This window comes from Liolophura sinensis, chromosome 13 (assembly GCF_032854445.1).
Source record: "Liolophura sinensis isolate JHLJ2023 chromosome 13, CUHK_Ljap_v2, whole genome shotgun sequence".
In the NCBI taxonomy this organism is placed as follows: Eukaryota; Metazoa; Mollusca; class Polyplacophora; order Chitonida; family Chitonidae; genus Liolophura; species Liolophura sinensis.
In genome coordinates, this window is record NC_088307.1 from 26,906,673 (window position 1) to 27,050,851 (window position 144,179).

The 144,179-nt window shown below is 39.6% G+C and overlaps 1 protein-coding gene across 1 annotated transcript; it reads right to left on the reverse strand.

Annotated features, from left to right (window-relative positions):
• Positions 1-26,599: 26,599 nt before the first annotated feature.
• Positions 26,600-93,273, reverse strand: LOC135481025 (melatonin receptor type 1B-like). The gene is made up of 4 exons (XM_064760955.1): positions 93,052-93,273; positions 31,949-32,066; positions 31,055-31,175; positions 26,600-27,344 (listed from the first exon to the last, which is right to left on the reverse strand). Exons 1-4 carry the CDS (start codon positions 93,271-93,273, stop codon positions 26,600-26,602), a joined length of 1,206 nt encoding a protein of 401 aa, XP_064617025.1.
• Positions 93,274-144,179: the final 50,906 nt, after the last annotated feature.

Consider the following 144,179-nt stretch of genomic DNA (forward strand, 5'->3'; position numbering starts at 1 on the left):
TACCAAGTCATGTTGGTATCCATGGAAACACAGTCGTGGACAGGGAGGCAAAAGCTGCCCTTACTAAACCTTTGTCGAAAGTTAAAATACCATATAATGATTTTAAGTCTAATATTCTTAAATATATTCGTCGCCTTTGGCAGGGTGAATGGGATCTGCAGGTTTACAATAAACTGCATGTCATTCATCCTGCCCCCGTGGGGTTTCCGGGGTCATAAGAATAGGACATCAGCCCTCTAGGCAAGCTTGTCGTAAAAATCGACTAACCTAGAGCTCTCCTGCGTGAGTCCGGTGAATACAATAGGCTCACATCTTCTCGGTTGTGTGAGAGGCAATCGGGAAGTGACCTGTTTGCCGTGGGTTGCGACCCGTAATCTTCGAGGATGGGATCCTGGTGGCTGAAGGTGTGTTGGTATTGCGAGATCCTCACGTCCAACACGCCACTTTGGCCCTTACTTGGAGAGAGACGGGAGGTCGGATGGGCCCGGTCCGATCAATCGGCTGGTCACGTCAAACCCTTAGAGATGATCTCGTTTGTCATTTCTTTCACTTACTGTGATGTGAAATTGGTATTTCCCCAAATGCTCTTCTCTGGGATCGATGTAGAAGGCGGTGGCTAATGGGTCAATCGAGTAGATTGAGTTTAACCTTGTCGGTATAGCTCAATCTGTTCGAGTATACCTTGCGTGGATTCCCTGTTTCTAATTTCTGCTGGACATCCGCAGAGGTAGATTCGCCTTTGTTGGCACTCCGTGGCGGGTGGGGGACACGTAAGGTGAATTCTTACTATATCAATTATGTCTTCCTCAAAAACCATATCAAATGCTCCAGTAAACACCGCAAAAAACGTAAAAATGAGGAACTTCTGGAAATAGGCAATGGAGCGGACAGTTGGCCGGCTTTCATTGCTTTATCAACGAAAAACGACCAACGCCCTGCGTCTAAACTTGATCCATTCGCTCTAAAAAAAACAATAGAAGGTGCAGCTGGTAAAGTTAAAAACGTAAAAAAATTAAGATCTGGCGATATCCTTATTGAATGTTTCCGAAAACAGCAGGCATTCAATTTATTATCATTGAATTCCGTTTTGGACGTGCCTGTTTTTGCCTCGCCACATAAATCCCTAAATAGCAGCAAGGGCATCATACGTGACAGGGATCGGGATCTGATTGACCTGTCTGAAGAAAAGATTTGTGCTGAATTAAAGTCTGAGGGTGTTACCAATGTTAAACGTTTCGTTACGAAAAAATCTGGCAACATCATTAAACTCAACACTTACTTATTAACATTCAACAGCATATCACATCCGTCATCCATTTACATTGGCCCGTACAGGGTTCGCATTGACCTGTACATTCCCAACCCGACAAGGTGTTTTACGTGCCAAAAATTTGGCCACGGCAAGGGCCAATGTATAAATAAATTGATTTGTTTCTGATGCGGGAAGGAAGGTCATGAGGGTTTCGACTGCAGTGACACATTTAAATGTTGTAATTGCAGTGGAGATCATATGGCCTCCTCTAAAGACTGTCCATTATTCCTAAAAGAAAAACAGATAGTTACTTTAAAAGTTAAAAATAACATCCCGTACCAGGAAGCACGCAAATTAGTGTGCAATACATCACAGGCTTTGTTTTGAAATGTGGTCAAGCGAGTTACAACATCTGTTGCTACTCAGGCATCACTCACTTGGCCAATTGGAAACGATCAGCCCCAAACCATATCCGCTCAAACTTCTGTTAAACCTGCAGCCCAGCCTAAATATAGCTCTTGTTCTACACAAACTATATCAACAAGTTCCGAAACTCCAAAAAATATAGAACAACGTAAAACAGCTGAACCCAATAAATTCCCAGACAAAAAGCCAAGCAAAGGAACGAATAATAATAATAATAAACCTAGTGGTCCTAGGTTCTTCCAAGGCCACCAGGGACCCTATCCAAACTTTTAATAGGTTTGGATCGTTGGAGGATGTCGATCCTTCAACATCAGACGCGGAAGTGATGGATACATCACCCGCACCAGGGAGATCTTGCAGCCGATCTCCAAGGAAGGGTCGACCTCGGTCCAAGCATAAATCTCCTATACGCCTACCTCCATAATGTCTTCCTTAGATAAAATTATACAGTGGAATTGTCGAGGTCTTAAGGCAAATTTTATTGAAATAACACAGCTAGTTCAATCTTTCAACCCAGTTGCCCTGTGTCTTCAGGAAACTCACCTGAAGACATCTGACAAAGATAAAATAACTCTTAAAAATTATTCCCTTTATAGCACATATTGTATTGAAGAAGAGCGAGCTGCAGGCGGCTCCTCGATCTTCATAAATAACAATATTATCCACAGCCCTGTAGCTCTGAATACAGAGCTTCAAGCTGTGGCGGTTCGTGTTTCATTATATGAAACAGTCACATTATGTTCGGTGTATATACCTCCGAACACCTCTTTGTCAGCTTTTCAGTTACACAATTTAAAAGAACAGTTACCTAAACCGTTTATAATATTGGGAGATTTTAATTCCCATAACCCTCTATGGGGCAGTAACAACATAAATAATAAGGGCAAGATAGCAGAAGACTTCTTATCGAATGGTGAACTGTGTTATTTCAATGATGGGTCTAACACCTATTTACATCCGGGTAATGGCACTTATTCTGCTATCGATCTCACTATCACGGATCTATCCCTTCTCCTTGATTTTTCTTGGAAGGTGCATGACGATCTTTGTGGTAGTGACCATTTTCCTATTATCCTAGAGCATATCACTTCTAATTCTTTAGAACGTGTAGCTAGGTGAAAATTCGATAAAGCAGATTGGATCGCATTTGAGATGTTCTGTGAGGCTGATATCACCTCAGAGACTCTCAATGCAGCAGATGATCCAATATTAAAATTTAACGAGCTTGTTTTACGAGCTGCCGATAGAACTATCCCTAAGACCTCGACAAATCCAAAATCCAAAAGTAAACCCTGGTATGATAAGGACTGTCGCAAAGCCATTAAGGACTGCAAAAAGGCCGAGCGAAATTTTAATATATGTCCTACTGATAATAACTTAAACCAGGTTCGTATTTTTAGAGCTAAGGCTCGTCGATTACTCAAATTCAAGAGACGATCTTGTTGGCGGAACTTTGTTTCAGGCATTACGTCAAAAACACCCATGCGTAAGGTCTGGAACATGGTTCAGAAACTTAAGGGCAAAAATAATAAAGCAAAAGTTCAGCATTTAAAAGATGGAGATAATATATTAACATCTCCATCTGATATAGCCAATAAATTAGCTGAAACAATATCCAACAAATCTTCTTCTAAAAACTATACTAAAAAATTCCAACATATTAAAAACCAGAAGGAAAAAAACTAAATTGCCCTTTTCTTCTAGAAATTTAGAAGAGTATAATTGTTCATTTAATATCGAGGAACTTAGATCTGCATTAAAAAAGGCCCACGATACTGCTTGTGGTCCTGATAATGTGTATTATAAGTTTCTGAACCATTTACCACCTGAGCCACTGAAGACTCTCTTGGATTTGATTAATGATATTTGGATAACTGGTTCCCAAACCGGGTAAGGATCATACTGATCCAAATAATTACCGTCCCATAGCTCTTACTAGCTGTGTCTGTAAGACTATGGAACGGATGATTAATGATAGACTTGTTTGGTTTCTTGAAACCAACAAGCTTTTATCTAACATTCAATGTGGTTTTCGTCAAGGTCGATCTACTTTAGATCACCTTGTTCGATTTGAAACTTTTATTCGTGATGGTTTTGTTAATAATGAACATGTGGTGTCCATATTTTTTGACCTTGAAAAGGCTTACGACACCACATGGAAATATGGTATTTTAAAAGATCTTGCGGATATGAGTCTTAAAGGTCGATTACCTATATTTATAGCAGAATTTTTATCCGATCGTCAGTTTAAGGTACGGGTTGGGTCCACTCTTTCTGACTCTTTTGAGCAGGAAATGGGTGTACCCCAGGGCAGTATTCTATCACCAACTCTGTTCAGCATAAAAATAAATAGCCTAGCAAAAACATTAACATCGGGCACAGAGGGTTCTTTATACGTGGATGATTTCCTTATATGCTACCGAGCTAAGAATATGAATAATATCGAACGTCAGTTGCAGGTTTGTCTCAACAAAATCGAGAAATGGGCAACTGAAAACGGTTTTAGATTTTCAACGTCTAAAACCGTCGGTATGCATTTTTTGTAAGAAACGGAAACTTCATCTTGATCCCGAGGTTAATTTTTCTGGTAAACAGATTAAAATTGTTGGAGAAACAAAATTGTTAGGTATAATATTTGATAGTAAACTATCTTTTATACCTCATATAAAAATGCTTAAAGCTAAATGTACAAAGGCACTGGATATAATTAAGGTCGTGTCTAGCACCGATTGGGGTGCTGACCGATCAGTTTTACTTAATTTATATCGTCCTCTGGTGAGGTCTAAATTGGACTATGGATCCATCATTTACGGTTCCGCTAGGAAGTCGTACATTAAAATGTTGGATCCTGTTCATCACCACGGTTTGAGGCTCAGCCTTGGTGCTTTTAGAACCTCACCAGTAGAAAGTTTATACGTGGGGGCAAATGAGCCTTCCTTATACAATCGACGTATAAAACTGAGCCTTCAATACGCTAGTAAGCTTGAAGCTCATCCAACAAACCCTGCATATGACTGTGTTTTCAATCCTTTTATATGTAGACAAATATATTAAATGTCCTAACAGGATCCCTTCGTTTGGTCTTCGCATACGGAACCATATTGTGGGAGCTAACATCAAGCTGGAGGATATAGTTCCGGTGTCTTTTCCGGAGTCTCCTCCATGGCTTCTTCCATAAAACAAACTAATATTTGATCTACGTAAATATAATAAATCCAATACAAATCCTCTTATAATTCAGCAAAGTTTTGCTGAAATCAAGGCTCATTATATGGATTACAAATTTATATACACTGACGGGTCAAAGGATGGGGACAGGGTTGCGGCTGCGGCTGGGTAGAGCAGCGGGTCACTTCTCTTCGTCTGCCACCTTCATCTTCTATCTTTTCTGCAGAGGCCAGGGCTATACTCCTGGCCTGATCATATGTTTCCTCTGGGCATGTCCAGAGGGCAGTGATATGCAGCGACTCGCTGTCTTGCATTTTGGCGATTCAGAATAATAAATTTAAAAATCCATTGATACTTGAGATAATAGCCAAACACCGAAAACTAATCAAAAGAGGTAAAGATATTATATTCTGTTGGATACCAAGTCACACTGGTATCCATGGAAACACAGTCGTGGACAGGGAAGCGAAAGCTGCCCTATATAAACCTGTATCTCGGGTTAAATTCCCTTATACTGACGTGAAGTCTAATATTCTTAAATATATTCGTCGCCTTTGGCAGGGTGAATGAGACTTGCAAATCCATAATAAACGGCATGCCATTCATCCTGTCATTGGCTACAATGCATATACTTGTCAAATGTCTCGCAGAGACCAAGTAGTTTTAACGAGGTGTCGTATTGGGCATTCTCATCTGACACACAATTTCATCTTTGATGGGAGCAGTGCTCCCGAGTGTGTTGGATGTGATACTCAATACGGCATCAGACATATCTTGGTTGACTGTGTAGACTTTGCCCATGTTCGGCAAAGGTTCTACACGGTCAACTCTATATATGATTTATTTGACAGCATCGCTGGCGATGTTGTCATAAATTATTTGAAGGCCATTGGCCTATATCATAAAATATAAATTTTAATTGTCATATATATCTATAGATAAACAGTTATATACATATATATTTGTACATGTACTATAACCCTGGTTCTCGAGTTTTAAATATTATTTTTCTTTTATACGATTTTAAACATGTCTGTACTTTTTGTTTTACTTTTGGTGTTCATATTATCATATCGAAAACCTTAACCGTCTCGCGTTTTTCACCTTGTTCTCGCCACGATATGGCTGAAATATTGCCGATGTGGCGTTAAGCCATAATCATTCATTCATTCATTCATTTATTCATCCTGTCATTGGCTTTAATTCATATACACTTGATATGTCTCGTAGAGACCAAGTAGTTTTAACGAGATGCCGTATTGGACATTCTCGTCTAACACACAATTTCATCTTGGATGGGAGCAGTGCTCCCGAGTGTGTTGAATGTGATGCTTAATATGGCATTAAACATATTCTGTTTGACTGTGTAGACTTTCCCCATGTTTGGCAAAGGTTCTACACAGTCAACTCTATATATGATTTATTTGACAGCATCGCTGTAATATATAACCCTGGTTTTCGAGTTTTGACTCTTATTTTTTCTTTTATGCGATTTTAAACATGTCTGTACTTTTTGTTTTACTTTTGATGTTCATATTATCATATCGAAAACCTTAACCGTCTCTTGTTTTCACCTTGTTCTCGCCACGATATGGCTGAAACATTGCCGATGTTGCGTTAAGCCATAATCATTCATTCATTCATTCCAGAGGGCAGTGATATGCAGCGACTCGCTGTCTTGCATTTTGGCAATTCAGAATAATAGATTTAAAAATCCATTGATACTTGAGATAAAAACCAAACACCGAAAATTAATTAAAACAGGTAAAGATATTATATTCTGTTGGATACCAAGTCATGTTGGTATCCATGGAAACACAGTCGTGGACAGGGAGGCAAAAGCTGCCCTATATAAACCTGTATCTCGGGTTAAATTCCCTTATACTCACGTGAAGTTTAATATTCTTAAATATATTCGTCGCCTTTGGCAGGGTGAATGAGACTTGCAGATCCATAATAAACTGCATGCCATTCATCCTGTCTTTGGCCACAATGCATATACTTGTCAAATGTCTCGCAGAGACCAAGTAATTTTAACGAGGTGTCGTATTGGGCATTCTCATCTGACACACAATTTCATCTTAGATGGGAGCGGTGCTCCCGAGTGTGTTGGATGTGATGCTGAATACGGCATCAAACATATTCTTGGTTGACTGTGTAGACTTTGCTCATGTTCGGCAAAGGTTCTACACGGTCAACTCTATATATGATTTATTTGACAGCATCGCTGGCGATGTTGTCATCAATTATTTGAAGGCCATTGGCCTATATCATAAAATATAAATTTTAATTTTTATAAATATCTATAGATAAACAGTTATATACATATATATTTGTACATGTACTATAACCCTGGTTCTCGAGTTTTAAATATTATTTTTCTTTTATACGATTTTAAACATGTCTGTACTTTTTGTTTTACTTTTGATGTTCATATTATCATATCGAAACCCTTAACCGTCTCGCGTTTTCACCTTGTTCTCGCCACGATATGGCTGAAATATTGCCGATGTGGCGTTAAGCCATAATCATTCATTCATTCATTCATTCATTCATTCCAATTGTATTTACTTGGTAACATGCAAGAAGTTTGGTCAGCAGTATGTTGGGAAGACCACCCAGACACTACATCTACGGGTGAACGGGTACCGTAAGTCCGTGCGCAAGAAACAATTGCTAATTGGCTACCATTTCTCTGCCTCCGACCATGACTGGGACCATTTCAGCATTCAAATAATAGAATCGGTTTATCCATCAACAAAAATGAGACAGATGTCGATTTTGAAATCCGTGACCGTGAGCTTTTCTGGATGATAGAGATTGGTTCAGTCTTCCCATATGGGTTGAATGATAACGTTATGGGAATCGGCAATGTAACATCTAGCCAACCATATGAATCCATCGTAACAAATTTATTCAAATACCATAAACGTTGACCTCACAGTCATGGTAGGAGGAAGTTCAGCAGAAACATGATTCACAAAAACGTTACAATTAGCTATTTAGTAGGACTGTCGTATGACACCAATAGCATTCATGCTCTACACACAGTATTATATGCACTGCCATTGAACTTGCTAAAACAGGTAGTTCAAGACGTATCCAATAACATACACAATTTTAATGTTCCACCTAATCTTGTACGTCTGTGTCAAGACATATCGTATTTTCGATTGTATCGCCCTGTAACTACAATTGAAACTCAACACGATCGACTCTTTCTGAAGATAAAGTATTTTGACAGTGACCTTGATTTAATTAACCTACCACGCATCTTTGATGAACCTGATGTTCGTAGTGCTGTGCCCAATTACTTTAATATCCAAGAGCCACCTTGCATATCCTATGAGTATACAAAGCCTATCGCTTCCAAACTTTTCGATTATTCCCAGGCCATCAAGGAGTTCGATTTGGCGACGTATACTTTTGGTGGCTATAACTGTGATTGTGAATCCTCAGTTTTTACCTACGACAAATGTAAACATGTCCTGACTGGTGACCTTAATATTATTAGGAATCATGATCTAAGGAATCTCTCTGTGAGGGGTCCTAAGTATAGAAAAAAGAGAAATGTCAACATTCCATCAAACAAACAAAAATATCATCTCGGTACTTGAGGAGTATGTTAAAAAATGGTCAAAACGGGAGAAAGTGGATTCTTCGGTACTTAACGATTGGCTTGAGATTGTCAAAAAGAAATTTAGTTTAACTATACACCGTCTATACATTGATGCTCTACCTAAAGTTAAACAGGTTCTGAACGATCCGACTGTGCAAGAACCACTCGCTGACCTTCATAGTAAATTTGTCATCACTGTAGCAAACAAGGCTCCTAATAATGTCATCTTTATTTGCAAGAATTATTATTATCAAATTCTTGTTTAAGAGCTATGTACATCTACAACAACATCCACGCATTCTATTACTACATGTACTCTGGAGGAACTATTTAACAAACAGAAAACTTTTCTTAAAGAAAGGCGCATAAATTTACCTGCCCGTCACACAGAAATACCACAACTTTACTGGATTCCTAAAATGCATAAATCCCCATACAAGGCTCGATTTATTGCAGGTTCAAGAAGCTGTACCACCAAACTCTTGTCAACCCTACTTTCGAGAGCGTTTACAAGAAGTAAAGTCATTTTGGAATAAGTATTGTTGTGCCATAACAAAAAATTCAGTTGTCAACTGCATGTGGATTCTTAACAACTCCAAAAGCCTTACAGAAGAATTTGGTGCTCATGTGCATATATCGTACAAAGAAGTACTCACATGGGATTTCTCTACTCTCTATACTACAATTCCTCACAAAGATCTAATTGAAAGAATATCGTCGTTAATTTTCTCGGTATTTACTAAAACAAGTCACCGTTACATTAACGTCAGAAGCAATAAAGCTTTCTTTAGTTCTACTCTTTATAAAGGTTACCACTCATGGGATGTTACATTATTTATTGAATTACTTTCATTTCCCATTAATAACATCTGTGTGAAATTAGGAGATACCATTTACCAACAGTGCATAGGTATTCCAATGGGTACCAATTGTGCGCCTCTTTTGCCAGACCCCCGTGGGGTTTCCGGGGTGATAAGAATAGGACCTCAGCCCTCTAGGCAAGCTTGTCGTAAAAGTCGACTAACCTAGAGCTCTCCTGTGTGAGCCCGGTGATTATAATAGGCTCACATCTTCTCGGTTGTGTGAGAGGCAATCGGGAAGCGACCTGTTTGCCGTGGGTTGCGACCCGTAATCTCCGAGGACGGGATCCTGGTGGCTGAGGGTGTGTTGGTCCTTGCGAGATCCTCACGCCCAACACGTCACTTTGGCCCTTACTTGGAGAGAGACGGGAGGTCGGATGGGCCCGGTCCGATCAATCGGCTGGTCATGTCTAGCCCTACACTTGATCCCGTTTGTTATTCTTTGTCTTACCGAGATGTCAAGTTGGCTCTTCTTCAGAAGCACTTCCTTTGGGGTCAATGCAGAAGGCGGTGGCTAATGGGTCAATCGAGTAGATTGAATTTAACCTCTTGGTATAACTCAATCTGTTCGAGTATACCTTGCGTGGATTCCCTGTTTTTATCCTCTGCTGGTCATCCGCAGAGGTAGATTCGCCCTTGTTGGCACTCCGTGGCGGGTGGGGGACACGCAAGGTGAAATTAAAAAAAATATAACATGGCTTCTTCTGAAATTACAACAGTCGTTGCTAAGAAAAGAAAAAATGAAGTTCCATTAGATATTGAAGGAGAAAATGCTTATTTTCCTACCTTCTTAGTAATATCTAATAAAAATGAAGGCAAAATGAAAATAAATCCATTTGTATTAAAAAAAACAATAGAAAGTTATGCTGGAACGTTAAAACAAGTTAAAAAAATGAAAATCTGGAACATTTTTGTTGGAAGTTTCCAGAAAACAGCAATATATAAATTTACTAAAAATTCAAATATAGGAGAGCAGCCTGTTTCTGTTTCTCCACATAATACATTAAACTACTGTCATGGCATAATTCGGGACAGAGACCAGGACCTTACTGAAATGACAGAGCAAGAAATATCTGAAGAACTTAAACATCAAGGAGTGATAAAGGTCAAACGCTTCATAATAAAACGAGATGAAAACCTGATCAAAACGAACACTTACATGATAACTTTCAACAGACCTTCCCTTCCGTCATCTATATTTATCGGGCCATATAGTGTGAGGGTGGAGTTGTTTATACCTAACCCCACCCGGTGTTTCTCCTGCCAGCGGTTTGGTCATGGCAGGAGTCAATGCCGCAACACACTGGTCTGCTTTAGATGTGCGGGAGCAGGGCATGAGGGATTCGACTGCACAAAAACAATAAAATGTTTCAATTGTAGCGGAGCCCACATGGCCTCTTCTAAGGACTGCCCTCTTTTCAAAAAAGAAAAAGAAATTATAACCTTAAAATGTAAAAATAATATATCCTATCAGGAAGCGAAGCGTATGGTCTCTGTCACGCATGGCCTTACAACATCTACTTTTGCCAACGTTGTAAGGAAAACCACTGTTTCTGTTGGGGTCCAAACAAATTTTACTTGGCCCATTGACAAAGAACAGCCACAGAAACTGGTCACGAAACCCGTAAATAAGACAGCCAGTTCATCATCTCAGACTGATATCAACCCATCTAAAATACCTAATAATTTACCAAAGTATCCAGCACTTTCTTTATCTGACCACACTTCATGTGATAATAAATCTAAATCTAATAAACCCGTTGATTCTTCACAGAAAACAACGGGTGACAAAAATAAATCTGAGAAAAATCATAAAAAGGATAAACCTAGTGGCCCCCTGGAGCGTCCCTCTTAAGGCCACTAGGGACCCAATCCAAACTTATAATAAGTTTGGATCGTTGGAGGATGTCGATCCTTCAACTTCATGTGCAGACCTGATGGATACATCATCTGCACCTGAGAGATCTCCTAGTAGATCCCCCAAAAAGGGTCGTCCTCGGTCAAGACATAAATCCCCAATACGTCTTCCTCCATAATGGCGATATATGACAAAATTATGCAATGGAATTGTCCGAGGTCTTAAGGTAAATTTTATTGAAATAACACAGCTAGTTCAATCTTTTAATCCAGTAGCCCTATGTCTTCAGAAACTCACCTGAAGATATCTGACAAAGACACAGTAGCCCTTAAAATTTTTTCATTATATAGTACTTATTCAAATGAAGAAGAGCGAGCTGCAGGCGGCTCCTCGATATTCATTAATAACAGTATTATCCACAGCCCTGTTGCTCTGCATACAGAACTTCAGGCTGTGGCCGTTCGTATTTCACTGTCTAAAACAGTCACATTATGTTCGGTGTATATACCTCCGAACACTTCTTTGTCAGCTTCTCAGTTACATAATCTAATAGAACAATTGCCAAAACCGTTTATCATTATGGGAGATTTTACTTCCCATAACCCTCTATGGGGCAGTAATAACATAAATAATAAGGGCAAGATAGTCGAAGACTTCTTATCTAACGAAGAACTGTGTTATTTCAATGATGGTTCTAATACCTATTTACATCCAGGTAATGGCGCTTATTCTGCTATCGATCTCACTATTACGGATCCATCACTTCTCCTTGATTTTTCTTGGAAGGTGCATGATGATCTTTGTGGTAGTGACCATTTTCCTATTATCCTAGAGCATATCACTTCTAATTCTTTAGAACGTGTAGCTAGGTGGAAATTCGATAAAGCAGATTGGATCGCATTTGAGATGTTCTGTGAGGCTGATATCACTCCAGAGACTCTCAAAACAGCAGATGATCCAATATTAAAATTTAACGAGCTTGTATTACGAGCTGCCGATAGAACTATCCCTAAAACCTCGACAAATCCAAAATCCAAAAGTAAACCCTGGTATGATCAGGACTGTCGCAAAGCCATTAAGGACCGCAAAAAGGCCGAGCGAAATTTTAATATATGTCCTACTGATAATAACTTAAACCAGGTTCGTATTTTTCGAGCTAAGGCTCGTCGATTACTCAAGTCCAAGAGACGATCTTGATGGCGGAACTTTGTTTCGGGCATTACGTCAAAAACACCCATGCGTAAGGTCTGGAACATGGTTCAGAAACTTAAGGGCAAAAATAATAAAGCAAAAGTTCAGCATTTAAAAGATGGAGATAATATTTTAACTTCTCCACCCGATATAGCAAATAAACTTGCTGAAACAATTTCAAACAAATCTTCGTCTGAGAATTACTCTAAAGAATTCCAACGTATTAAAAACCAGAAGGAGAAAACCAAATTGCCCTTTTCTTCTAAGAATTTAGAAGATTATAATCATCCTTTTAATATCGAGGAACTTAGAATTGCATTAAAAAAGGCCCACGATACTGCCTGTGGTCCTGATAATGTATATTATAAGTTTCTGAACCATTTACCACCTGAGCCACTGGAGACTCTCTTGGACTTGCTTAATAATATTTGGATAACTGGTAATTTTCCACCATCATGGAGGGAGGCGTGTATTATTCCGGTTCCCAAACCGGGTAAGGATCATACTGATCCAAATAATTACCGTCCCATAGCTCTTACCAGCTGTGTCTGTAAGACTATGGAACGGATGATTAATGATAGACTTGTTTGGTTTCTTGAAACCAACAAGCTTTTATCTAATATTCAATGCGGTTTTCGACAAGGTAGATCTACCATGGATCACCTTGTTCGATTCGAAACCTTTATTCGCGATGGCTTCATCAGTAATGAACATGTGGTGTCCATATTTTTTGACCTTGAAAAGGCCTACGACACCACATGGAAATATGGCATTTTAAAAGACCTCGCGAACATGGGTCTTAAAGGTCGCTTACCTATATTTATATCCAAATTTTTATCTGATCGTCAGTTTAAGGTACGGGTGGGGTCCACTCTTTCTGACTCTTATGAGCAAGAAATGGGTGTACCCCAGGGCAGCATTCTATCACCAACTCTGTTCAGCATAAAAAAAAATAGCCTAGCAAAAACATTAACATCGGGCACAGAGGGTTCTTTATACGTGGATGATTTCCTTATATGCTACCGAGCTAAGAATATGAATAATATCGAACGTCAGTTGCAGCTTTGTCTCAACAAAATCGAGAAATGGGCAACTGAAAACGGTTTTAGATTTTCAACGTCTAAAACCGTCGGTATGCATTTTTGTAATAAACGGAAACTTCATCTTGACCCTGAACTTAATTTTTGTGGTAAACAGGTTAAAATTGTTGGAGAAACAAAATTTTTAGGTATAATATTTGATAGTAAGCTATCTTTTATACCTCATATCAAAATGCTTAAAGCTAAATGTACAAAGGCTCTCGATATAATTAAGGTCGTGTCTAGCACCGATTGGGGTGCTGACCGATCAGTTTTACTTAATTTATATCGTTCTCTGGTGAGGTCTAAATTGGACTATGGATCCATCATTTACGGTTCCGCTAGGAAGTCGTACATTAAAATGTTGGATCCTGTTCATCACCAAGGTTTGAGGCTCAGCCTTGGTGCTTTTAGAACTTCACCAGTAGAAAGTTTATACGTGGAGGCAAATGAGCCTTCTTTATATAACCGACGTATAAAACTTAGCCTTCAATATGCTACAAAGCTTAAAGCACATCCAACAAACCCTGCCTACGACTGTGTTTTCAATCCATTGTATGTAGACAAATATACTAAATGTCCTAACAAGATCCCTTCGTTCGGTCTTCGTATACGGGACCATATTGTGGAAGCTAACATCAAGCTGGAGGATATAGTTCCGGTGTCTTTTCCGGAGTCTCCTCCATGGCTTCTCCCACAACCTAAACTAATATTTGATCTACGTAAGTATAATAAATCGAATATAAATCCTCTTATAATTCAGCAAGGTTTTGCTGAAATTAAAGCTAATTATATGGATTATAAATTTATATATACTGACGGGTCGAAGGATGGGGACAGGGTTGCGACTGCGGCTGTCATGGAGCAGCGAGTCTCTTCCTTTCGTCTTCCATCCTCTTCTTCAATATTCTCTGCCGAGGCCAGAGCTATACTCCTGGCCTTATCATATGTTTCTTCTGGGTGTGCCCAGAGGGCAATGATATGCACTGACTCGTTGTCTTGCTTATTGGCAATACAGAATAATAAATTTAAAAATCCCTTGATCCTTCAAATTTTAGCTATACATAGGAAATTAATTAGAAGAGGTAAAGATATTATATTGTGCTGGATACCAAGTCATATTGGTATCCATGGAAACACAGTCGCAGACAGGGAGGCGAAAGCTGCCCTAAATAAACCCATATCTAAGATAAAAATCCCTTATACTGACATGAAGTCGAATATTCTTAAATATATTCGTGGCCTTTGGCAGGGTGAATGGAACTTGCAGGTCCGTAATAAACTGCATGCTATTCATCCGGTCATTGGCTATAATTCATATACACTTGATATGTCTCGTAGAGACCAAGTCGTTTTAACCAGATGCCGTATTGGACATTCTCATCTGACACACAATTTCATCTTGGATGGGAGCAGTGCTCCCGAGTGTGTTGGATGTGATGCTCAATATGGCATCAAACATATTCTGGTTGACTGTGCAGACTTTGCCCATGTTCGGCAGAGATTCTACACAGTCAACTCTATATATGATTTATTTGACAACATCGCTGGCGATGTTGTCATAAGTTATTTGTAGGCCATTGGCCTATATCATAAAATATAAATTTTAATTGTCATGGATATCTATAGATAAACAGTTATATATATTTATACATGTACTATAACCCTGGTTTTCGAGTTTTTAATCTTATTTTTCTTTTATTCGATTTTAATCACGTCTGTACTTTTTGTTTTACTTTTGGTGTTCATATTGTCATATCGAAAACCTTAACCGTCTTTTGCTTTCACCTTGTTGTCGCCACGGTATGGCTGAAATATTGCCGATGTGGCGTTAAGCCATAATCATTCATTCATTCATTCTTTTGCCAGACCTATACCTGTTTTCATATGAATACGACTATATGCAGAAATTACTTAAAAGTAATATCTTTAAAGCTCGATCCTTTTCATTTAACAAACGGTATATTGATGATCTACTGGCGTTAAATAATCCCCATATTGCTGAAGCGGTGAAGGAAATCTATCCGCCTTCATTGGATTTAAAGGAGACAACAGATAGTCCTGATGGTACATCTTATTTGGATCTATATCGGTACAAAGACGAACAAGGTCTCCTTTCACGCCGCCTTTACGACAAAAGGGATAATTTCAATTTTCATATTGTAAATTATCCTTATTTAGATAGCAATATACCAAAGGGTCCTGCATATGGCGTATACATATCTCGTCTTGTAGCATTTGTCAGATCTTGCATTAATTGTGATGACTTTAATCTACGTCACAAGTTGCTAGTTCAAAAACTAGTTTGTCAAGGATACTCCATCAAACGCCTTCATTCTAAGTTTCTCAAATTTTACAGTGAGTATAACACTCTCGTTGGCAGGTATGGACAGAGCGTTCAGAATCTCTGTCGGTCTGCATTGTGATCAACCACATAGACGGCGCTGTTATCCCTATGTACATATCTGTCACGTACATGGTATTTAACAACATAGATGGCGCTGGTTGCCCAGTGTAACCGTCTATCTTCTACGTCATGTGTAACATCATAGATGGCGCCTCTTGTAGCATGATATCTTTACATATTAACGGGAAAGACGTAATCGTCCGTTACTTTTGAATCACAATCTGATTGGTTAGGGTCTGTAACGCTCGTCATTTTCAAACTGTATCTAATACCGCTTAACCTGGGGTTAGGGGCCGTAAAGGTAGCCATGCTCATTACATCAGCATGATGCCTTTATGGACAGTTGCAATTAAAGCGCGAATGAGATACTTGTTTAATTGCTATTTGACATGGAACTCATTCACGGACTACGGATTTGAACTTTGATATGGAATTCATGCCTGGAATATTCATTGTCCGCGCGGCATCATTGAAAACTGATGACCGCTTCTCTCTTGTGTGTTACCGGCTTTATTTCTTATTTGTATAATTTCTTACATACCTTTGTCTTTGGGAGTTAGTGTTAAACGTTGTTTTGGAAATGGATCTTGCGATTATCGACTTGGAACGCCCTTTACGGATTACGAATGGTATGAATGTCGGACTTGTCGCTTATATTAGGAATACTGCCCTTGAAGTTGCATGGATGTATGATGGAATATATATATGTTTTGACGCCGAGATTGACGACTTTACTGCAGATAAACAATATATGTATTTCGATTATTTTTCTGATTCTCGGGCATTTTTGGACGGGTGGGCAGGACATAATTAAGAACCGAATAATCAATGAAAATGTGTACTTTTTTTAAATAATCAGTGAAAATGTGAACCTACATGTAATCGTGGACCCGTGATTTGCAAACATTAGGCGTCAATCGTTGACACACTAGGAACTCAGTTCCCTTTTGGACGTTGGTAAACACTGTACAGAACGGAGATAGTTAATCAGATCGCGTGGCATTACCAAAGTCAATAGAAAAACATCGTTCATCATTAATGTACGGCTTCTTTGACTCGTTTGGTTCTAAGGTTCTTTATTAGCAGACGTGTTTCCTTTGAAAAGCCTTAGCATTGATTCAATTACAGCCTTATAGACAATTAGACCCTTATAGGACATTGCCTTGTTTAAAGTCGTATTTGCGCCGTGCTGCACGTGGCAGTGACAGTAATATTTCAGCCCGTTTTCGCTTTGAAATACGGGCTGGTTTTCCTGGGGACAACATGTACATGTCACTTCTGAATATAACTGGTAAGTATTAACGAGAAAAACGAAACACAATTCCCTGAACTGGAAAAAGGCTTTGTTCTTTTCAGTCAAGGCACGCATCAAAAGGCCACAATGAAGACACACAAATACATAATTTTCTTACTTGAAAGCTACTACACCGTCCTCAGACAAAAAAATGAAAACTAAGTTTACTTTCGCTGGGTTTCTTATTTATTTACAAGTCAAGAAAATATAAAAGGACTCCAACATTTTAAATAAAACTTTATGCTTTTGAAAAAATTTTAATTAGATGTTTTCAAAATTGTAAGTCGGGCATTCTGGAGCCATTGACACGGTTTGAAGCCAATGGCTTGGTATTTACCATGAGCATCACGAGCAGGAAACATCTGTGCATGTATTAGAGCATATATTATACGGTAAAGCAATGCTCAGTGTATATACTGCCTTTTTAAATTATATTAAGTCATGGCTCGCAACGTCATGGCTTGCTCTTATTCACCTCTGTAATATGTTTTGGAAAGTTTCCCCCACGCTCATCCAGTTACTCCATTCCATCACAAACATTTTCAATAAAAATAATAATCATCATAACATTATAATCATAACTCTAATTATTATTAGGCATGTAGATGTTTAGAATATAAAAAGTACGTAGAACGTTTCTGGGAAATCGCGGCAATACTTTAGTAGGAGTTGCATTGACAAAATCTTTGCACATGAAAATCCATTAAATATTGCACGCAGTAAGCATGCACAAGTTAAGGTGATAGGCCTAAGTTAATCTTCATGGAAATAGGTTGAGTACTTTAGGAAGAGTTCCATGGACAAAATCTGAATGCACGGAAAAGCAGTGTTAATTACCCGATTCCATTTAAAGGAAGCATTTACATGTTCAGACAATAGGCAAGATGTAGGGTAAGTTTCATCAAAATCGGCGCAGTGGTTTGAGAGGAGATGCATGGATGAAATCGTGTCTTCACACAGACAAACTGAGAGGGACAGACAGATAGTGTGATTCCAGTGTGCACCTCCCCCCTCCCCCGCCACCCTAACCAAAAAAAAATAAATAAAATTTCGTTGAAACAGCGAACAAGATCATCAGGACAGCTGATTCCAATCCATGTCCATTCCAAAACAAGGCGATAGCAACATGGTCGGTATTATTTGAGAGGGCTAGGCTACCTCACATGGAACAGAAATATTAGGCATGGTGACCAAGGTCAAATGTCACGGTCTGTGTGTCGGGGAGCGAGACGTGTATAAAAGTATTGAGAACTAACGTTTGAGTTGAGACGTAGGCTAAATTCCTGTACTGTTTACCTCAGGTTGCGGTTAACACCTGGTTCCTGATTCATTAAGCGCACTTGTCTAATTCGTCCTGAGGAGAAATGACGTGCACTAAGCTATGACTCACCCGCCCAATTCCGGTAACCTTTACTCTGTAGCTCTACGTCCATCACCATATCTAGAAATGGAAAGCTGCAGGACTGCATCAAGGCCTACTCCGTGCTGGCCGCTATATACGCACCGCAGGCGTATGAAGATGCTGTGTGGTGAACAGCGCCATCTAAGTTGCCAATTTACCACGCATTTAACAGAGAGCGAAACATACTTGCTCACAAGTTTTCAAGCTATCGTATATACAAAACCATAATCGTTTCGTAGGGTCGTAGGCCTATATTCAGATTACCAGCGGTACTCGCTTGTGCTCAGCTCATTTCAAATCCTCTGATATGACCCATACATTATCAGAAAGGAATCGGTTAGTACTTGGTGCTGTACCATCAATCTGTCTTGGGGATAAAGCAAAATTCCAAACAGAACATCTGTCGGGTTAGTGCTGTTTGTTTTTGTGTCCGTTTTAATAGGCCTATGTTAAAGCAGCCTATATGTTAATATATTCCTAGTCGTCATAGTGAAGTTTAGAATAAAAAGCATAAATGTGTGCCTACATATCGATTATTATGGAAGGTACATTGCCTTGCTATAAAACCAAATGTTTATATTATGTATATAAGTTTAATACTCTTATTTTGTAGCGAGGCTCCTTTGAGAAGACCACAATTTCAACGTGAAGACATGACAGTGAGTGAGTGAGTGTTTGGGGTTTAACGTCGTACTCAACAATTTTTCAGTCATATGACGACGAAGGAATTCTTTGAGTTCATGTAATGTGTCTACTTGTTGCAGGACGGATTTCTACTGCTCTTTTATCTAGTGCCGCTTCACTGAGACGACTTACCGAAGGCAAGTAAGCCGTCCCGCCCGAGCCATCACACTGATACGGGTTAACCAGTCGTTGCACTATCCCGTTCATGCTGAACGTCAAGCGAAGAAGTTACAACTTCCTCTTTTAAGCCTGGCTATCCAAATTAGCCATTCTTTAATGCGCTTATTGTAATTCCTGCTCTGGTAATTTTCTTAACGAATAATTCCTCGCGTGCAGTGAATCTGTCTCTGCCTTTGAGGAGAGGGGATGTATTAATGTGGATTTCCACTGTGAATCTTTGGCCTACTATCAACAGCTCCTGGATATATGTTATTCCAAATTTCGCTACCATCAGATATCTCTCTGTTACCTATACCACCTTCAAACAGGTAAGACAGAAATCATCAAGGCATGTAACTTTTGGAACAAGTAGAGATGTAGTAAAACTTTTTCGCAACGCCATCTTTGACTGGGGTATATATTTCTCGTTAACTGTCGTAGCACCTTTCTTAGAAGAACATCTATGAATATCACCCTCAGTCTGTGTCTTCATCTTTGTTGTGGACAGTTGAAGACAAAAATAATATTTTATACCATGCGTCGTGATATTACATAGCAGCGAAAGTGAGAAGCTGATAAACATAAAAATATGAATTTGGCAAAGATGAAAGGGACTTGATTTGATTGTGTGACGTTCTATCTTGGTGGCTTAGTAAAGTAGCAACAGTAAAGTTTACTTTCTGCACGGGTTATGTACACCATGGGCCTTGTTTTTTTTCTTTGCCTTCAGAATATTCCTACCAAAGTCTCTGAAGGCATGTTACCTTTTGACATTGAAAGTTCCAGTTCTCTTCCCGGTGAGAAGGGGGTCCCTCTTGCTTCCAGCTGCCGTTTACAGTCACTTATACAATTCCCTGCCCTATCAGTGAGCGCATTTATTATTCAGTGGTAAATTTTCGAATCTTTGATTAAATATTTTAAGTATAGCAGTATAATAACAGCCTATAATTAGAACAAGATATTCATCATTATTTGAGTTCAAAAGCACACAGTTCAGTGATGAATGAGTGCAGGCATTTTAACTCATGTTTTTCGGTGTTCCATCGCGCAGCTGCAGTAAGTTCGTAACATGAAAGGTGTTAACAGTATCAACACAGTTTACGCTAACACGTTGGTCTAAATGGCAAAAGTTAAAATTCGTCTCTGAATCTCTCTTGATCCAAACTCCCTGTAAACGGGGGGTGTAGTACTGCTTAAACCTCTTAGAACCAGCACCTATCCATCATTGGTCTTGTAACTATGCAGGGCTCTTGTTGCTCGCAGCTGTCATGTGGTGGTCAAAGTCGTATCAAAACTCCGTTTTAATAATATCCAGTGAGAAAATAAAGTTTACTTAAAGCAAATATACTTTAATCTACATGACTGATAATCCTCAGGGTTTCAGGGTCATCCTCTGTCGGTCCATTCCCGCCAACAGAGTGCTTGCCACAAATGAAAGAATTGGGATTCACCCTGTGGGTGTTGAAATTCCACCAGTGGTCTACCACGTAATTTTACCCATTTTGCACATTTTTAGGTTGTTTTTTTTTTTGTTTGTTTTTTTTTTTTTTTGGGGGGGGGGGTCTAAAATAAGACCCCTTGCATATGAGGTTTGTTTATATAGCGTAAATCACTGTTGCAGACCCCATAACAGCAATGCTTTTTCATCATTTCATAATGCCCGCCACTGTAATGTAGCCAATTCATGTCCGAAATACGGTTTTAGGCGTGACATCGACTCACATGACATATCTCCAGTTGCTATCAAGAGTTCAGGTGAACACAACATACACCCCAACAAATGCATTGTTTGAAATGTATAAAAGAATACCAGCAACACTGTGGTGAGTATAGCCCCTGAGGGGAATCTTCATGGGTGTTGTTGATAGGTGTGTGGTTGCCATGGTAATCGCGCAAATGGACAAATGTGTCCACCAAAAATGAAAATCCTATGCGGAAAACAGTTGGAGTTCCGAAACACGAAATCATATGTATTTTTATAGTATATATAAGGAAAGTAGCAATCTGATAGCCATGAATTACAAGAAAATTATACTCGTTGTATAACTTCAGAAATTTGAAGTGAATGCGTTGGATGGAACAACCTTCACACACTAGTTTTCGCAGTAATAACGTAAGAAGTTGATTGAAATCTTCACACAACACGCAGGATCTAACAAACGCTACAATGTGAGATATGTACACGCCGTACGCAGGACCCTTCGGTACACTGCCCTACAAGTAAAGATAATTTACAATGTCAAAATTGAAACTATCCCTCTTGAACAAAACATGGTCGGTGACACAAACACTGTAAAAAATGGTATTTGTTGCTGCCTCGCTTGGCGCTCAGTCCAGAGACTTCAGAGCAAGGAAACTGGGCTGGTTGGCCCGGTGTAAGTATTGAGTGACCGGGTGGGGTGTCATGTCTGGTGTCCTCGGCATGATACTTCAGTGACGGTGGGGTTTTGCCGGCATGGACTTGCCCTACCACTAGAAGACAGTATATGTACAGACACCTAGCGACTACTCGTCCTTCATATGACTGAAAAATGGTTAAGTACAACCTTAAACCCCAAGAATTCATTCATTCATTCCACTTGTATGGTTGGTAATTGAGCGCTTGTCAGTTTTAACGATTTTAACATGACTGCAAAAATCTCTCCACTCCAGCTGAGAACACGGTGACCGAGAAAAGCTACGCTAACCATGGGTATTTGTCGGCCAATTCCTGAGATGACACCGAATTCCACTGGAGGAGAAGTGACTCCAAGGCTGCTTAAATTCCTGTCATAGTTTGGGGTGTCAGGAGATCTGAAAAAATCAGGTCAGGCAATCCATTTTTGCAGCAGGGCAAGTTCATCAAGGTGAAAATGGATTGCCAAACGTTTGATCTTCTCGTGGCAGTACATCAGTGACAGAGACTCCATGATGTCCAGGGTGGATGGATGGAATCCCAGAAAGGAGACAACTTCACTGCGTGTAAATATTTCGATCAGCTTTTTTCGATAATGCAAAAAATAGTCCTTCAATGGCTGTATTAAAGTCTTCATCATCACCGCAGAAGTTTTTGATAACAAACGTGATTGTGTCTTCATTTCGAGCAAGTTTATTCTCCCAGGGCACTAATGAATCCTTCCTGCTTTCTATAATAGCTTATGTGGACTGCAGTTTGGGTAACATATGGGTCACGTGCAACGTGAGTGGCACAGGATACAACAAGTTGTTGTTCAGAAACTGATAGTGTCCGTGAGACGGCCTTGTGTGACATGCATTGCCACAGGGTGCAACAGGGGTGGTCCTACCCGGTACTGACTATGCCTTCTGAACAGTTGTGTGTTCCATTTCCACCATATTAACATTTTGTACTTTCCGATGACACAGATGCTTAACTCACTTATCTGAGTGTGGATTTAATACACAGCCAACACCTAGTAAAATTTGGTTTAGCGCCTATTCCATTTTTTACGTCTGCATTATCGATAAGTTTCAGTATTTTCAAGCAGAGCAAGACTTTAGTTTGTTAATAAGTTGATATCACTGTAAAATGTTGAATGGTAGATTCGAGGATGAGCTACACATACAGTCCAAATGACAGCAGAACGCATCGTTTTCTTCTGTGACGTTGCAATGTGTGTGTACTTCATGTGTGTTTCATGAGCTCACGTACGCCGATACTTGTGACGTAATAAAGGAAAGAACAAAAGAGTTTAAAATGTTGGACTGTCTTAATACGGAGGGGTTTTACGAGTTCCAGTTTGATAAATGTCATCCAAAGAGTAGAAACCACTGCACAGTGCTAAGGGTCAGTTAACCGTTAGTTCTTATAGCATTATGGAATCCTATCTGAAAAAGTCCTGGAAAGTCCAGGAATAGAGTGTTTTTAGTTAACTCATTTATCGCTGAAAAGTGAAAAAAATCCGATATTTTTAAATCCTATAAATTACTTCACTAATTATTAAATGACAAGCCCACTTATGGGCCCACAAACGACAAGAGTTAAGTGTCGTGATGCCTGAACCTTGTTTTCAAGGAGAAGCTGTCCGTTAATGACCTCCACAAAGGGATAAAATGCATTAGCGAGTATTCCCTCGTGCTCATATCTACTGCATAATTTAACCACATTTTCTACCAGCGTGTGGTCTCTTCACTGGACCGAGGTCGATAATATATCATTATTACTCTCTGTACGCATTTATCAAAAATATAATTCTACGCCCTTTGTCACAGGCAACTGATTGAGGTGCAGGCAAGGCTAAACATGAAAGACTTGGAGTGGCTCTTGTTTGAGCGATAAAGTAGCTCAGAAAATCAAATCTTATTTCAGCGACCTACTCGTAGGAAAAACAAGATATTCTTGTCTGATCTCCAGGAAAGAACTTAAATAAGTCTACAAAGAGATATTCAATTGATATTACATGTTTAAATTATCGAATTAAACCTAATATATTATTCTGTTAACTGCCAACAGTTTTGACGGTAGATATGAACGTAATACGGTGTTTGTCATTAATATGTAAGCGAGCTCAACACAATAGTCTCCCCTGGATTTCTCTAATACCGTTTAAACTTGAGCTTATAGCCATCTCCTTGTTTGTTGTTACATCTTTGCTTTTTCAAAGTTTTCGTGTTCTCTGTAAAATGCAGCGAAAACTTGTGTTGCACAGAACCTAAAATAACCGATTCGTCGCTACACACTTTCTCATACTTCGAACAGTCGCGTCGTTATTACTGTCTACTACACATTGTAAGTACGTGCACTTTAAGGACTCCTTCGTCATCAGATGACTGAGAAATTGTTTAGTACTTGTTAAGTACGACGTTAAAACTCAAGCACTCACTCACTTATTCTACACATGCACTGTAAGGACTACTTCATCAGATGACAGAAATTAAGTACGACGTTAAAACTTAAGCACTCACTCACTTACTCTACACAGTATAATTACACGCACTCTAATTACTACTTCGTCATCAGATTACTGAGAAATTGTTAAGTACGACGTGAAATCCTAAGCCCTCCCTCACTTTGCACAATGGACAGAAATTTTACTTAAATTTACACGACAAAGTGCTCACAAAGTTGACCATATATGTTGTTTCATAAAGTGCCACGATGTAGATAACTTTAAATCTTTAACGCCTGGTTTCACGCTTTTACCACATTTCAATCAGAAAATGTTGTCTCTGCGCTAGATAAGTGCCTGTATGAACTTTTAAAAATTAAATGAGATATAAACATCTAGTTGAGTATGGTTCAATATTTAGCTATTTGGTCGAATAAATACATTATCCTTAATATGTGGTTGACGCAGTACTGAAGAAGTTTTAATGTTTGTGGATGGTGGAAACCGAAACAAACCAGAGCCCACTTGTTCAGAAGTGTTTTGTGACCTAAAGTTAAGTATTAACTTTAGTCCAAATTTTAGTGCCATTTACTTTGTGTTAGGATCAGACTGGTATTAAGCTTTAAGTCTGGTTTAACATGAGTACACTTTTGAACAAATGGCCCCAGAGATTTAGTGTTAGAACCAGACCAAGTACCTGACTCTGTCGTTACCGATCTTTAGCGTTTTAGGAGGGCAAAACTTTATCCATCCAAGCATGCCTTGCACTGAGGACTTTCGTGAAAACCTACACTGTAATAACAAATTGTGCCTTTGTCTGTGGAAGAGCGGCTGTCTTCGGACCAAATTTACAGCCAATTTCGTTGTTACATTAAAAAGATGCAGTACAACTACTGCCTTATAACCGCACTGTCATTTACTAGGGAACAAGTTTTCCGGATGGAGCACAGATCCCAGAGCTGAAAGTTGACCACTCCCGGTTTCGAACCAGTGACCACCTTGTGGGCCAACACACCTCTCTGAAGTCGCCTTGGCGAATTTTCAGCAGTGGTATCGGTGCTAGGAAGTGTAATCCATAAAATCCACAAAATAAATATAAAGAACTACATCATACGGAGTAAAAGGAGAGACAACAGTTTAATAGTTGACAAATGGGTGCACGTAATTGTGACTGGTGAAATCAGGCTTCCTGTAAACTTGCCTTTTAGAGTTTTATTTGAATTTTCGATGTAAATGATTAAGTAGAAGCAAATTACACGCACCCGGCACCACGGCTTAACCTAAATTAGGTGAAAAATGAAGGGATGTTAATACACGGCACTGGTATAGAAATATTCAAACTGTTTTGTTGTCACGACATTCAATAAACAATAACATAAAAACAATACCAGGTCTCGGGGATCCTGTGTCCACCAGACTGATCCTGGTTTACAAGTGAATACAAAACAAATAACTGCGTACCGGAAGTAAAATCAGTGCAGTCGTAACTGTGATCGTGGTAATTGGTCACAAAAACCGCTCAAAAATGAATCCGCTTTCTAAATAGCACCTTTCAGTCTAACATAGTCTCGTTGTTTTCTTACACAGTCAAATGTCTGTACATACTGTAATATTATGTTAAGATACAGGTAAAATGAGTTAATGATTTCGACACAGTGTCAATATTCAGAGGCACTTGTATTTGTACAGATTTTTTTTTATATCTTGTTCATGTGTCTTACTAAAAGATTTCCAGGAAGTATTTTTTTTACATCTGTTTCATTTGTATTAATGAAGGATTTTACCGTCTTTGCTGTAGTCTACAATGACAAAAAAGTGAAAAGTATTCACACATTAGGGAACACACTTTCCCGTTTATATATTAAACACCATTGCTATTTTCTGCTCAACTTAAAACAGACCTGCCGTTTTCAGCGTTTTCAGCGTTTTCTCCGGTCCTGCACCCTCCCCGGTTTGAGGCATTTTTAGCAATCCCTCCCACATTCTATTTGAATATGTTAATATCATTAAAGACATACAGCACAGAGGGTAAAACCAGTGCAGTGACGACAGTGTGGTAGCTCACAAATGATCACATGTAACCGCTGAAATACAGCCTCTTGTCAGTTTACCTCAGCCGGGGTTTTATTCTAACTACTCATGTACATGCATAAATAGTGACAATTTACCCTAGTACCATGGTTTTAGCAGATTTAGGTAAAAAAAAATCAGTGATGTCAATAGCAATTTATTAGACGTCACTGATTTGGAAATACTAAAAATGTTGTGTTGTCATCAAATTTAACAACGTATTTGGAGAAATGTCAACAATCAGTTTATGCCGTCAATATTTCACGCCAAAAAAAATGTTCAGGTGGAAACTTTGTCAATAGGTTTAAAACTTGTCCAAGTTGTTGGCGTTCGAGCCTTGAGATGAGTTCTTTGATGTGACCAGATTGTTTAAGGAAGATGAGCTGTGCTGAATGCTATCGCCGGACACCAGGGATTTTGTTCTACGACAAGGCCAGCACAAGAGACAGATGAACTTGAGGTAGCCGTGGCGAAACCGCTTGTTGGACGCTGCGTAGAGTATGCTGTTAAGAGAACTGTTTGTGTGCCCCATCTGAATGACAACGACGTAAACGACCTTGCTCCAGTTGTCGGCGAAGTCCAGCAAGACCACCACGGCGTACGGCAACCAGCAGACCAAAAATATCACGAAGACCATGAACAGAGTTTTCACAAGCGCTAGCTCCTCTTTCTTGCGACCCTTCATCATTTGATCGAGATGACTTCCTTTCACTACCTGCCCGTTATCTCCTGAAGCGCCTTTCATAACTACCTTCTCCAGCTGAAGCTTTGTATCGCGAACGTAGAGGAATATACGTAGGTAGCTGATGAAGACCACCAAGAGGGGCAGGCCGATGGCGAAGAAGCAGAAGAATAGAGTGTAAGAGTAATCAGCCAACCTGTTGTAACTACACGCCATCGTCTTAGTGTCAAAGGTATGACCTCCCCATCCGAAAAAGTTAGGCATTTCCATGACGGCGCACCAGACCCAGAGCAGGAAACAAATGAAGATCGTCTTCTTCCACGAGTAGATGCGTCTGTACACCTGGTGGTGACAGATGAAGATGCATCTAAAATGTAAAAGACAAATTGTAACTAATAGCTTTTATTATCAATTTACTTATGCTTTAGTGACTTGGTGAGGGAATTTACAGCTGGTCTTTAGAAAATAAACATGATAAATGGAAAACGTCCTCACAAATGATTAATCACTCAGTGCGATCTCAGCGTGTATCCCACAAATAGCCTATGGCGAATGTTTCTCAGTGAACGCGCTATGACTAAAGTGAATCTATGAGCACTTTCGACCATGTTGTCCCTCAGACTCTGAGCACTGTCGACCATGTTGCCCCTCAGACTCTGAGCACTGTCGACCATGTTGTCCCTCAGACTCTGAGCACTGTCGACCATGTTGTCCCTAAGGCTCTAACCACTGTCGCCCATGTTGTCCCTAAGGCTCTGAGCACTGTCGCCCATGTTGTCCCTAAGGCTCTAACCACTGTCGCCCATGTTGTCCCTAAGGCTCTGAGCACTGTCGACCATGTTGTCCCTCAGGCTGTGAGCACTGTCGGCCATGTTGTCCCTAAGGCTCTCAGACCAATTAACAAACTTCATAGCTTATGACAACAGAAAAGTTCATGGTACTGATCTTAAGGTTGATGTTAATATTTAATATTCACCTTTTGTCATGAAACGTTAACATTGTTCTTTGCGCTCCAATAAAAAATGCCAATGATTACTCGGGGATGTATCGACCAGACCACAGTTCAGAAGTAATACCAGATCTGTGCTACGGCTAAGCACAGCACGATGTTGTTGCCAGGCCACTCTCCTTTATACACGCCTTATGTACGGCATAAAGCTTCGATAAAAGACACAATGGACATTGACAGAATGAAGATAATGACATTTTTAAATGAGGTCGATAATGTGACAAAAGGGATGGGTCGCGTGTTTCTGTTGAATGCCATAGATCCCGATTCCCGGTTCAAACCAGGACATTCCATTGTCCAGTAATACAACATTGGCAAATAAGAGTTAAGAATAAGAATTAGACTCAAGATTTGATGTGTTCCTTCGCGGCTTTGTATTAAGTATTGAGTTTGCGGGGTAATTGCCAACGCATTACCTCATACACAAATCTTATTTTCATCCACAAATGAAAGAAGATAATTGTGCGCATGAAAATGGTACGCAGACAATAAAAATGTTCAGTTCATCAGTATTTTAGCGCGCTATACAGACACAAACCTTATTGAAGTGTCACATCCTGGCTTTCGCAAAGTAATTATACCAACAAAAATATTGTCAATAAGCACAAACCCAATTTACTGAGGGGTACTACCTACATATAAAACTTAAAGGCATTACAGAAACTCAAACCTCAGTAACAGCCAAATGAAGCTGACATACATGTATGATTTATTTCTTTATTCGATTGGTGTTTTACGCCGTACTCAAGAATATTTAAGTTATAAGACGGCGGCCAACATTTTGGTGGGTTAAAGCCGGACAGAGCCCGAGGGAAATCTACGACCATCCACAGGCTTCATGGCAAGCCTTTCCATCTATGGTCGGAGAGGAAGCCAGCATGAGATAGACTTGAACTCAGAGGCCCCGACGACATATGAAGATGCATGTAAAATATTTCTCATTAATGGAACTTCATGATTAAAGCCGTACTCCAGAACATAACAACAGCTGTCAGTTTGATCAGTTACAAAAACGTAATTTATAGTCAGCCATTGGCAAAAAGTAGGTGAGAAATTTTCTCGGAATAGACGCCCTAATTTCGTAGCACGAAATAACTGTGTATAATATTTTGGTCGTTGCCATATCATCTTGATTGGACAAGCACTGTCGATAACATTGACTCCAAGAGTGTTGAAAACAGTTAACTCATCTCCTGGGTTCTGGAAACAGGAAAACAATCAATTTACCACTCGGTCACGACCCGTCTATATTAAGAGATAGGGCATTGATTTAGTGGTGCTCAAAATACTGTATAATTGTTTTGATCTGATAGCAAATACAGCGTTCCAGAATGATTCTTTTATCACTAAGCTCAAGATGGTTATGCGTCGCCTCAAGAAAATAAGTGTGATTTTTTTTTTTAGAATTTTTCTGACCGACTAAAAAAATGTATTTGAAACATGAGATTCTATGGTGGTCTGTTGGGACCCAGAGGGTATCAGTGACGTCACAGTAGTGTTTTGGGCTTGAAATAGTTCGTTTGAAGGTGCATTGGCTGAACTGATTTATATCTCTAAACAAAGATGTACTTTGAATTATGAAATATAGCAATCTATGTGTGTCAAGTAGCAAAAGGCTGAGGTGACATCACTGGTCCCCATATGTTTACAACAGGCCACAGCTTAATCTTAACTTGTAAGCTTGCTAACCGATCTTACAGGTTTGATCTTAATAGCTTAGTTTTACTTTTGTCAGGGTAGTTTAACCATCGTCTTTGTGCTAAAACAAATTTGACCATGGTTATTCGAACATGTATAGAGGCAGGCTGGAGTTCAGAAGTAGATAACAATTCTGTGCTTAGCCTCAGCCAACTTTATAACCCAACTTTAGTGTCATTGTGAACACAATCCTTGATTATCCTTGATAATAAAGTTTTGACTAAGAAAAAACATGCAATATGCACATAACTTAATAGCGACTATGACAAGTGAGATCAACACTTTCTAATACATGAACGCGATTACTTGTCTTTGTCAGTTTGAATACATTTTTCTGTCAGGATTAGAAGTGGGAACAGGCAAAAAAGACGTCTAACATGTTGCAGTTGACATCATTGAATGTTTTTGTACCTTATCCTATTTAAGCCATGGTGCCGGTGGGGGGGGGGGGGGGGGGGGGCGTGTAATTTTCTACTATTAAAGCATTTGCATGAACAGTAGGAATAAAACACTGAGATAAATTGACAAGAGGACATATTTTATCGGTTACATGTGACCATTTGACTGGCTATCACAATGTTGTCCCAACTGTAGTTTTTAGTCCTTTAAATTATTTCTTTAAATGCGGCGTTGTGTTAGGTTCAGACCCGGAAACTTTCATATTCTAAGAATAGTGAACTGAAGAATAAAGCTATAGCATAATTCCTTTCGCATTAGGATCAAGCTTTGCATCGTGCCTTTTGACAGAATTTGTATTGTATGGGTGACTTGAGCGCAAAGCGTGTCAGAGAAGACCTTAGAGATCACTGAATACCACAGGCAGGGCCACACCTGTGTGACGGGTCAAAATGGTGAACACGCTTGAAGTCGACAACACATTGATTTTGGAGACTGGAAAGCACAGTAATGTTGGGTTTTGCTCTTGGCCATCCGTCGAGACATTTTTGACAAAAATCCGAGCATTATCTTCTAAAATCTTCCAAAAACAAAGTCTTGTGTTTATATTTTTGTTCAGTATTCTGGAAGTGAAATACTCGGCTAAAGCTAAATATACAAGTCCCCGTCTAAACGACAGAGCGATGGAAAAAAATTGTCAAAAAGATGTCTTGATCCGGTTCCATATCACTAGCAAAATTTGATGGATTCGTGCTGTGCACAAACTTTCCCTGTGATGTTGCTAACGGAGTAGTACACGTAGGTAAGCGAATGTTGTAACAGGCCATCTGACAGCGTTATAGTTGGAATTCATAGTTTAAAATAAATGGTGAAAAAAAACACAAGTTAAGATTTTGCGGATCGCATACAAACAGTGATTGTTTTAAATAATCTAAAACTGAATCAGTTCTATACAGTACAAAGAAATAACCGACCTGTTGACAGCGATAGCCCCGATATTCCACATGGAGCACACGCAGCTTGTCAAGCATACGGACGCCACCAGATGACAAAGTACATGTTTGTCGTGAAAAAATTGCGGACCGGCAATCACACCTGAAAAAGAAAAACAGAACGGAAAGTAAAATATTTTTTGCAGGTGTAGTAAATTTTCGATCATCCACCATGTGCAATGCAGAGAAAAGCAAGATTTAACTCTAAACAGGAAATGTGCAACTCACAATACGGAAAGCGTTGACTCTAAAAAGAAAGTAGTACACATGGCAAGTTATATTATTTTCTTAGGTGTTACATTCCCGATACGGCACAACGTACCTGGTGTGAAATAAAAAACCTACTCAATAACAGCACGTCTATACTTAAAGGTGACTTATTTAATGTAGTAAATCAAGGCTTGCATTGACAAGTACTCTGGTACTTATAGCCTTCAAATGGTGTTCTTGTCAGAAGATGGCTGAACTATCGCCCAGCTGAAGTTAAAGACTAATTACAATCTATCATTCATTCAAAAAGAGTTTCCTATAGTCATGGCGCCTACCAGATGTCACACTGGATACAAGAACAATATCCCGAAATTAGTCATCGAATGTAAGCCATTGGCCTAACAGTATTTTAAGCTTCTAGTTGTAATATCAATGTTTAATCGCTATCTGTTTTGGCCAAGACCAGCTTAAAAGTGACAATTCGTCTGCAAGAAAACCTATTGTGGATTAAAATTCTGCTGAGGCACGCGAATGTAGCCACAGAACCACATAGTTGGCATACGCCACATTGAGAGTACTTCAGCCGTATTGTGGCTATACTGGCAGTATTTCAGCCATATACCGCGGCTACCCAGGTATAATGATACAAGCGAGACCTAAGCTTACCAACTATGCTGAAGGGATCAACCACTGTTGTCACACACAGATCGGCTAAGGCTAAATTGGCGATGAACATGTTTCCTGTTGTCCTCAGCTTCTTGGTCACGAAAACGGCGCCTATTACCTATAAAAAAGTCGGATGCATAATCATTACATTGGTCAGAAATTTGTATGAAGTAAATCAGATAAATTTTCAAGTGGTCATTGTATTCTAAAAGCAATGGCAAATTTATATACGCATGGAATCGAGAATGAAGCGTCAAACTTCAGGAGTCTCCATCACGCTTTCTTTAGACTTGCATCACAATGTTTATTACTTTTAAACTGAACTTTTTCACAGATTATTCATTTAATAAATCCGTTGAGAGAATTGGTCTGTTCCATTATATGTAATATAAGCGTCATGTCCGACATTTGTAAACCATTCGTAGTCCGAAAAAGGGCGTTCCAAGTCGATAATCGCAAGATCCATTTCCAAAAGAACGTTTAATACTAGCTCCCAAAGACAAAAGTGTGAAATTTTACAAATAGGAAACAAAGCCGGTAACACACAAGAAAGAAGCAGTCATCAGTTTTCAATGATGCCGGGTAGACAGTGGATATTCCAGGCATGAATTCCATATCAAAGTTTAATGTAATAGGAAATTTATATTTGCGGAAAGGCCTTGACTATTTTCTAATAGTCAAAAACGTGAAAACGCGATGAGACAGCTTCCGCCATTCTGTGATTACGAGTGATACGCATTTCCAACCGCATTGCAGTAGGCTCATAAAGATTGATCACGGTATAACGCAACATTTTAATACGGTAGAATGAAACCATATCGTTCAACATGAACCAGAGACATTTGGTGAGTTATTGTCGACCTTTCCCACGTGTGACGTGCACATATGCACACCTTACCGGTGGTAAACAAGTGTCACACTGGATACAAGAACAATATCCCGAAATTAGTCATCCAATGTAAGCCATTGGCCTAACAGTATTTTAAGCTTCTAGTTGTAACACCAATGTTTAATCGCTATCTGTTTTTGCCAAGACCAGTTTAAAAGTGACTCTTCAACGAATTTTAGACCCCGTTAATGGTTACATCCAGTCAGTCAGAACAGTTCTTACTGCTAAAAATAGACTGTTCCTAAAACTGAAGTACCTACATAGAGGTCTTGATTTAACCAACGTACCGCGAATTTTAAATGATCCAGTTGTGTGCAATTCTGTGCCGAATTATTTCAACATACGAGAGAATCCATGCATTTCCTATCAATATGCAAAACCAATCGCAGCCAAAATATATAATTACACGGAAGCAGTTAATAAATTTTGAGATGTCGGATTATACAACTGGTGGATACAGTTGTGAATGTGAATCGTCTGGCTTCATTCAAAATCCATGTCAACATGTCATAACGGGTAGCCTTGATTTTTAAACAATGATGATCTACGAAGTCTGCTGGTGAGAGGTTCTAGCAAGTTCTGAAGGATGATGTCATGTGATGACCTTCAGAGAAATTATGTTATTGTTCCTGCGGACAAAGCCCCTAATCATATTATATTTGTCTACAAGAATTATTACTATCAGGTTCTTGTGGAGGAGTTGATATCATCACTGCCGAAACAAAGCTCCCTTTCTTGCGGTGTCAAAAAACGGTACAACCAAACCTGTATCAACTCTCTTAACGAAAGGACTGCAAGAAGTACAGTCATTTTGGAACAAGTATACTCTCCTTATGCTGGGGGCCGTAGCCGTAAGTGTACTCAACTTCTGCAGAAAAACCTGCACATCTCGCATACGGTGACGAAAACATAGCTATTTAACATAATCCTAACCGACCAATGGAAACGGCTCTACTATCTTCTGATGGGAAGTTGTAAACAGTAAATGACCGTTGATATGTGCAGACACCTGCAGCTCTATATACGATAATCATACGATTCAATGGCCACGCCAAAGAAATGGAAAGATTATGTGGATTTCAAGGTTTAATGTAGAATTTGTTTAGCACAGCTAATATCCACAGTAAATAATCGTGTTGTGACAGCCCAAAGGCGTGATTTGACCACGGAAAGTAAGACTTTTAAGGAGCTCCTGGACGCTTTCCTCTTCGTCTTCCGTCTTCGTCTTCCCTGACGTTGTTGTGGTAAAAGGAGAGGGCTATGTCTGCATGCCATGTTCTGTGGGATTAAATAAATTAGAAAAGGCTATACGGAAAGAGGAAACCTGCAAACGAGAGAGGGGGAAATTTGCAAGGATATTAAAGAGTAAAAGGAAACGAGCAAACATAGTGTGGTTCGAATGGCCGTCGGAAGTCCATCTCTCCGCATTAGAGATTTAGAGCTATTGCCCCCGCGGCGGACAAAGAAAATGTTTCAGCCATTTCTGCTCCAGTACTACAACCGTTTCAAGTTAGTTAGAGGAAGTTTTATTTCCTTAACTATAATTACTTACAACCCTTTCTGACAAACAAGGGCCTCGGCTTCTATGATAATTTCCTCGCATTCGTGTTCTTCGGTCAACATCTTACTTTTGCCAGTTCTTGCTTGATGATGAATATTAATGAAGACACACCACCACTTCAACCAATGAAAATTTGTAGTCTTCGCGAAGGCTTTTTTCTCGTACGGAGCGTTCATTGGCTAACACTTATTAGATCACTGCCCACTTGTATACGGATGTGACAGGTATTTCGACAGACCGAAAACCAGTAGGGTTCCGGTAGGTTAAGACGGTCTCGTTTAGAGAGACTAGAAAAAGTACTGTCATGCAACTGTAAAAAATTCACATGCCAAAGGTATGTGGATACTTAAACGTCTCACTGAATAACTAAACGCTCTAATACACATACCGTATAAGGATATATTCACTTGGGATTTCGCCACTCTCTACACTACGATTCTTCACACGGATTTAATAGATAGAATTTCATCATTGATTGTGTCAGTGTTTAATGAAACCGGTCACTGCTCTATTGACGCAAGGGGGCAACAAAGCTTCTTCAGTTCCATCACATATAAAGGTTACGATTCATGGGATATTTCCAGGTTCATTGATTTGCTTGAATTTCTCATTTAGAAACATCTATGTAAATTTCGGGGAAATCACACATCGACAGTGCATAGATATTCCCAAGGGTAAAAATTGTGACCCCACCCTATTGGCCAACATATACTTGTTCTCAGATGAATACGACTACATGCAGAAATTATTAAGACGTAATCTCCACCTTGCCCGACATTTCTCATTCACTAAACGGTATATTGATGATCTGCTGAATTCGTATATAGCAAAGGATGTGAAGGATATTTACCCACCTTCGCTGGATTTAAAGCAAGCCACGGACTGTTCAGATGGTATATCTTATCTGGACCTATATTTGTACAAAGATCAAAATAGTTTCCTCTGTCGCAGACGTTACAAAATGTATAGCGTCAATTTTGACGTTGTAAATCATCCTTATTTGGACATCAATATACTGAAGGGTCCTTCAGATAGCGTGTACATATCTCGCCTTGTAGTAATTGTTAGATCCTGTGTGTTGTGGGACGATTTCAATCAACGTCCGAAGTCAATACTGCAAAAACTATATCTCTTCTAAGAAAATTTGGATAGCGATCAGAATTTCTAGCGTTCTTCTAATTCATCGCGTTGAATTAGATCGCCCAGATGGACAGTGTGTGAGCAGTGATATCAAAGCGCAACTGAGATACATACTTTGTTGTCGACAACTTATACTCTAGCACGCTAGACGATTTAAATACTAATTTTTATATTACCATACATATACTTGTCACACAGTAAATGTGTAATCCCTATTTCGACCTCACAGTTTATATATTTATCCGTCTTTTTGAAAAATGCAGTCCTTTTTAGATTTTTAAGTTTTTCCAACGCCGAAAATGTAAGCGATAAAACGGGATTTGCTGTGAATTCCCTTTTTTTTCTTAACATTACAAATGCATTTCATCGGATTAGTATACTCTTTCCGGGTTATTAAAAATAAAACCTCGAGTATGTGAGCTAATGTAGCTTCCCCTTTCACTTCCTGGTAATAGTCCAAAATCTTGAATCCAGTGATTGACTCCGATGTACTTTTGCATGAAGCCCAATCTAATTTTGTGTGTAATTTTTAGATCATACTTGTTTCCGTGTCTGTCTGTTGCTGTTCAGTTATATAGCACGGGAATTTCCATAGCTCGTGGAATGTGTAAACTTGGTGGTCGCCGTTAATTCTTCGTGTTAATAATAATATAGAGACGTTGGTTATATGAACAGTGTTTTTTCAGATAATTAATTAATTTAGTTTCTAATTAAAGACAACTTATTGACCAACAGTATGCACAGTTAGTAAAAAGATTTACTTTCTTGGCTTAAACATTTCTTGTGTTGGTCTGTAATTACTGGAAACTGTTTTCTGCTTCAAACTGCATGAATTTATTATAATTTCTAGCTTACATACTTCCTTGGTTCTTTGGCGGTTTGCAAAAAAAAATAATGCGATTATTCACTTCTGCTAACCATTATGGCTGATGGCTGATAGCTGGATTACAAGTATCTGTCTCAACTCCTAGATTCTGACGATTGACGTTCAAGAGAACAGTACCATCAGTAGGATGTCCTCGCTAGGTCTCTCGTAACGTCGGGCAATGTCCATTGCTTACCTCTCTTTGTTTTGAAAACATCACAACGTCATTAGTGGTGTCCGTCATTCGAGTTTAAGGAAAAAGTTTTTGTCACGTGGTTGAGGGTCATGCGAATGAGCTGGCACCAGTTTCACGTCACGTTCCCAAATCCAAGGCGCAACAAAGCATGAACTATTGGGAAAATTACTATTATTATGGACAAACTAGACATTTTGTATTTACCTGGAAAAAACATTGCAGTGGTTAACTTTATAAGAGGCATGCATTTCTACTACGAGACTTTCTGTCAATGCTCGATTGGCTGTGGATCACATGTGTATACAGAGAAGCAAAAAACAAAAAGAAAACCCAGTTTACATTTTGGAAATGATATAAATAGGGTTAGATATGAATGAATTTATTTGACAGATGTATTTTCAAGAAGCAATCTTTATACCACAGCCAATCGAGCATTGACAGACAGTAATAACGTTCCAGATTAATAATCCCAAGGCCAATTCCCCAAACGACGTAGAACACAAAATCACCAAGAACTAAGTAAGTGTATAAAGTACGAAAATAGGATGGAATCATGCAAAGAGAAGTAATTAACAGTTTTCAATAATGTTGGAAAGACACAAGGTATGTTCTATGCGAATAATCTACTTTTTGATCAAAATCATAGAATGCTGAAAAGGAAAGAAAAGTGAATATCTCTGATAGGGATAAAATGAATACTAGGAAAAGGGTTGGAACATTCGTCACTAATTCCTCACGATTTTAATTTACCCGGTGGGCTTTGTTTCTATACAGATAAAAGGACAGTTTAATGCGCAGCATATTTGAGTCATCAAGTTTAGATTTAAAGGTGGAGAAAACGTAAATCTTACATAAGGTTGTTAAATCAGTTGTAAATGTGGTCTAATATTTTTTTTCTGTTTTTTTCAAAGAGAAAAAGACACTTGGAATTAATTTTTATACGGTGTGTATTTGGGACCACCTTTTGATATGTATTCTATGTGATGTAATGTTATAAATAATGATGTAACACATGTTTAATAAATATATATTTGCACTAGAATTTGGTCCTTTTAGCTAACAAATGTGTTCCACCTGTATTTTGATCATTTATTTATTTATTGGTGTTTTACGCCGTTCCCAACAATATTTCACTTGTGCAACGGCGGCCAGCATCATGGTGGGAGGAAACCGGACAGAGCCCAGGGGAAACCCACGACCATGTATTTGATCATATTTATATATTTAATATATTTATAAATATTATCATCATTTATAATTAATGGATATGTTTGGATATTAACATCAAATTTATATACAGATACATATATTAGGCATGCCTCACGTCCTTATTTACCCACCATACAAAAAATTTTCAAATACCATTTTTTCCAGATAGTAATATGAAAGCTCAAATTTGCAAATAAGTTTTGTCACCCTGATATCTGATTTTGCCATGGCTTTACGTTTTCTTCTCCTTTAGTAAATGCGTCCTTGTAGATCTCTAACAGGAAGACATTGTCTCTAGAATGTATGGGCTACAGCAGCAAAGCCACCGAAAAAAAACAATGGTAACTGTGAGTAAATGGTAAACAATGTGAGAACTGTGTATAAACGAAAAGTTGCTTAACTTTCGGAAGCAAACGTTCTCAGTTGCAGAAAGAGTGACAAAAATAATCAGAAAGGAAAAGGACTTTAAACTAGTCAGCTGTAAGAAAACTCAAAATAGCCGTAAAAGTTGTGGAAGAAGAGACAATTCAGAAATAAAGTACCTGAGAAACGAAAAAAGTTTGAGCAGAGGAACTGACAAGAAAAAACACAGAAAAAATGAGCGAAAGTATTTTTCCTGCAAAAAATGAACAAAAACATGTTACGCAGTATGTCATCGCTCACGGTTCCCCAGTGAACTGTGCACATGCCTATTGGCAACATCACGCCGTCAGCACCATATGAATATGAAAGACTTCAGCAGAGAGTAAAACCAGATTATGTACGCCAGTGTGATAGATGGCGAATGGTCACACGTATCACCGGTGAAACCTGGCTGTTGGTCAGTTTGCCTTGGGTAAGGTGTCAGTTTGCCTCGGTTAATGTGTTTAATCTAACTGTTCTTGTATACGATCAACAAGTATCGACGTGCATTCCCACCTAGCGCAATGACCAAAACAGAATTAGAAATAAAACTATGCAGTGAAGCCAGTTGTAATTTATTATTCACTGGTGTGAAACGACACTAAATGGTGTCTTATCACTTATATAATCACTTTTAAACAATGCAAGGGGATGAGGCCTCGGGGAAACCCCGAAGTCAAACCATGCAGAATTAATGGTTATTTCTTAATGTTTATTATCACGCCATTACCAACTCACGCAACTCTTTCCTGTCGTCGAACGCTGGCTATCAGTGGTATTTTTGTTTTGATGTCTAGTCTCATGTCTTGTAATTTGCATCGAAAGTTGACTCAATTTCGTTAGTGTCTAGTTGGAAACCCGTAATACCTATCTCAAATAAAAACCACAGTTTGTTTGGTTCGACACTGGATTTTATTTATTCATTTGATTGGTGTTTTACGCCGTACTCAAGAATATTTCACTCATACGACGGCGGCCAGCATTATGATGGGAGGAAACCGGGCATAGCCCGGGGGAAACCCACGATTATCCGTAGGTTGCTGTCAGACCTTCCCACGTACGGCCGGAGAGGAAGCCAGCATGAGCTGGACTTGAACTCACAGCGACCGCATTGGTGAGAGGCTCCTGGGTTATTACGCTGTGCTAGCGCGCTAGCCGACTGAGCCGTCTCAGTGAAGCAGTACTAGATAAAGAGCGGCAGTAAGCCGCCCTGCAACAAGAAGGTACATTAAATGCCCTCTAAGGATTCATTCATCGTCATATGACTGAAAAATTGTTAAGTACTGTGTTAAAGCTCAAGCACTCATTCACTCACTCAGTAATTAGGCAATTTTATGCAATCCCTCTTATACAGCTCGACATTGTGTAATTCACACTCAACCATTCGTGCTTTTCTCCTAACTTACCATGCCTTGTTTTGTCTTTATTCGTGCATGCACTATATACCTACGCAGCTACATGTATATAAGTGTGTGTATTCTGTACACTATATTTCCTCATGATGGAACATAGTGACCGTAATGTAGACTAATAATATGACTTCAATATTCGCCGTTACTTTCTTTCTATTCTATCGTGAGGATATAACAATATGTAACTCATGAATGTTGACACGTTGAATGACTTCAAAATGTGTTACTTTTGCAAGACAGAAATACATAATTGAACAAGATATGTTCCAATGTTGGGTTTTTCAATGTTGGGTGTTCCTCCCCCTACTGAAATATTGTTTTGAATTGTTTGAAAAGGAGTTTCAATTTCAACCCTTATTAAAGCAGAAAACTTCAATACAGGTTTCCAGTGCATCCAATCGCAATATAAATTTCCAAAGTAAATTAAATTCCAGTTACCTAAGGAATGTGTAAAGAAACAGCCTATAAACAGCGAATAAAGTTTGTTCTAGCAACATCAAAGAGAGAAGCACTCATCAGATTTCTATGTAGACAGTCGGTATTCTCTCTCGCGCAATGGTTGCAGCTTTTTCATAAAGATACCTTGTTAATTTAACAATTTTATACTCACATACAACGACAGAGATACAGTATCCAGAGTCCCTCAACGATCCGACAATATTTGATGACAACAAACCCAGCAAAAAAACAAGTGAAACTCATAGAAGAGAAATGTTAAGGGGCTTCTCATATGCATGTGTACGCATAACGTGAAAGTCAGATTTTTTCTTACGTGCTTTTCTAAAACTGAATGAAACGGGAAGCTGAATGAGAATTCCCATACACGGCCGTACCGTCGAAATATCCCACCATATAAGTAAGTTTCTTCTTTAGCGTATTTATTTATTTATTTACGCCGTACTCAAGAATATCTCAATTAAACTATGGCTGCCAGCATTATGACTGAGAAGAAACCCATCAGAGCACGAAGGGATCTTGAATGTACAAAATAAAGTATAAAATGAAGGTGAATGAGGTGACGTACAAATACACTGACAATAGAGACGGTCCTAGAAGAGCTGCAAGATTGTCATCAGCTGGAATCGAAAATTAGAGACAACAGTATTCCTTTCAGAAAAGCTGTCAACTACAAAGCAATTAGAGGAGGTCTTGTCTCCAGTCTGAACCCTCATAGAAGTTAGTGAGGTGATAATGCACCCTCGTACAAATGCACTGATAATAGAGATGGTCCTAGAAGAGCTGCGAGATAGTCATCAGTTGGGATCTCAAATTAGAGGCAACAGTATACCTTTCATAAAAACTACAAAGCAATTAGAGGAGATCTTGACTTGTCTCTAATCTAAACCCTCAAAAATGAGTGCAGATCTTCCTCAGTTAGGGTTGCCCAGCCATGTTGCCCAGCCAACATATATAATTAGGCTTTTTGTGGCCTTATTAGGACTAGTTTTAGGGCAAGACATTCTCTCCTGTTCTCGTATGACCTTTTAACAATATAAATTATCCTTATTTTGACAGCAATATACCAAATGGGTCTTGCATATGGTGTGTACATATTTCGCCTTGTACCATTTGTTAGATCCTGTGTGGTATGTGACGATTTCAGTCAAGGTCACATGTTGTTATTAGGGCACAGGAAGAGCGTCAAATTTCTAAAATTTTACAATGACTATAATTCTCTATTAAACGAATATGAATAGAACACCCTGTTTTATGATTGTGTCTAATTTTGCTTAATCCATGGCTGAGATATGTATATTCCCCGTATTGAATTATATGTCCATATTGGACGTATGAATGTTATCAACAACTTACATACTGTCAGGATGAGCGATTTGAATACTGATTTTACGGATTCGCCCACAACATATCTTGCGTCTTTCCATTATCACTGAAAACTGCTGACTTCTTTTCTTTGCATTGATTCCGTCTTAATTTTGAACTTTATATACTTTCTTAGTTCTTGGTGGTTTGTGCTAAACGTCGTTTTTGGGAGTCGGCCATGCGATTATTCACCTGGAACGTTATGCGAATGTTTGCTTATAGGCACTGAATTTATCTGAAGGTCAACAACTTGCCAAAATAATGTCCTCTGATCATTTGCCCTCTATCACATTATCGTTGCTGATTTAGTTTTACTCCCTCCCTATGCTATCCGTTTTTCATTATATTAATATTATATACAACTGGAAATATCTGAATTGGCTTACTTTGTGCACTTGCTTTTCCCTGGCTCATGCGCTTATTTCTTGGAGAAAGAGTCTTAAATTTACTAAACTAGGCAAAGTTGGATTTCTTATGTCAGGCAGGGTCATACACATATCATAAATGTGTATCACCATAAATTACCCTTACTTGGACAGCAACAACTCGCCTTGTAACATTTGTTAGGTCCTGTTGATTGTGAGACGATTTCAATCAACGTCTTGTTTATGGGCGAAGGAAATTGGAAAATCTATGCATTCGCATACCAGCCCTCAACCAGTAAAGGCGTTCCAGATCAACAATCACAAGGCCAGTTCTCAAGTTCACAACGTCATTACTGCATAAACTAGTGTGTCAATGTTATTCCACTAAACGCCTTCATTTCAAGCGTCTTAAGTATAATTCTCTTGTAAGTAAATATGGACAGAGCGTTCAGAATCTCTGGCGTTCTGATGCATGCTTGTGGTTAATTCCGCTTAACCTGGGGATAGGGGTGCTGTTTTCGTCGTCTGGAATTAGATCGTTACGTTGGATATGTGGACAGTTGCAACCAAAGCGCAGCTGAGATACGTAGTTTTTTTTTTATCGACAGCTGATATTCTAGCATGGTACACGATTTGAATACTGATTCCACTTAGTCTCCTAGTACACACCTTGCGTATTTCTAGCGTCACTGAAAACTGTTGACTGCTTCTCTGTATGATTCCTTCCTATTTTCGAACTTCGTTCTAAAGTTCTTTTGTGGTTTGTGTTATACGTCGTTTTTTTGAGAATTGGCCTTGCGATTATTGACCTGGACCGTCCTTACTGGCTGAAGGCTGATATGCGAATGTCTGTTTCGATGCATAGATTTTCCAATTTCCTTGGCCCATAAACAACAATGACGCCGCCTGTGGAAAAAGAAATACCCCAGCATGACAAAACAACATATGCTATTCATCCAGTGTTTTCCAATTACCGGCTATGACATCGCCGTTGGTGTTTTACTCTCTTCATGTAATCGTATATTCGTATTGAAATGTCACTGGCCTGAGGCTAATCGCATTGACTCGAAGGCTTGCGAATCGAAGAAGATTAAAGCGGAATTGAAAGAACATCAGTGCTTAAAGCCTTTACTATCATTTAAATACATGTATCGTTTTTATGACCTAGATGTTTACATAGGATTCGCTGTGTTTAATATATCTGTTGAGAGGATCATCCCCTTACAGAATAACACTAGCATATGAATAATAAACAAAGTAGATATACATACAACCCTTTTTTCTGTACCACAGGAAAGTTTGTTTGCCCCTGCAGGCCGGTGTCTTAGCTCAACTGATCAAAGGGTAGACATTACATTGGATGCTGCCTTTAGCGTCTTCGCGGATGGTTTCGAATTTTCGTCCAGTGACAGGACAGTTTACAGCCCAGGAGACTTTATTTCGGGTTTATCAGGGTCTGCCTAATAGCGGGAGCGTATAAAAATGAGCTTTGTGCATGGTTTTGCCATGAAATATTACAGATCGATTTTCTTGCCATTTGGTAAATCTTTATACAAAATTATAATCGTTTTTGTCCACCTTTGAACATGGAATGATTTTCAAGCTTTGTTTTTGTTTTTAAATAGTCGGTTATTCTGAACTGAAACTTGCTTTAAGGCTTGAGCGAGACAAGTTCAAGTTTTAGACCGTTCCCAATAGTTTTAACAAAATTGTGGCAGACTTGGTTCTGTTGTGGAATATAGCAGCTATTGTTCTGATGGATATAAGAAGCAGTAAAAAGTCACACGGGTATCCTATTCTCAGTCATACAACATTTGAATCACACGATCCTAAAATTGATTAGTCAAAATCGGGGAGCATGGACAGCATTTCGAATACCCAACGAAATAACAGCTTATCCTATGAAATAAAACTGATTGGCATGTTCTTCCCTTTGACTGATGAAGTAGTTGTTGTTTTTCGGGTCTCAAGTACGATATTCGTATTCCGGTGATCAAACGGCCTAAAACTGTGCGTGGTGAGCGTTCGTTATTGCCTGAGGTTTTCGGTTGAATAATCACTGAAACCACGCCACGCATTCCACATTCTTCTGCAGCTGTTAGCTATGCTATACATCGTCTACCACTACCGTGGAGGTTGTACAAGTCACCAACCCTTCTGTTAGTCCATGACACTAAATTGAAACATTGTCCAGGGCTTCACCATAATAAGTTAGATTAAGTTTTATACAAACTAAGGTAGTCTTTTTTTCAAATGTTGAGTTCTCCGGGCTTTTGGTGTATCTTCGTTTTAATTCCAGTAAGGACCAAATCTGCATATTTCGGTTTGTGTTGAATTAAAAACTTGATACATAGCTGCAGGTTAAGTTGTGTCGTCTATTTTCAAAAACATTGTGGCAGTTTGTTCTTCTGTTGTTGACAGCGATTACTGTGATGGCTCAAATAGGTAGGGACCTGCTACGATAGCACAGTTGGTAGAGCGGCCACTTCGGGAGCGGTAGATCCAGGGTCAATCCTGGATCAAGTCACGCGTAAGACGCTAAAAGATGAAGTTGTAACTTCCTTGCTTGGCGTTCAGCATAAAGGGGACAGTCCAGCGACTGGTTGACCGGTATCAGTGTAATGGTTCGGGTGGGGCGGCTTCCTTTCTTTCGGTAACCCGTCTCAGTGAAGCAATACTAGATAAAACAGCGGTGAAAATCCGCCCTACAACAGGGAGGCACATTACAATCTAAGGATTCCTTCGTCGTCATATTACTGAAAAAATTGTTAAGTACTGCGTTAAACCCGAAGCACTCACTCACTCATATCGGTACAAGATTTCGCAATACTCGTTTGTGACGTCATGCTACTGGGCGAGGTATCTCCAGATTTCCACTCTTTGACCTTGGTGAATAGGACTTCTACCCAGTGAACAGAACTCGGATAATACAGCCTTGCTTTGGGAGACTATCTCGCAAGTATGAAAGACTGATGTCTGCATTATTAATTACGAGTACTTGTGGTACACAGCGCTTAGGCTCTCTTTATTCTTTATACTATGAAAATCTCCATGCGTGCATGAGTTCATAATGACATATTCGTTGTGTGCGATATCAAACCTTGACAAATTGCACTAAATGCCGCCTTAAGCCTCACTGGGTCGATCGACTGAGTAAACAACACTGACTGACCTTTCTAATGAGAGAGCTAACTTAAACAACTCCTAAAAATGAATATGAGCTTTCAAATCAGTCATCCAGGAAGCCGTTTGCAAATCACTGACTTGTGCCATTGCTGCCTTTGGTTGACTGCCCATACTGATAATTTATCGACTATTAATCACCTCCGTGTAAATAAATAAGTGTGTGCTTGTGTTGTTATGTCTGGCTTGTTCTGTTATGTCTGGCTTGTGCTGTTATGTCTGGCTTGTGCTGTTATGTCTGGCTTGTTCTGTTATGTCTGGCTTGTTCTGTTATGTCTGGCTTGTTCAGACTGCACTGAGAAAAAAACAGTTTGGAATCAGCGGTGTGCTATACATGCATATTAAATTTCATCATTGTTGACTGAACCGAATTTGTAAGATGAACTGAAAGTACGCCCGAATACCCTCTTTTATAAATTGACAAGAGGTTGAAATTCACCCGTGGGGTGTGGCAAATTTTTAATTATCACACTGTCGTCCATGCTCTGGTTTCATTCTTTAATGTATCGATCATTAATGTTTAATGTATCGAAAATGAAAACTTATCACAAAACTACTTCGAAAATAACCTGATTTCCAAGGAGATATTAAATACATATGCACTTATGATAGTAATTTGGAGTGCTGGCGACGGAAGCAATCTTGTTACCATAGAAACTGGGGAAGTGGACAAATGCATCAAGATATCCACCAAAAGAACAATGTATGAAAACACTCGGGAGTTCCACTACGGACAGAAAGTTCTACCTTTTTATATAGGTCTATTGCGTATAAGAAAAATTGTCACTGTCGTTACCATGACAACCCCCGAAACAGTGAACTGAAGTTCGAAAAAAGTAATTAAACTTGGACATGCAAAACACATAGATTAGACACGAAATCATAGCTACTTATACCGTAGATATAGGTTATCTACGGCAACTGCGGAAGTAGACACACAGGAGTATCGTCATTCCGTGACATCTGTTTACCTGCCCACCGAAAATTAAATGCATGTACATTACAGTTATAGTTGTATCCCCGGACACGAAGTCAGGTATAATTACTGATTAAACACAGAGAAAATGGCTATCTGGTTTCGGCTTTGTTCAGGAACAAATGAATGAAACTGCCTTTTCTGATGATGTTATAGTGTATTCGCAGTGAAGAAGGCCATTAATTTTATGAAACAACTTCAAGTTTATTATTCCGCAAGACTAGTAATCACGTGTGTGTCAGCTTTTTTAGCGAGACCTGTTAGACACAAAGCAATCAGGGCACATAGCACTATACACCAAGTCAATAGGCTTAATGTACTGACCGAATTTTGGCTATGGATGAGTATATTCAATGCAACATGGCACATAAACCCGTCCAAGTGTCTTAATTTTGCAAAGCACAAAAGCAAACAAAATATCACAACCAAAGGTGAACATTAAAGCTTGCAAAGCGTAAATCAACGTAAGTACCGTTTGAAAGAACCAGATAATTTGCCTCTCTTTCTGTACATATATACATGGATATAATAACCTCTAAGTTACAGTATACATGTAAAAATGCTAATGCGGTAAGAATTAAGACGTCCCAGCTCCGTGACTTAAGCCATGGTGGTGGAGCGAGACTGGTGTAATATTGTGGATAATTTCCCTCAAATAAACCTATTATTGTTGAAAACGACAAAGCCTGTTCGTGAATATGAACTCGACAGGCAAATGGACTTATGATGTATATATTTGAGCGCGTGACACCGTACAGGTTCGACATTATGTCTGTTTTTGTACTGGGTAAACGACAAGGAACTGTTGTTTCTCCTACTTAAAGGTATAGTAATGTAACAATCATCGATTCTTTTTCAAGAATCGCGCGGTGTCAAAAATCGTTACACCGCAATTAGAGTCAATGAATGCTCTTTCGTACCAGCTGTGCCGCATTTATTTGCATAGTTGAACATAATATGTATCATGGTTGATTTTCGTGACGGTGTTACATGAAGTTTTAGTGCAACAGCTTTAAGGCTTGTAACAAATGGGAGTCCAGTCGGTAGTTGTCTGTACAGGTTGTTATAGCATACACTGGGTGTGTAAGATTGTGTAATGGAGAAAAGTCCCATCATCGGTGCATTGCTTAATAATAGCAGCTACCTCTGGCACGTAAAACGTACAATACGTCTGTTTGTCCACGGATTGTTTTTTTACTGGTTGTAATTTTCCTTGAAAACATGATCGTTTATAACATGACGTTAGAATTTATATTCTTACTTTCTCCAGACTTGGTAGGCAACAATTCCAGAGAGCAAACAACTGAGTAAATGAAAAAAAATACCTTGTATTTCTTGTACTTCTTGCGTACATTGTGATAGCCACGAATTCGTAACTGTTTTTTTTTTTCACGGTGCTGTTTAATGCATATCTTGTGTGAATTTTGATTGTAGGTGATGACTGATTACTGTTTGTCCCTTGCAAAGATCGGTATCGACTTAGTATCGGCTTCTATCAAGACACCTCTTTCAATACCTTGAATTGACAAAGAATCGACGTCACAACAAACGTTTAATGTCGTCTAAAAGGAAAAGCTGTATGGTGTCCCAGATACCTTAGATGGATATTGGAACTGGGATGTTTTGGAGCCTTGTGTTCGTAGGTTCGAATTCCGCTCTGCCGTACGCCAAACGAAGGCGGAGTCAGGTGGCACAATTTGTCACACTTCACCACTCATATCACTAACTCTCAAGTATGGGTTCTTGAAAAACAATCAACTACTCGGACAACAGCATGGCGTCACAGAAAACGTTTAAATCTACCTTGTTCTGACTTTGCCTAGAAGGAACAGTTTGAAATCAGCGATGTGCTATACACGCATGTTAAGTTTTATTATTCGTATTTGAATTGAATATGTTAAAATCAATGACTGCAGTGCTTGTGTGTCCACCTGTTCACTTATCAACACAAACGGCTCTTTTGTTCGCAGATTTTATTGCTATAATTGAAAACAAAATTTCGCCAGGGAGTGCAACTCACAATAGAGAAGAGCTAACACAACTTAGATGAACTGAAAGTACTCCCGAACACATTCGTTAAAAAGTGGCACGGTTAACACTTATTACATTGTTGTCGATCTTTTGGTTTTAGTCTCTATATTCTACGTCTCTACGAATGTAATGATTTAAGGGTTATCACATGCGCTTGAGATGTTTGATCGCGGTTATACACCTGCTAAACGGTGACATAATAGACCCAGGGCTTTAGGGCGAGATCTGTTATGTTACCGCTTACAAGGCGTGTAAGCCAATATCGTTTATCCGAAGCGAATGGAGATAACTATAATGACGCTATTGTCATCGACCGCGAGTGCTTTATTTTGCGTATTTTCCAGTTTCCAGGGACAGTTCTGTAGACATGAATTGGCATCAGAAATAATCTCGATTTCTAGATAGTGTGTTTTCGTCCGATATGTATAGTAATAATGCATACAAAGTGACACCAAATTGAAAAAACACAATCTAAATAAACTGGCACTATTCATGTCGACTAAAAGTCCAGGAGAAAAATACGGACTTGAAAGGTATCAGTTCAGATCTTGATTTCACTCTGTGATTGGCACTATTCATGTCGACTAAAAGTCTAGAGGAAAATACGGACTTCGGAGCTGTCGGTTTAGATCTGGATTTCACTCTGTCTTTGCCTTTGAGGACAACACCCAACCCATTAAAGGACAAGACAGCACCTGGCTAAAACACATTTCAATCGGAAGCCCTATACTTTCTAAAATGTGTCATACCTTATTATTTTGATGAGATTTCACTGAATAGCATGCAGAACAAGGTGGCAGTACTGCACAAATGGATGGTGTGACTTGAAGCAGCCATCTTGAGAATTTTATCCAATTTAACACGTTACTATGAGACATGTCAGATAGCGCGGCTTAAGCTGTGACGTAACCTTTACCCATTCACTCCATGAAGCGTCATATGATAACACATAAGTACTGTGTTTGAGATCGTTTTCAACTACTTAGTTACGTGTAGCCGAAGGGCCATTTTACACATTGTTGTGGGACAGGCCAGTATCATTTACGGAACATCATAGACGTAAAGTAAAATTCTTTACAAGCCGTATAATACTCAATGGCGCTAAAGTATGTCAGACGCTAGCATACTGTATCGCCAGCTCATCACCCAACACCTACCACACACCTGCTGAAAGACCTGTTCGCCCCCCCCCCCCCCTCCCACTCCTCACCCTCCAAGGAGATTCAATGATTCTTGAATGTGACTTATATTGATTTGTGGACAGTAATTCGTAAGAGTAATGGTACAGTAATACATTTTCTTTGTCCTGTGAGTTTCTTCATTAAGCTTTCCGGGTGTAACGTTTGATAAGTTTGGTTATCTTGACTATGGTTGACAAGAACCTCCACACTGTTGAAGTAATACTTATAATGCATGCGTCATTTATCTTAAGGAGAGGAATGTAATAGACCATAGTCTATAGCTAGTAGGCTGACATAGACTATAGTCTCGTGATGTTAGCCATGACGCCGTCCGAATAGAGTTATTCTTGCAGTAATGACCAACAGTCTCAAGCGTTGTTTATCAATTATTGAACCTCTATCATTATTACAAATATGACCCTCAAAGTACATTATGATATACACAGCATATAAAACCAAGACTACAAACTTATCAAATCATTAGAAATTCTATCTTATTTTCTTGCAAAATAATGGCATTGGGTAGAAAATACACAACTTTTTAAAATTGTCCACTTATCGACCCAGACTGCAACACAATGCAAGCCTATGTATCCCTAGAAGACCATTTTGGATTTATAAACCAGGAATGATAAGAAAAACTAAAATAAAACTCTTGTGGGCAACAGTAGCTCCAGTATGTAAGTAATTATCAAAGAATACCGGTATCATTTTACGGAATAAGACTGTGAGAAAGTATTTCATTGGTCTTTCATGAATTGAAAAGTAAAATGAAAACTAATCATAAAACTAGTTTAAAACGCCTGTTTAATTACAACTGTAGTTATATGAGGTGCGGAGGACGGAAGCAATCTTGTTACCATAGGGACTTGGGAAGTACAAATGCATCCAGATATCCACCAAAAGAGCTGCGCTTAAAAACAATCGGAAGTTCCACTCTAGACAGGAAGTCCTACCTGTTTAAATAGTGCATATAGGAAAATTGTAAATGTCGTTCCTGAAAGGGAAAATTTAAGGTAAAAAATAATTAAACCTGGACATGCAAAATCATTACATTTGTTCCCCAGACGGGAAATTATATATAACTACTTTTATAGTAGATGTAGGCGAAAATGGTCTTGTCTACATGACAGCTGTAGCAGTAGAAAAAATATGAGCTGCGACACCCCATGACATCTGCACGTAAATTACAGTTATTGTTGCAGTCCGGATACGAAGCCATGCTTAATTACTGATTGAATACAGAGAAAACGGCTCTCTGGTACATTGAGACAGGCTCTTCTAATGCCGTTATAGCGTGTGCATAGTGAAGGAAATCGTTAATGTTTAAATATATGTAAGGGCAGCACAGGCCAGACTTCAAGTATAACATTCTGCAACACAACTTCATTCACCTGTGTCAGCTTACTAAGCGAGATATTCGCAATTAGGGCGCTGTAATCTGCTTCTTTTAGAGAGATGCCTTTATTCGGCTGTCTGTGAAACCAGTCATATTCGCTACCAAAGTCGCCTTTAGCCAGTGTCACGTAACAACCCAGGCTCTACACATTGACATGTTGGACGTTCATGTTATTACAAAGAAATTGCAGTTAAAATACTTTTTCTAATTCATAATGTTTAACTCCATAAACTTAGTTTCGACAGCAGGAACTCCTTGCTTGGGTAACGTCATAATTATTCAAAAACAAATGACATGTTGGACAATGGTCGTGGAGAGTAATTGGTTTTAGTACGGCTATGGCGACAAGCGGTTAGAACAAACTCAATGCAATAACACCGCCTACACTACTGCCAGAACGATTTCGGACAGTAGTGCGAACGATTTCAAATATGACAGTGTCAGAAATAGAGTTTACAGTGAAGTCGACAGCAGTTCAGGTAATTAGTGTCACTCTCCTTGAAAACATGTTGAACTCCGCCCTAAACTTAGCAGTCCACTGGTAATAATTGAATAATTATGACGTCACCCGAGGCAACTGGTTCTTGCCGTCAAAACCAAGCTGATGGATTAAAAAAAAGAAAAGAATAAAAAAAAAAAACATAAAAATGCCAAAATTAGATGAAAAAGCGTCAAATCTTATTTGCAAATATGATGTTTTATATTTTTGGGTTTTTTTCCCAAAAGGGTATTTCAAAACATTTTTGTATGGTGAGTATTTGGCACCAATTTTTGGTATTTATCCTTGTTGCATAATAATAAATAAAGATGTGATGCTTGTCTAATAAGTTTCTTTGAATGTAAATCTGATGTTTTATGTCGAACCATATACATTTAACCTAAATTATGATAATATTTATGAACATATTAAAAATATAAATATGATCCAAATTGAGGCAAAAAATATTCATTAAACATGTGTTACATTCTCATTTATGACATTCTCATTTTTGACACAAAGACTATAAATACCAAAAGGTGGTCCCAAATATCCACCATACAAAAGTTTTTTTCAAGTGTCTCTTTCTCCTAAAGAAAAAATCGGAGAATAAAAGTATTGAAGAGCACATTTAGGAATAACTTTTCGCACTCTTCATCTAAACTGTATGTCATTTTTTTTTTTGTTTTCTCCACCTTTAACATTATGAATTAGGAAAAGTTTTCCAACTTTATTTTTCTATCAAGAATATGAACTTCAAACATATCGATACTTGTGTTGTTACGTGTAGCTGACCGGAGGCAATTTTTGGGGGGAATATGACTGATTTTACAGACAGCTGGATATAGGCGACTCTTTAAAAGAATTAGACTATAACTAAGCAATCATTGCACATAGTACGTACTATAGTGCTGTGTGCTGGGCACTATACGCCATGTCTATACATTTGTACACACTGATTGTTGGCTACGGGCCAGTATATTCAATGCAACATCGCATATAATCCGTGCAAGTGTCTTAATTTTGCTTATCCCATGCACAATTATTCAAAGGTAAATACGAAAGTAGAATAAATGTCCCAACCTAGGACCATAAAAAGGTTGCAGGACATAAGTCAGCATAAGTACTGTTTGAATGAACAGGACGATTTGCAACTCTTTTTGCATATACATATTAAACCCTGGACATTTTCTATATAGGAGCTAATGGTCACCTCTAAGTCCCCTGGACATATTCTTTTTATAAGCTAATAGTGAAGTGCCTCTGGACATATTCTTTTTAGAAGCTAATGGTCACCTCTAAGTCCCCTGGACATATTCTATTAAAAACCTTATGGTCACCTCTGAGTCCTCTGGACATATTATTTTTAGAACCCAATGGTCACCTCTATGTCCTCTGGACATATTTTATTTAGAATCTAATGGTCACCTCTAAGTCCCCTGGACATATTCTTTTTAGAAACTAATGGTCACCTCTAAGTCCCCTGGACATATTTTTTTTAGAATCTAATAGTCACCTCTAAGTCCTCTGGACATATTTTATTTAGAATCTAATGGTCACCTCTAAGTCCTCTGGGCATATTTTATTTAGAACCTAAGGGTCACCTCTAAGTCCCCTGGACAAATTCCTTTTAGAACCTAATGGTCTTCTATCACCACAGTATTCTCCTATCACTACAGTAATCTCCTATCACTACAATATACATGTGTTAAATGCCTAAGCAGTAGCAGTTCAGACGCCCACAGCTTCTTGACATCCCATAGTGGTAGAGCAAGACTGATGGAATATTTTAGAAATTCTTTTACATCGGCCTATTATTCTTGAAAGCGACAAAAACTTGTTTGTTGACATGCAAATGAATTTATATATATATATATATAAATTATATATATATATATATAAATGAATATATATATATATATATATATATATATATATATATATAGGCAAGGAGAACCGTACAGATTCGCCGGAAGCAAAGTACAGTACAGACTACAGAAATTAAATGTGGAGTTCGAACATCCATTCACATCAGTCGGTATTATATTGGTGACAGCTCACAAATTTATTGGCTAACGCCGAGTTAATTACATTACCGCTGCCCGTTCTACATCTTTACCTCAGGAGGGTTGTCAAGTACATGGCGAAGGTCCCTGCTTTAGTCCGGGCGCTCTGGTTTCTTCCACCAGTAAGTCGGGCCGCACCGTTAAGAGTAAAAAGCAACGTGTGCCTCAGATGAAAGATAACAGCGACAAATGAAGTGTTTCGTCTGAGAAGGCCACATTATTTTATCCCAGTCGGAATGCTTTTCATCGCGCATCAGAACTTATAAAGAAATTAATGAAAATAGTTCTGAGTTTTCCATGGCGCTTTGGCGCTTTTAATGGCACTGATTAGCAAGGTCGTTTATGTTAACTTTTAATGGCACTGATTAGCAAGGTCGTTTATGCTAACTTTAAGCACAAGTTAACATCATTGAAAACTGTTGACTGCTTCTCTTTGCATGATTCCATCCTATTTTCGTACTTTATATACTTACTTGGTTCTTTGGTGGTTTGTGTTATACGTCGCTTTTAGAATTGGCCCTGTGATTTTTAAACTGGAACATCCATATAAGTTGACGTCTGGTTTACGAATGTCTGTTTCGACGCATAGATTCACAAACTCATTAGTGCACATCTTTACTTTTGAACTAAAGAGTATATAAGGAGCCAAAAATAAAACAAATCTGAAACGCGCCTAAAAGAAAAACACTGGAGGAGGAAGATCATTCAGTGCAAAACACGGGGATTTAACTTCTTGAGAAAAAAATGAAAACTACTCTATGCGCCGAAATCTATGACTTCCAGATACCAAACAAGATTCAAACACTGAAAGAGGTTCTTGTTGCTGTAATTATTCCAGTGGCAAAGCTACTAACAAAATTATATTTCAATGCAAGAACTATTTGTCAAGATCTTGTACGAGAGTTAAACACGGCTACAATGACTCTGTAAACTCCAAGGCAATCTTTTATGACTCACGTCATGGCGGAAGTACCTAAAAATACATTTTATTACATAAAGTATATCTTCCCGTTACAACCACATAACACCTGTGCAGTGAATACACGAATGCACAAATCTCCTGCAAAGAGAGATTAATTCCGAGATGACGTTTAACAACAAACTCGTTTTTATTGTCTTGACAAATTCATTGCAAAAATGTCATTTTTGGTAAGAGTACTGCCTTGCAGTCACAAAAAAAAACAACAAACAAATGTTAAGTGCATGAGCATCCTTAAAAACTCAAAACGTCTCAATGATTTTGATTTGATCCCACGGCCATCCGCAGGCTGATGTGAGACCTTTCGACATACGACCCGCCTCATTTAAGAGCGGACATTTTCTGTTGTAGGCCTGTCATGGTGCTAGGGGGTGTGTAACTTGCTTACTTGGACAGTTAGAATAAAACCCTGACTAACATATATTGACAAGAGGTCGTATTTCACCGGTTGCGTTTGACCATTTCCCAGCCGTTATACTGTAGTCACTGCACGTCCTTAATTATTTTACATTATCTTGGTTAATATTTCTCTACTCTCCATTTTGCAGATATTTAAGTGACAGAACGTATTTGGTCTTTAACTGACAGAATTCCAGGTCCCTTTGCATTGTTTTAATATATATAATTACATGTTAAATGTGGTGAAAATACAGCATTTTGAGTCATTCTAGACCAATGAAATCTAATAAATTGCAGTTAATTTCACTGCATTTTTAGACTAATTCTGTTTAAGCCATGGTTCTAGGGGCGTGTAACTTTATACAATGTATGCAATTATATGAAGAGTCAAAATGAAATCCGGACTGAGGTAAATTGACAAGAGGCCATATTTCACCGGTTACGTATGACCATTTACAAGCTATCACACTGTCGTCTTTGCTCTAGTTTTACTCTCTATGATGTACGTCTTTAATTATATTTACCTGTTTAGGGGCTCACTAAATCAAAAGACTGCAGGAAAGAGAGTAAAACCAAAGACACAATTACACTGTAATAATTGGTATCTGGTCACACATAACCAGTAAAATCCTCTTGTCAGTACACTTCTGTTACAGTTTTATGTTAACCTGATGAAAATGCTTAATATTAGATCACCCAACGTCAAAGGCTGCAAAGCATCCTTCATTTCCGCTTCATCCGGCTACAGCATAGAGTGTGAGATTGGGCATATACGTCTGTATGTCACCCCTGGAGTATGGTCTTTTCTCACTTTGCACTGGGGTTTTATTCTCACTTTGCATTAGGGTTTTATTCTAGCTTTTCAGGTGGGTTTTTCAACAGCAGCAATTTATATGCTAGTACTTAAATAGGAATTGAGACTCATTCATACACAGAGAAGCAGTCAACTCTTCTCAGTGATGTAAAATGTCGTTTCTGATTCATACAGTGAGAAGTAGTCAACAGTTCTCAGTGACCTCATATGTCGTTTCTGATTCATACACACAGAAGCAGTCAACAGTTTTCAGTGACGCAACGTGTCGTTTCTGATTCATACACACAGAAGCAGTCAACATTTCTCAGTGATGTAAAATGTCGTTTCTGATTCATGCAGTGAGAAGTAGTCAGCAGTTCTCTGTGACGTCGAATGTCGTTTCTGATTCATACACAGAGAAGCAGTCAACAGTTCTCAGTGACCTCATATGTCGTTTCTGATTCATACACAGAGAAGCAGTCAACAGTTCTCAGTGATGTAAAATGTCGTTTCTGATTCATACACAGGGAAGCAGTCAACAGTCAACACTCTTGTGTAAATGTGAGTGTCGAGAACGTCTGGCGCTCTGTTTCATAATCGTCTTTAATTCCGCTTAAAGGACACATGGAACTCCTTTCTTGGCACTAAATCTGGAGTTCCGTTAGACTCTCCGGAAATTAAGTAGTTTGCAGTCGTGACGTCAACAGTGATAGCAAAATAGAGGGGTAATTAAGATAATGTAAAGTATGTCTCAAACCTGACAACATCTTTGGAGCTTCCTTAACTCCTAACCATGGAGATTTCCGTTGTTATTCTCAAACTATCATGACATTTTCATAGGTTCATGTTGGTGCGTTTTTAAAGCGGGTAATTATATTATCTTCGTTTTAACGTTCTTTTTTATAAAACATTTAACCTGTGGCTAGAGCCCTGCACAATACATTCTTGCTAAATAAATCAAAGTGTAACCCCTTTAAGAAAAACTTCAGCTAACAATTTGGCTAAACAACTCCTTGCGTCTTTCCAGCGTAATTAAAAACTGTTGACAGTTTTTCCATTATTCCTTACTTCACACACTCTCTTAGAATTTTGGTGGTGTGTGCTCAACGTCGTGTTGGGAAATGGTCTTGCAACATTTAACGTGTAATATCGGTTATGATCGACGAATAGCGTCTGGAAAGGGAGACAAAATATCAGTTCACTGCTTGTGCAAGCATATAATTTGCTAGCTTTTAAGTACCAACATAAACTGAGGTAAATGAGGAGGACGATTTACAATAGGTTTTCCAAATATCGCGATGTCGTCGCTGCTCCGGTACTACGATGCCGTCCTTTAATCTTCAAGATAAACATGCACAGGAGCTTGTGTCGGGGAGAACTTGCGATATTTGTTGATGTTAACAAAAATTTAAATGATCTTTGCCACAGCGTTTCCCGCGGTCAAGAGAAATATAAGCTTTATAATGCATTAATATATTAAATATTAACCAACGACATAGCGGGGATATTATATAGGTATCCTATTAGAGTGGTCACCGGCCGTATGAAGTATCTGTCCATTGAAACTATGAAAAATCTCAAACACAAAGACCTATCAGAAGCAATGTCCGTAAAACCCAAAGCATCTGGAATTTAGTTTTTGTATTAACCACGCCTTTCTTTTACACGCCGAGTAGAGAAAAATTCTACCCCAATGGTTGTACATCAAGTGTGACCCAACACAGCATTTTAAGTAAATCTAGACCAGTGACGCCTAATAAATTGCAATTAACGTCACTGCATTTTTTTTACCTAATTCTACTTAAGCCATGGTGCTGGGGAAGGGGGTAGTTTGCTATTATTTAAGCACTTACATGAACAGCTAGAGGTAAGTTAGGTCAACTGATCTGAGTCACTACTTTGATTTTCTTATCTATGCTGTCGGTCATATTCGCTCTTTTCCACCTTTCCGTTACCCAACACTGTAACGTGTATTCTACATGTCTATTTATTTGACTCTTACTCAATTTCAGGCTGAAAAATTTATTATCTTATACTATGTCGGTCTGATATACAGTTTAATAGAGAGACATCGAGTTTCAGAAATAACCTACCAATATTTCTGAATAGCCTAGGGACATTTATACGTGAGTTATGAGTGCAACTATCGTGTGATACGATCGTAAATAAAACAGATTTTGCTTCATGCTTGAGATCGCAATATAAAAGACTATAGCATACAGTAAATTACTCTGGGCATTTTCATTTCATCTTCCATCGTATAAATATTTATCCACGATTCGAGTAGATGTGCTTAAAGGCATGAAAAGCCCGAGCATGAAGCTTAGCGGGCAAGCAACTGTTTAATGATCCTATTCAATCAGTAGTTCGTGAGGGTGTTGTACAGCAATACGATTATCAGTAATTCACAGCGTTTTGCTCTTCTTGGTATTAAACAGTCGAGTATTCTATTCGATGCATGGCACTAGATGTATGGACCGTCAATGCTCTCCGAGCCTTAGTGGCATTAAATATTAAACGTCACTAATACGGGTACTAGGGAGAATATAACGCGAAAAGAATACCGAGTTTCGACTAAATCATAGCAGCGTCGACCGCCTGATAATTAGCAAATTCTTCCTTGGAAATCGCTGACAATTAGCTAATTTGACAATCACACAAATATGACCGCCCTGGTATGACAAAAACATTAATGAAACTGGAGGTTAAAACACCAATCCTACAAAAGAAATTTAATAAATGACAAACATGTGTGAACAGAATGGTCGATCGAGCTACTCACCAATACATTCCCTATATTTCCTGTGATGGTGAAGAAGCAAAGGACGATCAGATATGGGTATGACACCTCCGGATGGAGAGTCAAAAAGTCCGCAGAACTGCTTGTGTTGGTCAAGCTAACCGACCCATTACCTTCCTCCCTGTCCACATCAGCGCCAACGGAAAAAAAAGCCTCCAAGTCCATTCTGTGCTCGGTATTTCAAGGGTCCCAGAAACAGAATTAACAACGTATTCCTGACGAAGTCCACTGAGGCTGTCAATAGAAAATAGGTTCTGGTGAAGCTAAAAAACACCATGTACTGATCTCTGGTAGAGTCTTCTACTCTGTCTCATCGACCTCGCCTTACTAGGTCGCGTAAAGGGTCAGATTTGGAGTCCATATGAATAAAATTAATATTCGGTTAAAACAATCACCTCTAAACTTTGGATATCCCTTGCCAATTCAGACGACCCACGAATTTCTTGTATTATCTGTTGCCTGCCCGAAAGGAAGCAACCTGCTTCAACGGGTACTTACAGGTAAATATTAATGGATATCACAGACCCGATCTTTATATAAACCGTTCAGCCGCGGACCTGTTAATTGTCGTCGCTTGCGTGTGCATTCATATGTCACTACGTCAGAAGACGAATAAATTATGCTAACATACCTGAAATGCTAATGAACGAACGATTAACGCGATTTACACTTTGGCCAAGGGACATCCGTACCTGGGAAAATATTTGCACATTTCCTGATCATAATCAATATGCAGACAATAAGGCTTTCTTCCTCGCCAACAAGACAGTAATTCATCCAGTAATGATCACCGATTGTAATTTAATACACACGTTCCCTCCTGTATAGCTACAAGAGTCTTGACAAAGATCTGTCAGTATTTAAAAGCCTGAACAATATAAAACAAACCAAATGTGAGCGCTATTTAATGCTGTGCGATATTTGTGTAAACAATATAAAACAGCTATTGAGAACAGAGAGTAAAACCACAGCAGTGACAACAGTGTGACAGGTTGAAAGTGGTTACTCGTACAACATTACGGGTGAAATATGGACCGTTGTCAGGACCTTATCCCTGTTTATGTATATGCTTAAACAATAGAAAAAATATACGCCCCCCTATCACCGTGGTGTAAGCACAATTAGGTAACAAATATACAGCGATGTTAGTGATAGACGGTTAATCGTCACCAGTCTAGAACCACTCAAAATACTGCGTTGTCATCACATTTAATATATAATCAAATTAAAACAATGCAAATAAACCAGGCTTCGGGGATCCGCGGGTCGAAAGACGAAAATGTAAGACTTGCCAGGTATTGCTGTGGCTTTCGATACTTAATGTGTTGTTAAACTCCAAACCATATGGATGTAACCGATATCTTTTAACTGACTACATTTTACTAGTGTGTTACCGGTATATTCAGCACACAACCTTCATTCTGAGCATTAATTCCTCTGAAGACCAACGTCTTCGCTTATGTTAGTGCGTGTTTTATATTTCCGGTTTTTAGAAAGATGGTGCGTTTAAATCTGGGTGTTCATACAGGCAATCCTTCACCTGTACATTGTTTTACCCATCATCCCTGATTTTAGTTCGTCTCTTTCTCACACTGTGTGTTCCATAACCGCCGTATATTGCATGTACTTGTTACACCCTTGAGTAAAGGAATGATGTCGGCCTCTTTGTTAGGCCGTTTTTTTCGGGGAAGGGGCTTTGTCTCTGTACCACTGCTTTTGTGGGAAAAGGGATTGTCTCTTTATTACACTGTTTTCTGTCACTGTCCCTTTTTTTAATGTCCAATTTGTTACATTAGTTTATGGGGGTGGAATATATGTCTCTTTGTTACACTGTTTTCTGGGAGAATGGGTTGTCTCATGTTCTGAGCAGGGTGACTGGCTATGCTACACTGTTTTCTGGGAAAGGGGATTTTCTGTCTTTTTCACCGGGGAGATGGGGATTGTATTTTGCAGTCGTTCTTTGGAGGTGGATTGTATGGCTCTTTGTTATACTGTTTTCTGAGGAGACAGATTGCGTGTCTCTTTGTTGCACTGTTTTCTCGGGAGGGGGAGTGTATGTTTCTTTCTTACGCATTTTTTCGGGAGGAGAATTGTATTTCTCTTTGTAACGGAGTTTTCTCGGGAGGGCATTGCATGCCTCTGTTTTCTTGGAGTAGGGGTTGTCTGTCTGTTTGTTACTCTAGTTTCTGGGAAGGGACATCCCCTTTCACGAGAAGCTACTGCATCACATACAAGTGGCAATGCTTTTGTTTAATGTTGTGTAGGCTGATATCGGATCTGATTTATTAAACTCTCTTCCCTCACCCTGGAATTTCCATCACGCAATAAACGTATATCACTCCGATAATTATTCAAGGTTATTTTCCGAATAAAAGGTAATAAATATATTGTCAACAAAGAAATATTGACTATAAGTCCTGAACCATTCAAACCAATTGAGCCCGCATACTTGCGGGTCGTTGACAATGTTAAAGTGTTATATCAGTAACAGAAAGACAATATGCGAGCAGTAAATCTGAATTATATGACATTTAGCATTATGACTTTTGGAAGACACACAGGTAGCTGCTATTTACTGAGGGATGTAAATAAAATCGACCATGCTTATTTTCCCAAGACGCAGTGTTGTCATATTTAGACCCTAGACTAAGGCGATTGCTTGCACAAATGGGATAAAATAAGTAACACAAAGCAGGAAACAGTAGAAATGGAAAAAAGCTTTCGGATGGAGGTTGAATACCGCGTCATCCCATTATGTTGTCTCGGGAGGCAAATTATTAAGTGGACTGTTAACTGACGAACCCATCTTGTCTTGTCTGCATGACTAGTCAAAAAGGCAATGAATTTCATACGTATACATCAACTAATAGAACAGATCCATAGAATTGGAATAATAGGTTCGTGGTATTTTAGATACAGAGTTTTTAACGTCGTCTGTACGAAAAGCGTAAATCAGTTTAAATCTGAAGAAATACCGCCGTCGTTTGTTAAAGATATGTTCCTCCATTTATATCCTTTCGAAATTATAAATATAAGATATAGTTAAAGACGTACAATGTAGAGAGTAAAATCAGAGCAGCGATGACAGTGTGACAGCAAACAAATGGTTACACGTAACCGATGAAATACAGCCTCCTGTCAGTTTAGCCCAGTCAAAGTTTTATTCTTGCTGTTCATGATCAGGCGTACAGCATAGAGAGTAAAATCTCCTATATGCCCCCCTAGCACCCAGGCTTAAAAAGAATTAGGTAAAAAGGATGCAGTGGTGTTTATTGTAATTTATCTAGACGTCGCTGGTTTAGACTTAGATTACGGCATGGAGAGTAAACGAGAACAGCGACGACAGTGTGATAGTGTGGGAAGTGGTCACACAAAATCGGCGTATTCCAGCCTCTTGTTTTTTTCATGGTGAATGAGGCTTTGGTTTAGAAAAACAATGGATCAGATACTTTACTGGCTTCCTTTGTAATACAACCATGTAGCATTTGTGTGACAAATGAGCACTAACAATTAATATTTGTGGAATTGCTTTTCGTTAGGTATCTGGCATAACACGGGATGTTAAATCAGCAACAAACGTATTTCAACGCAAATCGAAATGAAACATGCTGATTGTGAATGCTATATGTAATTTAGTACCATTTTATCAGTAACTGTATGTGACAAAATCCACGTGATAAGAGGCAATGATACTGGAAAACGGCTCCCAGTATCAATAAATTTTAGAATTCAGCTTAGTACTACTTGTATTTCCTCCACCCTTCATGCCAGTGTACGTTTTCCAAGCGAAGTAAATCATGTCGTGAACTCGAGGCGTCAAAACAGAAATTCGTTTATCAACCGTCAACAAAAATTGAAGTTCCAGATAAATAATCACGAGGTCTAATCTCAAAACAACGTTTACCACAAACCACCCAAGATTTAACAAAGTACTAAATTAAGATGGATTCGATAAGAGAAGGCAACGGTTTTCAACTATGTTGGAAAGAAATAAGGAATGCTGTAGATGAATGGATGGAATCAGTACTCAAATCGTATACCATGCTAGATTGTAAGTTATCGATTGTCAAAATATGTATCTTAGTTGCGCCTTGACTGCAGCTGTGCACATATCTAACGTTGGGATCTAATCCAACACGCCCACGGCGAATTTACAGCCCCTTGCTCTGAGTGAAGCGGAATTCTATTACACGTTGCTGTTCACATCCGGTCGACATTCAAAAACACGTGTTCTCTTTACGTTTCACTTTAGTTTATTTAAACTATTCACTAAGATTTATTTGAACTTTTAATTGGATAAGTTTTCATACAGTATCGCTAATATATAAGTATAGATGCAATAAAAATGTAATTTTGTTTCCATACATTTAGTTTATTTGGTCAATGACCATTCAAGATTTATTACCTTACACTGGCTTACTGATGTACACTTACAGATCTTGAGTAATATTTAAATATAATAAGAAACTTAGGGCATAGAGAGCAAAATTAGAGCAGTGACGATAGTGTGATAATTGAAATTTGGCCACACGCATGACCATTGGAGTAAGGGACCCCTAGAAACTAGATGGGAAATCGTCCCCCTGTCGCTCAGGTCGAATGGACTAAAATATTTGTTGCCAAAAGCCAGCCTACTTTATGCCGTTAGATGCATAGGATAGTATCCTCTTCCATCTAATGTCGGTATTTGAAAAGTTTTCGTTTTACGAATTATACCTGGAATATATGATAGTGTACTTAATGGACGTTTATTATGAAACTAAACTAATAAACTATGTATATGTTTTCAGCTGAAGCAAATAGCGTTGAACTTTCAATAGAGGAATAGTAGTAAACACTAATAAAGCATGACATAGGAATCGATGTTGTTACCCTCTTCGACACATTGGTTCCAAGGCGCCCATGTTTTTGTGTTTTTTTTAGTTATGAAAATATAATTATTCACTAGAATCCATGACATACAATGGTTACTGCATTGTTTACATGTTAAAAAGGAAAAAAGACTAGATGCAAATTAGCAGTACATTATATTAACACAATAGCAAACTATTCCAACATAATCCTCAAATTGTTGTCATTTATATTGACATTTATATTGACAAAGGGATTAAACCTCGCATATCGTCCAAAAAACAGATCCTGCTGTTGTGGAAAATACAGGTGTGAACCATTTTCACCTCTTACTCTATTATGGCTTTGAAGAAAGAAACAATGATGATGTGTTTTCCGTGATACGCATAGTCCGTCGTTTATATATGTAAAAATACATACAATGTTTATGAAAAAAGCAGTAAACATTGTCTGTCTTAAAAGCTAGTCCAAAGATAAGAAGTGCTCTAAACTCTAAATCATTCATAGTCGCGACAGCTGCTTTCTAGGTGAGCCATGTCTTCAGGTCCTTGCGAGCATATTTCACACAAGTCTGTATCACCCATTCCTCATTTGACCATTCTCTTTCTTGTTATGTTATAAATATTATGTTATAATTTGAAGTCCAAATCTATGGAATCGATGTTACCACTGGAACAATGCAGACAATGCGAGAGAAGCCATGAAATAGTATGGTGAATATAGGGTTCCTCTGAACTTTCCAATCATTTCTTTGGTTTTTTTTCGATTTGTAAAAATATATTTACACTTTGGCCAAGGGGCATCTCTACCCTGGAAACCATTTGCACATTCCCTGCTAATAATCAATATGCAGACAATATGGCTTTGTCCCCCGCCAACAAGAGAGTAATTTATCCAGTAATCGCTGATTGTAATTAAATACACACATTTCCTTGATAGACAAAGAGCCTAGCTTTAAAAAGCCTGAGCGATATAAAACAAACCAAATGTGAGTACCATTTAATGCTGTGAGATGTTTGTGTAAACAGTATAAAAAAGCCATATGGAAAAGAGAGTATAGAGTAAAATCCTTACGGGGGTAAAATGACAAGAGGTCGTTTTTCGCAGGTTACGTGTGATCATTTGCCAGCTATCGCACTGTCGTCGCTTCTCAGGTTTTACTCTCTATTCTGTACGTCTATCACACTGTCGTCGCTGCTCTGGCTTTACTCTATATGCTGCATGTCTATCACACAATCGTTGCTGCTCTGGTTTTACTATCTATGCTGTACGTCTATCACGCTGTCGTCGCTGCTCTGATTTTACTCTGTATGCCGCATGTCTATCACACAATCGTTGTTGCTCTGGTTTTACTCTCTATGCTGTACGTCTATCACACTGTCGTCACTGCTCTGGCTTTACTGTCTATGCTGTACGTCTATCACACTGTCGTCGCTGCTCTGGTTTTACTCTATATGCTGCATGTCTATCACACAATCGTTGCTGCTCTGGTTTTACTCTCTATCCTGTACTTCTATCACACTGTCGTCGCTGCTCTGGCTTTATTCTATATGCTGCATGTCTATCACACAATCGTTGCTGCTCTGGTTTTACTCTCTATGTTGTACATCTATCACACTGTCGTCGCTGCTCTGGTTTTACTATCTATGCTGTACGTCTATCACACTGTCGTCGCTGCTCTGGTTTTACTCTCTATGCTGTACGTCTATCACACTGTCGTCGCTGCTCTGGTTTTACTCTAATCTACAATCAAAACTCGAATGGGATGTTTATATTTGTATTATACCTGTAAATTCACCGAATTCTACTTGAAAATTTGATGAGGACGTCATGTCCAGAACGTGTATTTTCTGCCCTGCACAAATTAAGACTTGTGACCGTTGCTCTGTTACATGCTAATGAACAGACCAGAGCCCTAATATGGTTCTGCTAATATTATAAACGGTGTAGAATTTGTCATTAGTGTAACAGTAATTATATAGAATTGACATGTCATTTAGGCCCATTAGGACACTGAGGCTGTATCCCCCTTACATATTATAGTCCTATATCAAAGCGGTAAAATATTGGCTGTGCCCTACCCACCTTTCCAATAGGGATTCAATGACAATCTTTCTTTAATGGCCCCACGTGGGGTTTCCGGAGTGATAAGAATAGGACCTCAGCCCTCTAGGCAAGTTTGTCGTAAAAGTCGACTAACCTAGAGCTCTCCTGTGTGAGCCCGGTGAATATAATAGGCTCATATCTTCCCGGTTGTATGAGAGGCAACCGGGGAGCGACCTGTTTGCCGTGGGTTGCGACCCGTAATCTCCGAGGACGGGATCCTGGTGGCTGAGGGCGTGTTAGTTTTGCGAGAACTTCACGTCCAACACGCCACTTTGGCCCTTACTTGGAGAGAGACGGGAGGTGGGATGGGCCAGGTCCAATCAATTGACTGGTTGCGTCAAGCCCTACTCTTGATCCTGTTTGTTATTCTTTCACATACTGTGATGTCAAGTTGGGTTTTCTCCAAATACTCTTGTTCGGGTTCAGTGTAGAAGACGGTGGCTAATGGGTCAATCGAGTAGATTGAATTAACCTTGTTGGTATCACTCAATCTGTTCGGTCTGTTCGAGTATACCTTGCGTGGATTCTCTGTTTTTATTCTCTGCTGGTCATCCGCAGAGGTAGATTCGCCCTTGTTGGCACTCCGTGGCGGGTGGGGGACACGTGAGGTGAAATTAATGAAGATATCATGGCTTCTCCTGAAATTATCGCAGTGGCTGTTAAAAAAAGAAAAATATGATGTTCCCTTAGATATTGAAGGAGGAAATAATTATGTTCCTGCCTCCTTAGAAATATCTAATAAAAATGAGAATCTCAGAAAAATGAAAATCAATCCAATTGTATTAAAAAAACAATAGAAAGTTATGTTGGAATGTTAAAACAAGTTAAGAAAATGATTTCTGTTAGAATGTTCCAGAAAACAAAAATATCTAAATTTACTAAAAATTCAAAATATAGGAGAGCAGCCTGTTTCTGTTTCTCCTCATAATACATTGAACTGCTGTCATGGTATAATTCGTGACAGAGACCAAGACCTTACCGAAATGAATGAACAACAAATAACTGAAGAACTAAAACACCAAGGAGTAAGTAAGTTAAAACGCTTCCCAATTAGAAGAGAAGGGAATCTGATAAAAACGAAGTTATTTATACCTAACCCCACCCGGTGTTTCTCCTGTCAGAGGTTTGGCCATGGCAGGAGTCAATGCCGCAACACACTGGTCTGCTTTAGATGTGCGGGAGCAGGTTATGAGGGCTTCGACTGCACAAAAACAGTAAAGTGTGTGAATTGTAGTGGAGCCCACATGGCCTCCAAGGACTGCCCTCTCTTCAAAAAAGAAAAGGAAATCATAACCCTAAAGTATAAAAACAATGTATCATACCAGGAAGCGAAGCGTCTGGTCTCTGTCACGCATGGCCTTACTACATCTACATATGCAATGTTGTAAGAAAAACCACTGTTTCTGTGGGGGTCCAAACGACTTCTACTTGGCCTATTGGCAAAGAACACCCACAGAAACTGGTCATAAAACCCTTAAATAACACACATCATCACAAACTGACATAGACTTTTCTAAAATATCCGATACTTTACCAGACTATCCAGCACTTTCTTTGTCTGAAAGCACATCATCTGATAATAAATCCAAATCTTGTAAACCCATTGATTCTTCACAGAAAACAACGGGTGACAAAAATAAATGTGAGAAAAATCCTAAAAGGGATAAACCTAGTGGCCCCCTGAAGCCCCCCTCTAAGGCCACTAGAAACCCTATCCAAACTTTTAATAGGTTTGGATCGTTGGAGGACGTTGATCCTCCGACATCGTGTGCAGACGTGATGGATACTGTCATCTGCACCTGGGAGGACTCCTAGTGGATCTCCCAAAAAGGGTCGTCCGCGGTCCACACATAAATCCCCAATACGCCTAGCTCCATAATGTCTTCTTTACACAAAATTATACAGTGGAATTGTGGAGGTCTTAAGGTAAATCTTATTGAAATAACACAGCTAGTTCAATCTTTAAATCCAGTAGCCCTGTGTCTTCAGGAAACTCACCTGAAGACACATAACAAAGATAAATTATCTGTTAAAAATTATACACTTTATGGCAATTATTCTGGTGAAGAAGAGCGAGCTTGCGGCGGCTCCTCTATTTTCGTAAATAATAATATAATTCACAGTCCTGTTGATCTCGTTACTGAGTTTCAGGCTGTGGCCGTCCGTGTTTCTTTCTCGGAAACAGTTACTTTATGTCCGATCTATATTTCTCCTCATTCTTCTTTGTCAATCTCTCAGTTACATAACTTAAAAGAACAACTCCCATCCCCTTTTATAATTATAGGGGATTTTAATGCCCATAACCCCTTATGGGGCAGTAATAATATAAACGCTAAAGGCAAAACTTTGTGAGATTTTTTAATATCTATTTACATCCAGGTAATGGCACTTAATCTGCTATCGATCTCACTATCACCGATCCATCACTTGTCCGGGATTTTTCTTGGAGGGTGCATGACGATCTTTGTGGTATTGACCATTTTCCTACAATCCTAGAACATATCACTTCTAAGTCTTTAGAACGTGTAGCTAGGTGGGAATTCGATAAAGCAGATAGGATCGCATTTGAGATGTTCTGTGAGGCTGATATCACTCCAGAGACTCTAAATGCAGCAGATGACCCTATGTTAACATTTAATGATCTTGTTTTACGAGCTGACAATAGAACTATTCCTAAGACCTCGACAAATCCAAAATCCAAAAGCAAACCCTGGTACGACAATGACTGTTGTAAAGCCATAAAGGAGCGGGAAAAGGCTGAACGCAGATTTAATCATTGTCCTACTGATAATAACTTAAACCAGGTTCGTATTTTAGAGCTAAAGCTCGACGATTACTCAAGTCCAAGAGACGATCTTGTTGGCGGAGCTTTGTTTCGGGCATTACGTCAAAAACACCCATGTGTAAGGTCTGGAACATGGTTCAGAAACTTAAGGGCAAAAATAATAAAGCAAAAGTCCAGCATTTGAAAGATGAGATAATATATTAACCTCTCCATCCGATATAGCAAGTAAATTAGCTGAGACAATTTCCAACAAATCTTCTTCTGAGAACTATACTAAAAAATTCCAACATATTAAAAACCAGAAGGACAAAACTAAATTGCCCTTTTCTTCTAAAAATTTAGAAGATTATAATCATCCTTTTAATATCGAGGAACTTAAAACTACATTAAACAAGGCCCACGATAATGCTTGTGGTCCTGATAACGTATATTATAAGTTTCTGAATCACTTACCACCTAAGCCACTGGAGACTCTCTTGGACTTGCTTAAAGATATTTGGATAACTGGTAATTTTCCATCGTCGCGGAGGGAGGCGTGTATTATCCCGGTCCCTTAACCGGGTAAGGATCATACTGATCCAAATAATTACTGTCCCATAGCTCTTACCAGCTGTGTCTGTAAGACTATGGAACCGATGATTAATGATAGACTTTTTTGGTTTCTTGAAACCAACAAGTTACTTTCTAAAATTCAATGCGGTTTTCGTCAAGGTAGATCCACTATGGATCACCTTGTTCGATTCGAAATCTCACGGATATGGGTCTTAAAGGGCGATTACCTATATTTATATCACAATTTTTATCTGATCGTCAGTTTAAGGTACGGGTTGGGTCCACTCTTTCTGACTCTTATGAGCAGGAAGTGGGTGTACCCCAGGGCAGCATTCTATCACCAACTCTGTTCAGCATAAAAATAAATAGCCTAGCAAAAACATTAACATCTGGCACAGAGGGTTCTTTATACGTGGATGATTTCCTTATATGCTACCGAGCTAAGAATATGAATAATATCGAACGTCAGTTGCAGCTTTGTCTTAATAAGATCGAGAAATGGACAACTGAAAACGGTTTTAGATTTTCAACATCTAAAACCGTTGGTATGCATTTTGGTAATAAACGGAAACTTCATCTTGACCCTGAGCTTAATTTTTGTGGTGAACAGATTAAAATTGTTGGAGAAAAATTATTTTTAGGTATAATATTTGATAGTAAGTTATCTTTTATACCTCATATTAAAATGCTTAAAGCTAAATGTACAAAGGCTCTCGATATTATTAAGGTCGTGTCTAGCACCGACTGGGGTGCTGACCGATCAGTTTTACTTAATTTATATCGTTCTCTGGTGAGGTCTAAATTGGACTATTGGTCCATCATTTACGGTTCCGCTAGGAAGTCGTATATTAAAATGTTGGATCCTATCACCAAGGTTTGAGGCTCAGCCTTGGTGCTTTTAGAACCTCACCAGTAGAAAGTTTATACGTGGAGGCAAATGAGCCTTCTTCATATAGCCGAGGTATAAAACTGAGCCTTCAATATGCTACAAAGCTTAAAGCTCATCCAACAAACCCTGCCTGCGACTGTGTTTTCAATCCATTATATGTAGACAAATATTCTAAATGTCCTAACAAGATCCCTTCGTTCGGTCTTCGCACACGGGACCATAATGTGGGTGCTAATATCAAACTGGAGGATATAGCTCAGGTGTCTTTTCCGGAGTCTCCTCCATGGCTTCTTCCACAACCTAAATTAATACTTGATCTACGTAAATATAATAAATCCAATACAAATCCTCTTATATTTCAGCAAGGTTTTGCTGAAATCAAGGCTGATTATATGGATTATAAATTTATATATACTGACGGGTGATAGGATGGGGACAGGGTTGCGGCTGCGGCTGTCTTAGAGCAGCGGGTCACTTCTCTTCGTCTGCCACCTTTATATTCTTTGTTTTCTGCAGAGGCCAGGGCTATACTCCTGGCCTTATCATATGTTTCCTCTGGGCATGCCCAGAGGGCAGTGATATGCAGCAACTCGCTGTGTTGCCTTTTGCCAATTCAGAATAATAAATTTAAAAATCCATTTATACTTGAGATAACAGCCAAACACCGAAAACTAATTAAAAGAGATAAAGATATTATGTTCTGTTAGATACCAAGTCACACTGGTATTCATGGAAACACAGTCGTGGACAGGGAAGCGAAAGCTGCCCTATATAAACCTGTATCTCGGGTTAAAATCCCTTATACTGACGTGAAGTCTAATATTCTTAAATATATTCGTCGCCTTTGGCAGGGTGAATGGGACTTGCAGATCCATAATAAACTGAATGCCATTCATCCTATCATTGGCTACAATCCCTATACTTGTCAAATGTCTCGCAGAGACCAAGTAGTTTTAACGAGGTGTCGTATTGGGCATTCTCATCTGACACACAATTTCATCTTAGATGGGAGCAGTGCTCCCGAGTGTGTTGGATGTGCTGTTCAATACGGCATCAAACATATCTTGGTTGACTGTGTAGACTTTGCTCATGTTCGGCAAAGGTTCTACACGGTCAACTCTATATATGATTTATTTGACAGCATCGCTGGCGATGTGGTCATAAAATATTTGAAGGCCATTGGCCTATATCATAAAATATAAATGTTAATAATCTTTAATATTTATAGATAAAAAGTTATATACATATAGCTTTCCAGATATGCTATTTTTTAAATATGCTGGTTTTCGAGTTTTAAACTGTTTTAGTTTTTTCTGATCTGATTTTAAAAACGTCCGTAATTTTTGTTTTATTTTTGATGTTCTCATTATCATTTCGAAAACCTTAACCTTCTTATGTTTTTACCTTGCTCTCTCCACGATATGGCTGAAATATTGCCGATGTGGCGTTAAGCCATGATCATTCATTCATTCATTCATTCTTTTATGGCAACAAAGTTGTATTCGAGTGAAAATGATCAAAATGCTATGCATTTTAAATTTGAACTGACTGTCATGCTTAGAATGCCGGCTGTCTTGCACAAATGGAAACTAATAACTGTTTGTCTCATTCTTGTACCACCTTTTTCACCATTGATATATTATTCCCCACATATTCCTTTGGCAAGTAGAGTTTAAAGTTGCTTTGAGAATGAGTCTTGCGATGATTGAATTACGATGGCTCCTCGTGAGTGAAGAGTGGTGTGAAACTGTTTGATTTGACGTGTAGATTCATAAAAATACACAATAGAACTTTTCATCAGATGTCACCAAAATATGCGCGCCCCAGCATCAAGGATGTATTAACAAATCTACGTGGTACTGTGTGCGGCATGAGCCTTTCATGAATGAAACTGGTGTTCGGGAATTTGTGAATACCGTTTTACCAGTTGAGCTTTGCTTACTGTTCAAGTGCTGAAAAACAATATCGAACCCCATTCAGCATTGTAAGAATTTATTAATTGATTCATTTGATTGGAGTTTGACGCTGTACTCAAGAACATACCAGTTATACGACGGTGGTTAGCATCATGGTGGCAGGTAAAAGGGCAGAGGTCAGGGCAAACCCACGACCACTCGTAGGTTGCTGACAGACCTTCCCACAAACGACGGAGGCCACCTGCATCTGGAGTAAAAGAGCATTGATAACATTGTGATAGTTGTCAGGTGGTATTTTTTAGTCCCTTGTCAGGTTACCTCAAGGTTTTTAATCGAACTCTGCATATGCTTAAACAGCACTGACGTATATGGCCCCTAGCACCACGGTATAAGCAGAACTAGGTGATGGTAGTGGCAATATGTTAGACGACAATCGTTTAGAATTACTCAAAGCCCTTTAATGTCATCATATGTTCATATCAAGACAATGCAAATTGACCAGATCTCCAGGATGCTTAGGCCATCAGCAAAATTCTAGTTTTTTCTCCAGGAATACGCTACAGAAGATAGCATAGAAATTAAAATCACAGCATTAACGGTAATGTTATATTTCGCAAATTTTTCTGTAAAATCCGGTTCCTTTGCTTTACAGTTGACACTTGTAACTGTACAAACGACCACCTCACGAGTATCCCTGCATTTGTCAAATACGTCGTTTGCTACACACACTAAAGTAGTGCTCCATTTTTATTCATGAAATTGTATTCTAAACCAGAATTTACTTTAAGACAGCTCGTCAGAACAGCTAATATAGGGGACTACAGGATGGAGAATAAAACCACGGCACCGTCGACACTGTCACACAGAAGATTAACATCATGTTGAGATTTAATAACAACTAAAATTAATTAAGATTTTTTTGTTTCAGTTATAATAAAATGGATGTTATTTGTGCTATTTCAGCTTTGTCGTCATCCACACATCCATGTTCAATTTTTCATTATTACAAGCTATTGTAAAGTTACAACAGAGTTTACAGTAGTTACAATGGAGTTACAAGCAATGTAGACGTACTTATAGAACAGTCTTTGAATGGACTTATTGTAAAACTTAACGAATTTACAATGGATGTGTGAGTCGAAGCAGACATTCATATAATATCCTGGCTAAAAGAAAATACGCAATAGTAGATTGTCGCCAATAGTAGATTGTCGCCAATCACTGATGTCGGTAAAGTATTATCCGTATTTATGGTTTAAATCTGGAATCGGTAAAAACGATAACGAGTGTCTCTATCGTTTGCCATAAGCCTGTGGTGACCACACAGCATTTTAAGTAATTTTAGACCTTTTTCACCTAATTCTGCATAAGCCATGGTGCTAGGGGGTGTGTAAATTGCAATTATTTATTCATTTACATTAACAGTTAGAATAAAACCCTGACAAAGGTAAATTGACAGGCCGTATTTCACCGGTTACACCACACTGTCGTCACTAGTCTGGTTTTACTCCCTGTGCTGTAAGTCGTTAATTATATTCTCTCGTTAACCAGAGCTGGTTATGCAACTCTTCCATACATCTCGAGTGATAGTCCCGATCAAAATCAAACCCTTACAGCAATGAAGCCTAATAATCAACAATTTGCCCGTTATTCCGCGTGAAAGAGTGAACATGTTCCTGATTAACAGGTCTTTCCGAACTTTCAATCAATAACGCGCTATGGGGAAATCGTTAAACTCTTTACTGTCCGTATCACGAAGGCTCAAAGCTGTGAACTTATCTGTTCTTCCGCTATTACGGCACAATTATCAGTGTACCTGTGATAATGAAACATATATGAAATACACAGTCTGCAACTCCACAGAAGAAAACAAGGCGTGCTACTGTCATTTCGACCTTTTGTGCAGCTCCTCGAGTCTACCATTGACCAATCAAAAGTAGTATTGTTGCAAATAGATCAACCAGATATCCTACACACTAGTTAAAAATGCTCACTAGTTGTGTGACAAGATGGCCGCCACAATCACAGAAATTGAGCTATAGCGACTTTTCTGTATTCTACAAAGATGATTTAAACATCTATTATGGTGTATTAACATATGACAATTCCAGAGAAGAATGCAAAATTCACTAATACCTCTTTATTTGTTTCATAATGTGATAAAAAAGTACAAGTGCAATATAAATATTTGAGATAAAAATGAATGAATGAATGAATGAATGATTATGGCTTAACGCCACATCGGCAATATTTCAGCCATATCGTGGCGAGAACAAGGTGAAAACGCGAGACAGTTAAGGTTTTCGATATGATAATATGAACACCAAAAGTAAAACAAAAAGTACAGACATGTTTAAAATCGTATAAAAGAAAAATAAGATTTAAAACTCGAAAACCAGGGTTATAGTACATGTATAAATATATATGTATATAACTGTTTATCTATAGATATTTATGACAATTAAAATTTATATTTTATAGGCCAATGGCCTTCAAATAATTTATGACAAGATCGCCAACGATGCTGTCAAATAAATCATATATAGAGGTGATTGTATAGAACATTTGCCGAACATGAGCAAAGTCTACACAGTCAACCAAGATATGTTTGATGCCGTATCGAGCAGCACATCCAACACACTCGGGAGCACTGCTCCCATCTAAGATGAAAGTGTGTGTCAGATGAGAATGCCCAATACGACACCTCGTTAAAACTACTTGGTCACTGCAAGACATTTGACAAGTATAGGGATTGTAGCCAATGATAGGATGAATGGCATGCAGTTTATTATGGATCTGCAAGTCCCATTCACCCTGCCAAAGGCGACGAATATATTTAAGAATATTAGACTTCACGTCAGTATAAGGGATTTTAACCCGAGATACAGGTTTATATAGGGCAGCTTTTGCTTCCCTGCCCACGACTGTGTTTCCATGGATACCAGTGTGACTTGGTATCCAACAGAATATAATATCTTTACCTCTTTTAATTAGTTTTCGGTGTTTGGCTATTATCTCAAGTATGAATGGATTTTTAAATTTATTATTCTGAATCGCCAGAAGGCAACCATCCTTTGACCCGTCAGTATATATAAATTCATAATCCATATAATCAGCCTTGATTTCAGCAAAACTTTGCTGAAATATAAGAGGATTTGTATTGGATTTATTATATTTACGTAAATCAAATATTAGTTTAGTTTGTGGAAGAGTGAGTGAGTGCTTGGGGTTTAACGTCGTACTCAACAATTTTTCAGTCATTTGGCGACGAGTTTGTGGAAGGAGCCATGGAGGAGACTCTGGAAAAGACACCGGAGGTATAACTCCAGCTTGATATTAGCACCCACATTATGGTCCCGTGTGCGAAGACCGAATGAAGGGATCTAGTTAGGACATTTATAATATTTGTCTACATATAATGGATTGAAAACACAGTCGTAGGCAGGGTTTGTTGGATGAGCTTTAAGCTTACTAGCGTATTGAAGGCTCAGTTTTATACGTCGGTTATATAAAGAAGGCTCATTTGCCTCCACGTATAAACTTTCTACTGGTGAGGTTCTAAAAGCACCAAGGCTGAGCCTCAAACCTTGGTGATGAACAGAATCCAACATTTTAATATACGACTTCCTAGCGGAACCGTAAATGATGGATCCATGGTCCAATTTAGACCTCACCAGAGAACGATATAAATTAAGTAAAACTGATCGGTCAGCACCCCAGTCGGTGCTAGACACGACCTTAATAATATCGAGAGCCTTTGTACATTTAGCTTTAAGCATTTTAATATGAGGTATAAAAGATAACTTACTATCAAATATTATACCTAAAAATAATTTTTCTCCAACAATTTTAATCTGTTCACCACAAAAATTAAGCTCAGGGTCAAGATGAAGTTTCCGTTTATTACCAAAATGCATACCAACGGTTTTAGATGTTGAAAATCTAAAACCGTTTTCAGTTGTCCATTTCTCGATCTTATTAAGACAAAGCTGCAACTGACGTTCGATATTATTCATATTCTTAGCTCGGTAGCATATAAGGAAATCATCCACGTATAAAGAACCCTCTGTGCCAGATGTTAATGTTTTTGCTAGGCTATTTATTTTTATGCTGAACAGAGTTGGTGATAGAATGCTGCCCTGGGGTACACCAATTTCCTGCTCAAAGAGTGGAACCCACCCGTACCTTAAACTGACGATCAGATAAAAATTGTGATATAAATATAGGTAAGCGACCTTTTAGACCCATATTCGCGAGATCTTTTAAAATACCATATTTCCATGTGGTGTCGTAGGCCTTTTCGAGTTCAAAAAATATGGACACCACATGTTCATTATTGATGAAGCCATCACGAATAAAAGTTTCGAATCGAACAAGGTGATCCATGGTAGATCTACCTTGCCGAAAACCGCATTGAATATTTCAAGAAACCAAACAAGTCTATCATTAATCATCGGTTCCATAGTCCTACAGACACAGCTGGTAAGAGCTATGGGACGGTAATTATTTGGATCAGTATGATCCTTACCCGGTTTAGGGACCGGGATAATACACGCCTCCCTCCGCGACGATGGAAAATTACCAGTTATCCAAATATCATTAAGCAAGTCCAGGAGAGTCTCTAGTGGTTCAGGTGGTAAATGGTTCAGAAACTTATAATATACATTATCAGGACCACACGCAGTATCGTGGGCCTTTTTAAATGCAGTTTTAAGTTCCTAGATATTAAAAGGATGATTGTAATCTTCTAAATTTTAAGAAGATAACGGCAATTCAGTTTTCTCCTTCTGGTTTTTAATATGTTGGAAATTTTTAGTATAGTTCTCAGAAGAAGATTTGTTGGAAATTGTCTCAGCTAATTTATTTGCTATATCGGATGGAGAGGTTAATATATTATCTCATCTTTCAAATGCTGAACTTTGGCTTTATTATTTCTGCCCTTAAGTTTCTGAACCATGTTCCAGACCTTACGCATAGGTGTTTTTGACGTAATGCCCGAAACAAAGCTCCGCCAACAAGATCGTCTCTTGGACTTGGGTAATCGACGAGCCTTTGCTCTAAAAATACGAACCTGGTTTAAGTTATTATCAGTAGGACATATATTAAAATTTCGCTCGGCCTTTTTGTGGTCCTTAATGGCTTTCCGACAGTCCTTATCATACCAGGGTTTGCTTTTGAATTTTGGATTTGTCGAGGTCTTAGGTATAGTTCTGTCAGCCGCTTGTAAAACAAGCTCGTTAAATTTTAATATAGGATCATGTGAGCTTCACAGAGAGCTTCTGAGGTGATATCAGCCTGACAAAACATCTCAAATGCAATCCAATCTGCTTTATCGAATTTCCACCTAGCTACATGTTCTAAAGAATTAGAAGTGATATGTTCTAGGATTATAGGAAAATGGTCACTACCACAAAGATCGCCATGAACCCTCCAAGAAAAATCACGGAGAAGTGATGGATCTGTGATAGTGAGATCGATAGCAGAATAAGTGCCATTACCCGTATGTAAATAGGTATTAGAACTATCATTGAAATAACACAGTTCCTCCTTCGATAAAAAGTCTTCAACTATCTTGCCCTTATTAGTTATGTTATTACGGCACCATAGGGGTTTATGGGAATTAAAATCTCCCTTTATTATAAAAGGTTTTGGCAATTGTTCTTTTAAATTATGTAACTGCAAAGCTGACAAAGAAATGTTAGGAGGAATATACACTGAACATAATGTGATTGTTTCAGACAACGAAACACGGACGGCCACAGCCTGAAGCTCTGAATCCAGAGCAACAGGGCTGTAAATAATATTGTTATTGATAAAGATGGAGGAGCCGCCTGCAGCTCGCTCTTCTTGATTTGAATAAGTACTATATAATGAATAATTTTTAAGAGTTATTTTATCTTTGTCAGATGTCTTCAGGTGAGTTTCCTGAAGACACATGGCAATAGGATTTAGTAATTGAACTAGCTGTGTTATTTCAATAAAATTTACCTTAGGACCTCGACAATTCCACTTGTCCAAAGAAGACATTATGGAGGGAGGCGTATGGGGGATTTATCTTTATGTTTGGACCGCGGACGACCCTTCCGTGGGGATCGGCTGTTAGATCTCCCTTGTGCGGGTGATGTATCCATCACATCCGCATCTGAAGCTGAAGGACCAACGTCCTCCAACAATCCAAACTTGTTAAAAGTTTTGGACAGGGTCCCTAGTGGCCTTAGAGGGATGCTCTGTGGGACTACTAGGTTTATTAGGTTTATTATTATTTTGGGGTTTGTTCCCGGACTTGCTTTTCTCATTGCTTTTAGGGAGACTGCGATCAGGTTTATCAAGTTTTTCTGTACTGTTTACTGTTTTTATCTGTTGTGTAGAAGTAGTCTGGGTTGAGGATGAATTAAAGACTGGTTGAGCCGTAAGTTGCACTGAAATAGGAGTAGGTTTGTCGTTTCCAATGGGCCAAGTCAAAGAGGCCTGAGTAGCAAAAGATGCTACTCGCTCGACCACATTGGCAAACGAAGTCTGTAGAGAAGTACTAGAGAGTGAGACCAATTTCCGGGCCTCCTGATATGATATATTGTTTTTAATTTTCAGGTTGATGATATGTTTTCCTTTAAGGAAAAGCGGACAGTCCCTAGAGGAGGCCATGTGATCTTCACTGCAGTTGCAACACTTAACTGTGTTGCTGCAGTCGAAACCATCATGACCTTCACTGCCGCATCTGAAACAAATAAGTTTATTTTTACATTGGCCTTTGTCGTGACCGAACTTTTGACCATTAAAACAACGTGTTGGATTGAGAATATATAAGTTGACATTTAACCCTATGCGGGCCAATGTAGATATGGGACGGAAGAGAGGTACTATTAAAGGTCAAAAGATAGGTGTTTAATTTTAGGATGGTACCAGATTTCTTCGTGGTGAAGCGTTTAACTCTGGTAACACCTTGTGAATTTAGTTCTCTACAGATTTCTTTTTCCGATAAGTCTATTATATCCTGATCCCGGTCACGTGTTATTCCCTGACAGCTGTTCAGGGAATTGTGAGGGGACGTATACACAGGTATATCAGTAATTTTCTTCAGTGAAAGTAAATTTAGCGATTGTTGTTTCCGGAAACATTCGATCAGAATGTCCCCGGATCGTAATTTTTTGACATTTTTAAAGTCCCAGCTGTGCTTTCAAGAGCCCTTTTCAACACAAAAGGATGAAATGTAGAGGCTGGCCGGTGTTCACTCTTTGTTGAGAGTACAATAAAAGCTGGCCAACGGTCCGGTCTGTTGTCAGGTGCGTCCGATAAAATCTCAACCTTCCTCTTCTTATCAGCACTCGACAAAGTCGGTTGAGAGGAAGGCCTTAATGAAACAATAGCATTGGAGACATTATTGAAGAGGTTTAGAGAAGACATGTTATATATAGTATAAATTCACCCAATGGGAATACCCAGCAGGAAAGACACCAAGGATTCCATACCAAAGGTTAAGCTCAATTTACTCGATTGATCCATTAGCCAGCGCCTCAAACCGTAGTCCCGTAAACGAAATTTCAGAAATAACGTTTTCTTTAAGGAATGGTGTTATGGAGAAATTCTGGGACAACGCAGAAGCAAGACATGACCAAGCCGATTGATCGGACCAGGCCCATCCGACCCGTCTCTTTCCAAGTAAGGGCCAAAGTGGCGTGTTGGGCGTGAGGATCTCGCAAGACCAACACACCCTCAGCCACCAGGATCCCGTCCTCGGAGATTACGGATCGCAACCCACGACAAACAGGTCGCTCCCCGGTTGCCTCTCACACAACCGCGAAGATGTGAGCCTATTATATTCACTGGGCTCACACAGGAGAGCTCTAGGTTAGTCGTCTTTTACGACAAGCTTGCCTAGAGGGCTGAGGTTATATTCTTATCACCCCGGAAACCCCACGGGGGATTTGAGATAAAGATTTCTGTCATAACCATGTTTCTGATTTTCATCTCTTGCCTCTCTCTAGTTACTGTTGCCGCTTTTTATGCTGTACTATGATCCTAGGTGCATGTGTGGGAAAACAAAGGTTAAAGTCAACTGTTAAAAGCGTGGGAAAGCTAAACCGAAACAACATCGAGTATGCATACATTAAATATTCACGCTTTCCAATTTGTTGTTACCAGGATACTCGGTGACAAAATTTTCAAGTCTTCTTCTATGAAGAACAAGCTTGGTTGCTGAAGGCGAGCATATGTTTTCTGGATGCCTTTGTAAAGGTAGTTTGTACTCATTTTCGCGAAATAGCTGATCAGGACAAGGCAGCAGTGGTACCCAGGTGCACACCTCCATGGGAATTAAATTACGTACATATATTTTATATATCTTTGATATACAATATTTGCATTCGTAGTTGATAATATGGCTGCCTCACCTTTCTTCACTCTGAGAGGGGATGTGATAAAAAGATATGTGTCAAGCCATGACTAGATAATTCCACCACAATTACACAAAAACGTTTTGAACTACTTCAGCAGCTAGGTAAAAGATGGTTAGCCATTGACAAGAGCCTCTGCCTCGAGCCACCATTTGCAGAATACCACATGGCGAGCTCCCGACTATGCGCATATCATGATGGGACGGTGTTTCACAAGAGTTGTCGGATTACATTCAGAATCATTTGAAACGGAAACAGGTGACCTCTGCTAATGTTAAGACGTCAGGCGCACAGAGCGATCAAGGATCTATCGACAGGGAGACTGGAGATAATCCATTCACACCTGGTAGAGAATTGTAAAAAGAAAAAGAAAGAGTCCGTTTCATATGTAACATGGAAACAAATCATGATGACAAACAATCTAATAACGGAGGTCTTGGTAGGTGTTCTGAAAAAAATTCATACGATAAGCTACAATCGCAGATGGAAATGAAGATTAATGATGAAGAGGATAAATTCCATGAAACTGCTAATCGTCTCAATGTATTGCTTTCAGGTGTTTCATACGATGTATTTGCTCTCGATTTATATTACCATAAGGCGTGTTATAGACATTTTACATATAATTATGTTCAGAAACAAACAGAAAAGGACGTTATTGACATGAAAATAATAACAAAACATGTCGAGGATAATTTCTTTCAGAGCGCAAGGTACTGCGGGATCGGGAGGCATACCTGTTGAGTGAGGTACTCACTGATATCAATGAACTGGCTCAGGGCTATGATCTAGATGAAATACCAACGAAGCACACATAGACTCTAAAGGCAAAACTCCAACAGAAACTTGGAGATTTGATCGTATTTAATACTATTGGCAAGAGGGACTGTGAGAAGGAGACTTGACCAAGGCCTTTGCTCGTCTGATTCGTCGTAACATATCCCAAAGAGAGCCCACCAGGTGTCCTCCCAATGTAGAAGAGGTAATTAGCCTTCTTGACCTACAATACTATTTGTTGGTCAGTCAATCCAGAGAAAAAAATAAATCCCAACGGATATGTCAGTTTTTTGCTATAAGTCAGAGCTGGAAAACAATGATCACGGGAGACAAATCACCACTGACGACTGTTTTAAGTCTGACCATTCATCGTATGACCTGGAGTAAAGAAGCTACTACTCTTCTTCATCGCTGTGCAGTTGGAATTCCTTATGTTTCCCTATTAGTGTACTAACTAATAACTGGGCGGAGTCTGTAAGCATGCCTCATAAAAGTATATTTCTACCACGATTTATTAAAGGTCACAGTGTCCATAGTAGTAGGGAATGTTGCAAACGTGTCGTATTGAGGAGGTGGAGTTGAGGAGGTGGAGGTGTGTCCTTCAGTCCGCGCTCTGCGCCTGACGCCACACGTTCCATGTCGCGCCAAAACGGGCCAATGGGTGAGCTCAATGTCGTTCGCGCCAAAACTGGGTGAGCTTTTTGTGATATGTGAGCAACTGCCGTCAGCTTCTAAATTTAGCTTGCCACTGTTTACATATGCTGAGATCGGGGCCTGCTGTCTGCCTCTACCTTAGAATGTTCCAGAATACGCTCGGTTCGGGGCCTGTTTGTTTACAACAAGTGTTCAAGAATTTTCTTATTCTAGAAAATTCCACCAGTCTGTATAAGACCTATAAAAGCAGGTCAAAGATGGAGAAAGAAGAATTATTGAGAGTTTTTTTCGCTGTGTGTTACTTTAGTATGCCTTTTGTGCTTAATTTTTGTGTCTTTATAGCCTCTGGCTTTGTTATATCCGATCTCCACCGAGCACTTGTTCAGTCTGAACTTTTATATTTAATTTGTGCTCTTGTGTACACAGTGATTATTAGTATATGGAGCCTGTCTGTGGAATTTTGTGTATATTTCGTCATGCACTCAGTTATACTGTGCATTTTCCCTCTAGATTATGAAAAGTTAAAAGAGATCATTCTGATTGAAGACTTTAAAAGGTGTATTAATGATGATGTCAGATAGTTTGGTCCATATGTTGTTGACAAAAAGCTGAGTGAGCTTAACTATGTTGTTAAAACACCTGATCGACGCAAATCAAGTCACTTATGTCACATTAACATGTTGAAACCCTAAGTAAACAGAAATGACACTGAGAACACAGCTGTACATTCTGTTAATGTTGTTGCTGTAGACATTGACCAGAAGTTGCTGTAATACAGATGATACTGGCGAACAGTTGGTTGATTCTAAACTCAATTAATTGAAGCTTAAGAATTCAGATGTCTTAAAATAACTTGATTCTAAACTGCAACATCTGGAACCCATTCAGCAACAGCAACTGTCTAAATTTGTTTATGAGTTTTCACATTTGATTCCGGATGTAACATCAAGAACTGATGTCATTTTTCACGATGTTGCTGTAGGTGCTGTTTTGCTTCAGGAAGACAAACTTAGTGTTGATCATCCAGTTTGTTTCTTTTCCCGTACACTTAACAAGTTTGAGAGAAGTTATTCAACTGTTGAAACAGAATGTTTGTCTGTTAGTTTAGCTCTGCAACATTTTGAAGTTTATAAATGAATGATTATGGCTTAACGCCACATCGGCAATATTTCAGCCATATCGTGGCGATTGAAGTTTATGTGACATGTTCGAGACAACCTGTGATTATACATACTGATCACAATCCACTTGTGTTTCTACAGAAAGTTAAGGGAAAGAATCATACATTGTTACGGTGGAGTTTATTGTTGCAGGAATAAAATCTTGAAATCAAACATGTTAAGGGAAAAGATAATGTTATTACAGATTGTTTGTCTCGTGTATAAGTTGTGCATAAAATGTTTAACTGCATGTGGTTTTACAATGTCGTATATATTATTGTTTAACATATATTGTTTAACATATATTGTAAGGGTGGGTGTGTTATGTGAACAACTGCCGTCAGCTTCTAAATTTAGCTTGCCACTGTTTACATATGTTGAGTTCAGGGCCTGCTGTCTGCTTCTACCTTAGAATGTTCCAGAATACGCTCGGTTCGGGGCCTGTTTGTTTACAACAAGTGTTCAAGAATTTTCTTATTCTAGAAAATTCCACCAGTCTGTATAAGACCTATGAAAGCAGGTCAAAAGCGGAGAAAAGAAGAATTATTGAGAGTTTTGGATGCTTTCGCTGTGTGTTACTTTAGTTTGCCTTTTGTGCTTAATTTTGGTGTCTTTATAGCCTCTGGCTTTGTTATATCCGATCTCCACCGAGCACTTGTTCAGTGTGAGCTTGTATATTTAATTTGTGCTCTTGTGTACTCAGTGCTTATTAGTACACGGAACCTGTCTGTGGAATTTTGTGTATATTTTGTCATACACTCAGTTATATTGTGGATTTTCCCTCTTATGAATATTGCCTCTGTGCATTTATTCCTGTATGGTTTTCAGCATTGTGGAATATATGTGTCCGTTTGGACTTGACACCGTTGTACATGTAAGTACTTGAGTATTTGTATAGATACTGCTCTCCTTTCTTGTTAAACTTAAGTACTTTAGTCTTCGTAAAAGTCTTGTTGTCTGTTCTTGTTAAACCTAATAAATTGTTGTAAAATAAAATCTGCTGGTTTTGGTTACTTTTTTGTGCGACTAATCTGTGGTGTATTTCGAACAAGCCACCTCTTTATAATACAGACAGTTTGGGTCGTAACACATGTCATTTGCGCTAAAACTGATGTCACGCGTGAGAGCAGTTCCGTTTTTCCGCTCGATTATTTCGTTGAGGTCCGCGCTGCGTCATCCAAAGGGCGAGGAGGATGAGGGAGTCGTTGTCGAGAAGGGAGGAAAATAATATTTTATAGTGTAACATTGTATAGCATTGTATAGTATAACATTGTATAGTATAGCATTGTATAGTATATGATTGTAACAGTGTGTATAGTATTACTGACTTCGATTTGACAACAGGCATATTCCTGTGGAAAATCACGTGAGGTTAGTACATCTACATGGTGCGTTTATAAATCTATGCCCACTTGCCATTATGCTTGCTAGGTCATCGCCCACCGCCATTTGCTTCTGCACATACATGAAAAGGTATGAGTGCCGATACCAACAGATAATTGTGTGACATGACAAGCTATTGTATAAGACAACCAAGAAGCTGCAGACCACATAAAGAAATTCGTCCAGCAAAAATATTACACAGGACCTCAGCGATAGTGTATTGGTTGGATTTGTATCATTTTTAGCTAGACCTGAAGAACCGTCGACTAAAACTGATGTATTTATCATACGTATTGACCCATGCCGTATTTCGTACATCCGTATCAGCAATACAATTTGTGAGAAAGAATTTCAGGGGGAATAGTTCTGGGCCGCTTGTTGACACGGCTATATATGGGGACCAGCCTTTGGCGCTCTACGGTTAATCTAAGCCCGCATTCAGAGAGTGTGAAGATGTCCTCTGTAGAAATGAGTCAGTTTAACTGCATGAATTATGGAGTATCTCCAGGGTTCAAGTATGTATGATGTGGTCAGGAAATTCTGGATCTTTCTTCTGTTAGAGTAACTGGGGGGGGGGGGGGGGGGCTGGGAGACGGTCTTTCTTCTGTTAGAGTAACTGGGGGGCTGGGAGACGATCTTTCTTCTGTTAGAGTAACTGGGGGACTGGGAGACGGTCTCGTCTCCCCTGAAAAACATATATATATAACAAAACACACTCAAAGCACATGTTTCCCTCTCTGCATTCACTTTGCATCACTGCCACCACTAGTAAATTTTGTAGAGAATTCTTGAACCATACCGAGGTCACGGGGGTTGCGATGATCAGGCAGGAAGTGATATCAGAATATACAAAAAAACTCTGTTTTAACCGTTGTTTCTAATAATACTTTATACACGTGGATTCTCTTCATCTAAAGGATGCACAACATGATTCTAAGTGATACGGGAACCAATTTTATTAATTAAATGTTTCCACACATGAGCATCAGTGGTGATGCTAAGCCTAAACACGCCTATGTGCGTCACACCGGCTCCAAATGTCAAGCTTGTCCATTGGTAGCATTGATGTGAAAAGTGCATAGAGAGCGGCACGTGCGCTGTAAGGAGCCTGTGAACACATACGTTCATTCATTCTGTGGCGCTTTGACGTCACCATTGGTTTCACTTAAAATGATATGAAAAGTAACGCCGTCACAGGAAGGGGCGAGGGTGGAACATCAGGTGTGATGTATCCAACCATATCCTTAACCAGCCAGCCATAATGGTCATGTTCATGTATCCAAATTTGGCGACACTTTCATGATGGGCGACAGCTTCCATAGACACAGCTTCAAAGTTTCTCCATCATTTCAAGTGATAGCCAAGAACATGGAATGGGTAAATGTGGAGAAAATATGTATTTTCATACCAGCAAAAGTTGGATTACGCTGTACGCTGAAATGTGATCCTGTAACATGCTGTTTACCACTCTCTGTAGTTTAGACTTCTTCGTCCTCTTAATATTTGGGTACAGTTGATTCCACAATTTCCAAATTGTCTAAATCATTCTCTGTGTATCTAAAGACCATTTTAACATATTTTCTGCTTCTCAAGAACAATTTTGTTGTCCAATTTGTTCTCTTCTGTTCTTATACGTCATATTGAGGGTGCATTGTGGGTCTGCCTATCCTTTCCCCAACTCTTACCAGTTAGGGAAAGTCTCAGCTAAAGTTATAGGGTTTGTTCACTTTTGTTTCTTGTCAACAGAGCAGAAGCCTAATGGAAACGAATCGCATCGCCTTAAAATTTCAGTCATGGTCGTTTTGTGATATATGATTTCCATGTAAACACTGTATTAGCAGTGCTGCCTTACTATCAAATAGGAGGATGTTGTAACTTTTAATAATTAACACCAATCCCGTGGGCATTTTCTGTTATTTACTGCCATAAGAGGCATATCTGCAGGTTCCAGAGCACTGAAGATTTGTTCACCATGATATTTTGTGTTGTTTTATCCATGTTGTTTTATCCATTAACGATAAACCATGAAAAATATGATGTTTTCCGGCATTTTATTACATACATATCTGTTAGGCTAAAGTCTAAAGCAACACAAAGGTTGCTCAGATAATTATAACTAGTTCCGATGATGGGAATTACATTAAAGCTACTACCACTACCCTATAGAACATCGTATGTATTATTTGATGATTCAAACCGTCCATGTTGTCATTAGGCTGTACATACAATACAGATGCATATTTGTGTGACAAATGACTGGCTTGTATCCCTGTCTGGAAAAACTGATTACGTATCTCTTGGATTGGAATTTCTCTATTTGTTTGACTTATAATGATATTGTCAAAGAGTGAAACTTTCTGAGTTCGATTCCCACTTCAAATACCCCTAGAAATGATCGCTTTTAAGGCGTGAGAAGCGTTAGTTGGTCTGTTACACCTCTCCTCTTGCCTTAAGGCCAGGAAATGCTTTTGCGGTGGTGAAGGTTTGATGATAATAAATAGGAGCTGACATACGCAAATGGCACTCGGGTACTGGTGCAACAATCATGAGTAAGTCTGTGTTCATTCCTCATGTATTTCTATGGTGTATTTGTTATTGGCCAATTTGTTGTTTTGGCAGGGGATTTGTCATCGAACAATATAGATAATAAATAAAATCATTTTAGATACAACAAGAGATAGGTTTCATTTTTTATGTCAAGTGTTTATGTCATGTTCACATTGTGCGATTTGTCGGATTCAACCAGTCGGATAAGAACAGAATTAAAGCTGTTTGTTATATATTTGTAAAATTCAAAAAATCGCGGCATGTCCACCTGTGAACGCGGCTTGTGCAATGCAGCTTTTTCTATTTGTCTACTTGTGAACACGGCTTATGGCACAAATAATTCCCGGATACATGTACCCGGGAAATAATCTTTTGATGCTGGGGTAAAAGTGGTGTACCTAACCCGTCTCCTTGTGCCGGAGGACATACCCAAAGCTATAACTGATGGTGAAGGCGGTCGGCTCATAACTATTGTTCAGATACGCATCCACAACGCCAAGATCGGTCAGCCGGTAATTACAGAGATCTTGGACTGACCTCCCGCGGTGAAAATGGCTCTGAATGCCCGGTTCCAGACGAATGCTGTATTGAGTATGTCCGACCCGGTAATTCTGCTGGCTACCGCATTACTGCAATGGTACCTCGCCCACGGGTTGGTAGTGACCCGCGCGTCTGCTTGTAAAGATAAGCCGTGTTTACAGATAGACAAATACAATAAGCTGCATTCCATAAGGTGGACAGGTGGACAAATAGAAAAAGCCGCGATTTGTTGAACTTTACGAATATATAACAAACAGGCCCATGGTACTAGGGGATGTTTACTTTACTATGTCTGAAGCATATACATGATCAGTCACAAAAAGGCCAGACCGAAATAAATTGATAAGAAGCCGGATTTTCACCGGTAATACGTATGATCTTTTGCAAACGTCAGCATCTAGGTTTACTCTGCATGGTGTATATTCAGTCAAAACCGCGCATTGAAAACTGGATTCTTTTGATCGTGATGATGAGTTAAACATGTTAACCTCAGCGAATACATTCTGTGGAAATCCGACAGTTTTTAGTGATGTTATGTTCAATTCAAAACAAACGTGACTGGAACGTTAAACTGTCGGACACAGTATTTAAGAAACTCAGTAAAACATTTGATCATTTGCCTACTATCACACTGTCGTCACTGTTCCAGTGTCACTCTCTAGCTTGTAATTTTGTGTAAGAGTCAACACCAAGAGCAAGTATAATTTTGTGGATTATGTGTTCTTGTTTACGAATATATAAACAATGAACATCAGTGCGCGTGTTTCATTGAAGCCCTATGGAAAGTCACAACGTTTATTTAGGTCAACGTTATTTCTTTGATTCATACTTTTACTAGTATCCTCAATGGTCTAAAGGGATATTGTGAAAACTGTCAACACTGAAGAATCATGGTGATCCCCTCTCTGTGGTTATCTGAAACTGTACATGATTGTATAAGTGATCTCAGCTATGTACTTCTTTGCGTCCAGTATTGTCCTGTCTAACGTTGTAAAGCCTCAGAGTAAAGAATTTTTGCCCAGTTGAATTATCGCCCTTTCTCTGTATTAAACATTCCACTGACATGTGACTCTCTCCCAGTTGTTGCTGCACTTTGCAATGGCTTTGTTCAAGAGCTCGTGTTTTAATACGATAGTGAACAATGAACAAGCGCAAACCGTCCATCTTCATTCTATAGGGTGTGTTTCCTCCAGTCAGACATGAAATTGCATGTTCTTATTCTCTGTATAAGAAAATCACCACTATAATATAAGGCAAAAGATAAATAAATACATGTCTACAAGCAGTGATGTATTCAAAATTCAGAAACTGGTGATACATTGCAAGTAGAAATAATGAATACTACTCTCTTACTACTTCGTCTTTCTTTACGCTCTCTCCAAATACTCTCTTCGCTGTCACCTGTACACTGTTCCGAATGTCACTCGTCCCAGTTGAGGGAGTCGCTTGGTATGGCTGCTCGGTTTGGTTTGTTCTCAAGAATCCATTGTAGTGCCATTGTAATTGCAACTCATTCACTAGTAAAGATAGAGAGGTGGTTGGGTAGTGCATAGTTTTTAACTATGTTTAGGTGTGGTATTGCAAATGATGATCCAGTGTGACCCTACACATTTTTGGATCTGTCAGTATATATATTTTAGATGACCATTGTAGTGTTTGTGGAAGTGTTCTAAGGCTTGAGCTCTTATATATAATGGGTTTTCCAGTTTTGAAATTTGATCCTGGAGTGCAGTGTCTATTTGGGGAGTTTGCAATAACCACGGAGGTTGTTATTGATATGCGTTTTCTTGTTGCTTTGGCAAGGCAATGTCATATTTCCAAAGTAGTCTGTTGATTTCATATCCTATTGGGGCTGAGTGTTTTGTCCATATATTAGGTAGATCAAGGGCCTTTTTGTGCACACTGGAGATTACCGTCCAAACAGGGTATTTATAGTTACATATAGTCACGTGACCTATGGACGACAACACCGCTATCTACTGTCATATAATAATAACACTTCAAAGGGGAATAAGTGTTAACAGTAAAGCGACAAGATAACATTTGTACATGAGACAATATATGAATGCAAAGATACATCCAAAACAACGTTTAACACTAGCTACCAAAGACAAAGGTATGTTAGAAATTTTAATGATAGGAAATAAAGCCGCTAACACATAAGAGAGAAGCGGTCATCAGTTTCCAATGATGCCGGGCACACAGTGGATCTTCCAGGCATGAATTCCATATCAAAGTTCAAATTCGTAGTCCATGAATGAGTTCCAGGTCAAATAATTCTGAAAACACATGTTCAGGAGTTCCAAAGATTTCAGGGCACAAAGGACATTTAGGGATGGATGTAAATTTGCGCTCTATCGCCTTGATCTGTGCCATCTCAAGGTCTGAAGCAGTTTATCACGAGAGTCTATGGTCCAACAGCGGTCTGACTGAGGTACACGCCACAGAGACAGTAATCGCCCAAGCGCCGTGGAGTCTTGCTTGATCACCCTGACCTTGTTGAAGTCGCCGCTTTCAATAATTCTAGCGCCGGTGAGTCTGGCCTCAGTTGTGTCTAACTGATCAGAGTGTTCATATACAATTTCGGTAGAGGGGCTTGACTGCTGCCATCATCCCCACCTCGTGTTATTTATGGCTTTAACCTGTCAACTTGGACAAATTTTTCTTGCTGCCCAGACGGATTCTGAACGTGACGTCACTGTAGCGGTTAATTATCTAGTATGGTCGAGACAACCATTTTGTGTAACTTTGGCGACCTTCCTTTCTTTTGATGTGATGTATACAGTCAAACACTGTCCCCGGCATAGTAACTCTGCCAGTACAAAATAGTGTCATATCGTTGTTTCTGGCGACGCAACCCGAATTCCAGAGTGGATCGTGCCAGCTCATGCACGATATTCATTTCACGTTGAATGTCTTCGGCAAAATCATCTTGGCTAAACCTTGTATTGTTTGCTGGTAATCCCGCCACAATTTCTGATGGCATTATGAGTTCCCTGCCAAACCGATTTGAAGAATATTTTGTAGATTCATGCTCCGTAGCACGATACGCCATGCATACCAAGGGTAAATACTTATCCCAGTCAGTTTGTTTTACGTCCACGTAAGCGCTGAGCATAAATTTCAAAGTCCGATTCATCCTTTCGACCATCCCGTCGGACTGTGGATGGCACGGCGTAATGCGTGTTTTAGGGATGCCCAGTATATCACATACGACCGTCATAAGGCATGATTCGAAACCATTTCCTGCACAACAGATCATCCTTTATGACTAACTATTCCCAGAATCCCCAGTATGTCTTAATTTCTGCCACTGCCATAGAAACGACATCCCATGCAGGCCGGGTGCCGGGTATAAACCAGGCCCTTATTTTCGAAATGTCCGGATCTGTCTCCTGATCCCTTTTCAGCCAATCTCGCGAGACGCCGCGCTTATGGAAAGCTCAAGACCAAGCGATTTTCTCCTTCCACACTGATCACACGGTAATCATGACAGGGCATTTGCATGGGCCCGTCCCGGTCGATGTTGAATGTCAAAATCATACTCTGATAGTATCTCAATCCATCTAGCAAGTTGACCTTCTGGTTGTTTAAAGTGAATTAGCCAGCGCAGAGTACTGTGATCGGTGCGTGAAACAAATCTTTGTCCTTACAAGTATATACCCTTTATGTACCTGACTGAGTACACTTCCTATAACCTTTCCACAGGCATATGTATCGAGAATAAAGGTTTCGTCAAATTTTGGATGTACCAGAACTGGTGCTGATATCAGAGCGTGTTTAAGACGATCAAAGGCATCCTGACATTCAGATGTCCAAAGGAAATGCCGGTCCTTTGCCGTCAGTCGGATAGGTGGTGCTGCAATTTTAGAGAATGACTGCACAAAGCGGCGAGCCCCAGGAAATCTTTTACTCCTGTGGGTGTTTGCCAGTCGCTAATAGCGGCTATCTTGTCGGGGATTGACTTGATACCGTCTTTGGACACACATGGTTACTTCTGAAGCAAACAGTTTGCGTGCTTTCAGCCGCAGACCTACCTTACGTAACCTCTGCAAAACACTTTCCAGCCTTCATAGATGCTCATTAAATGTTTTGCAAAAGAAAATTATGTCATCCACATAGATGAGACAAATGTCCCATCTCAGTCCCGAGCAAACGGTTTTCATCAGCCTTTCAAACTTACTCGGGGCGTTGCACATTCCAAAACGCATGACACGGAACTGAAACAACCCTCTATGAGCTGTGAACTGGTATATCTTCCGGTTCCATTTCAACCTGCCGGTATCCAGACATTGCGTCCATTGTGGAGAATTCTGGTGACGCTGTTTAGATGGCGGTAATCCACACAAAAGCGTAAGGCACCGTACCTCTTCCTGACAAGAACAACATGCGATGCCTAAGGTCTGCTAAATGGCTCAATGACCCCTCTTTCCAACATGTTGTCAATCTGCTTGCTGGCCTCGGCCTTGGTGCGCGGCGCCACTCGTTTCGGCTCTTGCTTTTGAGGCCTGCTGTCTCCAGTATTGATGGTATGCCTGACCGCATCAGTACGACCTAAACTGGAGCTACATTATGCAAACAAGTAACTATAGTTCCTCAGTAGATCATATAGTTCAATAGTTCTTTCCAGTGTTGTGGCGGTGAGGCAGTCGTCGTCGAGGCGGGGCAACTCGACTCAGGAACGACAGTCCTAATGGGCCGTAAGTAGGCAATTGTTGTCATCTTGTAAACCATTTGTGAATCGTCCCCGAGATTCATTAGTCGCACTGGTACTCTACCGCCATCACCAGCTATCGCCAGTGCTCGTGCCTCCATTACCGCCCTCTTGGTGGCTACACGAAGCCCTGTGTCATTCCATCAGTCCCGCCTAGCACGCTACCCATGATAATCTTCTCCTTCCTTGGAGGGATAACAGTATTATTCTCCAGTCAAATACGACGGCATGCATAAGAGGCTTCGTCTCTCATTCTTATCCAAACATCCCCAAACTTCATGGCATTGCTGCGCATGCCCAGAAGGCAACCATGCTCTTCCATGAAACCAAGCCCCATAAGTCCGTTTCCTGTTATTTTGGCTACAACCTTCATGTCTGACAGGTCGTCCTCCGATTGTAAACGAAAAGCATGTAAAACCCCTTAGTCGCCAAGGTATTGCCACTGGCCTACGGTAAGCGGTTTAGCCACCGAGGCCAGCTCAGGTTTTCCTGCCTCCAGAATTTTGTCGTACAATTTCTTTGAGATGATAGCGATCACCGGGCCCGTTTCCAGGACCAAATTTGTCAGCTCACTGTTGACGCAAACCGGAACACACAGACCGCTTTGAACTGTCGCGTGTCCGCTTCGGGACCGGTAGATCCAGGATCAATCCTTGATCGAGTCACACCTAAGACTTTAAAAGAGGAAGTTGTAATTTCCTCGCTTGGCGTTCAGCATGAAGGGGATAGTGCAACGACTGGTTGACCCGTATTAGTATAATGGTTCGGGTGGGGCGGCTTACTTGCCTTCGGTAAGTCGTCTCAGTGAAGCAGCACTAAATAAAAGAGCGGTGGAAATCCGTCCTGCTACAAGGAGGCACATTACACGTATATGCACCCTAAGGATTCCTTCGTCGTCATATGACTGAAAAATTGTTGAGTACCCAAGCACTCACTCACTCACCCAAAACGCCACCCCCAACTTTCATTTCTTGAAGTTTTTGTTGTGTGCTTCCTGATTCAATTTACAATCTTCAGGTCTTTGCAGACGTTTTTTGCGTTTTCGGACAATTCCGTCTCACGGGGCCAGCTTCGCCACATTTATTGCATTCAAATGTTCCTCTGGTCCTATTGATCTTTTTCGCGCTTATCGCCAAAAGCTTTTCCATCACCTCAAAAAGCTTCTCCCAGAAGTCTTAATTCATCGTTTCGTCACGCACTTCCTCGGCTTCTGTCACATTTTACTCGGCCTTCCACTCCTACGATCTTCTGCAGTGCGGCAAACGCCTAACTCGACAGCCAGTTGAATGGTTTGATCCATAACTCTTGGACGTGTTCTTTTCAACCAGAAACGCATCTCAAGGTCATTCAAAGCTTGTATAAATTGATCTTTGGCCAGGATGTGAAGAACCTCGCTTGGTGAATTGGGGTATCCCAGAGATACTAACCGGCCTGTGGAATGCCTTAGCTCTATCAGTGTCTCATCTGGACGCCGTCGTCGTCCCTGCAGCTTAGATTTGTATGTTTATTTTATTTATTTGATTGGTGTTTTACGCCGTACTCAAGAATATTTCACTTATACGACGGCGGCCAGCATTATGGTGGGTGGAAACCGGCAGAGCCCGGGGGAAAACGCACGACCATCCGCAGGTTGCTGGCAGACTTTCTCACGTACGGCCGGAAAAGAAACCAGCATGAGCTGGACTTGAACTCACAGCGACAGCATTGGTGAGTGACTGCTGGGCCATCAAGCAGATTTGTATAATTCCTCCAATCTCTGGCGCAACGCGGTCACTAACTCCTTGTAACTTGCTCTCGCGCCACTTGCAGCATGAACAAGCACTTGCTGAGCCACCCCTCTCAAACTTACAGCTAGATGGTATCCTTGCTGTGCCTTTGTCCAGCCGTGAAGTCAGATAACCGACCCATGGAGTCATGCCACCATACGTCGACGGGTTAACCAAGGGCGCTCTAACCTGGAAGGATTTCTGGGGGAATCATTTGGGTCTATCTGTCTCACAGAATCGCTCGTCCGCTCCTGTCTTTGATTTGGCGCCAAAGAGGGCAGTGCGCCACCTCTGTTCATCGTCAGATTTAAACGTCCCTCTTTCAACAGTGACAACTCTCTTTCTGCTGCTTCGATTTACTCCGGCAAAATCTTTGGCGTCGCCCGATATGCACTCTCCAGTTGGGCAATACGCACTTCGGTCGACGGAGTTGGGTGAATCCCCTCCGGGCTTGGACCTGTACATGTACGCCTTCCCATCCCGGAATCTTTCATTCTTAGCCTGCGTTCTGTAACGTTCTTCTCCGCTAGTCGTCTATCCTCCTCGTGTGAGTAAATGGCTCGCTCCGCCAATACGTCCTGTTGGCATTTTCGTTGCCTAATCCCACTGCTGCCACCAAATGTGTTACGGGCTGTTTTGAACACAATAATCTTCCAGAGATACGGCGTTGTGAGACCGTGGCTTGGCTCACGGCTCGAAACAAACGCCAGGCACACGCCAAGAAGACACAAACACATTTATAGGTGAACAGGTTTGCCGATTTGGCTTGGACAGGTCCGCGTCTGCAAGGGCGTACGACAGTCAATGAGTTGCTACTAATTCAACACTATGTAGGTGTATAAACACCAACGACCTAAATCCAGTGGGAGATTCCAGACCTTATTCAGGTCTTCTAACCCGTGCCAGTTAGGTGTTAATTCGTCGCGAATCTACAACAGACCAGAGATTACCGTCAGAACAGGCTATTTATAGTTACACAGTCAGGTAACCTATGAACTACAGCACCGCCATACATTGTTATATTATAACAATAAGTTTAAGGGGAATAAGTGTTAACGGTGAAGAGACAAGATAACATTTATACATGAAACAATATTTGCATGTAAAGATAAACGGTTTGTAATAATAACACCAGATAAAAGAGCGATGGAAATCCGTCCTGTAACAAGTATGCACATTACACGTACATGTACTCTATAAGCCGTCGCCGTCATATGTGTGAAAAATAGTTAAATACCACGTTAACTCCTAAGCACTCACTCACTCGTGAAGCAATTGTTTCTTTTCCACGACATGGCGTCCGGGTGTAAATAAGAAAAAAATGTAAAAACAAAAGCGATATCAATAAAATATGCGAAGTAACACTTTTATCACTGAAGGAAATTGCTATAGTTCGCCTTCACATAACTCAGAAAAGCAAATCTAACTAGTAAACAAACTCAAAATTTGGTGAAATGAACAGCATGAACTGATATTATTCGGGGAGGTAAACTTACCGACCGAAGTGTTTGGAGACAAACGCGATGTTGTTTAAAATGTCATCTCTATTTAATATGTATATTTGTACACGACAGGCAATTATAAGCGGGGTAGAATTAAATAAGGAGAAGCTAAACTATCGCCTTTTGAGAAGATACTGACGAACCTTCCTGCATCTGACGTATTGCTACTAACGCCGTTAAGACCGAAAGCAAGTGGTCTTCGGGAAACATAAAACTTACAAGAAGCTGGATTTCACCGGTTACGCTGCTCTGGTTTTCCTATTTATGCTGTAGTATTTTCAATTGTTATATAAATATATCTTTATAACGACTGACAGGAACCTGTCAGATTTCCCTGGTCGCAAAGGGTTATGTAAAACAACTATCATTAGATCCTGTGATATTTCACCGAGTTTTCGACACTTCGATCAGGTGTAAATTCACGATTAAACTAAGTATAGTTTTTTAGCCTTTAGCCTTTGTACGGGGAAAAAGACGGTGCAACCTGTAATCCACTGTAAATATGGTCGAACAGTGTTTCAGTGTTGATGTACCACGTAATCCAAAGTGTCAGTCTGCATATATCAACTGCAGGATTTCATGAGGCAGAGAGCTATAGTCCATTTCTGCCATGTCAACAGAAACAGATCCTTTAGCACTCAGCTCGAGACGAACCGCAGGAACGACTGGTTTCTTTAAGTTAACATTGCTTACGGTGCATACTAATTTTCCCTGTCCACGGTCTAAAACTTTCAATACTCGCTTGGGCCAGTCCAGATTGAAACCGAGAACGTGCGGCCATTTCACCTTTCTCCATGCCTGATAGTCGATCGAAACCTCGTCGTAGTCACAGACGGAGTAGGCGGAGAACTGATGACCACGATACTGGGCTCCAATGTACCAAGATGTGTCGCCTGGTGAATCCCAGGAAAGTCCCGTCTCTAACAATCCCGCTTTACAGACGCTATGATTAAGGTTGGTTTCTGATTGCGACACGGTGATATTAGCTTCCCAGTAATGACTTCCTTGACGCAAGTATGTCCCCATCCTGACTTCGAAAGAATTGTATTCGCTTTGGTTTCTGGCTTCTTCGTTCTTGTTTTGAGAATGCAACTTTGACATAGCTGCAAAAAGACAGATGTGTATATAAACATATGAACCTTTAAAGAGAAATTGCTTCCGGGATTGTGGATATGTTCTGTCCAAAACAAAAACACTCACGCGGTAAGCTCATCCTCGTACATTTTACAAAAAAATCACTCTGAAAAATAATCTATTAATTTTAACAGAAATCCTTTGTCTGAGTAATGCTAGAATGCATTCTGTTGTTATAACACAAAATTGTGTCTTATTCATCATAACATCAAGATATGTTAATGTAGTACAATATGTGTTACAAAATTTAACAGAATAATTTGCTGCAATAAAACAATACATCCGCTCATCACAGATAACAGACTTTGTGATCAATTTAACACATTATTTTTTGACAGCAGTGGTTAAGCTCTTTGTGTTTTGTTAGGTTATCATTTCGTCATATTGAATAATTAAACTTTGTAAGATAAGTATTGCTATGTTCTTCTGTGTGTCAAAGACTTCGGGGACAAAGACTACCGAGTGCAAAAGACTTCTGTGTGCCAAACACCCCTGAGTACCAAACACTTCTAAACACGTGTTTAAACAAATATTAGCGAATTTTATAGATTAGGTAAGAAATCATGCTCTTAACAGGGCATCTGCCACTCCCCTGCCATCGCTTTACCTGACTGCCACCACCAGCAAAAATTGATTCAGAAATGTTCAGGTCAGTGGGTGAAGGTGATGAGGCAGGAAGTGGTGTCAGGAAACACAAAAGTTCTGTCCCAACTGTTGGGTCTAATAACACTCTATGAAGTCACATGCATTTTCTTTATGTAAAGTATGCACAACGTCACCTTAACCAACCGGTCGAACAATTTTATTGCTAAATGCTTGTTAAATAGTTCTGCGCGAGTACAGCTGTGAAGTAAGTGACGCACCCGTATTCATGTATTCTACCACCTCCTTGTCAGTCTTGACTTTGGTATGGCCGGCTTGATCTTTGTCAAGTTTTGTTAGTAGATCCTTCCTCAAAATAAATTTTGCATAGATGTCATCCGATATGGCTTGTACTTGAGCCACCATCCTGGAAGTGAAAGAGTAGCACATTGTAACAACTCGTATCTGTGTTGTCAAAGATAATCCGTGTTTGAAAACAGTTCATAGAAGTCAAGGGATATACTCTTTTGGAGACAGTGGTTGGTTTTCGAGGACGCTTTCTTGATGAGGACACCGTGAGATTATATGGCTTTCTAAACCATTGAAATACATGATATTGAGTGTGACGTGACATGATATTGAGTGTCACAAGCGACATGATATTGAATGTAACATAATATTGAGTGTGACATGTGCCTTGATATTGAGTGTGACATGGGGCTTGATATTAAATGTGACATGATCTTGAGTGTGACGAGTGACGTGATATTGAGTGTGACATGGGGCATGATATTGAGTTTGACATGATATTGAGTGACATATGACATGATATTGAGTGTGACAGGTGACATGATAATGAGTGTGATATTAATAATATAAAAGTAAGAAAAATTACTATAGTATGTGTGGATAAAACATACTGCCTATTACAATGGTTTATTGGATTTTTTGAATTGTGTTTCAAGCCGTACTCAAGAATATTTCACTTTTACGATGGCAGCCAGCATTATGGCGGGAAGAAACCGGGCATAGCCAGGGGAAAACCCACGACCATTAGCAGGCTGCTGACAGACTTTACCACGTACGGAAGTCTAGTTCTGAACCCGGAAGTCTAGCATAACTATAGCAAGGAAAGCAGTTAACTCACTATAGCTCATCGGATAGCTGGTCAGACCATGTAACATATTATCTCGAATTTTCTATACTCAAAAACACGGTCTTGGCTTCCTGAACTCATTCGGCCGCTGCAATGTACTTGGTTAGTAATACTCCTTTTGTCACGATGCCGTCCCGATATGAGTCAAACCACTTTAATTCCGAGGCAAATGCTTAAGAGTACAAAATTTCTTTAATATGAATAGCATCGTTTCATTCCTTTCTCTACGTTGAGGTTTCTGCAATTGTGGCAATGTTTTATGACGAAAACTGTTCATCGTCTTACGTGTTTGTACATGTACGCGCCCCAGCCCATCATTTATTCATTTAATTGATTTATTGTTTAAGCCATATCGGAGAATATTTCACTTCCACGACCACCATTATGATGGGTTGAAAGCGGATTGGAACTCATAGTGGTCGCATTCGTGAGAAGCTCCGGAGAAATTATGCTGCGCTAGCACAAAAACCACTCGGCCACAATAATAAATGCAGCATTCCTATTTAAAAATGGGTATGCATTTTCTTTCAAAGCATAAATATTTTTGTGAAAGCCGAGGCTCTTGTTTTTTTTTGTTCCACTTAAATTTTCGACTTGTAAAAATTAAGGTTATTAGGCATCCAGTTTGGCACTGACCCTGCGGCGATAAATAATCACCTTCAAAAGACTGGAAGGTGATAGATTATCACTGCAATGTCATTTGCAAAATGTACAACTTTTCTAGTAGACCGGTCCTATTTCCTATTTAGCTTTCGAGTTTTGGAACATTCTTACACAACAATGTGAGAAATGCTGCACATTTTCAAGGAAGCAAAAGTCACTTCAAGCTATGAGATACTCATGGATTTGCCGAAGTACTTACTCCTTTTTCACCTGATCCGAGCCCTGTTAACAACAAAATTACTGCATTTAGGCAACAGATCAATGGCTTTATCAGTACCGATGTAGTTTTTTTATTCGTCACTTCCATATTAATACATGTAGGAGGGTATCGCATATTGGCCACCAAACGTGCCAAGACTATTTCACTTATACGACGGTGACCAATATTATAGTGGAAGGAAACTGGACAGCGCCCACGGAAAATCCTCGACCACCGCGCAGGATGTATCAGACATATCCAACCATAAATTAATTTCTTTTGCTCTTCAGCATTTGGTTATTAACTTCAAAGCCATTGGTCCGCTTCGGGAACGGTAGATCCAGGATAAATCCTGGGGTCGAGTCACACCTAATATTCTAAAAGAGGAAGTTGTAACTTCCTCGCTTGGCGTTCAGCATGAAGGGGATAGTGCAACGACTGGTTGACCCGTATCGGTATAATGGCTCGGGCGGGGTGCCTTACTTGCCTTCGGAAAGTCGTCTCAGTGAAGCAGCACTAGATAAAGGAGATGTAGAAATCCGTCCTGCAACAAGGAGGCACATTACATACACCCTAAGGATTCCTTCGTCGTCAAATGAATGAAAAATTATTGAGTACGACGATAAACCCCAAGCACTCACTCACTCACTCCAAGTATTTGCGACTAAATGTATCCCGTGTCCATTCGGCAGACAGGGAGGGCGGAACCACACTCGGTCTAAGATATAGCATAAAGCTGGGATAAGTTTTGCCAAGCAAAATTAAGTTGTCTCAAATGTATTAACACATAATTTTGTGTAACTCTGTTGGGCACATGATTTATGTATCGAATTACTCTCAGGTTATTGTTTAGTACCAAACATGTGACAGCATTTGAGTTATTGTACACCTGTGTCATCTACTAAATTGCTAAAGCCATCACTGCATACACCTAACTTTGCTTTAGCCGTGGCCCCAGGAGGCCTTTAAGTTACTACGTACCAAACATTTGCATGAATAATTCTCAAAACCTTGTTAAATGTAAAGCAATAAGTCTCAAAACTTTAACTAACACACTATAATCGTTACTTTCCATGTTGTCATATTTCTTATCACGTGTTATACTCCCAGAATATTTCACTGAAACCACAGATTTTCAGGGAGAGAAAGACTAGTTATTGTGTCAAATTGGTGGAAGACAAGTGATTGTGTCAAATTGGAGTAAGACTGGTGATTGTATCAGATTGCAGTATGACAAGTGCTTGTGTCAAATTGGAGTAAGACTAGTGATTGTATGAAATTGGAAAATCACAAGTGATTCTGTCAAATTGGAGTAAGACAAGTAATTATGTAAAATTGGAGAAAGACAAGTGATGGTGTCAAACTGGAGTAAGACTAGTGATTGTGTCAAATTGTAGTAAGACTAGTGATTGTGTAAAATGGGAGGATGACAAGTGATTGTGTCAAATTGGAGTCAGACTAGTGATTGTGTGAAATTGGAGGAAGACAATTGATGGTGTCAAATTGGAGTAAGACTAGTGATTGTGTCAAATTGAAGCAAGACGGGCGATTGTGTGAAATTGGAAAAAGACAAGTGATTGTGTCAAATTGGAGGAAGACAAGTGATGGTGTCAAATTGGAGAAAGACAAGTGATGGTGTCAAATTGGAGTAAGACTGGTGATTGTATCAGATTGCAGTATGACAAGTGATTGTGTCAAATTGGAGTAAGACTGGTGATTGTATGAAATTGGAAAATCACAAGTGATTCTGTCAAATTGGAGTAAGACAAGTAATTGTGTAAAATTGGAGAAAAACAAGTGATGGTGTCAAACTGGAGTAAGACTAGTGATTGTGTCAAATTGGAGTAAGACTAGTGATTGTGTAAAATGGGAGGATGACAAGTGATTGTGTCAAAGTGGAGTCAGACTAGTGATTGTGTGAAATTGGAGGAAGACAATTGATGGTGTCAGATTGGAGTATGACTAGTGATTGTGTCAATTGGAGGATGACTAGTCATTGTGTGAAATGGTAAGATGACAAGTGATTGTGTGAAATGGGAGGATGACAAGTGATTGTGTCAAATTGGAGTATGACTAGTGATTGTGTGAAATTGGACGAACACGATTGATTGTCAGTTGGAGAAAGACTAGGGATTGTGTCAATTTGGAGAAAGACAAGTGATTGTGTCAGATTGGAGTAAGACTGGTGATTGTGTCAGATTGGAGAAAAACAAGTAATTGTGTCAGATTGGAGTAAGACTGGTGATTGTGTGAAATTGGAGAAAGACAAGTGATTGTGTGAAATTGGAGTAAGACTGGTGATTGTGTGAAATTGGAGAAAGACAAGTGATTGTGTTAACTTGGAGGAATACAAGTGATTGTGTTAAATTGGAGTAGGACTGGTGATTGTGTGAAATTGGAGGAAGGCAAGCGATATTGTTAAATTGGAGGATGACAAGTGATTGTGTCAAATTGGAGTAAGACTGGTAATTGTGTGAAATTGGAGGAAAAAAGTGATTGTGTCAAACTGGAGTAATACTGGTGATTGTGTGAAATTGGAAAAAGACAATTGATTGTGTTAAATTGGAGTAAGACAAGTGATTGTGTCAGATTGGAGTATGACTAGTGATTGTGTCAGATTGGACGAAGACAAGTGATTGTGTTAAATTGGAGGAAGACAAGTGATTGTGTAAAATTGGAGAAAGACAAGTGATTGTGTGAAATTGGAGGAAGACAAGTGATTGTGTGAACTTGGAGGAAGACAAGTGATTGTGTTAAATTGGAGGAAGACAAGTCATGGTGTCAAATTGGAGGAAGACAAGTGATTGTTTTAAATTGGAGGAAGAGTGGTGATTGTGTTAAATTGGAGTAAGACTGGTGATTGTGTGAAATTGGAGAAAGACAAGTGATTGTGTGAAATTGGAGGAAGACAAGTGATTGCCAAAGAATGAATGATTATGGCTTAACGCCACATCGGCAATATATCAACCATATCATGGCGAGAACAAGGTGAAAACACGAGGCGGTTTAAGTTTTCGGTATGTTAATGAGAACATCAAAAAGTGAAGAAAAATGTTCGGACTTGTTTAAAATTAGATAAAAATAAAACAGTTAAACCTCGAAAACCAGCATATTTTAAAAATAGTATATCCCGAAGTCTATATGTATATAACTATTAATCTGTAAATATTTTAACAATTAAAATTTATTTTTTGATAATATAAGTCAAAGGCACTCAAATATTTTATGAAAACATCGCCAGCAATGCTGTCAAATCTAGTATGAAATTGTGTGTTAGATGAGAATGCCCAAGACCACACCTTGTTAAAACTACTTGGTCTCTACGAGACTTTTCGTAAATATAATTATCGTAGCCAGTGACAGGATGACTAGCCTGCAGTTTATTATGGAAAGTCCCATTGAGCAGGTCCCATTCACACTGCTAAAGGCGACGAATATATTTAAGAACATTAGACTTTACGTCAGTACACGAGATTTTAACCCGAGATACAGGTTTATATAGGGCAGTTTTCTCTTCCGTGTCTACGACTGTGTTTCCATGTATACCAATATGACCTGGTATCCAACAGAACATAATATCTTTACCTCTTTTAATTAGTTTTCTATGTTTGGCTACTATATCGAGAATTAATGGATTTTAAAATTTGTTATTCTCAATTGCCAAAAGGCAAGACGGTAAAAAGGGCTCATTTGCCTCCACGTATACATTTTCTACTGGTAAAGTTCCAAAAGCACCAAGGCTGAGCCTCAAACCTTGGTGATAGAACGGTTCCAACATTTTAATAAATGATTTCCTTGCGGAACGGTACATGACGGATCCATAGTCCAGTTTAGACATCTCCAGAAAACGATACAGACTTAATTACAAACATCGGTCAACACCCCAATTGGTGACACGACCTTGATTATATCGATAGCCTTTGTACATTTAGCTTTAAGCATTTTAATGCGAGAAATACACGATAAATTGCGATCAAATATAACTCCTAAAAATTTATTTTCTTCATCGATTTTAACTGGTTCCCCACAAAATTTAAGATCTGGATCTAAATGAAATTTCCCTTTATTACAAAAATGCATACCGACGGTTTTAGTCGTAGAAAATCTAAAACCATTGGCAACTGCCCATTTCTCGATCTTATTGAAACAAAGCTGCAGTTGCCGCTCGATGTTATTCATATTTTTAGCGCGGTAGCGTATTAGGAAATCATAAGGAAACACCACCCGTACCTTAAAGTGACGATCAGATAAAAATTCGGCTATGATTATTGGTAATCGACCTTTAAGGCCCATATCAGCGAGGCCTTTCAAAATACCATATTTCCATGTGGTGTCGTAGGCTTTCCTAGGTGAAAAAATATCGACACCACATGTTCAATACTGATGAAGCCATCTGGAAGAAAGGTTTCAAATTAGACAAGGTGATCTAAAGTAGATCTACCTTGACGAAAACCGCAGAGTATATTAGAAAGTAACTCGTTGGTTTCAAGAAACCAAACAAGTCTATCATTTATCAACCTTTCCATAGTCCTACAGACACAGCTGGTAAGAGCTATGGAACGGTAATTAGACGGATCAGTGTGATCCTTACCCGGTTTAGGGACCGGAATATTACACGCCTCCCTCCAAAAGGGTGGGAAATTCCCAGTTATCCAAATATCATTAAGCAAGTCCAAGAGAGTCTCAAGTGTCTCGGGATATAAATGGTTCAGAAACGTATATGTTATCAGGACCACATGCAGTATCGTGTTCATTTTTTTGAATGCAAATTTAAGTTCATCGACGTTAAAAGGACGATTATCATCTTCTAAATATTTACAAAAAAGGGCAATTTAATTTTCTCCTTCTGGTTTTTAATATGTTGGAATTCTGAAGCATAATTCTCAGAAGAAGATTTCTTGGAAATTGTCTTAGCTAATTTATTTGCTATATCATCTGGAGAAGTTAATGTATTATCTCCATCTTTCAAATGCTGGACTTTTGCTTTATTTTTTTTTTTTGCCCTTTAATTTCTGAACCATGTTCCAGACCTTGTGCATAGGTGTTTTTGAAGTAATGCTTGACAGAAAGTCCCACCAACAAGATCGTCTCTGGAAATTCAGTAATCGACGAGCTTTAGCTCTAAAACTACGAGCCTGGAGTAAATTATTATCAGAAGGAGAATGATTAAATCTGCGCTCAGCCTATTTACGATCCTTTATGGCTTTACGACAGTCATTGTCGTACCAGGGTTTATTTTTGGATTTTGGATTTGTCGAGGTCTTAGGTATAGTTCTATCGGCAACTCGTAATTCAAGCTCATTAAATTTTAACATTAGATCATCTGCTGCATTGAGAGTCTCTGGAGTGATATCAGCCTCACAGAACATCTCAAATGCGATCCAATCTGCTTTGTCGAATTTCCACCTAGCTACAGGTACTATAGAATTAGAAGTGATATGTTCTAGGATTATAAGAAAATGGTCACTACCACAAAGATCGTCATGCACCTTCCAAGAAAAATCAAGAAGGAGTGATGGATCTGTGATAGTAAGATCATTAGAAGAATAAGTGCCATTACCCGGATGTAAATAGGTATTAGAACCATCATTGGAATAACACAGTTCCTCCTTAGATAAGAAATCGTCCACTCTCTTGCCATTAGTATTTATGTTATTACTGCCCCATAGGGGGTTATAGGAATTAAAATCTCCCATTATTATAAAAGGTTTTCTAACAATTGTTCTATTACATTATGTAACTGCAAAGCTGACAAAGAAATGTGCACTGAACATAATGTGATTCAGAGAATAAAACACGAACAGCCACAGCCTGTAGCTCTGTATCCAGAGCAACACGGCTGTGAATAATATTGTTATTGACCAAGATAGAGGAGTCGCCTGCAGCTCGCTCTTCTTCATTTGAATATGTACTGTATAAGGAATAATCTTTAAGAGTTATTTTATCTTTGTCTGATGTCTTTGGGTGAGTTTCCGGAAGAAAAAGGGCAATAGGATTTAATCATTGGACTAGCTGTGTTATTTCAATAAAATTTATCTTAAGGCCTCGACAAGTCCATTGTAAAATATTGTCGTATATAGACATTACGGAGGGAGACGTATAGGAGATTTATCTTTGTGTTTGGACCGAGGACTACCCTTCCTAGGAGATCCGCTGGAAGATCTCTCTGGTGCGAGTGATGTATCCATCACATCTGCATCTGATGTTGAAGGACCAACGTCCTCCAACAATTCAAACTTATTACATTTATTATTACTATTTTGAGGTTTATTGCCGGACTTATTTTTGTCAATTTTTTTTTTGAGTTGATTAGGTTCAGGGTTATTAGTTTGGTCGGTATTATTCACTGGTTTTGTCTGTTGTGTTGAGGTGGTCTGGTTTGAGGATGAATACAGAGTAGGTCGAACATTGGATTTCACAGAAATAAGACGTGGTTTCTCGTTTCCAATGGACCAAGTCAATGAAGTTTGAGTAGCAACAGATGCTACTCGCTTGACCGCATTGACAAACGAAGTCTGCAATGAAGTATTAGAAGATTGCCAAAGACGTTTGAGTAAAACCACCAAAGCGATTGCACGAACTTTGGCAACCCTCAGTTTTCCATGAGAGCAAAGAATATCAGGGAATTTGAAAAGATTATTTTGGAAAACAAAAATCCTCCAAAATTACACCAATCTTGGAAAGCACTATCGATATTTTTTTATGAAAATGGTTTGACATAGACCGCATTATGTTGTCACTGAGAAATTTTCGACACTTGGGAATATATGAACCCAATCCCTGGAATTTTTGAGCTTTTCTTCTCCTGTAATATAAACGAGTAAGAGGGTAAAAAGAACAAAGATGCAGTCGTGTTAATTGCAACATAATAGACATACTTTGTAACTGGTCTACCATTGCTTCAAAGCTGTATTGTCATTACTAAAACAACCAAAAGGGGTGTTAAATTACAGGTACGCCCACATCTGAAGCACCATTATACACATCATTTTTTCCACTTGCGCATATATTTTACCTGTAATATCTCGACATCTGTTTTGACCATTAGTTCAGTTGAAGTAGTAAGACTCTTCTGAAGTTTAGCCAGCCTCGCTTTCAGCTCATCTATACCCTTGTTACATTCCCTGCGCCATTCTCTGTGTCGATTTTCTACCTCCTCCACTGACTTTTTCCACCAAGTCATTAAATTTCTGTCCGCTTCACCATAAGCTCTAACAATCTCATTGCTCCGAGCATCTTCATTCTCCTGACGAACAAATCAGTTTATAAATAAATTTAATAAAATAAAAGTTTCTTTCCTGTTTCTGTTCCCTGTTACTTATTTTCCTTCAATTATTTTTACATGGATAAGGGAAGTATTTAAACATTGCTAAACATTGCTGTGGAGATATCTGGGTCTTCCAGTTGAGATTATATATATATATATATATATATATATATATATATATATATATATATATATATATATATATATATACACACACATTCATAAACCAGTCGTCAAGAAAAATGAACAGGTATTTTAAGTTGTTTTAATGACCGTCCCACATCTGATTCCAAGAGGAAGCCAGCGTCAGCTGGACATGAACTCATAGCAACCGCACTGGCAAAAGGCTTCTGTGCCAGTACGCTGCGCTAGCACGCTAACCACCTCGGCGACGGAGGCCCCCATGACCATGGTTTTATTAAAAGTAAGCAAACAAAATACAGTGATGTTAAATGGAATTTATTGCATATCACAAGTCCAGAAATACTCAAAATGCTGTGTTATTATCACATTTATTCGCGTTTGCATAAAAGCAATGCAAGCTTTGGTGCCTTCCGGTTTTAGGAAGAAAGATGATGTCAAGAGGTTCAATCTTGGGGAATTCTCCACATGTACAACGTTCTTTTCTTTGCAGATCCATGAAAGATATACTAATCTTTCCGCCATATACATTTCCGCCATGTATCCCTCTGCCAGTAACCGGAGCGACTACAGATTTGCACACCGTCTACCAGTCCATCAGATTAGTGTAAAAACGGCAAGTGCTGTAATTCATTTGGTTAAGCGACTTTTAATGTGACAGTATTTTAAATGTGATAACAACACAGCATTGTGAGTAATTCTACACCAGTGACGTCTGCTAAAATGCAGTTAACATCACTGCATGTTTTTACCTAATTTTGCTTACTTCATGGTGTTAGGGGGCGTATAAATTGTTACTATTTATGCATTTACACAAACAGTGAGAATAAAACCTTGACTGAGGTAAATTGACAAGAGGCGGTATTTTACCGGTTACGTCTAAGCATTTGCCAGCTATCACATTATCGTCGCTGCTCTTGTTTTACTCTGCATGCTGTACGTCTTTCATTATATTAATTACGTTGATTGTATTTGGAAATATACCCATGGGTTTTTTGGACTGCAAGACTATGTCACACTGATATTCTGTCTATATAGATTGAAGATTTTTTTAAACTTCCGATATAATTTCCCTATACCATATTTATTTTTTTTTGTTTGATTGTCGTTTAGCGCCGTACGAAGTTTTTAGTTCATGTATACGACGGTTACAAGTTTTCTTAGTGGAAGAAACCGGAGTGAATCGCAGACCTTTGACGAAGTACTGACCAACTCTCTGAAATGTGTGATATATGTCCTAATGGTATATAAGTATGTTTGGGGTTTTATGTCCAACTTAACAATTTTTTAGGCACGTGACAACAAGGAGTCCATAGGTGTGTGTGTACATATATGTTGTGCCTTCATGTGGCAAGATTAATTAAGCCGGCACCCCCATCCCCTCGGGCAAGCTAATCCCCTGGTGAGGCAGGAGGATTTGTCTTAGCTCTTACATTTGTCGTCTACTCTCTTATTCGATTACTAAGACGCTGACGGCAAGTGTGCTTCAGACAGATTTCTGGGAAGGAAAGATGCAGACCGGATATTCAATCCGACAAACTCATTACTCTGATTGTAGGCCCATAATTCGCCGGTGATCCTCACTTCGCTCCGGTCACCGGTAAAACTCTGCCGGGGGAAAGGTTAAATACCCACATCTGTGTTCGTTTTTGTGGTAACTGAAATTTACACCACTTACATGTGACCAGTTGTCAACCATCGTACTGTTATCGGTGCTCAGGTTTTACGCTTTACTCTGCAAATGTTTATAATGTTAATTTTGTACGGTCGGTAAATGTCGGTAGCTTACATGATAAACCCTTTAAGCTTATTACGGTTTCCTTTCCGTAAGGTCACGATTGGCAGTTTTCAACGGTTAAATTAAATTGCACATTGACGTCTAAATTCAATAATTTCTAACATTTACCTGACCCGACGTGATGTCCGTACTAATACTCATAACGGCCATTTGCAAGATGCACTAGGGTTTCTTCCACTCGTACAATTGGTTGCAATCGTATAGGTGAAGCATTTGTGAGCACAACATGGCATTAACGAACAAACAAACGACTCAATAATCCATGTCTTTAAGAGGTCGTTAAATCACATTGTAACAAAGAAATGATCATAATAATAATAATTATTATTATATCTTTATTTTAGACAAAAAACAGTCCATAGTTATACATATGCCAAAGAAAGGAAAACAAATTGGGAAAGCATACAGCAGAATACCACAGAAACGTGATTCTGTGCATAGAGGAAAAGAAATACGTTTAGAACATGTAGAGATAGCGTGTCAAACCATTTGATGTCAAGTCTAGAGAAAACACGTAAATCATTATTTATTATGTCATGAATGAGCACATTTCGCTAATTACATGTCTGATTCTCCGAGTTGATTTACGCAAACCTTCACTGAAGGATGAAATCCTATTAATACAAAACGTGTAACTAGCCCTACAATCCTTTCTGTAATTCAGCAGCCATCCTAGTGAATTGTTTTATGTCACACGCAGCGCATTGGTTGTTTTCTTATTATACGAGCATCACAAATAATTACAATATATGTTACACCAGCAAGATCGAAAGAGATGTTTTTTTTTACTAGGTCAGAACAAGCACGGAATTTCCTAAGAGGAACGTTCGCTGTGATATATAATTTTCTCTTCTGGTATTCAGTATCCTTATCTTTTAGATACCGGTATTCAAACTTATATGACCTAAATACGGGTATGTGTCAATATTGGCAAGGCGTATAACATATATTCGCAGGGAAGGAGAAACAAAATTCTTCTAGGTTTAGCGCAGAGGCAAACGGTATTGTTGATATTAAACATAACATCATTTAAAACAAAAAATTGTTCACAAATGGACAAAAGGGATTCAAGGAATTCAGCAGATGGTCAAATAATACAAATCCTATTAATTAGAAAATTAAAATCACATCCTATTTTACTTTCGGTGAGAGATGTGTCCAATTGACGGATGTAAACGGAAAAAAGTGCTGGGGAAAGTACCCCACCCTGTCTAACACCATTAGCAGTGCCAAAAACCTCAGAAACAACTGAGCCCCATTTAAAAGAAAGGCCTGGGTGCTAAACCACACAAGGCTTTATTTTACAATATGCATAGGCATACCTCGCTTAATTAAGTTCTTCAGAAGAGCCCAATGATTTACGCGATCGAATGCTAGCATAGATAAACATACGAATGCCGGGCTGCCTTGAAAGTAATAATAATCAATTACTTCTTTCACAACATAGATACATTAGTCAGTAGACCTGCCTGACTTGAAGCCACAACAAAAAACGCATTGCGGACATGCGCATGAAGATCACTGACACCGTCATTCCGATCAGGAACAATGGCGGTCTTCTTAACACCACACTTAACAAGATGATCATTAACAGCAGAAAGCAAAACCAAAACAATATCATTATGGTATTTACGAAGAACTTCACAATGTTTCGTACACCGAGGCTCTTTTCGAAGCAAACACAGTGATCTAACCAGGAACTGGACTGGTGTGCGTCACTGACGTAAGTGTACGTTCAATACGCTTAGTGTCATCAATTTTTAAATTAGAATTTTAACAGAAGTCATCTTGATCAAACACAGATTTTGGATCAGCGTTCCAGTCAGCTATAAGCGTAACATTCGGAGATTCAGATTCATCTAGTATTGCTTGGAGTTTGTCATGATATTCCAGAAAAGATTCCATATTATTGAGACATTCGACATTGAGACATTCGTAGGCAAGTACAAACATTAAAACAAATATATTCGAACATTCAGAATCTACACGAATACCCAATATTCTGCTGTCATTATATTCAATTACCTTGGCATAGTTTCCAAAAAGTAGCTTCCGTGGCTTAGTTGGTTAGCGCGCTAGCACAGCGTAATGACCCAGGAGCCTCTCACCAATGTGGTCGCTATGAGTTCAGCTCATGGTGGCTTCCTCTCCGACCGTACGTGGGAAGGTCTGCCAGCAACCTGCGGATGGTCGTGGGTTTCCGACGGGCTCTGCCCGGTTTCCTCCCACCATAATGCTGGCCGCCTTCGTATAAGTGAAATTTTCTTGAGTACGGCGTAAAACACCAATCAAATGAATAAATATGGGGTCAAGTCTCCTGCAAGGCACAAACATCGCTTAACTCACACAGCGCTCTAATTTCAGGTATAGATGGTTTAAGAGATCGATAGTTCAAGGATGAAATATGGAGAGACATGATTTAAAAGACTGAGGAGATACTAGACTGCATCAGTCAATATTCCTAATAGTTCTCGTCAATGAGTTGTTGCTGTCGCTGATCTTGCTGACTGTAGTCGTGTGAAAACAGCTTTTCATGGCGTCTGGACTCGTTCACCGACCGGGTAAGCTCATCGTCGTAGTTCTCGTCAATGAGCCACCGCTGTCGCTGATCTTGCTGACTGTAGTCGTGTGAAAACCGCTTTTCATGGTGTCTGGACTCGTTCACTGACCGGGTAAGCTCATCGTTGTAGTTCTCGTCAATGAGCGACCGCTGTCGCTGATCTTGCTGACTGTAGTCGCGTGAAAACCGCTTTCATGGCGTCTGGACTCGTTCACTGACCGGGTAAGCTCATCGTCGTAGTTCTCGTCAATGAGCCACCGCTGTCGCTGATCTTGCTGACTGTAGTCGCGTGAAAACCGCTTTCATGGCGTCTGGACTCGTTCACTGACCGGGTAAGCTCATCGTTGTAGTTCTCGTCAATGAGCCACCGCTGTCGCTGATCTTGCTGACTGTAGTCGTGTGAAAACCGCTTTTCATGGCGTCTGGACTCGTTCACTGACCGGCTAAGCTCATCGTCGTTAACTTGTTGGAAAAACTTGCACACAAGGACTTCGTCGGGCAGGTAATCTCTTCTCAGCATGGCACTGGAATGTGTAGCATTTACACGAGTTCAAAAAGAGGAATATGTACTGAATTTCGTGGACAACTGCTCACATTCGATGGGTGCCGCAGACCGGATCTTGAGATACTTCACATCACCGATAGTTGTCGTAGGGTGTAGACGGGTAACGAAGAGCTCTACTGATGGATAGGTCCTGACGCCCCGCAAGTCAGATTTTACACTTTTCGCAAGCGATCTAGGCTTGTTTTTGGTAACTATTTGGAAGTCGTTTGAGACACCACGGATGCCTATGTGTTGTCTTCATTTGGTTTTTGACTTGGTGTTGATTGCTGATTATCATGAATGGTTACGGCCTGAGATACAAATGAAAGGACCAAATATACAGCACTTCGGTAAATCATGAATTGGAACAGCTTTATCGCACCTTCATGCTCCTCTCTCTGCGCAACTGTGGGACACAGCTGCCACTAAATTGACAGACTCTAATTCCTCTTTGCTATTCGATTGCTACATCCCTTTTGAAAGTGTACTGGATCTTTGATATTTCGTTACCATTATGTACACAGCTGAATACACAAGGCCTATGATTGTACCCTTTGAAAACACACGACAGGGAAACTTGTATATCAACCCGTATATCAACTTGCTGCTCCCCGAGGACGGTGTACTAACCTGTATTTTTCTGCTCACTGCTGAAAGCTGGAAAATTGATACTTCCATCTGAGGGATCAGCGCCTTACATTTGTCAACTTTGTCCTGCAAGGATGCCTGCAGAAACAGAATAACATAAATAAAGTTGGGCGGAACCAGTCCAACTACCATGCCGGCAACTCTAAATTCAGTTTTTGTACAATTGTTAGATCTTGGGGTTTTGTTCACTATCCTGCCTTAACTTCTCGCAATGAAACATTACGTACACTCCCGTCATTTTGCCATTGGTGACTTTGTCAAGAACAATCTCCCCTATTAAGTATATGTTTAATGGGGTAAGGTATATAAGACACAACAGTATTTCAATAATTTTGTGACTGCTATATTGTCAGAAGAATAGTTTATTTTCATGTTAGAATTCAATTTATTAATACCCACTTGCTGGAAGAAGGATGCTGTAGTTTGCATGGAAAGCGCCTTCTAGTGTTACAATGAACAAAAAAGTGAGGAAAAGATTTGGAAGCGGGAATGGTTCACTTAGTTTACCTCTCTTGGAAAAACAGTGAAGGAGAAGGCATCCGAAAAAGAAAATCTAGAAAACTTGAGAAAGGTGATTCGTAATTCTCTGTTTTCGGGAAGCCCAATAGTGAATACAGATGCAAACAGTATTAAGATTCGTTAACGAACGTTGAATAAACAGTTGTTTAACCATGTGTTTCAATCCCAGTCCCCAGTGGTTAACGAAAATGGGCACAACTAATTGCTAACGGAACAAACTGTGCGCAATGGTTAATTTTTAGTTTTAGGGCAACGAAAATTACTGTGGATGCTTGGAGATATTTTTTGTTTCAGATGTATTCTCTTTCAGATGCTTTCTGAAATAAACTGTTTTCTTGAACATTTCTGTGTAATGCAGAATGTTGTATAGTATATGTAGGCATAGGTGTGCATGTAACTGCATTTTTATTTCAGTTAGCCTTGAGAACAGTGTAGCAAAAGGGCTTTGATCTTTTCATAATCTACTTGAGTTCGTGTATTAACACTACATTCCAAAGCAAAGGTCTCCGTTGTGTGCTCAGTATGGATATACCTGCAGAGAAAAACATCAAACTCGTTCGTTATCCAAACTAAATGAAGTAAACGCACTTTTGTTAGATGCCACCACTACATCCAGAAAATCTTCATATTGCCGTTTAGTCTCATAACAGTTCTTTTCTTCAATGCATTTACAGAACTCCAACTTTAGAAGAACTCCTTGAAATTTCCCAACACAAGCAATTGGACACTTAAGCATTCTGTCTGCTCTAAAATAAGAAAAATAACGAACCAGCGAATAGTTCAACGGATTTTTCTTTTTGGAAGTGAAAAATAAAATTCCCACAGGCCATTCAAAATTCTACAGCCTGCCTATCCGATATTTTAAGCGATTCATACACAGTTTTAACAATCTTGTCAGCAGAGAATCCAATATCTGCTTTAGAGAACGCCAGCAAATTCTCATCAGTCATCTCAACTCTTGGAAGTTTGACGATGGTGTTACTTAGGACATCTGGTTTTACAACACTTGCCATTATGCTGCGTAGCAATTTCTCCAGATCAGCCGACTAAAATGGCAATAAAGGTTGGTCAACCTGATGCTTGGGCAAGAATGCTGTACACTGTTCAGCTACAAAAAGAAAAAACGAAAGCTTGGCCAAAAGAGGGACCTAACACACAGTTTTCACACCGTCCCAAATTTTAGAACTTGGTTGTTTTAATTGTCTTATCAGCCTGAGCTGTCTGAATATACTTCAGTATCGGAGGTAATAATGAGCGGGCACGCTCTGCTACGGGCACATTTTCTATCTATCGGCAAGGGCAAAATTTTATTGGGAATGTGTCGCTTCCGGTTACAGTTTGGTAGTCATCTGGGCGAGCGGGAGAATCTTTAAACAATCTTTAAATGGATGAGAGAAAAGATTCCAAATTCCAACTTGTGGCTTCAGATTCATCTTTGAACGCTCCGTGTATCATATATAAGCCAGAACTACCTGAATCCATGAGGTGATTTAAGTCATCACCCTGTTCAGATATTATCTTTGTGTAAAACACCAGTTAACGGTCGGCCCATCCATCGAGATTTGTATTAATGTACTTCAGTGGGAGGTGGGAAGTCAAGTTTACAAAGGACTGGACAAGATCATCTGCCGTTAACTGATCCATGTAAGAAAAATCGAGATAACGAGTTACCACCTGGCTCTTAGTTTTGTCAACATTCTTATCTGCAGGTTTAACTGTTTGTGCTGTAATTTTTAGTTCAGCAATTATCCAATAAAAGAAAAAATGGAGCGTTTTTCTTTACAGATTCTATCAACATATCCGTAAAGTAATGCGCCAGTCCGAAACTAAAAAAATATGCGCACTTCTTTTCAGCACAAGTAAAATTTTGAACGACTTAGCTGTCTGGACACATGCTTTGAAGCAATTCATTTATTTGTTCACAAATGTGGTAAGAATAGTGGGACATCGCAGTCTTCATGGCCCATATTGCTTCAGCATGAGTTCTAGCACTTTGATCTAACTGCCCTGGACTAGGCCTACATGACGCCAGTGTAGACGTACGAACTGAGACCGCAGTCGTACCCAATACTTCAGCGCAAGAACTTATCTGACTGGCGGTAAACATCAACATCGATTTTGATGAACTGCAAGATGCTTTCCTCTTGCTATGTTTCTTGCTTTTGGATTGACTTGTGAGTGCAGATTTTCCAGTGTTGGGAGACATCAAATCCATTACAACACCAACGGCAGTATACCGTGTGTATCTGTGCCCCTCTTAACCAATCTAGCAATAACAGCCATTCTTCGCAAAACTTACATTCCCGGGCATATTTTCATGTACGGGTCCTACTAAGAATTGTCAAAAAATCCCCGTATCATGCGCAGTTGAATTGGCGGAAATATCAGTCGCGATGGCAATGCGAGCGGCAACACTCTGTGTATCTATTCACCGTAAATTTGACGTATGTACGAAGGCCTGGAACAGTAACACTAAGATGCTGTAAGATATGAGTCAACCGAGTTGCAGAATGGACAGGAGCGGACACTGAATACGGCTTGGAAAGGCACAAAAACGACAAAACGTCATAGGCTTTATACTACTTTACTCTTGCTTATCTGTGACATTTGCTTCACTAAGCCTCCTGAAATTCAAGCACTTTCAAGGACCTTTGCTGTAAAACAGTCAGCGTCAAGCACTTTCAAGGACCTTCGCTGTAAAACAGTTAACTTCAAGCACTTTCAAGGTCTGGAATTTCTATAAAAACATTCAGTACTTTCCAGGTTTCAAGGACCTGTGCGAACCCTGCCAGATGCGGATTTTTCCTTAGTAAATTAGAAATAACATTTCTATGCTATTCAGTATTGCATTCCTGCATAAACTGTGATTCTGTTGGTAAGTAAGGTAAACACCCACCTTCTTGGATTGTGCCTCACTTTGCAAGTCCCCCATACTATGTCCTTTGTGACTGGGGATACACCGAGTGCATAGACTGGCTTGACATTGAACACAGTACACACAAAACGTCTTGTTGTGTTTAGCACAGGACACTTCGATATTGCTTGCGTCACACTGAAGTTTCCTTACAATTTCAGCCAGCTTGAAGTTAGTGGGTACTTCCGCCAGCTCATATTCATCCATACGGCCAAACGGTGATCGACACTCAGGGCAAGGTACGTGCTCGTCCTCACGTGTGGGGGTGTTTTTCATCAGCTGTGCTAGACATTTTCTGCACAGACTGTGCTGGCAAGGCAAAGAGATGGGCTCCTGCCACAATTCACGACATATTGAGCACGTTAGTTCATCCTTCACACTTTCCATATTAAACTTAATCCAGAATGTCTGTCATAAAAAAATACATTTCTACGTAAATTAATGGGAACAGCGCATAATGTTTTGCAGACCCGACCAATATATTGAAAGATGAAATAGAAATAAAAACGAAAAAAAAAAACCAGTCCAGGATATATCACATTGATGGTATCAACATAAAGACATGTTTTCTTGAAAATTTTGCAGCCATAAAAGCACTGAACTGACAATTATATATTTATTATACACTGTAAGTAGAAGTGAAAACAGTTTTGGGTGTACGGTGTTTGTTGTCGTAACTATCATTGCTCGCTATCAAATTTATAACGACACAGCCACTTCCCGAAATTATGAACAATACGCTAGAAACCAGGAAGTGAACGATTTTTGCAAACTTTTTGTAGCTCGTGTTAGTCTACGTTTAAACTGTGTATGACACAATGAACTAAGTGCTCTGGCTACATCATATATGAAATGCTAGTTTTACATGTACATTTATTAACTTATTTATTTAATTGTTTGGAGTTTTACGCCATACTTATTAATATTTCACTTATTCGACGGCGGCCAGCGTTATGGTGGAAGGTAATCGGGCAGAGCCTGGAAGAAACCAAAGGCTAGCTATCCGCCGTTTGCTGGCAGACCTTCCCACGTAGGACTGGAAAGGAATCAGAATGGGCTTGTCTTGAACTCATTGGCGAGAATTTCCTGGGTTATTGTGTTGTGGATGCTTTGTGTATAAAGCACTGATTATGTAAAGGTAAAATATCGCTAACGCACTCCTGTTAAACATCACATCGATTTTGCGTTTACGCCAACAGCCTTTGTTGCTGTCATTCTCACTCTATGTTTGTTCAAGCCCATGAATATTGACTCCTACCCCGGAGGGGCCTCCGTGGCTCAGTTGGTTAGCGGGCTAGCGCAGCGTGATGACCCAACAGTCTCTCACCAATGTGGTTGCTGTGAGTTCCTGTCCAGCTCATGCTGGCTTCCTCTCCGTCCATACGTGGGAAGGTCTTTCAGCTACCTGCGGATGGTCGTGGGTTTCCCCCGGGCTCTGAAAGGTTTCGACCCACTATAATGCTGGCCGCCGTCGTATAAGTGAAATATTCTTGAGTACGGCGTAAAACACCAATCAAATAAATAAAATAAAACCTACTCCAGAGAACAGAGGCACAGAATGTGTATGTTATTAGACTCAGTGAAGTTTTTTTGACAGGCATTCAACATACACCACTCAGCTCGACGTACAATCTATAGAAGGACTGAATTACCTATTGCTGTTGTGAAATATCAATACGCAGCGCTACACACAAAACAGTGGTGATCATAGTGGAAAATCCGGAAAGACCGGAAATTTTTGTCACGTAAATATTGAATGCGTTCTATATAGAGTAGAACGTCCTCCACAGGAGCGGTAGATCCAGGGTCAATCCTGGGTCGGGTCACACCTAAGACCTTCTTCGCTTGGGGTTCAGCATTAATTGGATAGTGCAACGGCTGGTTAACCCGTATCAATATAAAGGCTCGGGTGAGGCAGCTTACTTGCCTTCGGTAAGTCTTCTCGGTGAAGCAGCACTAAATAAAAGAGAGGTGGAAAGTAAAAGTAAAAGTACATGCACTCTAAAGGATTCCTGATAGGGAGTCTTCGTGATAGGGAAGTATTTTTACCATTGTGAAATCTTTCCCAACATTGTATGGGAGAAATCAGGAACCGCTCTCACGAACCTTTTTCCTGGTAATTGTTTAGATTTGCTTCTTTGATATAGTCAGGGAACAATTGCGCCATTGCCGCTTGAAAGTAGCCAGTGAACAACAGTGATACTGCCGCTTGAAAGTAGCCAGTGAACAACAGCGATACTGCCGCTTTGATGTAGTTAGTGAACAACAGCGATACTGCCGCTTTGATGTAGTCAGTGAACAACAGCGATACTGCCGCTTGAAAGTAGCCAGTGAACAACAGCGATACTGCCGCTTGAAAGTAGCCAGTGAACAACAGCGATACTGCCGCTTGAAAGTAGCCAGTGAACAACAGCGATACTGCCGCTTTGATGTAGTCAGTGAACAATGTGACCAATGTTACAGACTCTTAACTCTCGTGCCTTGTCGTGACCCTCGTGAGCGTCATGCGTACAAATGTTACCGTACAGTATATGATCCATGAATTAATTAATACTAGAGGCTCAAAAAGATGCTTGTTGCTACCTCGCTTTGCCTGCAGCACAGAGGGGTTAAAACATGGAAACTGGGCTTGTTGCTACCTCGCTTTGCCTGCAGCACAGAGGGGTTAAAACATGGAAACTGGGCTTGTTGCTACCTCGATTTGCCTCCAGCATAGAGGGGTTAAAACATGGAAACAGGGCTTGTTGCTACCTCGATTTGCCTCCAGCATAGAGGGGTTAAAACAAGTAAACTGGGCTTGTTGCTACCTCGCTTCACCTTCAGCACAGAGGGGTTAAACAAGGAAACTGGGCTTGTTGCTACCTCGCTTTGCCTTCAGCACAGAAGGGGTTAAAACAAGTAAACTGGGCTTGTTGCTACCTCGCTTCACCTTCAACACAGAGGGGTTAAAACAAGGAAACTGGGTTTGTTGCTTTCTCGCTTCACCTTCAGCACAGAGGGGTTAAAAGAAGGAAACAGGGCTTCTTGCTAATTTTTGTGAAGGTCAAAGTATATATGATATATATATATATATATATATATATATATATATATATATATAGAGAGAGAGAGAGAGAGAGAGAGAGAGAGAGAGAGAGATTTATTTGGTTGATATTTTACGGAGTGCTCAAGAATATTTCACTTATACGACGGCGGCCAGCATTATGGTGGGTGGAAACAGGGCACAGCCTGGGGGAAACCCACGATCATCCGCAGGTTGCTGGTAGACCTTCCCACTTACGGCCGGAGAGGAAGCCAGCATGAACCAAGCATAAATACATACATACATACATACATACATACAAACATACAAACATACATACTTACTTACATACATACATACTTACATACATACATACATACATACCTACATACATACATACATACATACATACATACATACATACATACTAGTGGAGGCCATGGCCCAGGGTAACGAACTCCTCATAGGCTAATGTCATACCTAATCTCATATGTATCTTACAATCGGACTATTCTGCTAGCTGACAAGTGTTTAAAACTCAACTAGACTTACCTTACAACTTGGTGCGGGGAGTAGGGCGACACTGGACGTATCGGCATACACTATCGTCAAACTTTCAATTACTGGTTAGAAAACTTGGAATGCCTGTTCTCTTCACATAGGTTGTGTGTATGCTCATAAAGTCGTAACTTCCTTGATTCCTTTATCAGGCGACTGTTTATCTAGTAATACAGCTGGCTTGTATAACTTGTTCCGTGCAATAGAATATGCGGAAAAATCCTCGCTTAAAAAAAAAAGAAACTGAGGTAAAGTGTCCCACCAGTCACAGCCTTCTATTCACATATTACAATTGGGTATTATATGTGTAACTAATATAATTGAAGACGTACAGCACATAGAGTAAAACCAGAGCAGTGACGACTGTGCGGTAGCTAGCACATGGGTACACGTAACCGATGAAATATGGCCTCTTGTCAATTTGCCTCGGTCAGGGTTTTTATCCTAACTGTTCATGTACATGAATAATTAGTAGGAATGTACACACCATGAGTACTGACGTATACGTCAGTGGGATGGTCTTTCAGCAACCTGCGGATGGTCGTGGGTTTCCCCCGGCCTGTGCCCGATTTCCACCCACCATAATGCTGGCTGTAAGTGAAATATTCTTGAGCACGGCGTAAAACACCAATCAAACAAATAAAAAAATACTGACATATACGTCTGACATAGCCAGTACAACAAAAGCATGATAGGTATAAGGACTACTTTATTCAGCACTCGCATGGGAAAATTGTCCAGTTATACCAGTTATCATGTTCAATACTCTTTAAGTGACTCGGCAATGATGAGCGGTGCAACGCTTTACGGCTATGTTAACCGGCTGTAAAAATGTATTTATTGGTGAGTGGTATGTAACCCTGGGGGAAGCGTAAGTGAACCGCCGACATTCAGCGGGTATCTGGCATAGCATTTGCTGATAGCAGAGCTACATCTGACCAAACATACGTTCGTTACAATATCGCCATTAAGCATAACGGATTTCGACTTTTACTAGACAAATTTCGTGAAATTGTCCTCTTTTGTACACGTGGAAGATATTTGCTAAAATTGAGGGGATAAAATCATCAATGACCATGGGACATAAGAAAAATAAGCAAACTGTTAAAGGGCGTTCGAATACAGCATTGTGAATAAATCTACACCAGTGACGTCTAATGCATTACAATTAGCATCTGTGCATATTTTAGTGCCTAACTCTGTTTAAGCCATGTTGCTAGGGAGGCGTGTGATTTGCTTCTATTTATGCATTTAAATGAGCGGTTGGAATAAAACCCTGACTGAGGTAAATTCACAAGCGCCGTATTTCACCGGTTACGTGTGACCATTTGCCAGCTGTCACATTGTACTCGCTGCGCTAGTTTTACTCCATATGTTGTAGTCTTTATATGTAGTTTATGTACTTTTGAAAAGATTGTTTGGCTGCCGTGCCATATTTGTTTGGATTTCATTTTTTCTGTAAGGATCACAATCATTTAAGCATATACTGATATGTGGGAGCGTTTTTAAAGAGTAGAAATAGTTGTATAGAATTTATGTATGTCAGTGTTTCAAGGAATACGCTACGGATTTCGTTACAGGGTACTTTCGGTGTCACGAAGAAAAGGGATAAAACGGTAGAGAAGAAAACGAGACGGAAAGAAAAGAAAATACATACACGAGCCACGCTAATAATTTAAAATACATTAAACGGTCAGCTTATTGTTGAGCAGGCCCCCAACTTAAACTCTCTGAAGTCTACCCAGCTGCTGAAGTGGCCGCACCCATGGCGCGGGCCTGGGCATACCGTGGTTTACAGCTTGACGATAGCCTTACGATAATAAAAAGTGTGTGTTTCTTAGTTTGCCTGTATATATTACTCTAGTTCCATTACGTATATGTCTTACAGAATAATTCCCAGCTAGCGCAAAAAGGTTGGATAAAATTGACACTAGAAGTGCGTGTTGTAGGGCACGCTTTTATTCCAGCGAAGTTTGTAGGCAATGTCACAGCTAGTTAGCAGGGACTGCACCACGGAAAACCCGTTAACCCTGTTTATAACGGCCTTAAGCTAGTATATCAGCATAGGAAGTACTGTGTGTCGGCTGACAGGAAGTAATCGTGTTATGTGACGATTTCTATCAATGTCACAAGTTATTACGACAATAACTAGTGTGTCAAAGTCCTTCAAACGCCTTCACTCTAAATCTCTTGGGTTTTACAATGGAAATAATTTGATTGTAATTCTATACATATAGAGCGTTCTAAATCCCTGGTAGTAAAGAACAGTTGCAATCAAATCGCAACTAACTGACATATTTTGGAACACTGGTTTCACTCATTCGCCTAGAACATACCTTGCGTCTTTCCAACGTCATCAAAAACTGTTGACTGCTTCTCCTTTCATAATTCCGTCCTTATTTCGTGCCTTATATAATATACTAATTATTTGGTTCATTGTGTTAAACGCCGTATTGGTAATTATCCCATTGTACAGGAATTCCAAATTAGTGTTTCGTGTCTATTCTATTTATTTATTTGATTGGTGTTTTACGCCGTACTCAGGGATATTTCACTTATACGACGGCGGCCAGCATTATGGTGGGAGGAAAGCGAGCAGAGCTCGGGGAAACCCACAACCATCCGCAGGTTGCTGACAGGCCTTCCCACGTATAGCCGGAGCGGTGGGTTAGTTTAAATTCAGATTCATTACGTTTTAAAGTTCAATGAAAGTAAAATTATTCTAAAAGTACAGTAGCATATGTGACACCGACCAGTACTGTTGATGGCACTTTATACCGGACTGTAACATTTCACGAACTGAACGACTGGTTGGCCAGTATCCTTATAATGGCTTGGGTGCATTTGTTCAACGTCGTACTTAACAATTTTTCAGTCATATAACGATGAAGGAGCAATGTGTCTCCTTGTTGCAGGACGGATTTCTAGTTCTGCTTCACTGAGGCGACTTAATAAAGGCAAGTAAACATAATGCTGACTGCTCAGGTCGAAAAAGCCAAACGTCATGACCCCTGATGTTCAATGCGCGAGGGTGAGAGAAAAATGACAAGGTTACAGTGCGCATCAGATGTAACACACTTTACCGCGAGGAGTGTTTTGCGGCTTTACGGCCAGTTGGGGGTCGTTGCACTTGAGGATTTTATGTCCCATCAAACAGTAAGCGGTCCGGTAAGAGCCTCGACATCGGAAGTTCCGACCTGCGATCAGCAAGGAGAGCTTGTGTCCTTGTTTTGCGTGTCCTGCTGTGTCCTGCTGTGAGTCAAAAGTGCCTTAGTGACCATGAAAAGTGTAGGGTGGAAGAAATGAAACAAATTGCAAATCTCGATGAATGTTGTCTACATTTTTCACCAGTCTAACACAAGGTTTGAAAAATCTGAGAAAAAAATGTCTTTATTTAGAATCCAGACAGCTTTACCATTTGTCATATAGAGCAACCAAATGTGGTTTTTAAGCGCTCTGAAGCGTTCCATTCATTAACCTGGAATTCCGTCCTGTCACATGCGCTGTCCCCAAAATCCAAACATATCCACGGGGTTTAACACAAATGTAACCAACGCATCTACTCGGACAGCATCAGAACTTTGCCAATCACCATCTTCATATCACGTGACTGGTGCTCTGGATTCTTCTGCTCTTCCCAAAATTAAGACCAAGAGGACATCGTGGGGTTAATTATATTGCAGCAAAGACGATCAGTTATACAACCTGTTGGCTGACTCCCTGCCTCTGATGTCAGATGGCGCTAATCGCTTCACATTCAAGGTAAGCAGAAGGAATACGCCAGGGAACCAGACTGTGCAACCTTATGGTTCATATACGTGAACGTTGAATCAGTTTGCCTTGAATGTATATCTCTACATACAGGGGCACCAATAATTTATTTCATAGCGTTAGACCTTAGAAATCGCTTTGTACTAGTACAATCCTGGTTACGTGGATGGGGAAGGTCAGTAGTTTCCTCCACCCATAAAATTGCGACTCCTTATATAAGTGAAAAAATATTAACCACGGTTTGGAACACACCAACCAAGAGCGTTAACCTATGACCCTTCACTTATTATGACCATGGGCCATCAAATAGTGCTTTGGCAAGCCCAGTCATGCGGGTAGTTGCCCTGAATGTCAAGGACCGTAGATTTACGCCAAGAAGTTTTTCAAGATTTACCTGGCTAGATCCAGCGATTATCTCGGCTTTCACTATATATAATATAAAATCGTCAGCAAGCGCCTTTCACAATGCATTTAAAACCTGTTCCATTAAAGTTATGTTGAAGTGTCAAAGTGTTTAAAGCTACATCTGACAGGACTCCGAAATAGAGATATACAAGCACATTTCACAGTGGGTTCAAAACTTGTTTATTTAAACTATGCCAAAGTCCCTAAATTTAATGTTACATCTGACAGATGTCTGAAATGCGGATGTAGAGCCACTTGTCTTATGTGGAAAATTATTCATTCAATCAAAATGATAAAACTTGACATGCCCATTAATTTGCAAGAAATAGACGAGGCTATAACAAACCTTAAGAACAATAAATCATCTGGCTACGATAAAATAACAAACGAATACAAGAAAAGTACAAAAGCAACTATACTGTCTATATATCACAAGCTCTTTAACATTGTCTTTGACACAGGGCGTATACCAGAAAATTGGCTAGTTGGTATGGTGCGCCCGATCTGTAAAAATAAAGGTAACATAGACAACCCTGAAAATTATAGGCCAATAACTATATTAAGTTGCCTTGGAAAAGTCTTCAAAGCTGTTATAGATAATAGATTAAATAATTATTGTAAAAAATATAATAAGGGAATCTCAAGCAGGCTTTAGAAAAGGGTATTTTGTTCTTGATAATTTTTTGTCTTACATCATGTCACAGAGTATATACTTTTACGCCGCGGAAGGTTTTATTGTACATTTCATACGATCTAGAGAGGTCTGTGGTACAAATTTGTAACGGGAGGGATTGCTTGGAGGTGTTTTAACCTTATAAAATATGTATAAATATAATAGATCTAGTTTCGTTCTGGGAAAAAGAACAAGCGATGTTTCTATGTGTAAAGTAGGAGTGAGGCAACGGAAAAATCTTTCCCCTTTTCTATTCGCCTTATATTTGAATGATCTGGAAAGTTTTCTGAAACAATATCTCAGTGATAAGTTCTGTAAGTGGTGAAATTAAAGTTAGTCTATACATCCTTGTACATATTTTACTATTACTGTATGCCGATGATGCGATCAACATGGTAGAAACAGATACGGATATGTAGAATGCTTTGTTGGCATTTGCACCCATGATAACTGAAGGTAAATACCTCTAAGACAAAACTTGTAATGTTTTGTAAACCTCATCCCAGAAATGTCCTGCTTTTTCAGGTTAAAGGAAACGAAATTACGATTGCAGATAGATATTGTTATTTAGGATTAATTATTGAAATATTCTGGCAAAAAGCAAAAAAAAGTATCTCAAGCCAATAAGGTACTATTTGGTCTCTTTAGGAAAACCAATAAATTGACTTTGCCATTAGATATCCAGCTTAAATTGTTTTTAAAACATATGCTACAATCTATTTTACTGCACGGTTATGAAATCTGAGGATTCAAAAATTTAAGCATAATAGAACGATTTCGTTCAAAATATTGCTAAATCATATTAGGCGTAAAAAAAACAACTCACCAAATGTTGCGGTGTATGGTAAATTGGAAGGCTACACACTTTATCTTGACGTTAGGGTTATGATGCTACCATATTGGATGAAACTCTTACCAGGGTAGGGAAGTAAGTTTTCTTACGTATGTATGGGCAAGTCAACATGTGAAAGGTGCTGTCTCTGTTTAATCAAAGTAGTAAACCAAACGTTAAAGGACCAGGCTATTCGGAAGTGGCATTCTGAGATCGGAGTGCCCTCCAAAGGAAATGTATACAGAATATTTAACATCGATTTTGAAAACATTATTTACAAAAACTTGATGAAAAAAGCCGAAAAATTCTTACGCGCTTTAGATGCTGTAGTCATAAATTACCGTTATTAGGAAAAGGAAGATTGATTAATATACCCCGACACAGACGACTCTGCACACTTTGTCAGACAGACATCATTGGAGAGGAATTCACTTTCTACATACCTGTACTGGTCTAAGGTAATTTTGGCTGAAATATCTACCTAGATATAGTTTTTAGGATTTAAACGTTTGAACAAACATGTTCCCTAATCTCAGTTGTTTTATGTATTATGAAGAGCATGTACGTTCTGCACACTTACGGTGGTTTTGTCGTTCCTCGGCAGTATTTTCTAAAAGGTATCTTACGGAATTATATTAGTTGTAATATTTTTTCTACTTTTTTCTATGTATTTGTTTATATATTCAAGTACAGATCTATTACCGCCCTGAGTGGTATTTGAGCGAAATAAACAATGAAAACCACCCATCTACATGTATAACTATATGGCATTATACCTTGAGCTATACTCATAACATAAGAAGACAATAGCATAGAGAGCGAAACCAGAGCAGCCACGACAAAGTCTGGTAGTTGGCAAATCGTCACACGTAACCGGTGAAATAAACCCGCTTCATTTTACCTCAGCTGGGTTTCTCTTCTAACTATCCATTTAAATGCTTCAAAAATAGCAAATTACACTCCCCCTAGTATCATGACAAATATCCAGTGATGTTAAGCGCAATGTATTAAATATCACATTTAATATACAAACACAATAAAACTATGTAAGTCTGACCACGTTCGCTAACCACGACGCAAGCCACACTCAAGAATCAATATGAGTGAAAAACATATTACACTTCAGAACAGGCCAGTCTGATTTTCCTGTTTTGACTTGAGTTGATGACTTGTTGTTTGTGTGTAATTCACAATGGGCTGTATATTCATCGTGTTGAATGAGATCGCCACGTAGGTTGTATGACCGGTTGTCCATATCATATACACGTGTATTAGTTTTCGATCTCTTTATAAACATTAACCCATTTCAAGTACCCAACGGTGAACATCCACTACGGATAACAAAACAAAGGCAACATGCTGAGTACAAGGGCCATGTGAAAGATTTGTATTCATGTGTACAGAGAGCTATATCTAGGGTCATTTACGTTCTGGAAAACGTTTTGACTCCCAAACTGTTGGCTGCACAAACTAACTGTATTAAAACTAACACGAAAATTGAACAAAAATATGATGGTTTACCAGTTAAATTTTCATAAAAATATCTTTCATTTACAGACCTTATAAGCTCTCAGAAAGCATCATTTTGAGTTGCATTTTGAAATTTCTTTTTGCACAATCACAATGTCACCATTAAAGTTTGAGATTAGAGCCTTCAATGTTTTTCTGCATATGGCCCTGGTACGTCTTTCATCGTCATCTTCGGTCTTATCTTGCAAACTTCCCCTCCCAAAGCTGTCAGCGGATGTTCATTAAACTTTACATGTATGCTCGCGCCCGCAGTAAGCCGATGGTTCTGCCCGGCTTCCTCCCATCATAATACTGGCCCCCGTTGTATAGATGAGATATTCTTCAGTACGGCGTAAAGCACCAATCAGATAAATAAAAAAAATACACTGTGCAATATATTGGGGACAATATGTAGATGTGCGTGAGAGTTTGTATAGTTTAAACAGGCCTGAATTTCAGTGTGTTGGATGAAACGTTCCACACAAAATAGCATGTGATTTATCGGAGATGAATTATCAAAGCTTGTATGATTTTAGTATTACATTATTAATCATTGACGTTCCTGTTGATCTATATCTGACCTGTCCTCGTCAAGCAGTGCGGATCCCACAGCTTGTCTGATTTGCTCAACTTCTGCATGGTCGTGTCTGTCCTCGTCAAGCAGTGCGGATCCCACAGCTCGTCGGGTTTGCTCATCTCTACATGATCGTGTCTGTCCTGGTCGAGCAGTGCGGATCCCACAGCTTGTCTGGTTTGCTCACCTCTACATAATCGTGCCTGTCCTCATCGAGAAGTGCAGATCCCACAGCTTGTCTGGTTTGCTCAACCTCTGCATGATCGTGCCTGTCCTGGTCGAACAGTGTGGATCCCACAGCTTGTCTGATTTGCTCAACTTCTGCATGATCGTGCCTGTCCTGGTCGAACAGTGCGGATCTCACAGCTTGTCTAATTTGCTCAACTTTTGCATGGTCGTGCCTGTCCTGGTCGAGCAGTGCGGATCCCACAGCTTGTCTGGTTTGCTCAACCTCTACATGGTCGTGTCTGTCCTAGTCGAGCAGTGCAGATCCCACAGCTAGTCTAATTTACTCAACTTCTGCATGATCGTGTCTGTCCTAGTCTAGAAGTGCGGATCCCACAGCTAGTCTAATTTGCTCACCTCTACATGGTCGTGTCTGTCCTAGTCGAGCAGTGCAGATCCCATAGCTTGTCTGATTTGCTCAACCTCTGCATGATCGTGCCTGTCCTGGTCGAGCAGTGTGGATCCCACAGCTTGTCTGATTTGCTCAGCCTCTGCATGATCGTGCCTGTCATGGTCGAGAAGTGCAGACCCCACAACTTGTCTGATTTGCTCACCTCTGCATGGTCTTGCCTGTCCTGGTCGAGCAGTGCGGATCCCACAGCTTGTAGGATTTGATCAACCTCTGCATGACCTTGCCTGTCCAGTGCGGATCCAACAGCTAGTTTGATTTGCTCACCTCTGCATGATCGTGTCTGTCCTGGTCGAGCAGTGCGGATCCAACAGCTAGTCTAATTTGCTCACCTCTGCATGATCGTGTCTGTCCTGGTGGGCCAGTGCGGACCCCACAGCTTGTAGGATTTGATCAACCTCTGCATGGTCGTGTCTGTCCTGGTGGGCCAGTGCGGATCCCACAGCTTGTCTGATTTGCTCAACCTCTACATGGTCGTGTCTGTCCTGGTCGAGCAGTGCGGATCCCACAGCTTGTCTGATTTGCTCAACCTCTACATGGTCGTGTCTGTCCTGGTCGAGCAGTGCGGATCCCACAGCTTGTCTGGTTTGCTCAACCTCTGCCTGGTCGTTCCTGTCCTGGTCGAGCAGTGCGGATCCCACAGCTTGTCTGGTTTGCTCAACCTCTGCATGATCGTGCCTGTCCTGGTCGAGCAGTGCGGATCCCACAGCTAGTCTAATTTGATCAACCTCTGCATGGTCGTGTTTGTCCTGGTCGAGAAGTGCGGATCCCACAGCTTGTCTGGTTTGCTCAACCTCTGCATGGTCGCTCCTGTCCTGGTCGAGAAATGCGGATCCCACAGGTTGTCTGGTTTGCTCAACTTCTGCATGGTCGTTCCTGTCCTGGTTGAGAAATGCGGATCCCACAGCTTGTCTGATTTGCTCAACCTCTGCATGGTCGTTCCTCTCCTGGTCGAGCAGTGCGGACCCCATAGCTTGTCTGATTTGCTCAACCTCTGCATGGTCGTGTCTGCCCTGGTCGAGCAGTGCGGATCCCACAGCTAGTCTAATTTGCTCAGCGTCTGCATGATCGTGCCTGTCCTGGTAGAGAAGTGCGGATCCCACAGCTTGTCTGGTTTGCTCAACCTCTGCATGGTCTTGCCTGTCCTGGTCGAGCAGTGCGGATCCCACAGCTTGTCTGGTTTGCTCACCTCTACATGGTCGTGTCTGTCCTGGTCGAGCAGTGCGGATCCCACAGCTAGTCTAATTTGCTCACCTCTGCATGGTCGTGTCTGTCCTGGTGGGACAGTGCGGATCCCACAGCTTTTTGGATTTGATCATGCTCTGCATGATCGTGCCTGTCCTGGTCGAGCAGTGCGGATCCAACACCTTGTTTGATTTGCTCACCTCTGCATAGTCGCTTTCCTCGCAAATAATTCTCAGTTGCTCAGCTAGTTGAGTAACTAGTTTAGTTTACTTATCTAGGCGAGATTTTAAACGGTGAAAATCATCTTTCTTTTTCTGCATTAAACATTTACGACACTGGTCAAAATTGAAATGATATTTAACAATTGTCTCCCTTCAACCCTTTCTAATAAATTGGTAGTGCCTTTAGCACATGTGTATTTACGTTATTTTCATCTCCTCACCTGAAAAGCGACACCCCACTTTTATCTCATATTTAACCTTCACTGCATCCTGAATAATGTTTCTTTGTAACTCATTCCCGAGTGATAATTAACGGATATGAATTCATTTAAACATGCACTATAACGTGTATATGAACATGTACTACAGCGTGTATGTGAACGCGTACTATAATCTGTATATCAACGTGCATGTGGACGTGTATGTTTACGAGTATGTGGAACATGTATATGAAGGTGCATGTGGAGCGTGTATATGAACGTGTATGTGTTATTCATTTGATTGGTGTTTTACGCCGTACTCAAGAAAATTTCACTTATACGTCGGCGGCCAGCATTATGGTGGGAGGAAACCGGGTAGAGCCTGGTGGAAACCAACGACCATCCGCAGGCTGCTGCAGACTATCCTACGTACGGCCAGAGAGGAAGCCAGCATGAGCTGGACTTGAACTCACAGCGACCGCATTGGTGAGAGGTTCGCTAGTGCGCTAGCCAATTGAACCACGGAGGCCCCTGAACGTGTATGTGGAACGTGTTGCATAAACATGTAAGTGGAACGTGGATATGAACGTGTATGAAGAACATGTACATGAACGTATATTTAGAACGTGTGCAAAACATGTACATGTACATGTGCTAGAACGTGTACATGAACATGTACTAGAGCGTATACATGAACATGCATATGAACATATACAATCACGCGTAGATGAACATGCATATGAACGCGTATATGAACATGCACTATAATGAGCATATGAACATGTATATGAACGCGTATATGGACATGTACTATAATGTGTATATGAACATGTATATGAACGCGTATATGGACATGTACTATAATGTGCATATGAACATGTATATGAACGCGTATATGGACATGTACTATAATGTGTATATGAACATGTATATGAACGCGTATATGGACATGTACTATAATGAGCATATGAACATGTATATGAACGCGTATATGGACATGTACTATAATGTGTATATGAACATGTATATGAACGCGTATATGGACATGTACTATAATGTGTATATGAACATGTATATGAACGCTTATATGGACATGTACTATAATGAGCATATGAACATGTATATGAACGCGTATATGGACATGTACTATAATGTGTATATGAACATGTATATGAACGCGTATATGGACATGTACTATAATGTGCATATGAACATGTATATGAACGCGTATATGGACATGTACTATAATGTGTATATGAACATGTATATGAACGCGTATATGGACATGTACTATAATGAGCATATGAACATGTATATGAACGCGTATATGGACATGTACTATAATGTGTATATGAACATGTATATGAACGCGTATATGGACATGTACTATAATGTGTATATGAACATGTATATGAACGCGTATATGGACATGTACTATAATGTGCATATGAACATGTATATGAACGCGTATATGGACATGTACTATAATGTGCATATGAACATGTATATGAACGCGTATATGGATATGTACTATAATGTGCATATGAACATGTATATGAACGCGTATATGGACATGTACTATAATGTGTATATGAACATGTATATGAACGCGTATATGGACATGTACTATAATGTGCATATGAACATGTATATGAACGCGTATATGGACATGTACTATAATGTGTATATGAACATGTATATGAACGCGTATATGGACATGTACTATAATGTGCATATGAACATGTATATGAACGCGTATATGGACATGTACTATAATGTGCATATGAACATGTATATGAACGCGTATATGGACATGTACTATAATGTGTATATGAACATGTATATGAACGCGTATATGGACATGTACTATAATGTGCATATGAACATGTATATGAACGCGTATATGGACATGTACTATAATGTGTATATGAACATGTAATATAACGTGGTTAGCTCCAAGTGTTCGAGTCTACCTAACTGACTTTTCTTTCTCATCAGAGCTTCAACATGTCGGTCCATAACTGTCCCATTTTATAAAACTGTATTGGCTGCATACGTCCTTTACCACATTACTAGTTAGCGTTTTGACCTGTACCATTTCACCGTATCTTACCTCACTCTTCAGATTACCGTTAGATGTAAAAGGTCTAGCTACACTGTGTACTTCCTTTAGTCCGAATCGATCGTTTCATAAAGACCTAACGCCCTTTCACGTTGTCAGTTTTATACCTAATGGTGCAGATATAATAGCTTATCTATGTTTAGATACTTCGACGATATTATCAACCATCGACCTTAATCTATGTGTCAAGTGTGACATTTCTCTCCCATCAAGCATGTTTGTGTCATGAGTAATTTTCTCTTGCAAATTCATCTCTAAGAGAGTGGAATTTCGCCGACTTCATAATATAAAATTTTGAAATGTAACATATGAAACATGAGTACTTGGGGTTTTATCTCATAAAATAGTTGCTCATTCGGGGGCCTCATTCGGGGCCTCCGTGGCTCAGTTGGTTAGCGCGCTAGCGCAGCGTAATGACTCAGGAGTCTCTCACCAATGCGGTCGCTGTGAGTTCAAGTCCAGCTCATGCTGGCTTCCTCTCCGGTCGTACTTGGGGAGGTCTGCCAGCAACCTGCAGATGGTCGTGGGTTTCCCCCTCTGCCCGGTTTCCAACCACCATAATGCTGGCCGCCGTCGTATAAATGAAATATTCTTGAGTACTGCGTAAAACACCATTCAAAAAAAAAAAAAAAAAAAAAAAATATATATATATATATATATATATATATATCATTCGTTTCAACAGAGAAACACTGAAGTATCAGCTTTCATTTACATGCTTTCTTGTTGCTCATACAAGGAATAAAAGTTTGCTTGGCTAGCTCACCTACTCCGTGTTCTAATGTGTTATTCTCCCCACAACCGATCTACTCCTGACAAGTGATGCTACACGGTTTTAACGTTTCTCCTGCAGTTTTGTCGGAAGGTTGCCTGGTAACAGGCAGTGATTCTCTCCGAGCATTCTGGTTCCTTCAACCCTACACTTAACCGGAGTCTTGGGTATCAAATAGTTCAGAGTGCAGCAATAAACAGCAATGTCATGTATAATAAATAGACAAATTATATAAATCATGTTTGACTAGGTAAACGATAATGACATAATGTTTGAATAAATAAAGGCTAATGGCATATCTAAGTAGACAAATTATGAAAATGATGGTTGACCAGCTATACGCTTATCGCGCATGTAAATACACAAATAATGAAAATAATGTTTGCACTATATCGGACTAATACTTGTTTTCACAACTACATGTGTGTGGTAGGGCAAAGTACTACTTGTGTTTCTTATATACGTTCATTGCAAATAAAGTGTATAAATTCTGGTTAAAGTTGCAATTCTGGAATGTCAAATGAGCAGGTCGTCTTGGTGCTTGTTACTGTCATGTACAAACATGTACGAACGTTAAGCTGAACCATCCGCCACACGAGGATAGCTTATTTACTCATTTGTCACGCTAGTAGTGAGAGATAGCGAGACTCTACAAATTCCTTACCCAATGTCGCTTTTAAACCCATGCCTGGAGCATTTAAAATGTTTACCATCTGAATTGTATCTGAGTGTTTTACATAATGCACGCCTATCCTAAGTTAAATCTATAATGCAATCTCATAAATCCATTCTATATTCTTTGGCCTGGCGTTCGAAAAAGGCAGCACTCTAAATATAAATATGGACATGATTTGACCAGAACAATGCTGGTAGTGACGTTAAGCTTAGCCACACAACAGCCTAAACATACTAATGTTGATTTGTCCGATAAGCCAGACAACCTGCAATGCAACACATAAGGTTAATTTATCCGAGAAGCCAGAGAAACTTTACGTGTGGCAATGCAACACATAAGGTTTATTTATCCGAGAAGCTGGAAAACCCCGTTGTATTACAAAACCATTAATATTAATCTGTTTAACAAGTAAAACAAACTTCAAGTGTCGCAAAAAAAATAATATTGTGAGAAAATACACACTACATGTGTATGACGTCGCCTGTGACTTTTTGAACTTTAAATGTCACGGTCTAATTCACAAAGACTGACAAAATGAGAGACAAACAAACATTTAACACAAACGTAGAGCTACTGTGACTCACTGAGATGGTCGGGGGCGAACAGAGCGCATCCTTGAGAAAACTTGTTTGCAGCATACAGGTAAATAATTTCTCTGAAGCTTGATAGCTTTTCATATGCGGATATTAACTGTTTGAAAAAGCATGATTTCTGTTTTAACGTAAACTGAACATAAACTGATAATACTTATATATCACATCTACGGCACATTTTGACTTTCGTGGAGGCCAGAAATATTACCTAAAAAAATCTAAATATAGTGGAAAACATTCTGGTGGTATATACTTGTTAATATACCACAGAATTCATGTAAAAGTTACCTAGCCAATTCCCAGTGCACCCTTCACGCAAATTTTACCATAAATGTTTCAGATGAGTGTATTGAACCACAATTAAATAAAGTCTCCAAATCTTCTCGTCTTCGCTGTTTGGGACATCCTAGTCTAAAATACCTGATTTGTACCACGGAGGTCACGTGTTCAACTAGGCTGCGGATTAACGTCAGAAGGTTCGTTATGTATGTGGTGAGGTGCGATCGTCTCCTCACAATAGCAGTTTTATACATGTTATAGAAGTTAAGCATTCTTGAGTCGAGCATAATAAGCCCATTGTGCAAAGACAAAAACATTTAAACTTATTTCAAGGAAAATGCACCATTTCAACAGGCAGATTTTAAGGTCTTGGCACATATTAAAATACTTTAACAATAAATGATTTAGTAAATGATTTTGCCTTTGACCTTATTTTGAAATTGTTTGTCAAGGTGTGCACACAGAATTTTCACAAGTGTGGCTAAACCATCACCTGGACGCGAAAAATAAAACGTATATTTTAAGATAAATCAAGTAGAACACGTTTGTTTTGGTTTTGTTTCATCTTCATATAAGTATATTTGGTAAAAATGGAAAACTTAAGCGCAAAATCTTCTAGAATTTCCAGATACCATGAAGACTATTATCGGCCTTGTGGCTGCGTGCTGGTTGTTCTTGTTGGTACTCGACCTGAGTGAAGGCCTCCCTATAGAACCAGACATTCCTATAGAGCCAGCCTTTCCAGTAGACCCTACTGTAGTTTCCGGGTATCCGGTAGAAGCTGCCTATCCGATAGAACCGGTGAGATACAGATCTTGTACATCCTGAATCCTGAGGATGTATGATAAAAAAACTAAGTAGTTGTGTACATGTGGGTAGCTTAAGATGTGCTTTAACACAACACAAGAAATGCTTGAGGAGTACGTAAATGAACTTGGTAAATAATAGATACAAATGTATGTTTGGGGTTTTACGTCGTAAATTTCTCCGCCATATGACGACGAGGAATGTATATCGTATTGGTTACACGGGTTCCGAAACGCTCCGGTAAATAATATGACATTCATGCTGCATACTTTATGAATATTGTTCTCTGCTTCAATTTTTGGAATCCGTCGACTGTTTCTCTTTTATACATGATTTCTCTACTTTAAATACTTTCTTTGCTGCTTTCTTTTTAACGTTGGCTAAGAAATTCGTCCTGCGATTATTGACCCGGAGCGTCCATTCAGGACTGGTATAGAAATGTCTATTTCGGCGCAAAGATTTATTTCTAAACCGTTAAAACCTTGCTCATTACCAACTTCCCCGACCCTTTGCGGTTTTATTTATAACAGGGGAAAAACATTTTGTGTTGGATTAAAAAAAAACATATATAAGATTTCATTATATTCTAAGTTAGCACGATAATTTCACCTGTACAACCACCACCAAATTAAGGTCAATGCAAGTCTATCTGGTATTCACTACTCCTCGCTATCTTCTGGTAAAACTGGCCTTAAGTCCTTTGACATGATTCTACGGCATTTATGTTTCTCACAAAGGTGAATAGAATGTCATTAAACACGTACAACATAGAGAGTAAGATTAGAACAGAGACGACAGTTTGATGGAAATGCAACATAGGGAGTAAGACCAGAGGAGCGACGACAGTGTGACAGACATACAACATAGACAGTAAGACCACAACGGCCATGGCAACCTGCGGATGGTCGTGGGTTTCCCCCGGGATCTGCCCGGTTTCTTCCCACTATAATGCTGCCCGCCGTCGTATAAGTGAAATATTCTTGAGTACGGCGTAAAACACCAACCAAATAAATAAATAAACAGAACAGCGATGATAGTGTAACTGACGTGCAACATAAAGAATAAGATCAGAACAGCGCCGACAGTGTGACAGACGTGCAACATAGAGAACAAGATCAGAACAGCGATGACAGTGTGACAGACGTGCAACATAGAGAGTAAGATCAGAATAGCCATGACAGTGTGACAGACGTGCAACCTAGAGAGTAAGACCAGAACAGCGACGAGAGTGTGACAGACGTGCAACATGGAGAGTAAGACCAGAGCAGCGACGGCAGTGTGACAAACGTGCAACATAGAGAGTAAAACCAGAACAGCCATGATTGTGTGATAGACGAGCAAGACCAGAACAGCGACAATAGCTTGACAGACGTGCAACGTAGAGAGTAAGACCAGAACAGCGACAAGAGTGTAACAGCTGACAAATGGTAACACGTAACCGGTGAAATACGGCCTCTTCTCCATTTATCTCTGTCACGGTTTTATTAAAACTGTTCATATAAATGTATAAATGGTAACAATATACACGTCCCCAAACACCACGGAGACGCCTAGTCGACCAGAAGAATCATGCTTTACACAGATATATATACAAAAGACTAAAGTACAGTTATGATTAAACACAAAATACATATAAAATGATTTCTGCGTGCGGGTTATTCCGTCTGTCGCGTATATCCCTAAAATGCCAATAAAGTGCAGTTATGTATGTATTTATTTAGATATTGTAGGTTCTAGTGCGCTAGTCTTCCAGGCTCAATATTGTAGGTTCTAGTGCGCTCGTCTTCCAGGCTAAATATTGTAGGTTCTAGTGCGCTCGTCTTCCAGGCTAAATGTTGTAGGTTCTAGTGTGCTGGTCTTCCAGACTGTGAACCCAACTATACATACTAAATACGACCGAGTACGGCAAACTTGTACTATACTTTTTTACAGAGGAGGAAACGACGTGAAGAATCGCTTCTTGTAAGTTTAAAAATAATATATGAAGTACAAATTCTGTAAAGAAAAAACCCTCAGCCCTTTTAAAGCCCCCTTAAATAACTTTATGAAACTTACCTAACAATTATGACAAGCCATATTGTGCAGTATGACCTTCTTTACCTTCAGGCATTAAAAATTTTTATCGCGCAACTCCACAATTGTGGATCTCCGGTGTACCGTTTTGTTTATTAGACTTGTGTTTAACGACTCCCGCAAAGTTTATAGGAGGGTGGTCCGGGTTATCGGTGAAGCGAACTACCGCACCTTCTGGCAAACATTTCGGTTTAGTGAGTGAGGGCCAGATTCTGGCCAACAACCTCGGTTCTCAGTAACCCATCTCCCGGGGCTCGACCAACGCTTCAGCGAATCAGCCAGTGATGCTCTCTAAATACTGTATTCGCCGATAAAAACAAAGATGCCAGCTCTAATTTTGTTTTCTTTCTTGCAGATGGCGCTGGAGATCAGCAAGGTCGAATAAGTTAGCAAGGTGAAAACCAGTAACCATGTTTACATCGCGGAATCAGATCACGTATAGACGATTCCAGAGGTTTTGATATGTGAAGATACCTGAAGTCGAACATAGACTACATGTAACTACATGCAGTTGTGGTTGGCAATTGTCAGCTATTAAAGTGTCTTTAGCTTGCTCTGAAACTGTTGCGTTGTTTGCCTATTTCTTTGGTGTTTTGCCATACTTACAGATTCGATAACTTAGGCCTAAACAGTTAACTTCAATTTTACTGGTGAAAATCTCTCCAGGAGACATGACTGCGGGCTCCAGGTATCTAGCTACTCTTCTGACCGCTGCCATATATCAGACGGTTTTTCAAAGGCCAGTAAAATGTTGTCACTGCCAAGACAACTTAGTACTACAGTAGTCTTGTGTAAAGCAGAAGAATGTAATTAAGACGTAGAGCATACAGAGAAAAACAAGAGCAGTGACGACAGAGACACATTCACGGGTGATAAATCTTGACACGCAACTCACCTTGTTTTGAAAAACAAAAAAAAAGCACTTGTCTGATAAATTTTACTACAACCAAATCATCAGCATTATTTCGATGGTACAAACGATGGTAAGGTTTCTAGCAAGCCGCACGCTCAATGCTGATTTATCTATAGTGCTGTCTCATGGGAGACTATGTTTGAATACAATAGACTACGGGACAGATAGTTGAACCAAAACGGCGACGACAGAGTGTAGTAGTTGGCAATTAAATCCGGCCTCTTGTTAACTTATCTGAGTTAGGGTTTTATTCTGACTGTTTATGCAACTTAAAAGCACCATGACCTGAAAAGAACCTGGTAACAAATTCATGCGATGTTAACTGCGACTTATTAGATGTTCGTGGTGTAGAAATTTTCAAAATGCTGTGTTAACACCACATTTAACATACAATCACGTCAAAACAATGCACAGAGACCACGCCACGGGGATGCTAAGCCGACCAGCAGATTCCTGCTTTATCCAAGAATACAATGTAAATCACTACAGTACAGAGAGTAAAACCAAAGCAGAGGCGAAAGTGTGATACTTTCGTAACGTAACGGTGAAAGCCGACATCTTGTAAGAGCTCCGGTCAGTTACATTATTCTGACAGAGGATCGACGTTTACTTTATCTACATTACAAGGAATTACTAAGATTGCTTTAAAGGCTAGGAGATATATATTCATCGTGTTTAATTAGATCGCCACATTGAATATATGAAAATATGCAATCAAACGCAACTGAGAAAGATATTTTATCATCAACAACTTAGGTTCATGGTACACGATTTGACCTAGAAGACACCTGATGTCATTCTAACAGCACTGAAAACTGTTCATTGCTTCTCTTTTCGTGATTCCAACTTAATTTTCGAACTTGACCTACTTTCGTATTTCTTTCGTGTTAAAGTATCACTTCTGGATTTGGTCTTGCAATTACTGACCTGGAACGTCCATTTTGGTGAACATCTGATATACGACGTTTGATTTAAAGTAACAACCCAGCTCAGGTGTAACACCTTCTGAAGAATCATACGTCTAACCACTGAAGCGTAAAAATTTTGTTACATTCTTGTTAATTAAAACGTGCACCCTTGAGGGGGAAAGGTGTTTAAGTGTGTAATGTAAGTTTCCCTAAAAGACAAACAGACGACTGTGAGAGACTCCACTCTAAATAGAAATGTGTTTAATTAATAGAATACTGTGTTTTCGGGGTAGTGGCAGAATAGATCATATTCATCGCACCAACTACTAAGCTATATTTGACAGACATACCTTGTTATTCTAAGAAAAGTATTGGTTGGTGAAACGGGTCACAGCAATTTGTTTGTAAAATACTGTTATGCTACAGTAACATAAAAATCTGTTCTACCGTCACTAAAAAAAATTACGTTTTAACAAAATTTAACAGGGATTTTAGAGAGCACTGATCTGCCCAATTGCCTCCCACCATAATGCTAGCCGCCGCCGGATAAGTGAAATATTCTTGTGTACGGCGTAAAACACCAATAAATAAATAAATAGCGTAACGGTGAAAAGCGACCTCTTGTTAGAGCTCCGGTCAGTTACATATTCCTGACAGAGAATCAACATTTACTTTGACTATCTATGTTACAATGAACTACTAAGCGCGCATGCTTTAAATGCTAGGGAATGCATCTTCATCGTGCTTAATTACATCGCCACATTGAATATATGAAAATTTGCAATCAAAACTCAAATGAGATACATATTTTATCATATACAACTTATATTCATGGTACAATATTTGAATACAAATTTCACTCATTCGCTTTGTGTCATCCCAACTTCATTTGAAACTGTACACGTTCCTTGCTCATTTCGTACTTTATATACTCTCTTTGTTCTTTAGTGTTAAATGTCGTTTTGGGAATAGGTCTTGCAATTAATAAAACGAATATAAAACGGTTAATTAAAACGAACACTTCTGAGGAAAAGGTGTTTAAGTATGTAATGGATTTCTTTTGTTTCCAGATGACTGTGTTTTGTTATTTTCATGGGTTAAATGTTTCATAATATTTCCGTTTGTGCTATGTTAAGGTTACGCTTCAGTTAAAGCTAACCCCATATTTTAACATTTGACTGATTGTGCTGTTTCGCCATAATTTCTCTGTCTCTCATCTTCAGTCAAATAGCGTAGTGCCATCATATCGTACCACAATCCCATCGCATATTGCTGTCGTCTTATCCCATTGTCCCATAGCGTAGTGCCATCGTTTTGTACCACCATCCTATCGCATATTGCTGTTGTCTTATCCCAATGTCCCACAGCGTAGTGTCGTCGTCTTGTACCACCATCCCATCGCACATTGCTGTCATCTTATCCCATTGTCCCATATTCTCATGCCATTATCCCGTCATTTAATGCCATCGTCCCATCGCTTTGTACCATCGTGCTTTCTCTCTGTACCATCGAACCATCGTTATCTTTTGACAATGATGACATTACTGGTGCATTTTGGTATTTTACTTCCGCTTCCCGTTCCTGTGAATCTATGCGTCGAAAGACATTGTATTGCAGCCATACACTGAATCGGACACTCCAGGCCTATAACTGTAAGGCCATTTCCCCAAACGAACAAGGATGTTTCAAAGACGCAAGAAATCAGTATTCAATTCGTGTACCGTGCTGTAGTATTCAGCTGTCTTTAAAATAAGCCATACTCACTACCAAAATTGCCTTTATTCAGCGACACGTAACAACCGAAGTTTTACACATTACACACTACGAGAAGTAAAATTCATTTATCAAGGTTATATTATACTACAATGTGTAAACAATTTCAAATATGGCAGCCTAAGAAACAGGGTTTACACTATGTTGTCGCCCTCCGAGTACACAGGTTGAGCTCCGCCTAATATCCAGCATGCCACTGGCCGTTTAATAATTATGACGTCACTCACACTGAGTTCTTGCAATGGGAACTGACCGTATGGACTTTAACATTGTGAAATATAAAAAAGCGTTGTAACTTCATTTTCCTTGCACGCATGTGAATTTCAAAATATATCTTTGTGTATAGCTTGTGTAGTTACATGTCTTTGAAATGCAAGTTTAGTTCCGAGTATGACAGATTTTACCCGACAACTGAATATAGCCGATTGACTAAAGAAACAGACTACAGTATATAAGTTGTCGACAATAAAAGATGTATCTCAGTCGAGGTTTGCAAGTGTCCCAAATAGTGATGTAACTTAACACGATAATATTTCTGGCACAGCGCCCGGGTTAAGCGGGACTTGACACAGTCATGAAGCAAAGTGCCAGAGATGATGGACTATCGGTCCAAACTTACTTACAAGAGAATTATATTCATTGTAAATCTTGAGAAACAAAGAGTGAAGCTTTTCATGGAATTACCTTCACACACTAGTGTTCGCACTAATAAGTAATAACGTTGATTGAGACCGTCACGTACCTCACATGATCACAAATGCTACAAGGCGAGATATGTACACGCCATACGAATGGCCCTTCGGTATACTGCCAATTTCCACAACCCCGTCTAACACCACGAGCAAGACTAACAAAATGTATAAAGTACGAAATTAGGACGGAATCAGGCGAAGATAAGCATTCAAAGTTTTCAGTGATGTTAGAAAGACGCAAGGTATGTTCAAGGCAGATGTTGTATATAAGTTACAGACAATAAAATATGCATCTCAGTTGCGCTGAGGCAAATAATACAGCGGGGTACTTATAAGTAGGCCTTACATCCGTGCCTTAATGTGAAGAACATACCGCAGTAAATAGTGCATAAATAGTACCTGAAGGCTACTGAAAGTTAAACACATTTACCTGTTTGCCCTAGGCTTTGCCTACTTCATATTATGAATACAAACAACCGTAAAACCGTTTAACATAAAGATCGAGCTCCCATGACTCACTTAGATGGTCGGAGACGAAAAGAGCGGATGCCCGAAAAGCTGGTTTGCAGGAGACAGGTAAATTTTAATGTTTACCATTAGACTAAAATAATTGCTTATTACATGTATATACGTAAATATTACCTGTTTGAAAATACGTGACACCCATTTTATCATAAACATGTGGTAATACATATGATTTTATATACGACAGAAAGAAACTGTCTCAAGAAAGTCTCTTTGCGTTGGTATACCACTTGTCGGTGTAACACAGACTTCAAGTGTAAAGTACGCAGCAAATATCCAGCGGACATTTGCAGAAATTTCTGTCACAAATGTTTCAAATGGGGTGTATTTAACCACGATTAGCTTAGCTGAAAGGTCTCTAAATCTTTACGTCAACACCAAAAAGCGAAAACAAAAAAAAAAATGAAGAGTTCAAGCGCAAAACCCAGTAAGTCCAGCACACCTCCATTGCTCAAAATTGGATTTTTTCTCTGGGATCAATTGACTGGGTTACCTCCCTTATTACAAGTGAATTGAAATAGTTGGAAGGAAGTACACAAAAGACCAGAATTTCAGAAATCAGCCTTCAGTAATTAAAAACACTAATGATTTTGGCTGCAAAACTCGGTAAGTCCAACTCGGTTTTGTTAGCAAAAGTCAGTAAGTCCAATCTGCGTGCGTTGTTTTCGCATAAATTCTAACAAAACTGAAAACAATGATCATAATGTTAATCCTAAATTAACAATAGCGAAGTTGGCAAAATCTGTCAAAAGTTGAACTATATCCTAGTCCTCTTCGCTATCTTCAAGATCCTGTACGGCTTCATCGGCGCTGGTATTGGAGAGGGCGTTCTCGTAGTAATCCCGCACATCCTGACCCACTCCCAATTCATCAAGGAGCTTCATTACATCGCGCTTCTTTGCTTCTTTTACACAGTTAATGTCAGGCTGAATGGATGGGTTGGAAATGTGCCTATTTTTTGCCTCTTTTCAGAAGGGAGTGTTGGCAGAATTCCCCTTTGTAGGCGCTCTTGAAGCCAAGCTTATCTCCTTGCACTTGTAGCACCTTTGCCTCGCTTATTTTGAAGGACCTCTGACTTTTCACAAACATTGCACACTCTCCCTTAAAATCGTAACACTGCCAGTCCTTTCCATACTCATGCACTAAGCCGTGTCGTCCAAGAATCTCAACATACTCATTCGGCAATAAGATGGTATCCTTCTTTCGGATATCCTGTTCTATTCGTCCAAAGACCCTGTCGGCAGGGAGAAAACTATGCCCACGTACTGGGAAGTAATAGTCCACAGTCTTTTGGGAGTACTGTCCGCTGTACAAAGAAAACAACATGGAAACCAAGTTGATGTTCTTGTTTTGCCCATAGCAAGAATCAGAAAATAAGCGAATGTGATTAATTCGGCCGATCTCAGCATGTACCACTGAACCAAGGTAATCACGCAGAGCTGACGCTATCATGTTGCTGTCTTTGGCGTTCTGATGTTCAAGCCATGTGTATAGGTGGACATCCTCTTTCTGTTGGGGTCCGCCGGTGCCGTGGTGATGAACTATGCCAAAGACGTAAAAGTACAATTGACGAGAATAGTACGTTTGTCCTATCGGGATTTGGGAAGTACGAGATTCTCCATTACATCAAAACAAACTGTATAGCTGTCATCCACGTCGTTGAGCAAATTGTAGAACTGGCGTGCGCGGCGGCGATGCAGTGCATACATAAAAAGCTGGTTTTGCTTTTCCTCTGGTGTCCTGGTTAGGATTCCTTATAGCAATGCGATATTTCACACATGTGGCACACACATCCTTAGATGGGTGGCCAAATGCAAGGTTGAAATCATACACAAAAGTGCTCCATACAATGCATAAGAACATGCAGCATGATTCTGTTCCAGGAACATTCTGTGCATTTTAGCAACATTCAAATCAATAGGTAAGTACTTTCTGCCTGGTGCCCCTCTACGAGCATAGTGACTGGCTATGCAAGTGAAGGTTTGGATATGGGCTCTAATGCGATCCTTCCTCTCGGTGTTAACAGCAATTTTTCGGGGTCCACCACGATTTTCTGGACGCGACGTTCCGTGTTCAAGCCAATATCTAGCCACACTCTGAAGACGATATTCCTTGACGCCTGAAACAGCAAAAAAAGTCGGTTATTTAACTCTGCTTAACTTTTTTTAAAGACGGTTGGGTCAGTAACTTGCAATAAAATATCCAGAGATGAGAGGCAAATAAAGTGAAAAAATTGACAATTTTTGGGTTAAAAACAGTTAGCTGGAAGTAAATCGCACAATAGGTTTAAATTATGTTGGCACGATGAACGTTATATTCTGTGTCAGTTGAAAATCGAAGTGAGAAATCTTCTGACCTAGGCTGGATTTCAACCTAGGCCTTCTGTCTGTACAACTGAAAGATGTGCGCCTGAGCAACACAGCCAGGATCCATTCATCCTTTATTGATGAGAGGCAGCATTTTGCAGCCAAACCAAGCCAGTGTTTACCCACACCCAACCCCAGACACTCACCAACCCCCCCCCCCCCAAAAAAAATAAAATATTAAATAAATTTACCGTAAAACAATAATAAATATGCACCCTGGCCACTCGCGCTACAAAATACACTGTTTACCGAAATTTTACTCACCAAAGATGCTTAAGAATGATGCCTGACAAACTGGAATCTTGGTCTGGGTTTCTTTCAAAACGCTATATTTTGTGGTCACTCCCCTGCTCCTTTGCTTGTCCTCGTCCTGTACCCTATGCCTTCGTCGGTTCACCTGTCCAATGTCCATATGGGATAACAAAACTGCATCCTGTTTAACTTTGTCACTGGTCGCATACAGCTGGCCTTTTATATACTTCAAATCCATTTCTGTCAATGTGCTGGCCTTACACAACGTGTTGTTGTGTCGGCATGAAACACGAGGGTCCCAGTTTTCGCCACTATACTTTGTTGATTTCGCTTTCGAGCGAGCTGAACATTGGGGTTGACGACGTTTTCGCTTGCCCTGTGGTGACAGCACTACTGCCTCGTCCATTTCATCAAAGTTATCCATGATATTTTCCATAAATATGGCAGAAAATTAAGACAAACACCAAGCGATAAGCCAAACACCAGGCCTAAGTCAGCATCGCCATGTTGAGCGTCAGCTGACCGCACAACTTATCGCTGATTGACTATTCAGAACTTAATATTCAGGGGTTCATCGTAATGTTACAACACGAACAGTTCTGTGCTAGTCAAACACTTTTAAAATGGTTCTTATTTTTACCTCCCGTGGCGCTCAGCACTCAGGGGATAGAGCAAGGAAACAAGACTGGTTGACCCGATGCCAGTACTATGACTGGGTGGGGTGTCTTGTCTGGTGTCTTCAGTATGATGTTTTAGTGGCGGCAACACTTTGACGGCATGGTCTCGCCCTATAACAAGAACAAACAACATGTGTTCACACACCTAATGACTTGTATTCATGTCAATGAAAGATTTAGTCGGACTTAAAACTCAAGTTCTTTTGCGAATTATTCAGTTGTTTCTTATGCCATATACGACCATTTTTCACTTGTATGTTGCCTGTCAATTATAGACCTGACGTGGAAAAAACATGCATCATACCTGCCCACGTAGCCAGTTTGACCATTTATACGTGAATTACAGTTTATCCATCCACCAAGTCTATCAGAAAACAGTTTTATACGCTTTGTGCAGGATGTTCTTCAACTTTTTTT

What these genes read in the sequence shown, in the direction of transcription:
- LOC135481025 (XM_064760955.1), bottom strand. Translation starts at nt 93,273, where the DNA reads ATGACTCCATGGGTCGGTTATCTGACTTCACGGCTGGACAAAGGCACA. An exon ending in TGATCCCTTCAGCATAGTTG is followed by an intron (nt 31,176 to 31,948) that starts GTAAGCTTAGGT and finishes TTTCTTTTTCAG; the next exon opens with GTGTGATTGCCGGTCCGCAA. An exon ending in GGGGCTATCGCTGTCAACAG is followed by an intron (nt 27,345 to 31,054) that starts GTCGGTTATTTC and finishes TTTACATTTTAG; the next exon opens with ATGCATCTTCATCTGTCACC.